This window comes from Taurulus bubalis (assembly GCF_910589615.1).
Source record: "Taurulus bubalis genome assembly, chromosome: 8".
Classification (NCBI taxonomy): domain Eukaryota; kingdom Metazoa; phylum Chordata; class Actinopteri; order Perciformes; family Cottidae; genus Taurulus; species Taurulus bubalis.
Genome location: NC_136596.1, coordinates 21,900,111 through 22,044,289, shown reverse-complemented (window position 1 = coordinate 22,044,289; position 144,179 = coordinate 21,900,111). Strand labels below are relative to the sequence as shown.

Here is a 144,179-nt window from a genome sequence, read left to right as displayed (position 1 = left end):
CTGCATTGTTGAATCCCTTGGTGACTTTGATCCTCCTCACTTACAAGTCAGCGCTGTCAAATGAACAGGGTTCATAATTGTGCCCAGGAACCTGAACAACCTGAACAAACATCATACATTTTTTGTAAATAGAACATTTAGTATTTTGTAAAAGCATTTTTCATCTTCTCAGCAAATAAAACATGAATAAATGGAGGTGCTCCATGTCTTGCAAAGGTTGTATGCTTAATAAGAGAATACATACTTTGCCAGAAATAAATATAAAGGTAAAATAGTAGACATAACATATTTGGAATGAGGCCATTCTGCCTGTTCAAACTCAAAAGAGGGCAACCTCTTCTTTTCCTTCCCTCACAACCGCTCCCACAAAGACTTGCATGATTTTTATTTGGAAGATCAAGGGCCTATTACTACGGGGACAAACCCGCCTGCATCTGTTTGCCACCAGGGGTTGCTATTTTGTTTCTTCCCCAAATAACAGCGTTTTCTTTGCTTCCAAATCCAATCTTTTTTTCCTCCTACACCTTCTCCCGGCGGAAGCTCCCCAAATAGCAAAGCAGCACTTCAAACAGGCACCGACATCCTCTTTAAAAACCATCAACAGGGTCCAGCTCGGGGCTGTCCGGCAAGAAAATGAGGAAGGAAAGAGAGAAGGATGGAGTATCGTGGTTATAAAAACAAGCCAAAACACCTAGGGAGTACATGTTTGGGCCTGCAGTGCAGCTTATGTTGATCCTGCAGCTTCATTCAGAGGCGGATTCAGCGCAGGCGCCCACTGGCATATCCATAATTCCCTCACAGACTGGAACTCCTCTTCCCACAGTTAGAAAAGCCATTTAAAAATGGCAGCACCCGGCCAGTCATGTTTGGTGGAGGAGAGAGGCAACGTCTTAAAAGAGGAATGATGCCAGTTCTCCCAACAGAGTTGTCTGGATGTATAATTGGATTGTGAGAGTTGGGCATCGAGCCAGGATTTAAATTTTGGGTGGGTCTTAACTTCATTAAGGCCACCAGTCTTAACTTCATTACTGAAGTTAAGACTGGTGACCTTACTATGACGGTTTCCAAGTGGAAGTCTCGCTAAAACAGAAATTACTAATTTCATGCTGGAAAGCAACTGGAGAGTCTGTTGATTACGACACTTAAAATACAAGCAACAGTCTATATATATATATATATATATATATATATATATATATATATATATATATATATATATAGAGAGAGAGAGACTGCTGGGGTGAGCACATTTTTGCACTTTCTCTATTGTTTAAATTGAATTTCCTAAATTAATACTCTGCTGTTTCGTTGTACATATTGAGTTTTGCTGTATATATCTTTCATCCTTGTTATTTTTGTGTCTGTAAGCTGCTACTACAAACAGATTTCCCCTTGGGGATGAATAAAGTATATATCTATCTAACGCAAAAAAAACTTTGCCAAAAAACATTATGGCTGTCATAACGACATTGTTTAGGTTCTTCTAGTCTTAATAGGAATTGTATTTGCAGCGATGACAAGACAAAGACTGCGTCTGCATTCTACACAGCTGGAAACTGATGTGCTACAATCTAACATAGGCCGCTGGGCAAAAGGCCATACAAGTACACCCGTTAGCTACAGGTGAATTATTAACAGTTTTCAGATACACATTGACGTCATATTTTATTCATGATAACAAATCTCATAAAACATCACAAGGCTCTATATAGCCGAACTAGCCGTGACCCACTCTCTAAAAAAAAAAGAAGCAAAATAAATAATAAAAGTCTTTTACTTTTTTTTGTCTATATGTGTATTAAAATGTTATTTTTTAATGATAAGACATATAAATAAATGAGTCATTTAGGATGCCTGTGAAAGCCCCTGCAGTGGAAAACTTATCTCGACAACTATACTACTTAAGGTAAGGTTAAGGAAAAGATTGTTTGGTTTAAAATAAGTATGCTTGTGTTTGACCCATCGATCCCCCGACCTCACCTCTTTGCAGACTTTGTCGTTCTTTGTAATACATTACTTGATTTCCTTTGAGGCAGCCTTGCTCATGATTACGTGGGATGGATACACATTACAGTGCATTATATCTCACAGGTATAAGTACAGACAGCAGACAAGAACAGCCTGAGTAGCGCAAAGTAGGGCGGTAATAACAGACTTTTGTCAGCATTTCAGACTCCAAAAACATCCGTCTGGTCACGCAGGCATTTTGTAAATGCATCACCTAACAACATTTTCTCGTTCAAGTGCCGAGCTTTAATGACATGTCTGTTCAGGGGATGGTGAAATGACAACATTAGTCTTTCCCGTTTCTACCAAACAGAAAGGGAATGCTTTCTCCTCCATCCATCCCCTTCAGTCTGCAGTGCTGTCTGGCTCCATGCGTATAATCCTGGAGCAGCTCAATGGGCTCCCATTATGGGCCATTATTCACTCCAATACGTTTTCTCTGTGCTGGTCAATAGCCAAGGATGTAGTCAGAATAGACAATGTTTATTTGTTCCACGGGGGCAGACGGATGTGACCACAGGTGCAGCTCTACAACAAGCCTTCACCTTATGTTTAGATTCCTTTTCAGAGAAATGACGAAGGAAATATTCTATTTTTTTTTTAACCACATATTGCTTTGTTTATTTAATTTTTTTGGTCATCCAGGAGATTTGGCAGTTTTTTTTTTAATATCATTTAGTCTAGAAATAAATAGATTCACACACATTTCAGTCGATAGGTTTATTTTATGAAAATGGAATCTGCACCAATTGATAATTTTTGTTGACAAAGAACAAAAATATATAACGTGAAAGGAGTCACTTGTAGTGACAAATTCACAGAAATGAATCACTCAACTCTGCAGTTCTCAGCTCTATATGCTGAGTCGTATCATCTTTCAGTTAACTGTTTTAGTTTGACTGTTTGACTGACTCATGGCTCTCATCATCCTAATTACCACCCGACTGGTAAATCCACTCTGCAGTACCTACCCAGCATCAAAAGGCTCTGAAGCTCACATTTGTGATACCACAAATATAGAAATTACATCATGGCGTTTGGCAGAATCTCATCTCTCATGATATTAACATGTTGTTGATTGGACTCATGGTTTTTGAATGCTCTCATTGTTACATTTTTAACAGCAGAAACGAAAATGACAACGCAGTCCGGAGAATTCTTTCTCACTGATGATAATTGAATTTGGTTGCGTGAGTGTGTGTGTCTGTGTGTGTGTGTGTGTGTGTGTGTCACCTAGTAATCTCTATGACGCAATAGCTCCTCTCAAGTTCTGTGACTTGAGAGGAGCTGTCGCTCCCGTCAGAAGCAATACCTCAAATGCGGCTCAATGATGCATCTTATTGGTCATATTGGCCTGTACGGTATATTGCGATGTCTTCCAGCAGTAGCAGCCACACTGTACAAATGTCTCGAAAGGTTTTCTCGTTTACAATTCAGGGACTATAAGCACTTGACTTAAATATACAAACATTTTTAGGCTTGAATTTGCAACTTTAGGTCTTGGAAAGAGAAATTCATGAGCAGATGAAGGCAGTAAGACTGCCAGAACGCTGTGGGGGGATGCATAGCGAATGAGAGAAATCTAGGACTTAATGAGAGAAAGATTGGACTCTTGAATCCGCAGTGCAATCATTTGGCTTCAGAACAATTGGAATATGCCGCTGAACTGTTTGGGAAAATATGCAGGTCGTTCTTTTCAGTCTTGGAACTCAAAAAGAACGTATTCAGGTACACTCCAGCTAATTGAGACTTGTACCTGCCGAGTTAACATTTAAATACGCTTTTTTTTTTATTTACTTGAGGGCGAGTACAAACGTTCATTTCTGGATGTTGTTTTATACATAAGCAGAACCTGAGAGCCCTTAGGCGGGGGGAGCAGGGGGCAGCATCAATCATTCAACATTTTCAGTGACAAAAGATCCGTGTGACGTATTGGAGTTCGAACGCTGCAGCTACTGGATTCTGAAAGTGGTCTGACCTTCAAAGTTTCATCCTGTTGAGAGAGCTTTTCGGGAGCCTGTTCTTGCGGGAAAACAAAAAAGGTGCCACATGTCACCCGAGGATACAAAATTACTGGTGCCCTTTTGTGTCCAGCCAGCGGTTGTTGGACGCTGCTGACACGGTCGCACTGACACCGCTGAGCGTTAGGAAATGCCAGCCAGCACAGTGGATGTTGCTTATGTGTGGAGAATGTTGCAACTCAGTGACCGAGTAGAGGTGTTTTAAGTTTCAGTTGAAAGTGTATTTCAAAAGGTTATATAACCGATGCAGACATTGCAGATCAGAGCTAATCAGGTTCCGCCCCATGACATAGGTTTACTAGCCAATTTATTGCAGCAGGCATGCACCTAAAGCTGCTTTCACACCTCCGTGTGACAACCGCCTACCTACCTGCAAGAGCGTTCCCCAAAAAAGCAAAGCGTTCATAAAAGCGACTGCTGCCGCCTACCGTTTACTTTCACATCTAGAAGCCACAGGACTGTTTATTTGGAGCCGTGTTTGTGGCCACCTGTTGAATGTAGATACAATATTCACCCTTGGCTCTGTGTTTGGTCTTTGCCAATGCTGGGGGGGGGGGGGATAGCAGGTTCTAGAGCCTAACTGTGCCAACAGTTTGGTTATGAGCAGGTATAGTGATCAGTGGGTTTCTGGAGTTTTCTCTGCTGAAAACAGCTGCCAGCTGCGGCTGAAAACGAAGCTATGAGCAGTCGGTGTGAACCAAATCAAATTGTGAGTTGGAAAGCTAAACAATGAGTTTCAAATTGAGGAGATAATAACACACCACTTTTACTGTTACGTTCCTCAAAACAGATCCATACAGCCGTCAAATGGCATGTTATAGCAAGATATCAGCAGGACATCATGGCCCATGGTTGTGGTTTTCTCTCTCCATAAGAACACTGTAGAAGTAGACAGAGGATGGCGGCCCTAAAAGCAGAATCCCAATGCACGTGCCCCAATATCCATGGCTGGTCCTGAAACTGGAATGAAAGAAAGAGATCAGGGGATTACGAAAAAGACAGCTCGTGGTTATCAAAAATTCAAGTGGCTCCATTCAACGTTGGCCTATTACATCTTACCCCCAACTGCTCTGCCAACCATGTCTTGTGAAATGTACAACAGTTCATTTCAAAGGGGTCGCTCTGCACAGACAGCGGTGCAGCAAAGCACAGCTGGAGAGAATGTGAGACAGGAAGACAGATTTCATTTTTAACTCTTCTTCTTCTTCTTCTCCTCTATCAATATGAAACACTGCATGTCACTTCATTCCAGCAAACTAGACCAGCAGTGGATGTTTGGCGTTACAGCCAAACTTAAAAGCGCCTGAAGCTTTATGGATTATAAATTAAGCAAGTGGTGTTGAATTGTGTTTTATTATAGCCTCAGCGCAGTAGGCGGGAATGAACCATACACCTACCACACACACATGATCATCAATCACACTGTATGCTCTCAGTCTAGCGTCGGTGACTAACCGGAATGCGCACGAGGAGAGTATTTGAAAAAAGAGAGAAACAGTAGGGGAGGTTTTGACTGAGTGTGTGTGTGTGTTTGTGTGTTATGCGGGAGGGAATGCCTACACCCATATGTGCAGACGTATGTATGAGAGAGACATAGTGACGGGGGTGAGACGGGAGGGAAAGAGGAGACTGTCTGTCTAAATATCAGAGCTTTCCTCTTTCTTTCATTCCCCCACTGAGAATGGAACCACTGACTGGATCGCCCCCGGACCCATGAGCAATTAAGAGCGAGCGAGCTGTCTTTGAGGTAATGAACACGCGCGTATATACCTGGCATCCTATCGCGCCTTCAACAAGAGACACGTTTAGACACATGTAAGGCGAATTCCCCTCATCGGTCCTTTTTGAAGCGCGGCACGCCGTTTCTGTGGATTATGTGAAGCTGGCTGCTGGATCCCGAGTGCGTCAAAGTGAGAGGCGCACGGATCCAACAAGTGGATGCATACAATTGCTCTCAGCAAACAAAACGCCGGGACCGAAAACACAGCAAAGCAGCGGAGTGATGAGCTACAAGTCAGCGTACCGATTGATCGGCGTCTAACCTGCAGATGTGGAGCTTGTCTTGTTTGGTGGTGATGTATATATGTGCGCATTGTCTCGGCCCGAGGTAGTTTTTTTTTTTTAATTGTAGTGACTTCGTGTATCAATAAGAGCATTTTTTTTTTTTGCCGTGAAAAATAACACAACTGCAATGAGGTAAGGGCACCCGACATTGAATTCCTTCAGTCATTGACCGAAAGCCAGATTTCCGCGGACACGCTGCGGTATCCACCCTCTCCCCCCCATCCATGGACTCGCTTCTCCGTTCCCTCGGTGACCGTGGGGGGAAGTTGGGAACCTCTCTGTAGACATCTCTGTATGACGAGGGTGCAGGTGGCAACCAAAGGTCGCAGTCATGCCGATGCATCCATGCACCTCCACGTTGATGTACCGGGGCACCTACACCATCCCCGACATCCTCTCCTACAGCGCCCCGGTGAACCTGCCCGAAGACGAAGTTGAAGGTGAGACGTTACCAGCTCGCGCGTAAACCCGGGGCTGTTCAGAGGCGTCTATTCGTGACGGACTCACGCAGTGCATGTGGCTGTGCTCAGCGCGTTCAGCACATTGGACAGCGCATGGAGATCCGTTTAAGAGATATTTACAGCTTAAATACAGGCCTGTTTTAGGGTTTGGGATTTATTTTGAAAGCTGATGTATGAACAAGAGTGTGCAAAACTAATCACCCACTTTGTTGTCAGTGTTACTCTAAGATCAGCTATCTTGTTCCAATTTTATTTCATTGATTGGGAATATAGATGTGCAGCTCATTCCATCGGTCACATAAGTGTGCTCCAGTGTGGAGCTGGTGACTGAGACGACGCATCCCTGCACCCTTTCTGTCACAAAGTGTTGCTTCTTCGGGAAAGCGATGATGCATTGGCTCTCAGAAGCTCTTTGGTGAACATTTGGTTCACAGAAGCCCAGTTTCGCTGGCCCATCAAGTCTTTCACATACTTTCTGTTAAGCTAAATGATCCAAACCACATCTCTTGATTAAAATAAAAAAAAGGTTACCTGAAAATCATCTTTCAATTCAACCTCCACAGCACTGTAGTAGCACCTGTCTGCCAAGAGAAGCATCTTCCAACAAGCATGCAGACACATGACAACCATTCTGAGTGATTAGTTTCTTTTTCTCATACCTGGAGCACTTGTGACGTGAACCTGCAACATCTGCATCGTTATCATCCAGCAGCCACATGGAGTCCCAGAGCGAGTAAGTTCCTGCGTTGTTGCCTTTAGTGCAGCAGACATGTGATCCCTGCTGAGTGATTTGATCAGTGTGCCTCTCGTCCTTGTTACCTTTAATAATGCAAACATTTGTAAGGGCCACAATGTGGAGACGCATGCGGATCTGACTGGTCTGCATGTGGACAGATTCAGGGAGATCACGTGTGCACACATGTCTTTAAAAGTGCTGCATATCTAATGAGGTGCTGATTAAAACGCTTACGTGTGAATTACAGACAAGCTGGGGCCTCGTGGGGAACTGTCAAGGGAGGCTGGTGTAGAATTTCCCAGGGAGGAATCAAAAATTAACTGTAAATTGAACCAGGAATACACAACCACACACTCCTTCTTTGTCTCACACAGACACACGTATACGGCAGAGGTTAACATCTTGCGATACTTGACGATAATTAGACTCACTGAGCAAAAGAGGCCAAATATGAATTGGTTTTGACTCCCGAAAAGGTGTTCAGTGAACGGCCTCAGTATCTGTGACATGACATCTGTTTCAGAACGCACACAGCACCTGAAACAACAGGAATGGCTGCAAGATAGATCAGGCTGATTTTGAGGTGCCATTGTGCCTTCTGCATTTTTTTCTTCATCTTTTTCTTTGACAGACATCAAACTGAGCCTGGGATAAAAAGAGAGGTCTAAACAATTAGTGCTGAAAACTATCTTTGCACAGCATAACATAACTCAGCACTCTATTGCCAAACTTAATTTCCAGTGTACAGAGACTTCGCATGGCAGAAATATATTAGATGGATGCACAGAAAAAACAAAGATGGATGTCTCATATTTCAATCATCTTGTTTTGTATTGACTTGGAGAGATGCTTTTGGTTGTTGAGATTCAGGAATATCAGTTTCCTCTTCTCCCTCCCACTATAATTTACAGTCAGTGCTTCATTCTGACTCCAGTTAGTCAAATCCACCTGTGCCGCCTTGCTGCAGCCACTTTGGGCTTTACAGATCAACTCATAGTGGCAGTTAGACTGGAGAAGCAATGGAGGCTTTGTGGGGCGAACAGGAAAGCCTGAGGTGATGCACAGTTACCAGCAGTGACAGTGCCTTCTCCAGCTGCTGGAGAGCATTAGTGATCCCGTGTGAGGGATGTCTTACAGGTTGTGGGAGAGGCAGACTTTTTAAAGGCAGTGTCACCGAGCAGATTGAATGCTGTTGTTGTCAAGAGTGTAACTGAGGTTCACAGCTTTTCCTGCCAGATAGCATAACATGGGAGCAAAACAGACGAGACAGGGCTGAATGGCTCGTTGAATAACAGCGAAAGAAAGTGACTGTGAATACGTTACATTGTGCCAAGGTGTCTGCTTTCCGCTGTATTTTAGCTTTCGGTTACAATCTTGCCTTTGTCATATTTCCAGCTGCTCAAAGATGGAGGACATGGCTAAGAGCGAGCGAGCATGCTGACATCATAATGCATTTTCCTGCGAAGAAATTTCATGTTGCGTGATACATTCACCGACTTATTGCACTTATTTAATTTGTTTTATTCTGCTATGATTTAGAAACTTCCTAAAGGGTCCAGGCCCCCTTCAAAACATACTACACATTGTTTTATAGGCTTAATACTTAATTATTCTAACTAACTTCAAAATGTCATATTTTGAACACATTCCCCCTGAATATGATTTTGAATTGAGGAGGTCCGCTATTACTTCTGCTATTACTTATATGCATTCAAGCTGTAATTATGGTTAAATACAATGTATTGTATATGTTCCATGATGTCGACAATACTTTTTATGCAACACTGCCCTCTAAAATCCCAAATAACTTTCTTATACAGTTACGTAACGAGCGTAAACATAGCGTTTACTTTTGGTTTCACAAAGCGGCCTCCTGGGTCAAATTCCCGTGTCTGTGTGAGGTGATGACTATTTTCTCCTTCTTTATAATTTGCATTATGGTTTGGAGAAACATGCAAATCAAGCATTTCTTTGCTGCCAACTGAGCTGCATAATAACAATGCTTTCATACAAGGCTTGCACATTTGATGAAGGAAACAACTAAATGTGGAAGGGTTACCACTTCAAATCTTTTAATATAATGGTAGTTAATAAAGGTCCGAAGAACTGAAGGAAACAATTTAAATGCGAACAATTTCGTAAATACACATTTTTACACATGCAGCAGCAGGATCACTCAGACCCCAATTTTAACAAAACACAATGTCCTCGTGCTTCTCGGAGTGCAGATGCAGTAAAAGTCAATCATTTTAAAATTATTATTATCAATTCATCAATCTTGAGCGCCAGTTTGTGTCTCGTCACCGCTCGCATCTCCTGAGAGACGGACGTGAATTGCCTGGATGTCTGGAAGTGTCACATACATCAGCTCGGCCGTCAGAGAGACGGGGCTTAGTCACGAAAACGAAAAAGCAGATTAGTGAACGTGTGTGTTTGGGTGCATGTATAGGGGAAGGAGGCTGAAACCCTATTGATGGCCATTTTCAATTACTGGTTTGAACACCGCAGTGATTGGACCAGCAGCACCATACCTTGTGGCCCCGAGAAGGCTGTCAAAGCTATAATTGGAACAAAACGTTAGTTTTCTGATGTTCTTTCAGCCTCTGTCTGTGAATGTGTGTGTTTAAGGTAGCAGGGGAGGGCAATACGACAGTGGAAGCATAAATTCAACACTTCATATTGGGCTCCACATTCCCCATTTCCACAAGAGGAACGGAACAAAAATGATAACTGTTGGCCAAATTACCGGAGCCTAATATAGTTACACACACACACGCACACACACACAGTGTCAATATCACTGCAGGTGGAATTAAGTGCTAGCCATTTCCACACTGCCTAACAGCAGCCCTATTGGAAGCCGCTTTAGAATAGTCCCAGGGCTGCGCTTAAAGTATTTGTAAAAGGTCCCAGAGTGAAGCTCATGTAAACAAGTGTCCTGTAGACACAAAGCAAAAGATAAGGCGGGATCAGAATGTTTGCATCTTTCCGAGAAAGTCATGATCCAGGCAGTTTATCTATCCGTCCAGTTCAAATCTGCTCGCTTTCCTTTAATCTTTTCCAACATGTGTTACTGTTAGAGTTATAGAATGATACAAATTCCAACGTCTGTCTCTCGTTTATTCACTGTGCCTCATGTCCATGGGAACACAATTAGCATACAACTCCCCTCAAGCAGTCTTCAGCCATTTATTTAATGACTTCGGCTGACCTTTTCGTTGTTACTGACAGATTTCCTGAAAACACCTTAATTCATTTCTGACCAAGTGTGAAAATAGAATGCATTCACAATATAGTCAATAAATGCTGATATTAAGGTAAATTCCTTAATTTGACATGCATGAGCAACCTGCTGGAAATGATTAACAAAAGGGTTATTTGCCTTTCGTCTAATAATTAAATGTTATGCTTTAAAACATGAATAAAATGTATTAGGGAAGTAGTAGAAGACACAAATGTGAATTAATTCATAAAAAAAAGCAAATGCAACACAAATAAAAAGAGAAGCAGATAGGGGAATTGACTCTATTTACATAACATTGTTGACTGACATGATATTTGATACAGGGACCCATTGTCTCCGTGAGATGGGCTTTTCTGCTGTTTTTGTTTTGGCAAAACGACAAGAATCTTGGCCGTCACTCAAGCGTAACCTGTTAACGGCGTAACGTAAACATGTCCATGAAAGTACAGGCATTTCGCCATGTATTTATTAATGACGTTTCCGTGTACTTTGTACTTTTGTACTATGTAAAGTTCTCATGTTGCTCATGGGGAGTAGTCGTCTTGAAACCACAAGGTAGCCGGTTCGATCCCTGGTCTCCCCATAGTTGGCATGTTGAAGTGTCCTTGAGCAAGACACTGAAGCCCCAGTTGCTCCCAGGGCGCTTCACAGCAGAACACTGCTCCTTAATCACTAATGATGGGTAAAATGCTGAGAATAATTCCAATTCCAGCTCTGGTGTGTTTTGTTGGGCATGCATGCCTTCTCTTAATCACTGGAAACATCAAAGTTTTTCGCAGGCCAAACCTGTCACAGAAGCCCAGAAGGGACAAGTCTCTCAAGGAGCATTTCAAACTCGCGTTGTAACCGTCTGCCGAAATCAACGCCGCCTACATAGTTATCTCTCCGTTTGTTCGCGCTCGTGGCGAGAGAAGGGACTTTCCTCATCTCCAGATCGAACACAGATTGGGTTGTCAATTCTGCCCCGGAGACATGGAGCTAAGATGTTGGAAACGGGAAGGGATTGGATGAATGGAACCAAAGCAACCCGAAAGATAGATTTATAAATACAAAAAAACAGTGTTTACATTCTTTCACTTACTTTGTGATATAAGCAATGGTGGGAAGGTCAGCCTCATCACATTGCTGAATAGGAGATCATCAGCATGCAATCACAGTGTTTACGTTATGACTATGATAAGATGGTTTGCAGTGGCGATGGATTTGTTAGTGCTACTGAGAAGGAGATGATTACTGAGATCATCTTACAATTGCTGATTGTTTTTAGTAATGCTGGCAGCATTGGTTTTAGCACCAGCATTATGAGATGGTCGGTCATCCACCAGTGTTTCAACAGCTATCGGGGACAGCGCTTGGATTGGAAAACTATAGGTGCTTTTTATGTACATATATTAATATACACATCACACTTTAATAATATACTTCCTTTAACGTACTCTTATCGGGTTACGTTTCTTAAACTTTTTGCCCCAGGATTATGTTTTTCTTCTTCTTCTTCTTCCAAATCCCCTACAGTCCCCAACATTGCAGCCCAAAAGCACTACCTACGTTTAAATAAATGGGGGAAGTGGCCGTTTTGCCCCAACGCCTAGGTAAGACTGAGTGCATTACAAAGTTCCCTTTACAACATCAGAGCAGAATTGGGCATAAATGGATGAAATTGGTCCCCCAAAGGGTGTGTCAGAGAAAAATAAACTCAGTGGAGGAAGGAATGAAAGGTTGAATGTGAAACCGTCCAAAATATCAACCAGTTACACGACAATACTGAAGGAAAAGCCTGTTTGTCTAAACTCTGATAGTCAGGGCCCTTGGCTTGTGGACTAAATGTTTTTTATATTTATCTCATATGGGTCCTTAAGTTGTAAAGATGCATTTAAGAATATTTTTCCAAGCTATTCTGAATTCCACTCTGAGTTAAAACATTTTATAAAAATAGTTTGCTTTCACTAGTAATGCATGCCTCTTTTTCATCATTTTTAGTTGTTCCCTTTGCAGAATTTTGACACTGCAAATCGCTTTGACTGACAGCTGCTCAAAGAAATACTGACACCACTGTGTTTCTAATGGCGTAAACTGCCTGTGAGGCGATCTTGTTGTTTCTGCTCTACTCCTTCTGTAGCTGCAGCAGAAAACATTGACTCATCCCTTCGCCCCGAGGTGGAGGGTTGACTTACATTCCTTTGGAAATACTTACATGAATACAAATGAAGATATTTAAAGACATCGACATCTGCTTGGCAAGACAGAAATTATGCACATACCGTATTGCTGTTGCAGAATCAGTGGGCGTTGTGGGGGTGAGCTTCCAAGGGGTCAACCACGACCGTTTTAAAACATATGCTGCTAAGATGATTTTTGATACGCTCACTCATTTTCACAAGTGTGGAGTGTGCACATGATCCAGATGTGTTTGTTTACCAAAACCAAACCTTTATTTCCTTCTCCTATTTCAGCTACTTCAGCTATTGACTGGTATTAGCAAAAGGCTCTCTCCCTGGGAGCCATCATTAGTTCAATTATTGTTCTCTCTCAGAAACAAAAACACCTTGTTTTACCCTTAAATTGGATCCCCTAACAGTTTGTTTCCCCTCGCCTTGACAAGTAGCTTTTCATGCCTTCCTACGGAACAAAAAGAACAGTTCCTCATCAAAGCTTTCTCTCTCTGAAATAATATTGAAACAAAAAAGTGATTCAGGCATATAAATGAAGGGTTTTTCGACTGCCAACCACATTACATTTCCACTTTCTGCCTTTCAAATCCTTTTGACAATGTAACACGTCTCATAAAGATCATTTCACAACTCCGATGGCTTTTGTTAAATGATTAACAAAGAAGAAAGACGTGCGGCAACAACAACAACTTGCTGCTGTAATTATTCAATTATGCCAATGCCTAAACAGCCGACGACGTATTCAGAGTTCATTGTCATAATTTGACTTGGTGGTGTTGGATTTATGAATCTACATAACACTACAGCAGGATGGGGAAGTAGTGCTCCATGTGTGTGGAGGGAAGGTGATGCATCTGTAGTGAAATATCAGATTGTTTGGTTAAAGTGACTGAAAAGCCTCTGATGTTCGTCTGATCATCGTTAGATAAAAACACAGAGGGCAAAAAAAGCGACACAATTTAGTGAAGAAAAAAGACACAAGAGAGACGGGAAGATTAACTTAATCCATTTTGGAAAAGGACGTGGTTCGTGACATTACAGATATGCTGCACCGGGGACACCCATTAAAAGGCACCCTGCTCGTATATAATCAGGATGAGAGTAATAAATCTCACTTTTCGTCACTCTGCTCCATCCTCAACTGTTCCCGCTCTACCTGCATGACGGACGGTCTGCCAAACAGACAGGCAGGCAGGAATGGATTTCAAAATGGTTTCTCTCGGCTGTATCACCTGCCTGGTTAAAACGGGCGGAGTGAAGAAGCTCTGCTTGACATAGATGGTGATAAAAGCGTGAGAGCAGAAATGGGTTGTTTCTAAAAGGGGGAGGTGGAGGGACCCACACCTCCACAGGCATTGAGCCAAAGGTTTTTATTCGTCTTGTGAAACCGCTTCTGAAGGGTTTAAAACTATTTAAAAACAAGTGTGGTTTTGTGGAAATGTTGTGCAGTTTGTTATTTGTTGGCTCTGCATTACGTTTACAAGAACTTTAAAAAGGTGCAATGTGTAGATAAATCCAGAAAACAGTTTTTTTTTTATAGTAAGTAATATACAATTGGTACATTGTACAATTGATCATTCAAATGGCATTCAAATAGCCCCAATGGGCCCCAATGAAACCTCGCATGAATTTTCTGTGTACTAAACCCTCTCTAACTTTGTTCTGCTTCACTTTATCAAAGTCAACCTTTGCAGAGAGAATGTTCACATATTGTGCTATGATTTGGGTTAGAGTTGGACCTTACAGCTGCATCATTTAAAGAAATAATCATCCTGAAAGTGATTTTTTTCTAGGCGGACCTGAAACCTTTTCATTTTTGCTGTGTGTCATCTTCATTTACTCTTAACCAGTAACATCTAGACTGATATTTACACATCTGAACAACATCTCACATGTGCAGCATTTTATTATAACACCACAATTATTTTTTTAAAGGTTGGAGTTGTTGCCGTTACGTCAATGACATCGATGCATTGTGAAGCAGAGATATCTGCTGAAATGAGCATGCTTAGCAGCTAGCCGCGGCCTCTCCAGATTGGTAATGCCATTTGTTCCTCGAGAGGCGATAGTGAGTCACTGTAGCGTCCAGTCTGCTCTTCGTCCAACATGAAAGGATGAAGAAGTAGAGCTGCCCCGAGGGTTTCATGGTTTTTGTATTTTGTGATAGTTTGTTAATTGGATTAGAAACTACTTTGCCCGGGAGGAGAGCATGGGGCATGTCCAATGGGAGCTTCCTCCCAGCCAAGTGGTTCCCCCGTCAGCGAAAACACCAGACGTTCCCAGACCACACAGCCCCCAGTTAGTGGCACAGACTATGTAAACTTCAGATTATAAAGTGGCAGTGTTATTTGTACCAGCTCTCAGAGTTTTAGCAGTTTGTTCGACATTTTGCAGATATTCTTGCTGCAAATTTAGATTGTGTGGACTCGGTAGTAGAGGAGCATGCAGCGAGGTATTACTCATTTATCTTAAAGAGATGCAGAAACAGAACATCTGCTAAAAAGGTTGCACAGGGCATTTGATATTATCCAATGTGACTTCAATAGTGACACAGTTTCTCTGACATCCAGATCATAGCAACAACCACAGTCTCGTATAGATTCTCAGTTAATCAGTTCCTGTAATCTGGCATGACATCTTTCCTTGTCAGGTTGGGCGTTGATGGAAAACATGTGGTGTAGATTAGCAGAGAATATCATGAAATGCTGTGATTACGGCTGTCGGGTAAGTCATTTATTTCCATTTTGATCGATTGTCACGATGGAGAGGATCCAGCAGACTTTATTACCTGTGAAATAAACTGTGATGAGTTATGGAAGGTGAAGTGTTTTTTCCCCCCTGGGTAATATTTCCTCCCTTTGATGAACAATTCTGCAAAGTCTACACCAGACAATAACAAAATCCGGCGTGGAGAAAAACGAGACCCATGAGCGAGTGTTGGATAATCTGAGCTTCTGCTTTTGATTGTTCACTTCTGACCTTTGTTTGAGGTGCTTTTCATGGGTTTTCACCGCGCGGATATTGACCCCGTCTCCGCATTGTATCGGCTGTGATGATGAGAACTTGCAGATTTGAAAACATAAGAGCAAGGGAGAGAGAAAAAAATCAGAGACATATCAATGAATCTCTCTCCCCGCTGGAAAAACAAAGCCCGAAATGAGACGGGCTAAAATGTCACGGCTTTCACTGACGTCAATCATTCAAGGTCAAGTGGGGTTTAAAAAGTCATCCCGGGGATCTTCTCTTATTGAGGATAAAGCACCTCAACCTTTCCAACTTAAAAAAAAGAAAAGTGTCCTTCTCTTGCAGTTTCTCCCTGTGGCAGTGGCAGTGTTGCATTGGCGAGGTTTAAGTGCTTCACATTTCATAATGGGAGGAGGCTCGATCCAAACCCAGAATTGGGATTTTTCCCTAAGACACAGATGATTTACACTCTGCCATATAGCCCTTATGAATACTCCTGAGCCTTATTAGAAGCCTGTTATGGTAATATTAGAATCTTCCGGGTGCCCAAGTCGGCCCATATCCAGCTAAAGATGGATTAAGGTTGCTATGGGTGTTTAAAAATAGTTGCCTAAGGTTCACACGCACAGCAGTGTTTTTCTCACACTGATAAGGTCTTACATAAAGAGTGGGTGAGCTGCAATTACTGATCCAAAGCAGCCCTAAGCACATGCAGGTCTGTCTGAGGTTAAGAGGATTTCTAGCCCGTAAAAACAGACCCTGGATTACATCCACGGACACTTCACCGCTTACAAAAGACCCGGCATGACTCTGTACTGCTCAAAGTGCAAAAGTGTAATTAGCAAAAGTTTTCTCTGATGCTAAATTTAGCCTGAAAAAGGTAAAGCTCTGCTCCAGGCATGCCTCGAAAATCCATTTGAATATTTCCCATGTGGTGCGCTGCCGTTCCGTGAGGATGAGGAGAGTGCATTTCACCCATTTTCTAATGATGACTTTTTTTCCTTATTATAAAAAAAACACCCAAAGATGATGACATTCTTAAAAATCTCCTTCACTCCATCTCTGTATCCTCAAGAGTCTTGTGGAAACCGTTGCAAAGAAAGTGGATATCGTGCCCTCTGTCATTGATGCTTCGCCCTCGCTATGAATCCAAGCACCTTCCTATTTGTCTGCATGAATCGGCTCCTAGTGCTGCGTACAGTTCACACACCGTTGCACTTCATTGATATACAACACTGCACAGGGGGGCGGTGCGATTGGAGTACACAATGCACCTTTCTCTTGTGGTAGTTCAGCTTCAGATGCTTGGCTCTCGCAGCACACGATCTTAACTTGGGCTTTTCATCCTCTGTCAAATCACACTGCGGGGAACCGCATGGCATCACATGTTTGAAGGCCAACAAGCACCTCTCTACATCAAAGCAAATACCACACGCTTTCAACAAATATATTCACATTCCCCCAGTGGAGTTGCGGTATTCGAGACTGAGTTGAAGATGCAACGACAGCATCTTCTAAAAATAATTTGATGGAAAAAAAAATCATGTTTATATCAATACGGTACTAAAGTGAAATGTAGTTGAACCTGGAAGTGAGATTCTTGTCGTATAAAGGAGACGGAAGCAATTACAAAATCTGCAGAAATAAAAGGAAAAATAGACAGTGACAGTCTAATTAAAGGAAAAGATAGCGTCGTTTCTTGTCCTGCTTTTGTGCCAGTTTCAAGCTACTGTTTTAAGCAAAAAAAGCTCCAAAATGTTGGACAGACAGACACAAGTTGCTAATCTACCAAAAGAGAGACCAAAACAGAGCTCAGAGGAGATTGAATACCATTCTGTGTCCACACCAAAGTTTCGCCCTGCGTTCCTTTTCAAGTTTCAACGTTACTTTGCACCATTCCTTTCTGTCGTCAACCATTGTTGCTGCTTTGTTGTTGTGGAAGTCAGACATGTTGAAACCAACAGCCTGTGTCTTGGTTCATGACATCATCCAAAAGCGTTGCACCGAGCTCAAGACGGCTGAAATAATCGGGTTTACTTATAAAGCATCATGAACCCAATTTGAAAAACAGCAAAACTAAAGTAAGATTAGATAAGATATTCCTTTGTTAGTCACGCAGTGGGGAAATGTACAGGCTTACAGCAGCATAGCATACTATAGATATATAGTACAAACAAATCAAAAAACAAGTAATACATAGTAAAAAAAACAATAATAAAAGTCCACAATAAGCATATTATATATACAGACAGAATAACGAGTATAACTATTTTGCACAGTGTATTTATATTGCACAGGTTGAAGTAATGGAAGTGTTTGCCACATTAAAGCTGAAATGTCAAGTTAATAAATAGGGAAATGAATCAACAACAATTTTGAGACAATTTTGATAATCAACCAATCATTTATCAAATAAAAACAACTTTTCTTTGGTCTCAGCCTCTCAGATGGGAGGATGGACGATTGTAGACTCTTAATTTGAGAGGTTTGAAGAGTTGTTTGGACAAAAAAAGCAATTTAACAATCTCAGCTTGGACTGTGGGAAAAATGTTCACAGGCACAATCTCCTTTTTTAGATTTCAGATTAATGAATAACAAAAACAATCTAGATATAGACCCCCATCATATATACATAGGATTATTTTAACAGGTGTAATGGGAAACAGCTGTATGCTATAACACAATATAATACGGGTGGCAAGCATTCTGATTGGTTGAGAGTGAGTCACGAGGTGTAGTTTATTCAGCCATAAAGTACTGTACAGCCTGTTTACATTTAGAGCGTTCCATATCAGTGCGCACTTAAAATAACAGGTAGATTTAAATTGCGCGACCGTTAGTTGTCATTTCAAGCTTGACAGTTACCAAACATGTTCGTGTAAACTTTGATATTGTAACGTCCGCAGTAACGACTCGCAGACGTTGGTTTCCTTAACTTGCAGGTGTATTGCTTGAGTGTTCACAGTATTGCAACGGGGCTCTTCGCTAACAGTAACGTTAGCTCAAACGGAACAGCTAAAAAGCTCACTTAGCATCCCCTAAACTAGCATAACGAACAACAACACACACGTCACGTCCTCCCTAAAATGAGATGAGGAATGAAAAGGGTTTGACCACAAAATCGTGATAATTTCTAGTGAGAGATAATTACGTCGGTCATTTCAGTACATTATTGCACGACACAGTACTGCCTCTCGTACCTTATTGCTTAAGTATCACACAGTGTCATTGTGGCCAGACAAAATATCTCTATCCACTGCTTTGTTACTTAATTTTATTTCTGTGATTTGGTTTGGGAACATGCAGGTGGATCATTGCTACTGACCCACTGTTGCTTTAATTATGTGCCTAGTATTTAGATCCATTTATGTCGAGGCTACATGACTAACTGGTGGTGAAATTTGGACAGGATAATTCAGGTCGATACCAATATCAGAGCTATTCAGTTTTTCTTTTTCCTTTGCCAGAGCATTTATTCAGTCAGGGAAAGAGAGAGACCTTTTTTTTTTATTGTGACAGGGGCAGCTTTCTAAATGAAAATAGAATCACTGTGGGAGCATTCGTGTGGATATGGCACATTTTTGGGGCTCACAGAGTAAATTGAAAATGGAAGAATATACTCGTCCCTCTGAGGACAATTAAGGCGGATAAACTCTCAGAGAGATAGCGCGCTATCTGGATGGCGTGCGGTCAAAAAGAGAAAGGATGATTAGTCAGCCTCTTTTAAATAATTGGAGTGGGGATTTTGTCTGGTGTGCTTTACTTTAGAGATTTGTCGGTACATTTTAGTGGTACTCTGTTTGTCCTGAAGTGCTTTTGATAAATATATTTGCAATGGCGACACATTCCAGCTTAACTGTTGTGTATATCTCTCTGGACTCGATAAGCCATTCAGAATATTTCCAGCGCATGCAGCACTGAAGCGTTTTGTCACAAACCATTTAAAGAATACAAAACAAAACACAAAACAAACATATTTTTTATCACAAATATACGGTGAACCGCTCACAAGTTGGATGTTTTTGCTTCACCTTGGCCCTTGATCAATGAATAAAGCTTTCAGTGGAGACAGAGTACTTACTAAAACGGTGTTGGCACATTCTTTAAGAGCGTGTTTGCCTCCCGTGTGGCAGCAGAATGTTTTTATTTTTTTGTAATGGAAAGCCCCTCTTTCTAAAGTAAACAGATGGAGCGGGGACCTCAGATGGAGACTGAGGTATTGCTATTCTATAAACAATAGGATCACATCCAGGGAAAGAAGAAAAAAACACACACAGCCAGAGGCTCTCAACGATTCAAACTGAGATGTGAAAAATAGCTGCAGCAATGTCATTCTGCAGGGTTTTATAAATCCAGATGTAATTCATGATTGCAAAGCACCCGTCCTGTCTCCGTGGCTCGGTGTCTATTCTGTGCTCGAGTACAACAAGCCAGTTCCTGAAGACCCGCAACAGCATTACACATTGAATGACACGTCGTTTCCTGCCGTCGCCCAACAGCTGATAGGTTTGTCTCCGGCTGTCATGCTGCTGATTCGGGCCTCCGAGGCTCGCCGTCGCTCTGACACTCCGGTGAATCACCGGAACAGCAATTCCCATTTTTCCACGAGGCGGTGGATTGATGAAGTTTTGTTAGTATTACACTTCAATGATTTAATTGGCTGTCAATTTAGAGAGGAGATTCATTTTGATTCAAATTTAAATTCTTATTTTTGCCCACCTAAAAGGTTGTTATTGTGACTGTCACTCAATAGTATAACAGAGATGTTGTGCATCATTTAGCCACAACATTCAGCTCATTTTGTTTTCATTATCCATTCAAAACCCGCTCTACATTTTTAAAAACTTGTTTTAAATTTGCTCTATTCCTTCTATCCTCTGGAAAACACCGTATTCCCCTGAACCTTATCACACGAGGCCAACGTGACTCTTGCATGCCATTTTAAAGGCTTCTGATTCCAACAGATTAGAGAGATTACAGATTTAACATGTGATTTTCCGAATATTTACTCTGCGTATCATCTCCATTTTAAGATTCATCTCCTGCTCTGCTCTTTTGTGTGCTAATCGGGCGTGATGTCGCAAGTCTAACATTGCAGGTGACTCAGATGTGGATGCTACTGCATATAAATGAAGGGATTCAGTCCCTCCTGAAGAGTAAACAAGCGGAGGACGAGGGGAAATACGCAGTGTGGCTGAATGTAGGAATTAACTGCTAAACAATTTCCTGTTGTGATCGTGGCCGTGTGTTAGAGGGTGGCATCTTCTACCCTCCGAACTAGAACTGTGTGTCCAGAACTCGTCTATATTGGATTAGATTTAGCTGAGATTTGAGTTTTTCTTGATGAAGCGGTTTTCTATGTATGTTCTTGTTGTTCGTTTTATCTCCAACTATTCAGCTGTTACTGCGGCTAATAACGTGACCGACATTACTCCAGTGTTTCATTCTAAGGGGCCTCTTCAGTTGTTTAGTATTGCACTTCCTTGAAGTCACAAGAGACATGGTCAAATGGTCAAAATCAGCGCAGCAGAGGGGGGTGTTTTTTTAGTACTGAGACTACGTTTTTCATGATTTATGAGTTAAGTTAATTTGTCTCGAGGTTGAAAAGCTTGGAAGGAGAATGGGAGTGTAACTATTACGTGAACTGGACAGAGGAGGTGGTTGTGAGGAGACAGAGCAGCTAGCAGTGACTTAAACACACTTAAAGAATGGAAACTAAAGTGCTGATCAGCCCACGCCTGGAATTAATCTGCTGCTCAAAACCCAGAACAATCTCACACTTTGATGCTTTTATTAACCACCATTAAACAAAGACCCAGAATCGCAACATTTGAACATTCCCAACAAAGAGAACTGAAGATATCATTACGTTGTCGGACAGTTTGTTAGACTTTAGAAAGTTCTCTCAAGAACCTCAGGAGACGTAACACAACTGTTATCACAGGTACTCTCCACGACGAGTGGAGTGGACCTTCACATGTCAATGTACAGCCGTGGGCATTTTTATGAGACAATGGGCCCCTGGGCAAAGACATGTTGTGTCTATTTGCAGTTTTTTTGTGTACCTTTGAAGCAGTTTTGCATTCTTTGCAGTTGTTATTGTCTCTTTATAGTCTTTTTGTGTCTCTTTGTAGTTATTTAATGTCGCTTTGTGGTCATTTTGAGTGTCCTCCTGGTCGGTATGTGTCTCTTTGTAAATGGAGGATAGGCGGGTCCCTGACACTTTGGGCCCCTGGGCCTGAGCCCGGTGGGCTCGTTCAGTGATCCATCCATGTATACAGCAGCAAAACTGATACATTAACAGATGATGTGTTTAAGCTACACATTTTTTGACCGCCAAAGAGACCCTTTAGCCATTATATATTCTTAAACACAATATTACATTCATTGAATATTCTTCACCATCCACATAACATTTGGTTACACTGTATATTTCTGGTCCATTTTAAAATCAGCTTTTCAGTGGATGGTAGTATGAGGGCTCCTTTCACATTTACGTAATGTTATCAACTCTTGGTTTTTAGCAATCATTTTGCGTTGATAGTAATTGTTTCAAATATTTGGTATCATGTAACCTTTTTGTCATTTATTTGTCTTCCTTTCTAAGAAATTATAGAACGGATGGGAAAATAGGAAATGCAACCACCAGAATATTACATTTCCCACATCTTGTTTGAAGGCAAAACATGTTCTTGTAAGGTTATTTTTGGCACTAAATCTTTTTAGATTTTGGCAGTGTAGAAAATAAGACTTCATTGGTTCGATTCATCCCCATACCATTTTAAATACATTACAGAGTATTACTTTATAATGTATAAATTGTGTCCTGATCTCAGCTCTTTGTTCAAAGGTATTTATCTTATTTTGGCTCCTTTTTTTTTTGTTTGTCATTTGTTCTCCTGAGCTGCCAACCCTCATATAACTATGACTCAAGCATTGATGCGGCATAACAAATGTGTCTTTGGTGCGTGGAACATTTCCCACTTTCATATCCTGCTCAGCTGTAAGACTTCAGCTCATGTGTGTGTGTGTGTGTGTGTGTGTGTGTGTGTGTGTGTGTGTGTGTGTGTGTGTTTTCTCTGCAGAGATCCGCGAGGCCTTTAAAGTGTTTGACCGTGATGGGAATGGGTTCATCTCAAAGCAGGAGCTGGGAATGGCCATGCGCTCCCTGGGCTACATGCCAAACGAGGTGGAGCTGGAAATCATCATTCAGAGACTGGACATGGACGGTGAGGCAAACAAACAGCTTGGATTTTTTTAGCTTTGCTCTCTATTTGCTCACAAAACTTGACTGTAGCAGGCAGTAAAAACCAGCGACAATAAACACCAAACTGTTCCTCTTTTCGCAGGCGATGGCCAGGTGGACTTTGAGGAGTTTGTCACTCTTCTGGGCCCAAAGCTGACGGCAGCTGGGTTGCCAGATAAGTTCCATGGCACTGACTTTGACTCCGTTTTTTGGAAGGTGCTCATTATTCAGTCACCCATTTTCTGGCTATTAGAAAGAAGATAGACAGCAGCTGTAGCTAACATTTAGCCTCTGCCACAGCGCAACTTTAAAGGAAAACCAGTTTTAATTGCCACATGCACTGGGTTGTTAATCGGACGATTTAAATCTGGGAAGTGTGGATTCCCTAAAGAACAGCGTTCCTCATCAAGACTTTGAGTCGGTTTCTCCGCCTCTCCGTGTGTGGCGACAATCTTATTACTTAGAACATTAAAGTCAATTTTTATGTAAAATACATATTAATTTATTTACAGACACCTCATTAGATAATCGACTGCTCACTTTGACAGCGAGATGAAATTAATGGGATGGAGCTCGTGTCTAAGCCTCCTTTGTTGTGGTTACGTGATAACGGCGCCCGTGTGGCTGTCAGAAAGTGAGGCTCCAAATAGAAAGAGAGGGAATTTATGGGAATTCTTGGTGCAGTCAGCGCACGGAAAAATAGATCATAACCAAAGACACCTGCCTGGAGAGTCAAGAAAACCCAAGGGACCGTTGACTCACATCCCATTATATCACCGAAGAGTAATATCAAGCATGTGCTGCTGGATTGATCACAACAGCCTCCGGTCAGACTAGTCAACGTGGATCAAGCTGAGCAGAAAATGAGTGACATAGATGAGCTTTCCAAACGGGCACGGATCCTGGATTGGCAATTATATTGTTGAATCGTTATTTAATACTCTACTTTTACACAATGCTGCTGGTGGAATATAACTAAGTAAAATTAGTCAGAAACTGAATTTACATATTTTATTTCAGCTACTTTAGACTTGGAGGCAAAAATAGATCATTTTTATTATTTTACGCTGAATGTATGTAACTTTCAGACACACATTTCCAGAATACGATTTTACATACAAAACACATGACTGGCAGACAAAATACAATGCATTGATATTAATGCAGGTTAATATATCATACACTAACGCATCAGTAATTATGATGTAATCCAATTAAATACTATATAGTATAATAATATGACTATTGTGCCCTTTTACTTTGGATATCTTATGTACGCTTAGTTGATAATTGTGTTTTTATATCTTATGTACGCTTAGTTGATAATTGTGTTTTTATAGAGTAACAGTTTTAATGCAGGACTGTTGTGGAATATTTTTATACTTGTACTACTACTTCAATTCTTCTTCCACCACTGCATAAAGCATTCGCGTTTGAATTGTTTTCTTTCTTACATCCATCATATTAATGTAGGCTAATTCAATATTAGCATTTTAAACCTCAACGTTATGAGTGAAAACACGAGTGAGTTCAATATTCTATGCTGCAGCTTTGAGAATGTGGAGTTTAAACTCGTCAAGCATGAAAACCACACCGCTTAATTGCTTAAACCTTTTTCGTGTCATATTTTCATTATTAAATTGACATTGTCTACAACTTTTTTCCATGCACAGCTATTTAATCTGTTATTGTGCACACCCTTTTTATGTGTTTTGTGTGAGTGCCTACAGACTGTGTGTGCATGTGTGTGTGGATGTTGTGTCCACCAGCTGTGTCTAAGTTATTGTTGAGTTATGTCTGTCCGTCTCCAGTGTGACATGCAGAAGTTAACGGTGGAAGAACTGAAGAGGCTCCTCTACGACACCTTCTGCGATCACCTTTCCATGAAAGACATCGAGAACATCATCATGACGGAGGAGAACCACATAGAGAACCCTGAGGACTGCCAGGTGGATATAGACAGTAAGGAAGAACCTTCATATACTTTCACAGGCTTCTGGTGTTCATGTGCAGCTGATGATGTGATGCTACAACAGTCATGTTGGAATTTAACATTGTAGTTATGTTGCACACATCTTAACCGCCAGGCCCTGTTGAATTTTATCAAATGTTATTTTATCTCGAGAGCCATTATTCGGACCTACTTAGTCTTAGACTTACATTTGAAAAGAGGCGTCTGTAAATAAGCGGATCATTTTTATTTCTCTTAAATAGCATTCATTTAAGTCATTAAAGTTGTAGAATTCACTAATAGTCAAATCCAGAGTCTGTCCTCACACAATATATTAGCAATAATGTCTTTTCGATAAAACACATTACAGATCTCCCCTTTTGAAAATTCCTCACATCAAGAACTTGCTAGAGCCCCGGCACCAATTTCTCCCATCAGGAGCTCAATAGATCGTAATGTATTCCAGCCGCTCATCAGCACCGTAGGAACAACTGGGTCATGTTGTGTTGTCATTTATTTAAAGTGTAGTTTTAATGATTGTTGGAACCATTAACAAACCAATTCCAAGATTTACATAGCGAACATATTTTTTATTGGAGAAACACTTTTTTTAAAAGACATATGTTGTTTTTCTCGGAGTGGAAATGACCGCTGGAGGAAATAAAGATGAATTCAAATCAATTTTACACAGTTTTTCTTCAGTATTTTGGACAAAAAAAAGAAGTAATATACAAACACAAGATACAATAGATATGAACTTGTCTATTTCCACATTTTGTTTTGCTTCCTTGGTTCCAACGGTTCCTCTGCAGGTATTCATCACCTTTTCTCAGAGCGCTCGTCTTTTAAGCATCCTTTAAATATGCCAGTCAGGTCCCAATCCATCTGCTTGTTGTTCCAAAACTGCAATCAACATTTCAATCTAGATGCAGTAACGCAGCGTACAGGTGTGAAGACAAATTGTCTCGGCAGTACTCCCCCTTTTGTACTTGTGTTTGTGTAATTGTCAACGCTTTGTGATGAGCTCTTTCATTCGGAATCAAGATGTCTTTCAAGCATTACATAACACCTGATTGAGTAGACCTTCAGGTAATGTTTTCTCTCTTTTCCGCCCACCTCTCCAGCTTCCAGCCCGACGCAGCATGTCAAGCAAACTTGTGTGCGCAAGAGCCTGATATGCGCCTTCGCCATTGCTTTCATCATCAGCGTCATGCTCATCGCAGCCAATCAGGTGCTGCGGAGCGGCATGAAATAGGAGCAGCGGGATCTTCAGCCTTGACCACCACCCATAGGCTGCCTTACAGAGAAATGACTGAAGAGATCATGCTAAAAAAAAAAAAAAAAAGAACAACAACAAATACAGACAATCATGCAGCTGTAAAACAGGCCGGCATCCTAATGCTGGAGAGTAACTGGAGTAACGGGACACTACACGTGCAGGAATTTGTCTTGGTGGACAGATGACTATACATATCACTCTTCGTAATACAACATTTAGTATTCATTAGCTATGTGCATTTGAGCAGTGTTGCATTCAGTATGGTGGCAGCTATAAAGAGAAGTGTAGTGAATGTCCAGTTCTGTATTTGTCCAGTGTACCATGCGGTTTATTATAAACGAGTAGAAAGAAATCTGTGAAACATTGTGGAGATGTTGGAGGAAATGTATTCCTGAGGCTGGAAGGTGTTGTTATGTGCGAGGTCTGAAGTGCACGGCGGTGTGGAGATATTGTATGCGGGGCAAGTTTGTTAAAAAACCACTTGGGAATGACAACAGCTTGGTAAAAAGCAAATAATAGGGTTTGCGCGGAGGTGCATTGTGTGGACGGTTTTGCTCATTCAAAGGCTGCAGGGCTTCAATTTGAGCTGTGTGAAGCAGGTTAACAGCGTGGAGGTCTGACTGGATAGGGAACTGGCTGGAAAGTGGCTGGACATGCAGTAAACACTCAACTATCTCCGTCTCCACTGCGGGGCTCTGCGGGCCTCAGAGGATGACCATCATCTATGCATGAAATGCATGGACTTAGTCGTCTTGGCACATTTGTAAAAGTTCTTATCAGTGTATTAATTAATCATTATGACTGTGTAACAGCTGTATTCAACTACTTAATGACAACTGCGAGCAATTCTGTGTGTGTGTGTGTGGTGCGGGGTATCGGCGATCACAACAAAAGCAAAGCATACGACTGCATGATAAAAGAAGAGCTGGTTTAGTAAAAAAAATTGCCAAACTCTAAACCTTTTGCGTCGCCGGGCACATGACGACCATCCACTGCCACCCAAGAGCAAACGACTTCAAGATGTGCGTCACTCAACCATTTAAAGAATATCATCAACACTGATCTGCTGGTAGTGCGGATGCAAAATGTCCAGGAATGTATTGTGTTCCTCTTCTTTTGTTGTTTTGTCTGGGTGCGTTGCTATAGAGCAATAAATGTGTGTAAAATAGACGTCTCTCAATGCTTTGGACAGACACGAATCCTGAAACACGTTCAGAAAAGTTTCTATAGCACTTTTCAAATTGAGGTCGTGGCAATACAGCAGAGACATTGAGGGAACCGTCCTCTTGTTCAGTGAGACACTGACAGATGAGTGGGGGTGTTTGGCAGAGCTGCCCAGTGCATTGAAGTCTGACAGGGGCCACATGGTGGAAACCGTTGCAATAAAACATAAGTATCTGTGAAGCACCACATGCATATGATTGGGTGTATCTTAGGTTGTGCATGCATCTGGGTTAGGTCTGTCATTGTCGATGTGTATTGTACATAGGAACCAACTTCAACCAAAGCTTCAGGATGGGGGGGTAGGGGGTCTTGTTTGTGACGGCAGAACTGGGCCACATAACGAGAGCAAGCTCAGTAAACAGCCGATGAAATTAACGTTTGAATTATTGAGAAGAAAAAAAACAGAACTCTCACACAAGTCTGACAGTCACTAGTACTCGTGTTCTGATCAGAAGAACTTAATTGGGAAATATGTAATCTTACCTCAAACCAGTTTTTAAAAAAAAGTGTTAAAACAAAATTTGAATTCATGACCAAAACTTGGGGCCAAGACGTCTTTGGAAAGTCAAAAGAAAAAGAAAAGCCCTTCAATAGGCCCTCAAAAACAAGACATGTGAGAGATGTAAATAATTCACATCTTATGAATATCCCTTTTTAATATCCCTTTTGGCAGCTCCTCAAACTTGGATCTCACAAGAGTCAGAACTTCCCAGAGGCAACCAAAATTAGACTACTCCATCGCTCAGAGCAAGGGCGGGACGGTGATTATCTGATGCACCGGAGCAATTTATAAAAAATGTCAACTCTGTGGGAAACACACTCAAAAACAAAAAGCCCATTTATTACCACATACCTATGTTTCCATTTCGCACTTTACCTTTGTGCTGCACTGCACAACGGCAACTCACCGCCATGATTGTCCATCTAGTTCCATCTATATCCAGATTTAGTTTGATAAATTACTTTATCATAGATGTATCTATTTTTGTGATATGATAATATGATGGAACAGAATATTAACTGATTGACAAATTACACTGTCTCATTCGTTTTCTATTATATGAGGGAGCGTTTCATGGTGAATAAAGTTATGATCAGAATTTGATTTGTTGCCTTATTCTTTGGGAAACTTTGGTATTGTGCATAAGCATTAAATACACCAATCATAGATTTATTATTTATCACCAGAGCAAAATGTTGAGTCGACTGAATGTTATATTTCCATTGTACTGTACTTTGATACTTGTCTTTGAATCTTGCAAAAATGTTTATTGATGATGTGATATCTGTTCATCGACTCCACCCGACGTTCTTCTTCTATGTCTGTGGAATGGTAATTCACGCAAATAAAATAACGACCAATACGTGTCCAAGAAAGAGTTCTCCATTTGTCAATCCATTAATCAGGGCGCTCGAGAGGACTTTATGAAAAGCGAGTTTGGCTCGTATCGATTGACAAGCTGACATTTTGGATTGAAATCCATGATGGATTTCTAAAGGGGAGCTGAATCCAGGGATTGCTTTATTCCATTTTGAGATACCCTTTGGCTTAGAAGAGGGGTTTGGACCGCATCTGTCACATTTATCCCACAAAAATTCTCTCTTATATCACCTACATCCACTGGCAATGGTCAGGCTCTTCTATTCTGGGAGTCTAAAAGACTTTTTGCAACCAAAATCAGAACCATTTATTGCCACGTATGTTTTCACATACAAGGAATTCTTCATGGCGAGTGGTGCATAACATTAAACAATAGACACAGTGCAAGAGCATGTTAAATTAACACTAGAATATACAATTAAAATTAAATGCACAGACTAACAGATAACATTACTTTAAACAAGTAAAAACAACCATTTTAAAGAAAAAGGGCTGCTGTATATGTACCACATACAATTTTCTATCCAAGTTATCGTTACAGACTTTTTTCATTATGTCATTGCAAAAGGTACATTAAGTAATCAGACACAACCCTACCAGTTGTGCCTTTCCCTTGAGCTATGGTGGCCTGTGATGGCAAGTAAGGTAGGTCAAATCCAAAATAAGCATCTTGTGAGGCAGTTATAATCAAAACAGAAAAAAAAACTCCACGTACATTTGCAGTTTTTTCCCGATCTGGAAGTAAACATGTCAGCCTTTTTATTGACTGAATGTTGTGACGCCTGTCTCTTGCTCACAGCACCATGTTCCATCTTTGAGATGCTGAGAATGCACGTAGGTGGGTGAGAGATTAGGAGTTACATTGCCAGGAGGCAAAGAGTTTGTGTCCCCGAACTGAGTTTAAACCAAATTCAGGCTCCCTTTGATGTAATTGTGGAATTGTTTATACAGAGTTTTGATGATTTTTTTGCAGGATGGTGCTTTTGCGAAGATACAATCAATACTTGGCAAAATAATTTGGGTGGTGTTAATAATCCTTAAAGCTCAAATTGTCAATCTAGTAAAATGAGGAGCTTCGCTCAGTGTTGATATTTAGCTATTCAAAGTTAACGCGGCTATTTTCAGACTGCAGGCTAAATTTGGACCACTTTCAGATGTGGTCCTAAAATCAGATACCGGCTTGATTCTTTGCAACAGTCTCAGTCTCAGTCTCCTAGTCACTCCTGATCCACATTCGTCACAATTCTGCTCTCGTAGTGGAATTGTGACGCAAGTGACTTAAAACACCTGCAGCCATTGCACCACAAATAGCCCTAATTATATAACTTACTTCTCCTAATCCTCATTTTTGCTGCACATTCATTTGTAAATGAAAATGTTGCCTCCATGTTTACTTCTGTAAGACAGCTTGTTGTATGTGGTGACTTTGTTATTGTCTCATGTGCAACGCAATCAGTTCAGGAACATGACTACCTTACACTTAATATAATATTGGCTACAATACAAAAAGAATATGTGAACAGCGAAACAAAACCAAAAATGACATCTGAACAATAAATCAGAAATGAGCATTAGGCTTGAGGTGCGAATGAAAGGGCAGAAGTTGCACCACCTCCAATGATTAAAAACCCCAGAACAGTTATTGTCTTCAAATTTGGCTTTGTTGAACCATGATTATGACAAATAGACAATATAATTCTGAACATTAAGGCTTCTGTAAAATAGTATGAGCAGTTCATTTCAATTAATATAACTTTTTCAACTTATTTCAAAGTTGTCACACAACTTTCTTTGTGACACAGTTACGTCACACAATTCTGTAAATCCTCTGAAACAAACAATTGTCTAAAAAATATAATAACTCTTGAAACTCCACCATTAACACATCCCAGCAAGACATTCAAAATTATCTCTAAAACTTATTTTAAACAATACATCGCAACTCAAAATGGGAGTCATTTAAAAAATAATTATCTATTCCTATCGACCATATTGCACAACTTAAGCATGTTTGCATCCTAATGCATTTTCTCCATCTTCGCCACACTTGAGAGATCAAAATCACTCACATGTCGATTGTGCATCGTAGATTAAAAAAGGTACTCACATTCTTAAGAGTCAGCAACTGCAACATTCCTGTAAAATCAGACAACAGAAGGACGATTGATGTTGCATGTTATTGACGCCTAAAATAGAAAATGCTTAGAATTATACAACTGCAGCATCCTATCCCTCTAGGGAAGTTATACATAAATGAATATATCAGAACACAAACTGTATGCAAGAAATACGTTTGTGAGGAAAAATATTTTCAGTTGCAAAGACAACTGAAACACAATTGTATCACAGCTTCTAGAGAGCATGTTCATGCATTTTACAATCATAAAGAAGGTCACCGCCAGGAAACAGATACCTGACTGATTATTTTGTGTGTCCTTTACAATATACATTTTTTCCAGCCCGACATGCACCACAAGGCTCCATATGGCAACACGAGCCTCGCCAGAGTGACTAACGGTTTTGTCATTCCTAGAAGGAGAGGGAATAGGAAAAGTAATTTATTTCTTTCGTTTGTCTCAACATTAATCAGTTACTGAATGCCTCAAGGTGAACACTGGTAATCAAACGGAAATAACTGGCATGGCATTTATCTTTTTGTGTGTGCTGCGTAGACAACCTTGGAAACACAAAAATAGAAGAAAAGAAAAAATACTCAGCAAGCTGCCGCCAATGACCAGCGAACCATTACGGTGACCCAGTGATCAATGGAGGTCAGAAAATGAAGTTCCACATGAACACATAAATCACCCAAGAGGGCCTTGTTAGTTTTCTACATGGTGGCAGAAAGCCAAAGTCAGAAGCCAGTTTTATCCCAGATTCCTCTGTGGGATCAGTGATTCATGCCGACTTTATTACTCAACTGCAGGGTTCAGAGAGAGCTCCATTGCATCAGTCCGTAAAGGGCTCCCACCGAAGTTCTGCATATTGCCAGGGCCTCCGTGACCCCAGGGACCATCTCCCTCCTTGGCAGGAGCTTAAAGACTTTTCATTTCAAACTACTATTACTACCTCACAGTATGCCTCTGCCAACCACTCAAGTTGCCGTTCACATCACGTCTGCCCAAAATGTCATCACTTCAATATTTTATCCAATTAGACATCTGTGTTAAATTGTCACAATTGGCCCCAGAATGTGTTTTATGATGTCAACGTGACCTTGACGTTTGACCACCGAAATAAAATCAGTTCATCTTTGAAGTGGTCGTTTGTGGCAAATTTAGAAGAAATTCCCTTCAGGTGTTCTTTAGATACGAGAATGGGTCGGACGCGAGTTTACATTGACCTTCGACCACCACAATCCGTTCATCCTTCAGTCCATGTGGACGTTTCTGCCAAATTTGAAGAAATGCCCTCATGGCATTCCCGAGATATCGTGAGAATGGACCAGATGGACTGACGGATGGAAGTACATAAAGCCTCCGGCCCCTGCTTTCGCCGGCGTGGACACATACACATTTCTTAATGCTGCTTCAAAAGGACAAGCCAAAGCCAAAGTTTAACATGGTTCTTATTCCGACTTGAATCCAGAATATGCCATTAGCCCAATGGGGACAGAGAGAGGACATGATCATGTTTCAAAAGGTTTATACCCAAGATCTACGCAACCCCTTGAGAAAGGGGTTGCAACACAATGGCCCAAACCCAATGAGAAAGTGAGCATGTTTTCCTCTCTACCATACCTACATAAGCACTTAGGCCGATTTGCTGCAGTACCTGTGATAATCAAATGTATGTGTGGAGGGAAATTAATCAGAGCGCAAATAAAAGTTTGTTCTGGGGATCTCCAAATCTATAATAAGCGTATTACGATGGATAAACAAATGTTCAAATGGGAGGAAAACAATATTCAAACACTCAACGTTAAATAGCTGATTGCTTGAATGTGCATGCACAGTAAATCTGAGATTGAGCTTGCACCTTTAAAAAGGCTGCAAGTTCTTGTTTCAGCAAGTTATTTCATTCCTCCATGCTCTCCTGGGTGTCTGAGCACAACAGATCTTTGTCATTTCCCAATAAGGTGCTAAATGCATTTGCACTATCCAACCAAGTAAGTTGTCAGGGGACCGTCTGCATCGTTTGTCAATCACCATCAATTTGCTTCCCAGGCTGCATACAGAACACTGGTTTTTGATGGACACATGCAGTGAGCTCTCCATATCCGCAGTACCCAAATTTGTATCAGTGCACATCGCAGCGTCTGATTTTAACAGAGACGTTACCGGTCACATCTAGGCCACACGATGATTTCCCACGGAGAGCGAGTGATTTAAAAAAGGACTAATTCTCACAGAAGCGGCAGAAGACATTTTTCATCCATTACTGATGAGCCTGTTTAGCCTCCGTGGCTGAAACCAGGGATCTGAGCATATGAATGATTTATTCTTTCAATCACAGATTTCAGTGAGGGCAGAGTTAGAATTGTTTAAATGGGCTTTTTTAAGAGACATTATATCGCCTACGGTGATTAATGGCAAACACAACGTGCAGAAAACCAAAACCATTTAGGGAAGTTCCCAGTGATCAATCAATATTATCGACCCAAAGTTATTTTGAGCCACAAATAAATGCACAGCTCTGTAAATGAGATCCTTCTCTATACTACAGATACAAGGCTGTGTGTGCTTGCTCCACAAATGTTAAATGTACACTGGCTATTGCTCGACTTCTCTTCAATATATTTTGCATATTGTTACACCAAACTTTGTCCCGCAGCATGTTGGAAATAGTAACAGAGTAAAAGTTGGACTGAGAGAAATATAAGAGAATAAAAAATAAAAATAAAACTTTCTTTGAGTGAAAGAAAAACCTTCTTTTTCCCAATAAATGTTTTGGCCAAAACACACAACAGCGTGTAATTGATGTCAATTCTTCGGTGCAGGATGGCCCTTGTGGTGCTACTGATGAGTCCCTTGCTTTGAACCTCGACAAAAAGATGGGACTGATAGAGTACCAGGTGCTATTTACAACTTTTTCAAATGGAAAAGCAAGAAAAGTGAAAGTGGAGTTGAGAGGTGTCGTACCTTGTGATTGACAGATCGTGCGGTCTGGCATTTGTCCTTGTTTTTGTCTCACAACTTCAAACCCTTTCACACTCCGGGTCAAATTGATCCGTTTCAAAGTTTGATTGGTGTAATCAACGTAAATATATATATATATATATATATATATATATATATACATATATACACACACACACACCTAAAGGATTATTAGGAACACCATACTAATACTGTGTTTGACCCCCTTTCGCTTTCAGAACTGCCTTAATTCTACGTGGCATTCATTCAACAAGGTGCTGAAAGCATTCTTTAGAAATGTTGGCCCATATTGATAGGATTGCATCCTGCAGTTGATGGAGATTTGTGGGATGCACATCCAGGGCACAAAGCTCCCGTTCCACCACATCCCAAAGATGCTCTATTGGGTTGAGATCTGGTGACTGTGGGGGCCATTTTAGTACAGTGAACTCATTGTCATGTTCAAGAAACCAATTAGAAATGATTGAAGCTTTGTGACATGGTGCATTATCCTGCTGGAAGTAGCCATCAGAGGATGGGTGGCCATAAAGGGATGGACATGGTCAGAAACAATGCTCAGGTAGGCCGTGGCATTTAAACGATGCCCAATTGGCACTAAGGGGCCTAAAGTGTCCACGGTCTAAAGTTACCTCGCCCGGACAAGGGAAACCGGGGCACCCTCCCGGAGCCAGACCCAGGAGGGGAGCTCGTCGGCGAGCGTCTGGTGGCCGGGCTTTCGCCCAGGTCGGGCTCAGCCCGAAGAAACAACATGGAGCAGCAGTCACCCCGTGGACCCACCACCCGCGGGGAGAATTATCGGGGTCGGGTGCTATGCAGACCGGGCGACGGGCCAGGCAGGAGACCTGCGCGAGCCGATCGCCGGCAGCATAGACTAGCTCTAGGGACGTGGAACGTCACCTCGCTAGCGGGGAAAGAGCCGGAGCTGGTGCAGGAGGTGGAGCGGTACCAGCTAGATTTAGTTGGGCTCGCCTCCACGCACAGCATGGGCTCTGGAACCAAGCTCCTGGAGAGGGGTTGGACTTTGTCCTTTTCTGGAGTTGCCCAGGGTGAGAGGCGCCGGGCGGGAGTGGGGATACTCACGAGCCCCCGGCTGAGCGCCGCTATGTTGGAGTTTTCCCCGGAGAACGAGAGGGTCGCCTCCCTGCGCCTACGGGTTGCAGGGAGTAAAGCTCTGACTGTTGTTTGTGCTTATGCACCGAACAGCATTTCGGAGTATCCGGCCTTCTTGGAGTCGGTGGGAGGGGTCCTGGAAAGGGCGTCGCCTGCCGACTCCATAGTTCTCCTGGGAGACTTCAACGCTCACGTGGGCAATGACAGAGAAACCTGGCGGGGCGTGATTGGGAGGAACGGCTTGCCCGATCTGAACCCGAATGGTGTTTTGTTGTTGGACTTCTGTGCTAGCCACAGTTTGTCCATAACGAACACCATGTTCGAGCATAAGGTGGCTCATAAGTGTACCTGGTACCAGAACACCTTTGGCCGGAGATCAATGATCGACTTTGTAGTCGTATCATCTGATCTGTGTTTCTCTGCTACGAGCCGGTCCGTCTCGGGGTGACGGGAGAAAAAGACCGACCTCCGACGTGACGTCTGTTGTTTATGTTCAGTCTACTGACTCTACTCCGTACCTTAAACCTTTATATGCAATCTGTCACTTCATTAAAACCCGCTTCACAAAGACAGGATGTTGAAATGGAGGCAGGGTTTCAGAGCTTTTTTGGCGATCTCAGTATACTCTGCCTTGATTTCAATCCAGAACACACCCCTAAATGCATTGAAGCAACTGCCATGTGATTGGTTGATTAGATAATTGCATTAATGAGAAATTTAACAGGTGTTCCTAATAATCCTTTAGGTGAGTGTATATATATATATATATGAAGGGGTCAGAAGTGTCAAGTTTAGAACATTTCTTTCTTTGAAAATGTGAGAGACAGTCTTTCTTACTCCCTCCTACCATGTTTCATCACATTTCTCACATACACACACACACACACACACACACACACACGTTCACAGCCCCATATATACATTTCAAACTTCAAACAGAAAAGCAGGTGTTTGTTATGGGAACCATCTTTATCATGCTTCATGTGCCCGCCAACCACACCTTCCAGACTAAACAATGCTTATCTTCAAACTTTCCCCCTAAATACACCGGGAACATCAAAGTAACGTTTTTTCTTTCATGTCTCTCCTAATAAATATGGTACTATAGGATTTCTAATAGACTGAGACACTGACTGAGAGTGACACACACACATTTCATCCCAATCTCAGATGCATGCACACTCTTTCTAACTACCCCACCTGTGCGCCAGATACTATTTTGACGGGAACCTTTTTTTTCCGCGCGGGAAAACTCCGCCCACACTTAGCAGGGGAGGTGAAATATACAAAGTTTTACCAACTTTACAGTCTGCAGATACATACAACACCACATATGGAGCACATCCTTGATCACGACAATGAAATAGAGGACTAAGTGTCTGAAGATGAAGACCATCTTGAGGTCAATGAATAAACAAATAAAGTTGACTTTCAATATCAATCCTTATGACTCATTTGGCTTGCTTTTGAGTGAGCAGGTCGATATGACCCTGGACAGCAGTGTCTCATCTTCTATTTATCTACATCAGGCCATGAAAAAAAAGAATTCAAAATGCAAATAAAATTGAGGAAAAAATACATGTTATGGTAGACTAATGCAATTTATATCTAGATTTTTCCAATGCACCTAAAACATTGTTGAATAACTCCATTCCACTAAAAACTGATTGAATTGTTAGCAATGCTGTTGGTGGTGAGGTACAAACTATACTTTTTAGGATTTTTTGGTTTCTGACAACTTTTGGATGATTCAACACACACCGGGTCAACTTGACCCGGGAACATCATTGCTGTACCTAATAAACGAAAATAACAGGATGGTTAACATTTTGATGACCTAAAAATGTGTTCATTTGAAAAAAACGAAAAAAAACGAAAGACCAAGATGCCAAAATGCTGAACTCGTCCTCAAACTTTGTGGACGTTGGTTTTGAAGGGGACGATGTCCACTTCTTACATGTATCCCATGATCTTAATCCATCACTTGGTCAAAGTGACATCCAATAAAAAGGGCCCCTGCAGTCTTTTCTCATGTTTGTGGGACATTTGCTCAAATGAAAGCCAAGGACAATATGAGAAACACAAACAAAAATTGGTGCAATTTAATTAAAACTGCATGTTAACAAATAAGTTTCAACATGTTTCCACCCGGCCAGTCATAAGAGCAGCTCATCTCCAGCTTATAATCAATCACTGGAACAACATGTCTGTCCAGTTCAGGCTGCCACTCGGTCTCACCCTGTGCCCCTTCCAGCCTGTTCCCACCTCGGGAGACGAAGAGTAATCAACAGACTTCCAGGAAAATCAAACAATGTTATATTTCCTGCCACTACCAGATGTCATTGAAGTTGACCCCTGGGTCAAGACCAGTTTGCTGACGTGAGTGAGGATCCAAACAAATGTTATGAATATTGAATCCATTTCCCAAAATACTTGATAGTAATGGACAGCGTTTGTGTGTATTTCTCTGTAGGAGGTTCCACATTCATATTTTGGACTACATACTGGATTGTCTGGTACTTTGGCTGCAGTTGTTATTACATTATTATTACATTTCAGTTAGCTGACGCTTTTATCCAAAGAAACTTACAATTCAACCATGAGTACAAACTCAGAACAACAAGAATCAAGAAAGTACAATTTCTTCAATAAGGTTCAACTACAAAGTGCTATCAGTAAGTGTAATTAAAGTGCTACTAAAGTGCTAATACGGCGCTACCTTCCTTATTCAGTTGTGAAATATTGGCCGACTTTGTACCATCTTTGTACGGGTTTTTAGCAAAATAATTTGAAAACCAGTCTTGTCTGGAAGCCATTCAGTAAACAAGCAAGGACATGTTGATGAAACTACCAAAGAGACCTTATTGTCAAGAGAAAAATAAGATCTTTTTTTTAACATATTGTGTCTCCGGCTTCAAAAAAAGGAATAAAAAGGTGCAACAATTTGTTGCACTTTTTTATTACTTTACAGGCCAGTGAGGGAAATTGACAATCAAGAACAGCCTGTACAGTCTAATCAGCCCAAATAAGTAAACATATGTGTGGTGTATAAACTGGTGGCCTTAAACTGGAAGTATGTGAATATCTACAAAAACTAAGCAAAAAAAGTTTATGTACTGGGGAAAAACTTCCCATTAACTGGCTTGTTAAAAAGCTCCGTGAGTTTACCAAAAGTCGCTGTAAACCCTAGCAACAGTGCTTGTTCATGAGACTCTGTAACTTTCCATTCCCACTAAAGATTGAAAGGTGATCTTGTAGCTAATGAGATCGCGTTAGAAAAAAAATGCCTGATCATTTCACCTTTACAAAGCTCTTAATTGAAAGCTTAAGGTCACAGCAAGCGAAAGGCCACTGTTCGTCAGTTTTATGTGCAGTTGGTAATATCTTAAAATACATGGAGCCTGGATCTTAACATTTAGAGACATGACCCTCTCTGCCTGCCTCAGTCAGGTTCCTCTGCACCGATGGATAATATCCCCCAACTGCAGATTCAGAGGCTCAGCGGCTCTGTGCTGCAGAGGTGTCAGGCTGCGGTGCTGCAGGAGGCGGTCACACAAGGTAAACTCCTAGAGAGGGACTAGAAATACAAGGCTTTGTACTGTGTGGTGACTGCACAACCTCACGTATATATTACATTAATATTTGAACAGAAAGCTCCTCTCTCGCACAGTGACAGCACACCATGATATGGATTATAACATCCAGCCGCAGAGGAAGAGTTTTCCTCTCTGGGCCGGAGCACAAAATGCAGCAACAGTTCATCAAGGTGCCGTGAGGAGAATTCAACTTGTTTGCAAAATGGCTCGAATTGCTTCGTTCATCAGACAACTTGTGACGTCCGTGAGTTGGGAGTGGTTAGTTAACTCTTATACATTTGCCAGGGGAAATGAAATCAATTTATTGTGTTATAGACCTCTGCACACCACTTTAAACGCCACGCACTGTGATCTGTTGGCTTCAGCTTCTAGCGTTATCTTTTTAGCCTGTTTTTTTTGTTGAATCAGCTTCACGTCGTGGATCCTTCAAACGCAATATTATGAAATAAATTTATAGCCGGTGTAGACACCTGCATTGATTAAATGTTAATTCATTTTTTTTTAATCAAAAGATTTGCTTGGCTTTGAAGATAACATGACACTGATCAAACTGTGGAAGCACAACTTCCCTAAATACCAATATTTGTTTCCCCCATTGATTTACATTGTGAAAGAGGCGTGTGTAAATCAGTGGATCTTTTTTGGAGGTACATTATGTTTCCCAGTGCAAAGATAAGTTACATAGCCCTTATCTAAAAATGATGAGTTGCTAAAAGTTACAGAGTTAATGAATTAATAGCTGAATCACTATTTTTTGTATCCGAAGAGACTAACGTTATGCTGATGGACTATGTCTACAGGCTTCACAGATGCAGAGGATCTGGGTAATTTCATACCTGCAGGTCAAACTTTTTTGTTTTCATGTGCACACATTTCATAGGAATGGAGAGAAAAAAGGGGCTGAACACATTGGCTGAAATCAAATGTCACAACTCAGCAGCTATCATCCCACGATGGTTGGGATTTTTATTGGTTTAAAATCAACGACTTAAGAGTCTGCTTGTGACAATCCGGCGTAGACGCCGTCTCTTAACTCCATTCTTGCGTTTCAACTTGCTAATCAGACCGTAAGCAGTGAGCAGCGAACATAGCCGATGGGTTCCAAGATTGTATCAGACCTGAGAGACCACATTGATCAGTCATTTATATCATTTCCTGTCATTGTTGTAGCTTTTTTTTCCTCCCCATATTTGCTTTTCTGTTTACATTTATATATCATTATTCAGACAATAAAAACAAACATCAGATTTATGATCACATTCAGTTAATGTTGCCGCTCTTTTCTCCGCCTGCCTTTCGGAGCAGTGCAGCACACAGTCTCTGCCCAGTCTTTAATTTGATTCAAACTGAAACATCTTCATTGCAGTCTCCAGACATTTGGCAATCACACTGCGCAATGACTTATAGACATACGAGTGGTTTCAATGTTTCTATAATTCATCTCAGTTCTTTAAAATGTGCAACGCTGCCTGCCAGATACCAGTGTCTAATGTTTCTGTCCGTCTCTGCAATTGTCTTCAGTGGCATTATCATTCATGTCATGGTCATGGACCCCAGCCAAGAGCTTGATTGGATCAGGAGTCACCGAACTTCCAGTTTTAATTGAATTGAAGATGCTCTCGTCCCAGGAGTCTACCAGCGGCCCCCGGCTGGGAAATACTAAGCAGAGCATTACGCATATGCATGAGATGGTTAAGGTGCATTAACTGAAGGCTTTAAATAGGTTAACAGCCAGTGAATATAAAAACATTATCTTTTTTCCTGCAACATTTCCCGTGGTCGAATACAAGTGGCTTGATTTCAGACCGAGCAGGAGAATATCAACAAACCATTCATATTTAGAATCTATACAGCTTGCATAAATATGTTATGCACAATCTACATGCGGCTCTATATGTTGTGCCCTCTTATGATCATGAATTTTAATCTCTATATCTTAGACGTCAAATGATTTCCACTTTTGATCTCTGTGATGTGCTGGGCTTCACATGAAGGACTCAGTAAAGTGCAGATCTCCTCCATGTGTGTCTGCAACGACCACTGCTGTATTGTGCGACAACCCCGAGACACTAATGGCCTGAAGGGAGTCTAAACCTAAAAACAAGCAGCAGATGTATGCGGGCCATTTGCTCAAAGTCGTTGTATAAAAACACAACATACAATCTTGAAAAAATACAAAATTTAACTCACCAAGCTGTCTTACTGTTAGAAAAATTTACTCGACACCTTGAGGTAAAATCATAGATCAGGACATTTATTCCTCGAAGAAGGAACAGAGTCAGAATCACAACATGATGTGTCAATTGCGTATCCTGAACTGCTCAATGAATGAGCAGAGAGTTACCTCTTAAATACATTAGTGACACAATCACAGAAGCTCCCATGACGTCTTCAGATTCGCTTGCATCGGCATGGTCATGATAACAAGGAACACCACGTTCTTCACACAGAGACATGTAGGCATCCACAGTCTCAAGACTATCAGAAGGTCACTGTTAAAGCATACGTATGTTTTAACAGGAGAGGAGGTCACATGAGAAGCCACAAGCCTTTACACATTATATGATTAATAATATAACTGTGAAACAGTACTTGATTAAGAGTAAATAAGTTTTTCTTCTAACACTTACCTACAAAACCGCCTTAGTTGCAGTGATGTATAGCAGTGTGTGTATCTTTTTTCACTTGTCAGCCAAAACCTACTGCCAACTGCCCCCCCCCCCCCATTGTCTCTCCGGGCACAGAGTAGTGGATGGGAAGTTGGAAACGCTTTCAACTGTGTTATCACTAGTGGCCCCCACCGGCCAGGGGCCGGTTAGAAGTGATGAATGAGGAGTCAGCAAGCAGTCAATGACAGTATGAAACTGTCCACCCTAATTATAATGCAGTTTACACATGTGACCGATTGCATGAAATAATTATCAGGCTTTTTTTTCTTCTTCTTCAAACAACTTGCATCACTCCTCTGCCATGTTTTCCTCTCGACTGTTTGTCAGCTTGGAGGCAGTTCAATCATCCAGCGAGTGATCGCAGTTAAAACATGTTTTCCCATAAGCGCCTGTGGAGAATTCCTCAGAAACTCAGTGGCCATCGCTCCTGCTGTTCCTGCCCTCGACATAAACACAACATTTAGATTTATATGAGAGTACTGCTTCGTGAGTTAGGAGTTGCGAGCCAAATTATAATTACAAAATGTATAAACAAATTGTATTTGCACAAACTTAGCATGACTCCTCTTATCCTCCTAGAATCTCAGACCAAAAGGCTTTAATACTTTTGTCAGAATACACCTCAAACGGATATCAGAGTCCCGTCTGACTCAAACGGTTGGCAGGCCCGCGACCGCTTCATCCCAACTTGGATATGGAACTCTGATGTTAAATAGGACCCAAATGAAATAGTTATAATCATAGTAATTTCATACTTTCTTTGTTCTCAAAATTCCTTTTGAGAACAAAGACAGTAAAAATCAAAAGATAAAAATGGCAGGAGATTTGGACTTCCAAGTTCATACGGAATATGCAATACGAGGTTTCAGAATTTAAGAATAAGTTGAAAAAACATATATTTTTTGGATCTTTTAAAGTTGTCCATATCATAGACTAACAATGGATGCCAGAAATACTATGTGATGGAATATCACTGTACCTGCACTTCATAACTCTGTATGACATGCTACCTAATATGACAAAATTAAGATTTTTTACTCGACGACAGGCTCTTCTTCATTTCAAGGGAGAGCGGAGCCTCTGAATGATATTATTAAGAAAGGCATCAGTAGGCTACTTTTTGACAGCCTTTGCCATGAACGGCAAATTGAGTGCATTGCGCTCTGAGGGCCACCGTGGAGAAAAACTTTATGAGAAAAATAGTCATGACTCTCAAACGCAGGCCTTACATCCCAAGTCTCGTATTTGTCATTTCCTCGATTGAACGAATCAAGGAGGGATATCTGCGGAGCCGAGGAAGCACGAGAGAAGCCTTCCAAGAAGTGTTTTAATGCTCGACACGCCTCCTTATTGTTCATCAGTTATAGGATTGGACGCTGCAGCTGATCAGTCTGATCGCTGGAGTTTCATACCAGAGTGAAGACGGATCACAGGTTAAACTGAAGTTATATATTTGATTTGTTTTCTGATTCACCATCTATGTTCATTGTAGGTCTGAACAACAAAAGGTCCACAACTCTCTTCATTTATTTCGGCATCTCTCCATGCATCCCTGGTGGGAGGGACTAAGACGCAAAGGATAAGACGCAAGTGAGGGAATGGGGATGCAATAAAAAAAACTTGGGATGAACCCACTGCCTTTGCCAAGCGCCTGCCTGCAGCAGGACCTAGGATATATAAAGGCGATGAAAGAAAGATGATTCATATGCTCAGCTCTTGCAACAGAAGGTTACTGTATAGATCCATCAATTGTCAGGCTGCAGTGTCCTTGAGAGAGATGGTTAACCCCCACCTGCTCACTCAATGACAGACCCTTTGATCATCAGATACTATACAGGGCTAAACCAATACAAACCTGCTCATGTAAGATGTCTCCGTCATCTGTTTGTTGATAGGTTGAGTTATGCTCACCCGGGGTCAGACTCACAAATCTTGAACCCTTGACATGCGATAAATTGCTTTAAAGCCACAACGTATTCAACGTCAGAGTGGTGACTCCGTAGGAAACCGAGATGGCATACTTCGGAAACAGTTGTGTAATGTAATGCGAGTGAATCCACCACAGCTTGTTTGAGTTTACCAAACTGGCTTCTGGGACTATTTCATGACAACGGAAAAAGTGACAAAAGACCAGGTTTCCAGGTCGAAAATCCACGGCCCGCCACTGTCCCTCATCGTACACCATCTATCAGATTGTAGACCTATTCTTGTTTAGGTCTATTCTGTTATTGTAGGCCTATTGGCTGTAGTTCAGATACTGTTTCCCACTCTCTCAGTAAGTGGTAATAACGCTTTCATGTTGAATTCACCAAGGACAGAGGATTTGACAGGGAGATGGATGGCTTTCATGGGATAGTTACATTTGAAGTATAATAGTTTACATCGTCTATATTGTTGCATGGCTGGCCAGACTTTGAAAGACCATATCAAAATTGTATCCTGGTCTCAAGCTCAGGTAGTCCGATACCATCTCCTGGGCAGTGGCCCTCAGCGTATTAAAACCCAAGCAAAAGGCATCCTTTAGTGTCTGTATGGGATGCACTGGGATTTCAATTAACTTTAATTCAATCCCGTTTGTGTCATCACATGTTCAGAGCAGTGGGTGTAATGGAGTGAAAAAGTCTGATAAGGGCAGGAGTGAGCGGTTAACTTTTTGCTGCGTTTTGGTTACCTAAACGTCACAACCACATGCGTTCACATGGAACAAGGCCGATGCAAGATGGACAAAAACTTGAGGACGGCACGGGACAATAAATTGTATATCAAACAAACAAATATATTTTGTGCAGTTATTCTCATCATGCATGTAGCTCTAAAAATCAGTGATCGGTGGTTCTTACCCTGCTTCTCCCGTCTTCCAAGAAGTTACTAAATCCCAAATTGCACTTAAAGGCTTAGCCATTGGTGTATGTATATGATTAATTTAGATCTTAAAAGGTCAGGTGGCACATTGCATGCCATCAGTGTGTAAATGTGTGTGTGAATCTGTGTGTGAATGTGTGTGTGTGAAATGGGTGAACGTTGGCGGTAGTGTTCAACGCTTTCTGTGGTTGAGGGACAAGAAAGGTGAAATATAAATGCAAGTACATTTACCATGGCTTTATATACTATTGCAAACTTTAACAACGTTCTCCTTCTGTGAGCTTGCAAGGCAACATCCTGTTGTATGAGATGCAAAAGGCTGATTCTGCCCATGGGGAACATTTGAAGAATGGGGATGAGATCAAGTTGCACAATTGACCCCACTGTGAAGACAATTGTACTGTGATAACAAGCTTTTCTCTCTGTATTGCAATTGTACTATTGTTATGTCCGTCTGACATGGTAAGTATTGTCTCCTTTTTTCCTCTCATTAAAGACTTTGTTTTGTTTGTATTCTTCCTTAGTTTTTCCTCATCCAAAACTGTCTACGGTTAGACAATGTCATATTCTGTTCAGAACGTAAAGCCCTCTGAGGCCAATTTGTTAGTTTCCGGATATATCATTAAAATGAACTTGACCAAACTAATAAAACAAGCTTTCAAATGTAAACTTGACTGACCTCTGGGAATATGTGGAACAAAGGAAATGGTCCTTCAAGCTCAAATCAGAGGCTTTTTTCCAATGCATGTTTGGCTTCAGGTCAATGTTGATGTATTGCAATTGTATCATGCATATTACAGATAAATGCAAAAATCCTCTCTTGTAAAAATGTAGGGATCATTATCATTTGTGCTTTCAGGTCAACTTCTACATAACGTCTCCAGTTTGCCAAGCAGAACATAATACACATCCTTCTCATGTAGAGAGCAAATTCAGGCTCTATTCAAAACCCTCTCAAATTATAGGAAAAAACAACAACAATGAACTGAATACAACAGCGTTATTGTGGTACATTCTCCTGCGCCATCAAGCTCTGCAGATATAACACAGTAGCTCCTTGATGCAATATTAATCTGAACTGTATGGTGAGAGGCTATTTAAACCCGGAGAAGTGAATTGCCCTGCCATTCCCCCTCACCCAGATAATCAGACCCAAATTGAAAATATCCAGCCACCAAATTTCAATATTCCCTGCCTGCCAGTATGATGTCACATTTTCTACAGAGCCTGCTGGCTGTGAAATGTGAAGAACATATAAGTGCTTTATGAATGAGATTTGAATTGCATTGCCCATTATCATTTTGAGGCAGTAATTGGACAACATGTATTTTTGTACCCCTAAAAAAAACCTGCTTTGCTTGGAATGCCGTCAAATAATGGAGCCATACATATGTTCCCATCAACTATCATATTGCCATTCCCTTTCAGATGCCAGGTAATTTTCTATCAGCCGTATATGGGGAAATGAGTAAGAAAAATTTAACAATGTCCCAGAGGGTTTAGCCGGAGGACCACAGCTTGACACGCTCAGTGGGCGGCTCACAGCATGTTCTCGGAAGTATTTTACTTGCTAATGGCAACGGTTGTGGAGGTGGGTCACTTGGAATTGTGTGACTGGTATAATGAGTTGCGTTACTTGCGTAGGAGCCTTAGTTAACAAAGGGCCGGTTTACCCACAAATACAAAAAACATATTTTTCACCTCAAATTTGTTTGCACAATTAAAAACATCACACAACACTATACCCAACAATGAAATGATATAGATGTGTTGAAATAGTATCGAGTATAGCAAACACATTTTGATCATAGGAGTGGCCATAGAGAGAAAATAGTAATATGTTGAATGTAATTTATGGCTTCAGTTTAATTAAATCGCTCCCACGTTTTGGTTTAATTTATGCAATGAGTGTCTAAACAGAAAGCCAGCACTTCGCCACGCATGAAGTTCAGTGTGTGAGCTTCAAGTAGTATATTACATCCCCCGCCAACCGTGAGGTCTTCCAGAAGTCAAAATAAGAGGCTAGATCTACAGAACTTTATGCCAACATCGGTGTGCTGTAGTAAATTAAAGAACATCCTAAACACATTGACTGTCGGTCAGTCGAGGGCCAGGGAGAGGACCCGAGAGGCAAGACTGTGCGGACCCCGTCTGTTTAGGAGTGTGTCACTATTTCTGGTTCATTATAAAACTGTGGTGGTCTTACCTCGCCTGCGGGCGACTCCACGGTCACTCTGCCTCATTACTCGCCTTGACTAACAATAACAATGTGAGTGCCCACAAATTAATGTATTTTATTGTTGTGCGTGTACACATTTGTAAATGTAGTTCTTGTGTGTATTGATGTGTATTTTTTCTCGATGGCCCCTCACTGGCTCCATACGAACAGACCTGGGCTACAACTCAGCATTAACCACAAGAGTGGGTGAAAGAAACCATTCAAGAAGCCAAAAGAAATAAGCACCAAAGCAGATCATTTTACTTTCCCATGTTTTGAGATAATTGTCTGATATTTCTACCTTCATATAATAGAGGTGAGTAGAATATTCATTGTGGTGCTCACAGAAATGAAAGAAAGAGAATAATTTTCTGCATAGAGTTAAAGGATAAGACAGTTAAACTCAATCGATGCTACTGAAGGGCAAATCTTCACAAAAAGCAGCTCATGAATACATTGTGTCATTAAAAAAGAATAAATAACAGTTGGGCACTGTTGTTTTTAGCAAACATGACTCAAACCGGACAAAATAAGGACACTTTTGGGGGTTATTTTTCAGCTACAGTGTGGCTTACCGTTGTGTTTTTAATTGTTTAGATAATAATGGTGGTCTTTCACACGGAGAAATAAGTCACGCAGAACTTAGTAGGATTAATTCATTTTGATGGGATTTGCTGACAAAACAATTTGTTGGTCATTTTCAGCAGCACCATCCAAATCCTACATTCCATGAGGTAGATGAAATTAAATAAAAGGGTGAGGTTCGGCCAACAATAAAGAGATGAATGAAAGCAAATAGGCATAACAAAACAACCAATACACTAAAGTAAATACAAATTAACATGATATGTTATTTACATTTGTCAGATGAAAACCATACCATTGATAGTTTTCTGCTCATAGTCCTTAAATTAAGAATGTTTAAATACGGTTTATGTAATAGTGTGCCTACAATGTTACCTCCCTCTCTGAATTCTTCAGATAAAAAAACATGCTTTTTGCGAAACAGAATTTGATTCAGCCACTCCCTTCATATAACTTTTGGATTTGTCAACTACGGAAGTATGGGTTTATTTCGAACACACACTTTCCTCGCAGATAATTGTGGGTTTGAGCATTTGGTGGCACCGTACTTATTCTTTTAAATAAGAAAATGTTGTTGTGAGTGAACCAGTCCTCTAAACAACAATAACCTGTCATCCCATTTTATGAATGTAGCTGAAATAGTTTGTGAAGGTTAAACCTCTTCACCATATGGGATTAAGAGGACGGGAACATTTCCAGCTCTCCATCATGAGGGATTACCGAAATGAGCGATGAGGACGTCGCTGTGATGCCTTTGATATTTCCTCCTGCTGGTGCGAAGCACGGCCTCGTCAGTCACATTCTATGATTACCTCCGAGCTGCCTGCACCCGATCATAATTAAGGCGACGAAGACCAGCTTGACAACACACTGCGTTGCTGCATTGTAGAGAAGACGTGAAGAAGAAGAAGAAGAAAAAGACTTGATCAGAAGTTGCACATTTTCAAAAAAGGATGCTAAGAAAGCGTTGAGGGAAACAATATGTTTTGCGAGATAGAGAACATTATGTCCCCCGACTATAGGAGGCTATTATTCGGCACGGTCCCACCAAAGAAAGGCAATTTGATGTGGCGAAAAAAGCTGCGAGGCACTTCAGATGTGACCACTGTGCCTCCAGAGGGAATTATATTCCATTTTCCACCACCAGCTGGTTAAAAAAAGCACTTTCAGGATGATTATTTCTTTAAATGATGCAGCTGTAAGGTCTAAACTCTAACCCACATCATAGCACAATATGTGAACATTCTCTCTGCAAAGGTTGACTTTGATCAAGTGAAGCAGAACAAAGTTAGAGAGGTTTTAGTACAGAGAAAATTCAGGCGAAGTCTCCAAAATTTAAATTTTCTCATGTACCAAACTATATATTTCACTTGTATATTACTTATGGTGTTCAATACATCCAAATACAGCAGTTTGGGGCTTCTTTTCTTTCATAAAACAAGCTATGATTTACAGTTTTATATAACAATCGTTCAGTCTGCCCTCACAAGGTTTTGAATTAAAGCTGTCATTGTGGCTGTTACTGCCAGAAGACGTTGACATTTAAACGCCAATATTACCAGTAGTAAGACATATCATTGAGGTCCATTTGAGATATCGCTTCTCTCATTTCTGCCTTTGAGCTTCATACCCTAGGAAATGACGGGAGCGATAGCTTTCTGTGCTGGACAGTCTGGAACTTGAGGAGCTATTGCGTCATAGAGATTCATAGGTGACACAATACTACTATCATCAGAGGGAAAAGACTCTGCTGATCGCGTTGATGCCACTTTACAGCCCTGTTGCATCACAGCCACGCCGAATAAATCAGTAGATGACAATACGATTAATTAGGATTCCTTGGTATACTTACTGCCAACTAATGAGAAGAGGACCACCGCTCTGATGCCTGCAGCTTTCTCACAATTGTCTCTTTTTTGTCGGTGTCTGTGCGTCTACCTGGCTGCGCATGTTTGTTTTCCCTTTGGCTTTACTGAAGAGGATAAACATGTTGAAAGTGACTTCTCCCTGAGTTCTTCGCTCCTCTCAATGTCTGACAAGATGAGAAAGCTCAGGCTCTGTTTGCACTGAAAGACAAAACAAACGACCACTCGACACTGTTGTGTGCCGTGAAAACACATCTTACAGATGGAAAAGTCGTCTTTCAAATCTGTTCTGAATTAAAGACGGCAGGATGTTCTCAGTGTTAGAGAAACCACTGCGATGGTTGCATCACAGCCAGCAGCTTGCTTGCATCATTCTTAAATGAAGGTTATTAGAGTCCACACATGACGAAGCCTGACCGACTGACAACAAACAAACTGCGACGGATGAGATTTAAAGTGAAATAGCTGATGAGGGACAAGGTGCAGCAAAGGCCGGCAGGTAAAATTACAGGGCCTCATGCTAAATGAATATATCACAACTTTCCGTGACGTCACCCTTTGGTTGGACTGTTTTGAAGCCTCGAGTTTCGTCGGTCGCCTTCTTGGTTTTTGGCCGTTGTCATCTTTTGATTTTTGGAACCAGAAGTGACAATTATCATGAACTGAAAACCCACAGGGTTAATGTCCTCAGATAAAAACACAGACGACTCCCAGACCGCTGAGTCTGTCAGTCACATAGTAGCTATGCCCTAAAACATACCTTGCTCTATCTTCCGTTTTCCTCTAAATGGGACCGTGATTTATGAAATGAACGTCACGCCGTATTGAAGATGACTTCAATCTGGAGATTGAAACCATAAACTCATGTTCCCGATGTTTACTGAGGTAATAAATCAAGAGAGAAGTAGAGTCATTTTCTCATAGATTTCGTTACAATCAGACTTCTTTCTGCAACCAGAGGAGTCGCCCCCTGGTGGCCATGAGAGAGAATGCAAGTTTCAGGCACTTCTGGCTCCATTTTTCATTGATGGAGGTTGCCGCCTGGTTTCAACCCTTTTCAGTGTTCAGGACAACCAACAGATAGATCTAAGCAAAGTAAATAGGTTTTTACACGTTTCATCTGTGCAGCAATTAGTGACCTCACGTTTAGGGTTATCTTTGGAGCAACCACTTCCAAATAAAGTGTCCAGCATATTATATCCTCCACTCTGAGTGTTTTGTCTTTTCTGTTCTCCATGAACAGTGCAGCAGCCACTGCGGCTGGTTGTATCCTGAATGTAAAGTAGAGAGGATATCTGTGGCTCTCCCCATAACCAGCTTGTTGAAACCAGCATAATGTCTCACCAGCAAAGAAACAATAGAGCACCGGAGAGTAGCTGTCAGCTTGCTGTGAAAACAAGTGACATCTGCAGTGTTTCGATCCAAAACAGGGGAAAGAGAGGTGCAGACAAAAGGATATGAAATTGATTTCCATCTCGACCTGGAGTTCCAGATTATCAAATGATACATCATCATATTCATGTGTGGACAGGCATAGCCTTTATTCTACTGCCAGAGGGTTTCCACGGATCAGCACATGTGTGGCATGATAATCTATTTTTGTTGGACTTTGCAGCACTGCCAAACGCTCCCCATCTCTCCTCTGGTCGCTGACTGCCACTGTGTGGTCATAAATATTTAACACAATTCTGCTGCAGTCAGGTTTTAAACTCTTTCACTTTCAAGGCCTTATGAAATTTGATTCCTGCGTCCCACTCATGGGACTGTAATGGTTATATATACTGTAGATGTATAACCTGTTATATATACTGTTATATATACTGCCTTAAAAATAAGTAGGGAGACTTTAAAGTTGAAGTCACACATTGTTCCTTTCAGAAACAAAATAACAGGTTGCTCTATGTACCTGCTAATCTTGTCTCAGGGGTCAAATAAACTACCTTAGAAAAAAACTATTCTGTTCTACCGACACTTCAGCCTCCATCATCCATCATCATTAAAAGAGAGAAACATGAACATGTTTTGATAAAAGCAGCTACAGGCAATGTGCCGCCTTGTATTTCTGAGGCCCTTTTGTTGTTTGATGGTGTATTTCGCTGTGTTTGGCTGACACGGCGATAGATTTTGACATTTAGAGTGGGGCTAAAATGGTGTTTTTCATCTTCTGTAAATGTTGCGTTCTAATTGTACGGGGCTTCATTCCAGGGATGTCATTTAACACCAGCGATCAGAAGTCATGCAGAAGATATGGCACATTTGTGGCCTCAAAGGACCAGAATGCAATGCTGTCACAATACATACAGTATATACGTAGATTGACACAACCAAGTTTAGCAGAAAGGCATTCTGGAAAACTTACAGCACATATTGCAGAATGCATGTTTCCATCCACTACCATGATTTTTTTGGTAAGATAAGCAGTAGGAGGCACCAATTCTCTGCGTGCTACAGGGATGATGTATTTTTTTGAGGCCAACCCAAGATGTTAGCATCGCATTGGCTCCCCATTGACAAAATGCAGATGGGATTTGTCCATTGGAATTTAGATTATTGCAGAAGCCAGTTTTCTTACATTTTTTTCACCAAGTTAATTTTTTTTAGCCCGAATACAATTGGCAGTAATAAGAAGCTAACATCAGGCTACAAGCGTGAGTACACGACGAGGCTGTGAAGGCGCGAAGAAGTAATCTCATGACACCTCTTGTTAGTACCCACCTTTTTTGAGACTCAAATTTTGGTATTTACAGATGTACTGTATTTTATATTGTCATTTTGTCATTTCATTTATTTATTTGAACAGGGACCGCACACATCAGGGGTAAATGTGTCAGTCTTAGCTAAGGCTAAATTTCAACCGTAGTCCCTGTGGCCAGATATAACAAGCCATCACTAAAGGAAAGAAATGGTTATAACAAAAACATCATAAAAAGCAATAAACATACGGCTACGATCAAATTGTAGACATTTTATATCCTCTTGAGACCTTTATTTAGGTATCTCACCAAAACAACATGCCACAAACCGACTGTCTTCGAGACGAGGGAACCGGGTTTGATGACTCATTCCTGCAGCACTCTATGGCAGAAGACCAAGGCGCAACAAGATTATGCAATTAAAAGGACGCCAGTCATATTAGATATTACATTTTTCAGATTGTTTTATCTATTTACTCGTTTTTGTCAAAACAATATATATATATATATATCTGATGTCTGCTTGCATTCCTCTGATGTCATGTGTTTTTATGTTCCATATTTAATCCTTAATGTTAATGTTTGTTTATGTGCAAATTAAAAATAAAAAATAAATAATTCCTCTCGCGCGCCCCCTAGAGGCAGCCCTGGGGGTGCGCGCACCACACTTTGGGAATCCCTGCTCTAATGGTACATATCATGGGTGAGTGACATGGGCAGCACAGTGCGGCGGTAGGGCAGCCCGTAGACGGGGCTCATCCCCGCGTGCTGGAAGCTCTCCACCTTGCCAAACTGGCGCAGATGGAAGAGCAAGGTGAGCTTTCGGGTCATGGTCCTGAGCGCCAGGAACGAGGCCAGGATCTGGGCGAGCAGGAAGAGGAGGTAGAGGGAGTGGACGGCTCTCTCTAGAGGCAGGATGATGATTCCCTCGTCGGTCAGGAAGAACAGCAGCACTGGCAGCTGGAACATGAAAGACAGGATCCAGAAGGCTGCCAGCTCTGGCACCTGATGACAGGGCGTGAGGGGGTGGAGGGAGAATTTTGGATTGAGGCGATGCAATGATACAGTAGACCAGTCAGGCATCAAGTGCTTCAGTTATATCCACATGAAAGCACACACACACACACACACACACACACACTGATTGTTTACACACAAGGGCAGAACGCTTCAGCAGACACTTCCTCCGCTGCGTTATCCTGGAGACTAGTCCACAAAAGAGCTCTGAGTGGTGCTTCACGGAGGATGTTGGTTTGAATTACCTTTTCTTTGAGGTTGCCAATGTAGCCCAGATAGAGTCGCACCACTTCAACGACCGTGAGGAGGATCATCCCCGTTGTGAGCAGAGCCTGGTAGTACCCGGGAAGATAATAGAACTGAAAATAAAGCATAGCGGGGGATGTCAGGTATAGGTAGAGTATGACATCTTCTTTTACTTGTGCAATGTGCAGACAAACACAGCTAAAGATACGGCGCCCTGGCTCGATCCGAGGAGGGTTAAAAGAGGAGCTGTCACGCCTTGTATCATTGGGGTAGAACACACGAGCAGCCTGATCATAAAACATGAGGGTCCTCAGGGAGGTGTGTCATAGTAGCCTACTTTATGGGGGAGAATTATTGAAAAGTTATTTAATAAAAAGACCACAAACAAATGCTTTCTGTTGGAAAACTTTGTGTTGTATATCGGCTGCCATCCATTTGAGTTTTACCAAGAAAGTTCTGTCGGGGAGGCGCTGCATGAATTGCTCTCCAGCAGAATAAACCGTCTTCTGATTTTAATATGTTTGACACTAATGATGCAATAACGTGACTATTCTATAAATGAGATACCGATAAATCCTTGTGATCAGATGTTTACACTTCCTGGTTATATATTGACACCCCTAAGCCCTCAAACCCTCAGGGACTTACTGACGTCACCTGCAGTAATGGTTGAGTGTGAGAGGCTGTGAGGGCTTGAAATTATGTAAATATGAATGGGACGGCACTTTGCTGCAACATATCACGTGACTAAAATGTTGTGTACAATTGTGTATTTATTTTATACTTTAAGTTTTTATGCAGTAGCGGGAGCGTGTCTCAAAGTCCGTGAGTCCGTAAGGGTGGAGATTAGGATTGGACCTATACGAACCCCAAACTAATAGGAAACTATTGTTTTCTTCTTCTATCCTTTGGACCAAGAGAGAAGTGAACGAAGAGCAACTGAAATGAACATTCCTTGTGTGGCTGTTCGGTCCCTCCAGCTCAACTCTGTTCCCACTGGCTGAGCATGCTGCACTGCACCAACACCCTGCACCTCCTGCTGGAGTCCTGGTTCCCCTCTTGCAAAGCACACAGTATGTTGTTTTGCTCTATTCATTTATTTGTCTTTTCTTATCTTTGCATCATTAATCCTACCTCCTTGCCTTGTGTGTATTACCTCTGGCAATGTCTAGCTCATTCCACAGAGTGCTTTCTTTCCTCTCATCTATTCACAAACACATATGAGGGGGTGTTATTGTTTTTGGTGTTGAAAATTCCTCTCATAAATCAACAATTGAAAGATCTAAAAAGAATATATATATATATTTGCATTTTGCCAGCGAGTTGAATGACCCCCACTTTTAAAAGAATTTATCTCTGGTGTGTTTTATGATTGCTTCCCCGCCATCCAACTAACCTTTACTTCCAACATGAAGACAGCAGAGAACCACCAACAGGGAAAATAAAACATGTTGAAGTACAGAAGCATCTGGAGGGGAAGGTGAGACACCAGCTCGTTCACCACTGCAAGACAAATACCAACAGATAGGCTACTTAAAGACGACATATTCATTACATCTGTGATATTCATGTTTTCTTGAACTCATCATAGCAGACAGTTGGGTAAGACTTTATAATAAGTGCACGCTATGAAGCTTTAGTTAAGTATGAGGACACCCTTAATTCATCATTTATAAAGATTTGTTACACACTTTATAAATGAGGGGTTCACCATTTGTAAATTATATTATATGAATTACAAAGTGTTACTATGTAACCGTATATATTTTTCCTGGCTCGGTAACACTTCATAATAACTGCACGCTATGAAGCATTATATAATACTCAATTCACAAATGGTGAATCCATCATTTATAAAGTGTGGAACAGTGCTTTATAAATGATGAATATAGTGTTTACTCATACTTAACTAATGCCTCGTAGAGTGCAGTTATTATGAAGTGTTACCATCAGTTGCTTGGAATGCAAGTTTCCACCATTTAGATTGCAGACCTCGTATACAGAGGGTAAGTACACTATTATAACTTATCCACAATTACCGACACTGCAAAGGTTTTTAAAAGTAAGCAGAGCGCAGCCAGAAAGCAGCGTTTTTCAGCTATTGATGGGGTCAGGAAATTAGAACTTTGTCATAACTTTTTTAAAGTGACATAAGGCCGGTAAAACATGTTTAAAAAGACCAAAACATGCATTATTTATCACAGGAACATCATATAATGAAAATTCAATAAACATGTCAATAGAAACTGTCTTAAAAATGATCATGACAAGTCAAGTCAATGTTGGACTATATAAACTAATAATGAACACATAATAATACATGTTCCATGTATGTTCTCCCTTTTCTATATAATAATGTATTTTACAATGCTATTTAACATTGTACAGTAGTGGACTATAATATACTAATGTTGTAAAACAGTGTGTGGAAGCAGTGACCAACCAGAGGCGTCCTCCTGCTCCCTGAAGTCGCTGTCTGCTGTCCTGTTGTTGGTGAACACAGAGCCTCCCATGTAGGCCAGACCCATCTGCAGGCTCTCGGGGACAGGTGAGTAAAACACAGGCATTGTGGGTAGAGCCGGTGACCATGACCGAGCCGACGGGTCCGGAAGCGATAACGGTCCAAAACTGTGTTTTGTGTTCCAGTGTCTGCTGCCAATCCTCCTCGTCTTAAGTCACACAAGTACACGAATGCATGGAGGATACAAATGGACACACAGAGACACGCGCTGGCAGACTGCACTGCTAATCAGATTATAGCGAGGGAGGCGGGCTGAGGATTAGGGGGAGACAGCAGCATGGCGGTTTGTGAGGCAGTAAGTGGCTGTTTATGATGCACAGTAGATTTGTTTATCTCAAGAATTTTTCGTATTTATTTGAAGGGACAGTTCATAATTCTAAATATACATACTGGAGTGCTATTTACTATCAATCGCAATAGTTTTGGTGTGAGCTGCATAGTTTTTGTCTTTCGAATCTTGAGTAACCAAGACATGATCTCTGCAAAAAGACATTGCTGTTGAGTTTGAGGCCCGTTGAGCATCACAAGCCAAGTGCCATATTGTCCATATGGCTGGACTGTCCCTTTAAGTTTTGCAGAAATAGAATAGGGACCACCATAGTAATAATACAAATATATATATTAATGAAAAAGGAGAGCTAGATTTCTTCTCAAAATACTAATATTTCTGTTTTCAATGTGTTAATATTCTGTCCTGTTTTTATAAATACCATTCCAGGTCGATAGTATAGAAACATCAGGCAAAAAAAAAAGCATCAATCCTCTCATTAAGGTCTTTTACAGCCTTTTGGATTTTATTTTAAAGCATATAAATAGAGTGACACAGCATTGACCAACACACTGCACGCTGCACTCAGCCAGCGAGTCCTCGGAATGGTGCCTGGCCCTTAGTTTTGGCCTTGCGGCCCCACTCGTCATTAATGTGACCGCGGGTGCAGCGGCAGAGTTCGGCCACCAGGTGTCATCACAGCTCGTCCCTGGGGGGCCGCAAGGGGAAATGCTGGAACTCCTCTGGCACCTCTTCCCCTTTCTGGGACCTCTTGTAGAAACCCAGTGAGTCCAACAAGCTGCTGATCTCCTCTGCCTTCATTTTCTTCACGGGAACAGTCTGACACACACACACACACACACACACACACACACACACACACACACACACACACACACACACACGTTCACAGCCCCATATGCATTTGGACACATGGTTTCAGGTTTAAATGCAGCTATATGCAGTGTAAGTTACATTGTTGCAGAGCAGTATGTGTTTGCAAACTTACAATACATTCGGATTCACTTTTGTTTATTCCGATACATTCATTTGGTTTTATTAATTCTTATTCAAACTTGCTCAGTCTCATTTATAGGTCCAATTCTGCACATTTATTTTCCTTTATTTGCTTTCAATAATTTAGTGTCTGGAATGAATCTTCATATAAAGTCAAATTACAGTCTCAAAGGGCGCCCACATTATGAAACAATAAATAAAAACAAGAAACATTAGACTCTTAATGTGACAAAAGAAATACTCCTACTGTTGGCTTTATGAGGGAAAATAATAGGTGAAAACCTCATGAAAGCAGTAAAGTATGAGAACAGTTGACTATAAAACCACAGCAGTGGCTCTTTGTGCATATAAGAGAGGCTGACCCCAAATAAATGTATCAGTATTAGTTTCAGTGGAGAGGTTTATTGTCTTATTCTGGCCTAAATGCAGATTCATGGGCTTTTTGACTGACGAAGAGTAAAACTCAGTGGGAAACACTGAACAATTGTAATTTCGGGGCATAGGAGTGTTAAAATTCATACCAGCATGCTGTTATTTCAGTACAAAATATTGCTCCTCTGTCAGAAACTCCAATTCATATACTGCCTAACTCTCCCCGTTTCTTGCCGTCTGTTTTCTATATTTTATTTTCACTCTTTCAAACACACACTCGGGTCTGTGTGACTTGGTATCTGACGGAGGATCTGAGATCAGATACAGCAGCCTTATTACTGAATGTGTCTCGACATCCTGGAGCTCCCCAGATAAGCCCCATCACACGGCGGATGTGCAAAAAGATCCCCGAACTCACATCTCACCTTCACAACCTCGTCCTTTTCGTTATAGAATATCAGACGGGGATTCTTCTCCTCCGACGAGTCGTATTCCAGGTTGTGGCTACAAGGGAATGGAGCGGATCAAGGGAAACAACAGAATAAAGCACATCCATCTGTTTTTCGCTGTACTTTTAAGGCTCACTCAACATGATTGCTACTTAGAAGCGTTTTGGAAAAGCTCACAGAGCTGGCAACAGACTTGGCAACATGCTTAGAAACAGTGTTTTGCTCATGAAAGAGGTCATGAGAAAAATCTGTGGCGTGTCCTTTTTTTTTCTTGAAGATCAGGTCTGAGGAGCAGATAAGCACAAGGATACTATAAAGCCCAGCGCTCCATAAGAAAAAGATGGAGCTCGGGCATTTTCTTTATGCCTCATCCGACCACACTGGGAGCCTGCAGGGACGACAGGAAGACGGTCGTTAAAGCAAATAGTGTCGCACACGCTTCCTGCTTCGTGGGATCAAAAGTGCCAGAAACAGGTTTCTTACTTTGTCCTCCTGTATATATTCTAAGGACATGATAAGACATGCAGTTCAGATGTCTATCTGTACTCACCAGCAGTTTACCTCTGGCGACGTCGAGCTTTTCTTCGACCGCCGTGTCGTTGTTGGGGTCTGATGCGCAAACACTGAGGGCCAAAGTGAGCACCAAGAAGGCCCACATCTTTATTTTATTTTTTCTCTCACAAGTATCCTCAAGTGCTTTCGCCTAAGTTATTACCAACAGCATCTAACCCTTTAATCCACATGGACAGTTTCTCAGGGTGGACACGACCATGACACATTCCTGTAGGGGGGCAGTGCCCTCCTGTGCTAGATGTGTCTCACTTTTTCTCGTTGCTTTTCTGCCACACAGTCTTTATAAACAGAGAAGTAGGTCACAGGTTAGCCGTATCGTTGTGTTGGCAGTTGTCGTATAGTTATTAGGCTGTTTTTGATCTCACAGAGGCCATGCAGAGGCCCCTGGCTTCATGTTTTATAGTTTCTTCCACATCAGATGTCATCAGGGGTCCAGAGCAACATCTGTGCTCTTATCACTTTTTCCCATACAGTTAAAGTTGCAGCTGGTTGATGGCCACTAAGCGCCAGCCACGCTATCATAGCTGCTGCATATCAGCACATCACTCCATGCAACATGTAAAGTATGATATTCACAAATGTACAACAAAACTTTTCTCAACTTTTTGCACCAGAAACTGACACTCTTAAGAAAGACTTAAGAAACACATTTGAACATTGTAGGTTGTTTAGAAACCCATATTGAACTTTGTTCTTAATTCTGGCCATCGGGTACGATTCCTCGCCGAATAAGACCAAATTTAGGCCCAGAGGTTCAACAGGAACCCCAGCGGGGCCTCCGGCAGCGATCGGTTTCACCTTGCGGCTCTGCCGGTCCCCACTGGGATCAAACACCGACACCACTTTGCTGGAGACCCCAGGCCGTATTTCTGGGCTCACTGGAGGGAAGGGAGGCACGGGAGAACCAGAACCAGGACTGGGTAGACTGTTAGACCCTGCCGCAGTAAAACAAGACGTTTTATAAACGCTGCTCAGAGACACGACCACCTTTGTCCACGGGGGCCACCAACATCCACACAAAATGGATGTTCCTAGTAGTAGCTATACCATGAAGAAGGAAGGGAACAAGGGGGGAATAACTAGTTAAAACAGCCACCAACACCTCTAAATCTCAGTTATGAACATTCTTATTTTTTATTTCATGCATGTCGTAACTCTTTCTTGCCAACCCGCAGTGACTTCCTCGAGACGCTACACAGATATGTAGCATTCTCCCAGAAAATGAAAGTATTCCTTTAACTCTAAATTATATCTGCAGATAAAATCAATGATATCATCGTGTCCTGGAGGTTTCTGCCCAAATAAATCTTGAAATTCCAATGCATTCTGTTTCCTAAAGTAGTTTTGCAGGCCAGAACATCAACAACGGAAACAACGAATAACACGACAGACCTCCAGTGCATTGTGTTGTTCTCACTGTGTTGCATGAGGGGAAATGTATAATTCCATTGTGTACTCGTGTATGAAATCAGACCTCATGACAGCGCAGCACACCCTGAAGGGGGAAAACATCTCTGCCCTCCAAGTTTACACAACTTCTGGGCTCTGGAAAAAGAAGAAGAAAGAAAGCAAATGCATCAGGTCACCACAAGAGAGCAGCAACACCCACATGTACATTTTGAGGCAGTTTGGCGGGTAAAGTGTACTTGTGAATCCGTAGCCACAGACAATTATGTTTCCAACTAAAATAAATCATTCCTGCCCGGAATGCCGAAGCCAAACCATCTCTCTGCCTCTATCTTTTCCAGACACAGAGCTCTGCAGCTCAGAGTCCTGCGCTCTGCATGTACTATTTGAGATTATGTGTCAAATGGCAGTAAAACAGTCCCCCTTTTTTAACAGGGTTTCCTCCCCTTGGCAGCCATTGTAAATCCGTGGGCCTATATACTTCTCCTCCTCTATTTTTATTTATTTATTTAACGTTTGGAACTTTGCGTTTTAAAGCTCCACTACTGTTTCTCACAATGCACGATCGGGCCTGGAGGAACCGATATAGTTGATTGAGAGAAAGAAAGGAAGAGCCGATGAGAGAGGGGAGAAAGCACAATGAGCAGTGGGGGTGGGGCTGACTCTATATGTGTGGATGCATACCATATGTGCTCACATTCAGCATGTTTCAGCTTACATCATCTGGTGCACGCCAAAAAAGGGGATGTTGTTACTATAAATTTGCTGACAAAGGGGAAAATGCAGCCGTTTATAACGAGAGGGTTACGGAACAGAGACGTAGAGACGACCAAGACGTTTGCAAAATTAGAACTATTAGTAACTTTTTCCCCTCCAGTAGGAGTTCTGCAAATTGCAACACTTGCAGCTGGCAAAAAGATCAAACGCTAAAACACCTCACTGTAATCCTGCCTCCCTCGGAGAGCTTGTTACGAAGACGCACACACTTCCTGTTTCTCCAAAGCACCGGATGCTGCCGACCAGCCGGCGGGACAGTATAGTTTGTGTGTCTGCTGTCTTACGATGTGCACGACCATTTGTGAGAAATGCTCAACTCCGGTGTCTATTTCTCTGCGCTTTAGGGGGAGACGTGTATTTATATGTTTAAGGATGACCAAGGGAGATGAATAAAGATATAACTTTGAGTATAAACAGGTATCTTTGTGTGTGTGTGTGTGTGTGTGTGTGTGTGTGTGTGTGTGCTTTTCTGCCTGGAGCCTCGGGGCAACATGGGGAGGGGAGAGGAGAGCCTGCTGCCTGCTGCCTGTCTGCCTGCTGCGCTCCAGTCTGCTTATAACGAAGAGAGGCAGTGTTGAAAGAAGTAAAGGCCATGTGGAGGGCTTCATTCAATAAAAATACAATGGGAGTGTGATGCGCCGTATACTGTACACTGGGTTCAAAACAATATTTACTCGACTTGGAAACTTAGTTTGTGCAGCACAACACTTAAAATAGCGTCACATTTGGTTAAGAAAAAAAAGAACCGACAGTGCGGTCATTGTATTATTCCCCTAGGAGAGAGTGAACACATGGAGAGACACACTTGTTTCATTCAGTTCATTTTTAACCTGCAGCTTTTAGTTTTTCATGATTGTGAAGTAAATGTTGAATTAAAACAACAAAAAGGGCGATTGAGAGAAGCGTCTTTGCGTGACACCAACCGTAAGCATATTTACAGCTCACAGAGTAAATGCGGACGTCACTGAGTTTGATTTAGCTTGCGGTGGTGGGCTTGAACCCACGACCTAAAATAAGTGTCTCCAATCCTCCGCACACAGGGCGGCCGCAGAAGGCTGCAAGACGATGCTGGCCTTGGCCGGGGATCTGTGTTGCACAGACACGGATGACAAGGATGCTTTGCTGCCAGTGACCTTGTTTGCAGGGCCTTTGTTATGTCGTTGGTGAAGGTGAGAAAAGGCTGAAGGTCACGGACTAATCTCCTCTTCAACCAGACACAACAATAATGTTGAGATACTTTCAACACACTTCTGTACTTAAGTTTTAAGAGACTTCTTAGACTGCGATATTACTTTACTTACAGGAATAGTCTGGCATTTTGGGAAATATTCGCTTTTTGCCAAGAGTTAGATGATTGATATGAAAACGAATAGGAATGCGATGCCTGAAATAAGGTCTGTGCTTTCCACAAGCTGAAGAGAGTTTCACCTTTTTGTTCCACGACAACAAATATGTCACTAAAGTAGTCATTCATAGAATTTGAAGCTCTTGAATGACGTGTCCAAATGTACAGCCTTGTTGTGCATACTTGCATTCATGGCATCATGGTAGGTTTTTACTCCTTTTTACGCCTTGAAAATCAAAACCGGTCTTCATTAATCTTGTTTAGGTAAACTGTGTTATCTCTGTCAGCACAGGTGTCGTTATTTGCACTGTTTGCTCTGCTCGCACTGTTAGCTTCTAACCAACGCCATGTTGAGTGCCGCGTAGAGGCAATCCCTCAATCACTTGTGCTCTGAATTTTGAATGAAACTCCTTAAAGGATTTCATGTATAATCACTTCTGATGTTTGGGATGTAATATTTTAAAAGTATTTTTGTAAGTTAGGATCAGTAAGTACTTGTGCTTTTGAAAGCTAGTGTCCCATCAGTCTAACAGTCTGGGTCCAGGTGCTTTGCTAATGTATAGTCCCCGTACCAAAGTGTCCTGCAAATCATTGATCCTAACACTCTGACCCTGACCTGCCGCCCCAGAAGGGGGTCAATCCCCCAAAATGTTTCCCTGTTTCCCTGTAGGTCAAATGAGTATCACATTGCCGAAGCAACGAAAAAACCCGACCCATGTCTTCTGTGGTCACATGCGAGAGCTACAACAGTGTTTACGATTTCGCAGCGAGAGCTCATTTTTCAAGAATACAGCAGTGACAGCGTGCTGCTTTTTGCACGATATGTAGGTCAAGTGGGAATCATTTCAAGTGTTGGCATGTTTAAATAGGGAACAGGATAAGGCGATAGTTGGGCCTCGCGGTGACATCATAGCGGACGTGAAGGTTTGCCGTAGAGGTGGGAAGGGGCCTACGGCAGCGGAGAGATTTGCCCCGACGGGTGTCCAGTTGCTGGCCACATCAGTGGAGCCGGCGGGCCGGCAGACAGCAACCGCTGCTCCCCTCCCTCTAATCTGTGTCTGGGTAATCAGAAACACATGGCTCCCCATAATGGCTCCAGTGTTGTCCTGTGAAGTAGAACAGGGCTGTAAGGGTCGGGTACACACCAGCACACTGCCACGGTGACGGTAAATATACAGCGAACACTCTCCTTCACATGCCGGTGCACTGCAACTGGAGACACAAACATATACCCTGCCATCCATATGAAAGCAAAGGCGTGCCTCTGTTAGGCTGTTATCCAACGGAGTTCAACCACATGGGCCGTGGATAAGAAGGGTGTGAATAAGCTTGACCTGCATGGCCTGTGAGTCACAAAGCAAATCTGAGGCGGTTTGAAAAACAGGGAAATCTTCTTGCAGGAGTAAAACTCTGCATCGACATGTGTTTCTGAGAAAAAAAAGGATATTTGGAGTGTAAGTTTGCGTCTCGAACAACAAAGCTGTTGTACGCTACAGTTCGTCGGTCGCAGACAGGCCTGATTGTCGGGACAGTTGGGGTTCAGTGCATGAAAACATAAGACATCTGCTTATTTTCCTTGGGTTTGGGCAGACACATTTTGTCTTGTGATCATTTTCCGTCTCAATATCTGGAATAAGGCAGCAGCATTCTCCCTCTCTCTCTCTCTCTCCCTCTCTCTCTCTTTCTCTCTCTCTCTCTCTCTCTCTCTCTCTCTCTCTCTCTCTCTCTCCGCTGCTCTAGGTTGGAGTGAGTGAGAAGCAATGAGGGGGAAAAAGAAAAAACGTTGGATCAGCCTGTGGAATTATGTGAAAGCTGAAACCTCAAGCCACATTATGAAGTCTGAAGTCCCACTTTACTGCACAGATAGCGGATGGATGGGTGTGTGAGGGAATAAAGGATGGGGGGAGGGAGGGAAGAGGGAGTGAATGAGGAAGGAGGAAAGTAGGCTGATGAAAAAACATGAGAGAGTTTGAAAAGAAAGAAAGGAAAAGAGAGAAAAGAAAAGAAAGAAAAAGCATCTGACTGATCTGCTTTCTATTAGCCATCCAAATCTTCCCCACTAATACACTCATTCCATAGAAATATGCTGACAAAGGGGGGGAAAAATCCAGGCCAATTTGAAGCTCCAGACAACTTTTTGCACACCCCTTTATGTGAAAGAAAAGGGAAGGGAAAGAGAGAGAGAGAGAGAGAGAGAGAAAGCGAGGGAGAGAGAGAGAAAGGCTGAAAGAGAGAGGGAGAGAGAGAGGGGAGAGAGAGAGAGAGAGAGAGAGAGAGAGAGAGAGAGAGAGATCAACTGTGGCTTAATTACATTTCTGGCTTTTTCTATTCATTTGTATTTCCACATTTATAGAACTTGTCAAGATGAAAACTGTGTGCATGTGTGTTTGTGTGTGTGTGTGTGTGTGTGTGTGTGTGTGTGTGTGTGTATTCCAGAAGCTACACGTCCCAACACTGAGACATGCACCATCATCTTAGAAAAGTAGTCTGACATGTAAATCAAGTAAAAAGCCGTACGTTGACCTGGAGTGGAGCCGATCCCAAACTGACTTTCAGCTCTTTTGACCTTGTTTAACAACTTCTCCAGTTTGTCTGAGCATCTATTTGGGAGGTCGGTTTATTGTGTGGTTGCTCTTAATTTGTGCAGTAAGAGCGGCTTTTTCTTGGTCGCCGGCCCTTGCGAAGGAGTTTTGGGTTCTATTAAAATGGCGGTCCTGAATCGCAAAGTGAGCAGATGTCACTGGGAATCTATAAACACACATTTGATGCTGGTGCTGCCTCTCCTCCCCATTCTGGTTATGCGCTGACCTCAGTTCTCAGTGGTTTTGGCTGAAGAAAAGCACCAGCTCCATTTCCAGTAAATGTCATTTCATAGTTACTGCATTTCCACAGTGCTGAGAAACAACATTTAACGTGTGAGGAGGGCTGCAATTAGACCGTGTTTCTCGCAGACAGCGCGTCGACAGGGATAAGAGACAAAAAAAATAAAAACAGCATTTTCAAATCTCCTCTGGTCGTTACTGATGCAGAGAAGCAGACAGATATGACTGCATTGGGGAGGGAGTGTGCTGTAGTAGACACATCTATGTCAGATAGTGAGTCGGCGGTTTGAACACTGGAACAAAAAGCTACTCTTCAATTGTAAGCGTCAAAACCTCAGACTGTTACATTGCCTTTTTTTTCAAGAAATATCTCAGCATTTCAGCAATAAGTTTTCAAAACAAACAAGGGGATTTGCACAGAAACAAATTGCTTTCTATGACCACATGAAATCATGGCATTGTTTCTTGAGCATATATATCCATGCACGCTAGGAGAAGTTACTTTCCACTGAATGCCTCTCAACTCTGAGTTCAACTCAAACGGAGTAAAGCTCAACCCGTTATCCGGAACTTACACGGGCGCAGAAAAGCTGCTCTTGAACGAGTCTGCGGTAGAATTAATATTTTCAACCCCTTTCAAGTGCAACCCGACTCCGCTTTCTTTCTGCTTTGCATTGCAGAAAATATTTGTCTTTTCCCCCCTCACTCATAAATTTCTTTCTTCCTCTTCTTGCAGGGACTGAAATGGCTACCAGATGTGGCTCCAATCTGTTCCCGTTGCCGTGGAAACACAGGGACTGGAATAGGTTTTCTGAGTCCAGGGCTTTTGGCTGACTCACGGGGCCTGAGTTTAAAGCCTCGCTGCTTCTATAGACTTGGCACACCGAGAGCGCCCCTGCTCCAAGTCATGTTTAGACTGGCAGCCCACATGTCATTGAACCCCCGATCACAGACTCCTAACACTGACTTTTTGACCACGTTTTTGCAATATCCTATATAGTCGCTCCTTTGTGTTCCTTTGTGTTGCAGCGTCAAAAGCGGATTCATGTTCCACGAGTCACACACGGGCTTCTCACATTTAAATCCATTTAAAAAGCAGCAGGCGCAGAAATCCATCAAAAGTCAGACACACGCTAAATCCACACAGTTCATCTTGGAAATGACACGCAAAGCACAAGCTGTGACTTTCCCACAACATGTGAAGGATGAAAAGCCAGAGAGCATGTGTCGGTATGCTCAGCTGAGTATTTTCTCCATCTGCGAGTTGAGGACGGGCAGATGGAGGCAGTTGTGTCAACATTCTTTGTCGTCCCGGCAATAAATCAGACTTCAAGCCACGGTCACATGAAAGATGGAATGATTCGGGAAGGTTGTTGTCTATGAACTTAAACGGAAGATTGATTGGGAGACATCAAGGTTGTGGTACTTGAGTCAGACTCAACACAAGATCCAAAACAAGGCACAAACTGGAACAACTTATTAAAGACCATGCTGGCATTATTTGAGCTAAATGAAGCATGTTGCAATTTTACTTTTCTAAACATTAGCAGGAATTGTATTCACCATGTTCCCATTCTTACTTCCGGGTGTTTGCATGCTAACATTTGCATGCTAACATTTGCATAACATTTGCAGATTAGCACAAAATATACAATGCAGCTGATGCTGATGCGAATGTCATTATAGTTTTATAAGAACAATATTAATGAGGAAACAAACAATTAATTCTGGGGACCGTGAGCGTCCATCCGTCCAATAGTTGTTCAGACATTTTGATAAAAAAAAAAAGTAATGGTCATGTTGATGCTAGAGGATAAATCAGAGGTTTACTCAACGTCATCAGGGTTTATACTCTGGTGACCATGAATGTCCCAACAACATTTCTTTGCAATCCATCCAATAGTTGTTCAGGCACATCAATAGAGGTACTTAAACTGTTTGATCTGGTCTAAAAACAAGAAAAGGCAGAACTTTTAATGGCTTTTATCTTCTTAGAATGGTCTGTAAAAGGTCATATCTGCATCCATTAGTAGTTAACATCCAGACAAGGCTTAATCAAAATAGGCAAGTCACTGACGAGTCCAAAAGTGGATGATACATCCAACTCAAGGTCTACAGCTCTAAAAGAATTTCATACAACTCAACATTATCGTATGATCCCCACCACATGTACACATCAAGTTAAATCACTGTGTCAAAAGGAGTAAAACCTAAAACAAAGCTGCTTCGCCTTCTGCTTCCAATTACCCATCACATGACCTATCCATCCATCCTTATATCCATCCACTCATGCTCCTTCCCTGCCTTGTGGCCCGGTCCTGCTATACCCCTGCCAAAAGAGGACACATATGCAGCGCGTGATTAACTCCTTAGTACAGAGTTTCCACTGTTTTTTCCCCTCATGAAAGGAGCCTTTTGTCACCCCTGTGCCGAAGGAGCCAAATGAACAGTCCCCTGGTTCCCTCGGGCTCTTTGAAGAGCCGCTGTGACCGAATGACTCCTCGTCCCTGAGACTCTGCAGCCTGGTAGCCAAGAGTCACAGGAAAGGGTCAAATATCAATCAGCGTTCGTATGAATCCATTTGAAGAACACTATGAGATGTTTATGTGTATTCACCAAATGCCTGCCTTTTCATCATATTATTGTTCTCGTTGCTTGTACACTGGAATATGACATTTAGGGAAGATGCCATGAAGAGGTCCTGCTAAATGAGTATGAATGGGGTCTTAGTGATTGTAAAGCGAGTAAAATAATGACGGATTTTTTAATTTTGGTTTGACTAGAGCTACATGTATTGCTTTTTTTATTCCAAAATAAGTAAATGAGGAAACACAAATCCAATGACCATACACAAAATGGAAATCAAAGTTGCCAAAAAAAACCCACAAAAAAACAAAATATACCTTACAGTTGGTAATGTTTTTGCAGCTTTTCAGGCCCTTCTTTACAAAAATGCACTGTACGCCTATAAAAACAGGCACGGGCCAGTCAGATAAAAATTGCCACTTCATAATTACACAATGTTATGATATGAGTATATGCAATTGTTTCAACAGTGGTATCATAGTAGTATTGTACAATCCTTTCTGTATGAGTTTATCTTTGCTTTATGGGAGGCAATAATAACAACTGGAGGGAACAAGAAGGTTACAGATTTCCGGTGCAGCTATTAATGCCATATAACTACACTCTGCGTCATGCAGTTAAGTGTTACACAAACAATAACATCAACAGAGAACAATTAAAAAGCCAATGTAAACTTTACAAGATGGAAAGTACTCATACTGTAGGTTTGCTTCAGAGCTCAAAATAAGCAACAGATAAAAAAAAGCAAAAAACAACATGAAAGCCAGTTCATTGACACCAAGAAAAACAGAAGAACTAAAAAAGTCATATAAGCACAGCTTACAAAGATAATAAAAAAGTACACAATGTATACAAGTTGAAAAAATAACCAAAATGAGTTGTACCTTGATAAAAACACATAAAACCAAGACAAATTAGCTGTGTTAATGTAATATATTCTTCAGCCCAAAACATACCAATGGCATGTTAATATACTACCTCATTCATTGTTCATAGCTCATGTTTTGAACGCTACTTAAATAGCTATCCACCAACAACTGAAATAAAAAAGCTTTTTTCCCTCCTGTTTAAGTAACCCAACCCGCTACTACCCTCTTTGGTTTACTTATTTTAGAATCAACAACATTTAGTAAAACATGGCTTCTTTTGCTTTAACTGATCCACAGTTGAGGCACATTTTAACACTTGAGGCACGGTACCATTTAGCCTTTCAGTCTCACCCTAAAATAAATGAAATTAAGCACCCTGTCATTTCTGCATGAGTCTACTAGTTTAAGATAAAATGATCCTTAAGGGACAAAACATCCTTGGCAAGATGTATTTTTCTACACAACACCCAATGGCATAAACAAATACATACAGTATGAAATGGGAGTAGCTCTGTTGGCGATATTGACCTAGTTTCTCAACAAAACTAAAAGAACAGATAAAGACACATGGCAGTCTCCTTCTGTGGACATATTTGTAGAGAATACGACCGAGAGTCATCACTTTAACAAAACAATCTATTGCATCTGATTTGCTGGGTTTTTCTGAAATACAGCGTAGAGAAATTGCAGATGCTGCTCTATTACAGAGGAAGTGAGTGAGTTTAAAGTGATTTACAAGCATGACATAAAGGGAGGAGATAGAATAGCTTGGGATTTCATTTTTGGTTTTGTGGTTTAGCTGACTAAATAAAATGTACAGTAAGAGAACATTCTGGTGATTTGGTGTTAGCCGAAGTATGAAAGAGGTTTAAAACAGCCTTTTTTGCAGAAAGATCAAAGCGCTTGTATGGGTTCTGAAATAACCATGTCTGACAGAGTTGGGCTAAGGCTTGAAATAAAATAAAAAGTAACATTTCTGTAAGTAAGAGCCTCGAGACCAACGCTAAAGCTCAGTGAGGAATTCAAGGTGACTCACAAGCACAAAGGACATTTAAGTCCTAAATGTACGCATAACTTTGGGGTGCCAGATTTTGTACATTAGAGAAAAATAGAGGAGAAAAAAAGGAGCTTTTTTGCAAAGTTCTCCAACACATTGTGTTTCTCTTAATTAAGTTGACCTTCATCTGCAAAGAATAGCCTTGACATAAAGAATGAGGAGGGTAGCTTATGTATTAATGCATGTTGGCCCACAAACAAAACAAAAACCCAAACATAATAGCTTGCAATACCCAGAGGTTCTAATTTTCTTGTTATTTTTAGTACCCTTAGTACCTTCGGAACACGTACATAAAACATAGCTATTTTTCTGATACCTTAGTAAATTACAGATATCAAACCCCAAAAGCAATCCATATATAAATATAGTGGTGGACATACTGCAGAGGGATAGAGATGAATGAACTATGGATTATGTCTGTACACCACTGTTCTGTTGTGTCCGGCTGAGCCACAGGTTGTGGCGTGAGCTTGATACATAGTCGAAATGAAATACAATGGTGTATAGGGCATTATAATACAACTCACCAATAGGACTCAACTGCACCCTTGATTTAGAAGCATTTCTCACTCCTGACTGGTCCTGGAGTCCCAGTACACTCAGAACATGTTTAAATTCCTTGATTGAAAAATTACGACGTTCACCGTCCAACAAATCCATTAGAGTCTCTTTGGTATCCATCACAACATTTGTCTTTAAGAACATTTATTTCACTACCTGTGGTGGCATAATGGCAGTCTTTTGCTGTGGTGTTTTACTCTCTGATGTATCCAAAGTACCCTCCTTGCCTTTCTTCCTGGGTGGCTTTTTCATGGGAGTCTTCTTTGGTGTCGGATCAAACATCGGGTCCCCTGCCCTTGAGCCGTTCAAGTCCTGCTTCTCCGGGCTCTTGGCTTCAGGGTTCCCGAGGTCAGTTGCGACGGGTGTCACCATCTTCTGGAGGCTGCTCGAGGTAGGCAGCAGGGGCTTGGTGGAGCCTTGCGGGCTAAATCCACTGGAGGGGTTCCTCTTGGCTTTCTGTGGAGGTGTTGGCTTTTCCCGGTTTCCCTTGGGTGTGGAAAGCCCGTTGGTCTTCGTCAGACCCGTCCCCTCGTTCCTGTTGATGCTTTGGGTTTTCTCCTTGAGCTGAGCAGCCAGGAGTGTGGCAGCCTCAGAGTTCATATGAGGGTGGATGACCTTGGGGCTCCTGGGTGGCTCCTTGCGAGTCTCCTTTGGACTTTCAGCACCCTTCTTCTCAGATGAGGAGCTTTGGAAGCTGCTTATCTTCTTGAGGGCATTATGAACCACTCCATTGATGTGCTCCATGTGACTGGGACTGCTGTGCTCATCCCCAGACTTCTTACCTCGCAGAGGTTTGTGTTTACTGGGAGAGCCATTGACGTCGGCTTCCTTCCCCTCTTGTTTCTTCTGTTGCTCACGACTCCTCTCTTTCATTTTCTGCCTCTCCTCGCTCTTGGCTGACCCGTCACTGGAGCTCCTCTTTTTCTCCTTTGGCACAGCCAGTGGCTTCAATCCCCCATGCCCCTGATGCTCTGGCTGGGGAGACCCTGTAGTATTGCCGTGTATCCACGATACTTTGGGCTTTGTGGACGGGTCTGGTGGACGTGGTTTTGGCTTGCCAGGTGAAGGTGGTGGCTTCCCGTTGCGCTTTGCCTCTGGTGTTGGAGTGCCATCCCCATCCTTGCCGCTGCCATCGTCCTCCTTGGGCTGCTTGGAGAGGCGAGCGATGCGGGCGTAGAGAGCCGCAGTGGTGGATTCAGAGCCACTGGTGGAGCCTTCGCTGTCAGAGGACTTGAGCAGGGGCTGCTCGCTGCTCTCTGGTTTTGTCCCACTGGTGTCTTTCAAGGAGGTGTACTCCCCTGCATCGTCCTCATTAGGGACAGCTTCTGGCTTCTCCGTTGCTGGGCCGGGGCTGCCCTTCTCTTTGCTTTCATTCACGGATTCTGTGGATCAATAGAAGACCAACAGGTATTAGTCCAAGATTAGATCTTCAAATAATGTAAACACTTTAGCCATACAAGTGATCAATTGAAGCGAGGTACTGTACAGCTATTCTTGGCCCGGTTAACTACTGGCTTATTGAGGCTAATGTTTGTTAATGTTAGCCAACTTTTGATACCTTAAATATTGTTTGTGTCACTGACATTACTCTACTTGTGCAATTATTAAACTGAATTTAGATGTACAATTACCCTGCAATTAACACACTTTATAAGACTGCTGTATGTCAATAACAGGATTCACGTTAAATTTTCATTCATTTTAATTAATTTTTTTTTCTCAATTTAATCAAGGGTATAGGTAAAGACAGTAGTGTATGCCATACAGACTGTAATGCCTGATTCATGTGTTTAATCAAAGACCATGTAAGGAAGAGTACGGGGTGGATGGACGAGTCAAACACAGGATTTGTTCGGTTCAGAATTGCGAGATTCAACACATCCGTGGTTTGTAGAAACGTACAATGGCAACATGTTATTCTGGCGACTCGGTTGCAGCCTCTAAATCTAAACAATGTGATTTATCTTTTACCTTCCCATATAGCAGGCATTCACTTCCACATGATTCAAAGACTGGTATCTGTACCACTGCATTTCCTAATTTGTTTACACATACTTGAGACTGGAGCGGCTCTAATGCGACAGATCCTATTGGTGCGACTCTAACTAACAACCCTATTGTGATGTTTACAGCAATTATTTTGTGCCCAAGGCTTTTTACTCAAAATCAATTGTTTGTAGGCCCTTGAACCATTCATTAGAAGAATGAGAACTAAACCAAACTAGAAAGAGAGCACTAAACAAAGAACATCAATCCCTCAGCATGCACAAAAATCCCCCAAAACGAAACCCGACTTGCACTGTCAGACATCCAGAATAGAAACTGACGAAACGGGTGTTTTCCATCAAACTTCAAGGAGTTAGTCATTGTTTGGATTTGTGCCATGTGCTGACTTGACCAATCCATTTCCTGTTTATACTCTCCTCGTTCTCGAAGCAAAACCTGGGTCGAGATGGCATATGATAAAGAAACTATCTTCATAATGAGATTTACAGAAGTGGATGAGTCACTAAACGGTCACACTGGGGGGACTTGACTTCTTCACTGTGTCTATCAGTGTGTGTGTGTGTGTGTGTGTGTGAGCGTGTGTGTGCGTGCATGCGTGTAAAGACCCCATGCCAAAGACAAATTAGGGATTTGTGTGCGTCATTCTAGATAACTGAAGTGTTTATTTATTCTAACGATGACTCACCTTCGTGGGGCAAAGAGTAAACTGGCCCCTCGTCTCTGCTCTCAAAGGAAGAGAAAGACTCTTGGGACGACCAGGAGGAGGGGGAAGGCTGCTCAGCCGCCGACGGGGGCTCGATGAAGCTGCAGTTGAAGGTGTTCTCTTGGTCGTGGTGCGCTACTGAGAACAGAAAACAAACGCAGAAGCCAAAAGGTCAGCCAGAGGGTATTGTACCATGTTACAAGAACAACAGTCTGTTCTCACTCACCCTTACCACGGCTGCAGAGATGTAGAAAGTGTTGGTTCAATTGAGTCTACGGAAAAACAGTGCTTTTTTAATTGGTTTTGAATTTGAGTTAACAAAGACTCGAACAATATGGGTTTTTGTAAGCAAATGTGGATAAAAAAAATGTGTATAATCTTTTTCTTTTTGAAATTTTACAGTTCTATTCTGAGCAGCTTAGAAGATGAGCAAGAAACGGCATTCTGACCATTGTACGAGACACACATTCTCAAGCCACTCGTGGCTATGGGCATTGTTTTTGGAGGGTCTGCACCTACTTGTTGACCCAAACAACTAAATAATCCATTAATTCATGAATAAATATATTTTTAAGGAAATTGTCATATAGTGTTATTTGATAAATCTACAAGACGCTAAACCACACACTCTTTATCAAATAATTAAATGAAAGTGAAAATAAAACAAAAAGCGCATTAAAATACGCCTTTTTTTCTCATATAGTTCAGTATTTTGGTAAATATGGGATTACAAATCGATACCAATGGCATCTCATTAATTAGAAAAGTGAATAAGTACGTCTTCACCTAGCTTAGCATAAGGAAGAAACTATTCCTTTATTAATTGAGAATCTCTCATTACAATTACATGCATCGTATAATATCTGAGTAAAACTGCAGCAATGTTGACGTCATACCATCTCTTATTCTGATTGTTTTTAGTATTTAGGTGTTGGGCAAATGGGTTCTTTCGTCATCTTACAAAGAATCCTCCTCCTGAACAATATATAGGTCAATTTATGTTTCTCTCTGAAAGTCTGCCTCGCTCTCCCTCAGTCTTCCTTTTCCTTCCTCCCCTTCACAAACTGCAGCACTCTGCTGACCCTTCTGTCTCAGGACAGCTGTGGTTTCGGAGGAAAACTTGAAGCTGATCTTCCCATCTGGCGTCAGTTTTGGTGTAAATCTTACTGGGCGTTAACTTGACATGACCGACCACATCAGATGCTCCTGTTTACATGCCCGATGACACATGGGTCGATCCAATTGTTTAGATCTCCATTAGAACCAAGGTGGAAGAAATCCCCTAAAACTGTGCCAGAACCCTGGCCAGGAACAAATCCTAGCTCCTCGGCCGTTGTTGTTTGACGATAACTAAAATGATGAGCTATTAGGAAGTTCTTTACGGGCGGATTTGGTGACTTGTAGAAGCAATACAACTGTAAAAACTATATTTACTTTGTATTTCATCTGTAAATTCAGAGTATGAGGAGTCCTTTTGCACAGCTTTTTGTTAATATTCTCTATAGTGTTTGCATTGGCTTTTAAAATGCCAAAAAAAGAAGACAATCTCGATCTTAATTACACTCAATTAAATAACTTTAGCAGATGGTCAGTTTTGAGGTTCCTCTTGTGTGTTTCTTGTTACGCATCTATCACCAAGCGAAAATCCTTGTATATGCAAGCGCACTTCACAATAAATCAATTCTGATTCTGACCATAACAAGTAAACTAAAGATATCTGCTGTATTTTTCATCGTCTGTTTATTAATATTTATTCTCTTGCATCCTGTGCACATCTGTCTGCCCCATAAACACGAGGGTCAGACCTATGTTCCCTCAGAATCATCCCTGGCCCATGCTAAAATCTGTCAATAACTTGTTTAGATATCTTAATAATATCCAACGGATGTCTGGCAAGGTTCATTGGTTAGGTTGGCTAGGTTTAGGCAGAAGGAATGAGATTGGTCAGGCTACGAATAGAATGGTAACCAATTAGAGGCAGAGTGTGAGGGTCATGCCTTCCCAAGGTAGGAACAATGAGGGAACATAGGGCTAAGAAAACATAGGGTACGGGAAACAGGGCTGAGATCATAAGGCTGAGGGAACATAAGGCAGAGGGAACGAGGGAACACCAGGCCGAGGGAACACAAGGTCGAGGGAACACCAGGCCGAGGGAACACCAGGCCGAGGGAACACCAGGCCGAGGGAACACAAGGTCGAGGGAACACCAGGCCGAGGGAACACCAGGCCGAGGGAACACCAGGCCGAGGGAACATATGGCTGAGAAGAACATAGTGCTAGGGGAACATAGACATACTCCCACTCTTTGTGCCTCTTTCTTTCAACTGCTTTCAATATCTTTTTTTCTTCATGGTCAAATCAGAACTGGCTCAGAAGTGTGTGGGTGTGTGTGTGCTACATATCTGTTGTGTACTCACATGATTGCACAAAGCAATTTTCAAGGACCCTGATGTGTTTATTTTTTCCTTGAGGCTCCTGGGTTTGATCTACTTTTCCAAATTATAGATTTTAACTGTGTATGTTACTATCACGGATAGAAGATCTGTTTTAATGCCTTGCTGACCTGAAATATAAGACACATGAGGTAAATATATATTGCTCCACGGATCTATGTTCTTACATTCATCCAAAAGAAGTCAACAAACAACATATTTCAGTTTGGCAATCTGAAGTCTTTGTGTTGCTCGTGGGGTGGATAATGTCAACACAGGTGCAACATTTCTACAATAAGCAAGTACAGATGTGTGTAAAAGGTGGGGACAACATAACAAGACTTTCAATACGAATGTAGATGCGACTTCCATCCCAGGGCATCCATTTATGTGATTATTTAAGGATATCCTGTTTACAACAATAATGGCACCCTGCTCTCTCTACATGTGTAGTTAATGTTGGACTTTTGTGGCTCCAAGAATTACCCCAAAGTCTTCCATGGCACTATACTCTGATTGAATTAACTTTAAAAAAAGAGCTTTGTGTGGATGTGGTAGATTAATAATAATATACAAAACCCAGCAAAATGTTTACCCAGAGATGTGGATGACAAAATAATATTTTGCCCAAATTCAATGAGATAAATCAAATAAATAAATGAACAAGACAAGTGTACGTTCTTCGTCTATCACTCCTGCCCGTGTGCCGGGTCGGCAGCAGGCCGATAGGCAGACAATCTGAGGGACTGAGGAATGTAGAGCAGCTAACCTATGCAAAGACAGCCTAACACATGGGCATTTTGCGACATGACTTGTATGTACTAATGAACAACTGCTGCCCTTGAAAGCTGCTCCCTCCAGACTGTGGGTCTAGTGGGGCAGATTGTCCTGCAGACTGGACGCCACTGTGATCCCACCCTACATGAAGGCCAACACACAACAGGGCATTATTGACACGTCCCAGCTGCAGAGCTCCGCCACCACAGTTGCTCAGTAGGGGGGGGGGATCGCTAACAGGCAGAGGACAGAAGTAGTCCAAAGGCTCGGGGGCTGGGCTGGGACAAGGAGGTTGCTAGTTCAAATGCCTGGTCCAGCTGTGGAAATGTGGGCATAGAATGAGGATATTACTTGCCAATGAGAAGAAGAAACGATATGTTTCGGCCTGAAATAGTCTCTAAAACAAATGCAGGACACTAAGTGACATCCAACATGTCCAACTCATTACCAAATCAGTGACACAACCAATTGCATTCATGTTTAAATATACCTAAAACTCAAACGGACCTTTCTTTCTTCGTTCCATTTTAATGATGTAGAAAGTTTTATTTAAGCAGCTCACATCTGCATGAAGGAGGAGTTGAGTGTTGCTGCAAACGCGTTTGCAATCCCGACAACTTTGTTGGGATAAATAAAAGAGGAAAAAACACAGACGGCGCTGTTCTTAGCCCAGACTCGTGGGTAAGCACTTGGACACAGAGGATGTGAGGAATGCAGGACAGACGTGAATCTCTTGGGCGTTTAGTAAATATGCGTAGAATGGAATGCCAAATTACAAGCAAATAGCCTTAGTTATGCCAAAGGGCAAATAGGTTACAGTGTGTTGTAGCTAAATATTCCTTTGAGTGTGCTAACAGAGTTTGTTGTCTTCCTTCCCTTCTTCCCCCATGTTCCTTTTTTCATTCTGCCTTGCCACATCTGTTGCGACTGACCCCGGTGTGGATAAATCACAATTCTGACACGGGCTGGGGTAAATTTGACCACTTCCTGTTTCCAGCCCCATTGGGCCTCCTCTGGAATGCGTGTGTGCAGGACTGTGTAGCCCCTGTCAGAGTTTCTAAATGTTGGCAGACCACACGTCTGTGGGCAGCCCAACAGAAAGCAGAGGGGCAAACATTTGGATAGGACAAACCAAGCAATCCCAGACAAGAGAGACGCACACTTGTGGCGATAGATTTGACTTTGACTGGTATTGAGGCCTGTTCTCAAATTTGACTAGATATTGGTCTTATTTATTTTTTTTAAGATGCAGAAATCTTGAGTTTAAAAGCATTGACATTTTTTTATCTGTTTGCTTTCAGTGTAAACACATATTTTAGTATCTTTATGCGAAGGCATTTGGCTAAGGGCCACATTGCTTCACATGGCCAAGCTCTCCACAAACAAGCGTATTATTAAGACACAGTGTGACGACAAAAGGCAACCATGTGCCAGTGTATTTTGCCTGAGGCGCAATAGAGACAGACTCTATCTTAAAGAATCAGCCGGATAACCGAGGAGTCATATGCTGCTCAGACATGGAAAAGAAAACAGGTCATCAACTCCTTCCACAGCACACGACTTCAGTGGAGCCCTTTTTTAAAGAATCAAATTACAGCGCTTCATAATGAGGCTGGAGCTGAAGCTACGTTAGGAAACTGCAGCGCAACACCGCTGTGAATATTGATCTTGTAGTGTATGTTAGTGTATGTGGGCGTGCGCCAATGGCCCAGCGCTCCACACTGCACTCATACAGCAGCTACTGCTGAAAACGCCCCCGCCTCAGGAAACACTGTAAACTCTGGCAGCGCTGTTGCCGCCGTTAGCACTCTTTGCACCGCTATAGCCGCCACCGCCGTCGCCGCGTTGAGAGCTGTGTGGTTGCAATAGATATGCTCTGGATTGCGAGTTGAGAACCTTTCATAATCAATCATTTTCACAATCTTCACAAATCGAGAGCTCCTCTCCCAGTCCCTTATTTAGTCTGATCAACAGTCCAAGGATTTCTTTTACAATGACAAACGGGCAAAAGCAGCCACTTGGACAAGCTGGCGCCAGGGAATCTTTGTTTTCCCCTTGATAAATGACTTTTTACAATAAATTGATCATGAAAATTGCTGTACATTAACTTTCTGTCAGTGGACTAATTCATCAGTTGACTAATTGCTTTACCACAACTGCAAATGTCAGCCCTATATTATGTCAATGTTAGCCTAACATTATTAATCTCCTACTTCAAATAGTAAATAAAAACACTTGCATCATTAATATGGATGGGCTCCTGTATAGATCTGCACATTTTGAAGCACATTTCTTGCATGTCTTGAAAATATTGGAAATTCAAAATAGAAGTGCAGACAAATATTGCTGTTCTGGCAATACAATTACCCTGCATCTGGAAACTTGTCACAATGAAGAACAATCATTTGTATAGTTGCATAACATAGCTAATAGGAGCAAGACAAATTACTGCTTATACAAACAGTTCTGAAAGAAATCCAGATAACTGTGTGTATTTAAACTGATCAAATTGTTTTTGAACCCTGAACAAAAGCCGCCATGTTGAACTGCATCTGGTGGGGTTTAAAATATCATCATATCTCCTCCGTCTGTTATGAAAAAAGAACGGGTCCACAGACAGATCTGTCACAGACCACGAGACCTCCACATGGAGCAGCAGTGCTGCAGCGTTCACCCAAACAGTGCGGCCTTTGATAGCGCGTCACTCACCACCAGCACCCGGGGGCCCCCCGACAACCACGGGCCTTCTTTTAATAACACAGCCTGCTCCTCGGCCCAAGAAACATTTTCTTGGGTTAGAAGACGATGGAAACGAGTATTAAAAAAAAAAAAGTGTGTGTGGGGGGGGGGGGGGGGGGGGGAAGAAAAAAGCCCCAGTTTAGGGTTGTAATAACATGAACACATGGCATTTAAGGGTGCCAAGAATAATAAGGGGCTCCAAAACCAGTGCATTCCTTTCAAATGAAACCCCATCCTCGCCTGGCAGCCACCATACACTTTTCAACCATATTCATCATCTAAGAAGAAGACTAAGGTAGCACTCTGACTGCCATCCATTGGTGTTATTGTCCCCCGCTGTGTTAAGCTGAAGACACACACGAGCTGCTGATTACCAGTGAAAACCCCATTTTCATATCGACTGACACCCCCGCGTCAACGTGAAAATCATTCGCCTAATAATCAAAGCCAAGAGTGATGCGGCTTTAGCACGCTGTGCTGTACAAGCTGATTACACGAAACACAGCGGCTTCTGGCGGCACTGCGGCGGGATATGAGAAAGAGTTTTTGGGGCTTACCGACTACTTTGGGTAGTTTCTGTCGCCTCAGTGGAATACGAGGGAGTTTCGTGCTGATTCGGCTGAATCGTCCGCACAGGATCCGCTTGGCTTTTTTGCTGTTGGTAGAGTTGTCTCGGTTAGGACTGAAAAGGGATGACGCCATGGAAAGCCAAATGAATCATTCAAAAGAGGCATATTAAACCTGGCCCCGTGCCTCTCTTTTTTGAGGGCCCAGGGGGCTGCTCACATTGCTACTCGCACTGTAATGTCAATATATAAAAAAGTGCTTTAAAATACAATTTAAATGCATTGATTCAATTTACAACCTGGTCCCTGCCGAGAGAGAGAGAGAGAGAGAGAAAGAGAGAGAGAGAGAGAGAGAGAGAGTAGAAAGAAAACATTTTCTTCTTCTATATTTTTATAACCAGGGCAAGCTACTCAACCCCTCCCATCACGGAGCGTAGAGGGGGAGACACCTATCCGTCACTCACTTGTGGTCGTCTTTGTGTCGACACAGGCAGCAGCAGCACAGCAGCGACAGGAGGACAATCAGTAAAAAGGAGACCAGGGTTCCAGCCGCGATCACACCCATCCGCTGGTTGGGCTCTGAAAGACGAGAGGCAGGGAATTTTTGGGTGTGCCCCGTTGGCGCGGCAAAACTCTTAATGCCAGTTTCAACAAATCTCCCTCTCCGTCATCACTAACACTAGAGACCTTGGCACACGGCAAATGATTATGATTTACCGAACAAGTGAGTTCACATGACTCGAGGAGAGAGTTGAGCTAAATGTATGATCTGTATTAATGTGCCCGTTAGCTTTTGATAATAAAGACAGAGCACCGTGTTGACATTAACAATTGATTTTCAATAGCTGCTCGGCATGCAGCGTCTCTGAGGAATGTTGCAACCGGCGGAAATCCACTGCAAAAATAATTCACTATTAATCGTATCTCCCTGCAGACACGGCACCATTTACGCTTTCACTGCTGATTTCCTGCGAGCGTCTCCCATCTCTCTTTACTAGACACCCCTCACCATAACTCATCAATGATTTATTAGCGCCCCTCCCCCTTCAAGTGGGATACACCCTAAAGATAATAAGTGCTGTAATTGCGTGAGCATGGACGCTGGCAAGGACAGCTGACACAAAACCATCAGTTAAAGGATGAGCAGCGGCGGCGGCGGCCCTCGGGTCTTTACACTGTCACATAAGGCTCAGATGGATTGTCGGGCAGTCTGGGCGTGGCCTGTTGTCTCTTGCTCTGTGCTCACAGCTGGATAAAGAATGGGAAACGGTTTTGACAAAAGGTGATGAGGTTTCGTGATATTGCTGACCAGCCTGCCACCGGCCATCATGTACGTCCACTCGCCAAGGTCTCTGCTACCTTAGTGTCCTAAACAACAATCGTCTCCTCGCATGCCTTCAAAGATCCCCTCTTTCCAAACAGTGCGCTCTTTTTTTTTTCTCTGTCTCCCTTCCAAGTCCTCTTTTTCGCTCATATTTTCACTCTTTTTATTTCTCCTTCCTTCCCCTCTCTCCCTCTCTCCCTCTCTCCCTCTCTCTCTCTCTCCCTCTCTCTGGCTGGACAGGAACAGAGCCAACAAACACAGCCATAAAAAGGACACCGGTCTGGGTCTGGAAACGCTATCAAGGCCTCGCTACGTTACCTCTCCCACTACACACGCTGACCTGAATAGATGTGTTTGTTGGTACTCGGTGCGTACCGCCAACTATTAGACATTTTAATACACAAGCAGCTAGAGGCATCTGGCTCTTTGGACAAGCAGTTCAGAGGGTTCTAATTATTTTTGACAAATAGCCATTTGTCTCTGGAAAGGTAGATTATTTGGAAAATAAACACTAGTTACTGATTACTGCCGATCACAGAAACCTCTTTAAAAACACCATAACAACAAAGCATGTGGTTTTCTTACGAAGATAGCAAGCACCAGACACAGGATCGCAGTTCTTGTCATTGCATGAGCAGGTTTGGTTGCAGTTCACTCCATACTGGCCGGGTTGACAGGTCATATTGCAGCTTGAGTACAGACAAAAACAACGTCGGTTTAATGTGCAATTCAAGTGACAGATGCATGAAATAGGACACAGAAATAGAGAAAAGGCATACATGGGAGCAGTTATGTGTTCCAGGCAAAATGTGCCCTTCGATGGAATTTAACTTTTGCATTTCAAGAGGGCTATTTATCAGTATCTGTAAAAAATATGCCCCAAAACACATGCTCGCTCAAAGACATACAAGTGTGTGACAAAAGGAATAAGAAAGCCATCAACCATTTTCACTGTGTATTGTAATGCATAAACATTTTGTAGGTATGAGGTGTCTCGTGACTTACTAGGTGCCATAAAATCCCGGGTCACACAAGCACTCTCCGGTGACAACATGGCAGATGCCGTTAAAACAGTGACTGCAGTTGTTCTCACAGTTCTCGCCGTACGTGCCGTTGGGGCAGCGCACCTCGCACCTATCGCAAGAGAAATGTCATGTTTACAGTCATTTTCAAGCTCAGAAGTACGAGTCACAGACATCGTCACAGTGTGGATAATAGTATGACAGTCGGTACTTGATGAAGTCATGTTTTAAATGTTGAAAATGATAAAGAAAAATGGTGTGACTGAACAACAAAAGTGTGTTATTTTGCACGTTTCTTTGCATGTCGTGAAGTAGTCACGATATGCTATCTGCTGGGGGCACGAATGGTCCATTTTCGTTATGTCGGTCGGCACGACCTTTTTTTCCCGGGACGACATTACGCCACAAAACAGAATTTTGGTTCATGCAACAACACCAGTCAGGTAGCTTAAAATAGCTACGTATAGTTAGGTTGAGGCAGCAAACCAGACCAGAAGTATTTTAGGATATTGAATCCTATGTCACTCGCTTTGACCGTTGCATTGTCACGTTGATGCGTTTCATTTGTTTGTCCACCCCGAAAAGAAATAAAGGGCTCAATTCGCCAATCGGTATTGTTTTCGTGCCGAGCGAAATTAGTGTCCATGCCCACAAAACCAACAGATTGCATTTTGTGACTATTTCACGAACCACCACCATACTGGGCTGTTTCATTGACACATTTCTGAATTGTACTCTTGTCTTGTGTGTCCTTACCTGTCCCCAATCCAGCCAGGGTTGCAGTGAGAACACTTGCCATGAATGGGGTCGCAGTGGTGACCGTCTTTACAGGAGGGACACACTTCCTGGCAGTTTTCGCCAAAAAAGCCTTTGGAGCACAGCTGGTCACAGCGTGTTCCATTCCAGCCTCGGTCGCAGGTGATGCAGCGTCCCTCTGTCACCTTACAGGGCTGCTGGCCCTTGCAGTGCCCACACCTGTGGTCAACCAAGGAGAACAGAAGAAAACAATATATATAATTTGTCTCGTTTTAAATGTCTTCCTAATGTAGTACAATTGTTAAAGGATGTGAAACCAGGTGGAAATAATCTGTTTGTATGCTTTGATTTGCTTTAATTATCATTTAAAGAGGGAGATAATCCACACTGAACTCTATAGAGCTCATTTTAGTTTACAGCAAAAGTTGCGTGTGAGAATGTCACAGTCCATGGAAGGTAGAGCACTTAACCTGAATTGCTTCTCCATGTTTGCTGATGATGATGGGATAATGTGAATACCAACTCCCAAATCTCACTATATTATTGTTCCATTAAATAACGCAGTCAGATCTTTAAAGGATTATCACCTGCAGCATATATCAAATGTTTCCTCCTAAAACCACAAAGCTACACCGTAATATGGATCGGACAAGGGAGTTGAACATTAGGCATCTGTAAAACTGCATATTTCCTGTGTTTTTTATATGGTACATTTGCTCTCTGCCAAGATTTTTTTTCCCCCCACCTGTTCCTGCAGTTTTGACCGTAGAACCCGGCAGGACACGGCTCCCTGCAGAACTTCCCACGGTACCCTGGCGTGCAGGTACACGAGCCGTCCCCTTGGTTGCACTTGCCCTGGATGCACTGGCAGTAACGTTCGCACCGGGGGCCCCACAGCCCCTCTCGGCACTGGCAGCGCCCCGTGAACTGGTCGCATGGTGAATTGTTGCAGTTGCACTGGATTGCACAGTTCCTCCCCGTCCAACCGGGATTGCACATGCATCGCCCCGTCTTGGCGTTGCAGATGGAGTTGATGCTGCAGTAGCAGTTGTTGTTGCACAGGGGACCCCAGATGCCGGGGTGGCACGTGCATTTGCCCGTCTCTTGGTCGCACTTTCCCTTTTGGCACATGCAAGGGTACTCGCAGTTATGTCCCCACCGGTTGTGGTTGCAGGTACACTCGCCGGTCAAGTCGTCACACTGGCCGTTGGGGTAACAATTACATTTCCCCTTGCAGTCAGGGCCCCAGAACTGGGCCGGGCACTCTGTTGAAAGACACGTGCACTTGTCAGGAAATGGGAAACAATATTCTGACTCAAATATCCTTGAGCAATAGTAACAGCCTGCAGCTGTGCTGGCAAAACTACGGTCTGTGGGTCAACTGCGGCCTGCTGACTGATTTTAATTGGCCCGTGGTGAATTGTTTTAATAAACTAGAACATGGCTTGAGCATGTTTCTAATACATTTTACTGTATCTGCATTGCACGTCCTAGTTTAAACACTTGACTTCGACTTTAATTTTTGTGAAATGATCTTTATCACTAATTTACAAGTTTTTACATCCTAATATTAGATTTACAAATGTGCATATTATGTTTACATCTGCAGTCTTTAAAGTTGGAGCTATGGCCATGAACAGAAACAAAATCTTTGGCAATTTCTGCCCGTTTAAACTTGACCCATTTTTGCATATATACACATGACTGCACTGCAAAGAGCTTAAAGGTACTACATAAATTCAAATTAGATTCAAGAGCAGCCGATACAGTAATAATTGATTTAATAGACAGTGTTGGCACACTAATAAATTACTGCAATGCCAAATTACTGCAATGACAAACGTTACATTTTTTTTGCTGTGGCACATGCGTTTTTCTGCTCTGGAAACACGTGCTTTCTTGCAGCGTAACTGATTGCAAACCAAACGTTTTCTAGTGTTTGGCCCTTGCATTTTTCTTTATATCGGAAAAGGTTTAGCCACCCCTGATCTAGAGCCGAGCCAGAGGCTCTGTGAGGCTCGTCTGAGGCAGATCGGTGCCTTGTGCTAAACGGCAACATGGCAAAACAATCGCAACTGCCATGCTAACGTGCCGATGTTTTGCCACCATCTTCGTTTAGCACGTTAGCAAACATATGCTCATCTCTTGGCAATCTAATAGTTGTTGAGATATTTCAGTGGTTCACCTGTAGAGACAGAACAACACCTCTAAAAAAAGACCCAAAGTACAATCATTTCTACTTTTATGAGACCTAAAACTTGTATATTTAACGAGTCTTTATCATTTAACATTATATTTGCTTGACCTCTAAGCACCACAGACAAGAGGCAAAAGATTGAAAACATGTTTTTTGCAAATCCCTTACTAGTGTCACAGCTCGCTCCAAAGTATCCATGACGACAGCGACATTCATTCGGCCTGACACACACCTCATTTTCCTTGCAGGTGAAGTTGCCTTCGCAGAGAGCTTGGGGTGAAACAGAAGAGGCCGTGTTATTCAACTGGCTAGGACAATGAGCTGTACTGATAAACGGTGGTCTGCACGGTACATACGTGTCAGGCACTCGTCCCCTAGCTGCCCCCATCCGCCGCAGCACACGAGTCCCGGTGATCTGGAAGAGAAGTTACGACATTAAGAATGAGAGCGGGGATGATGAAGAACCTGGCTCCAGTGAAACCAACACACATGTCACAGCGGCAGCATCCACACCCAGCTCTGGCCTTTTTGATCTCACTGTTCCTACTGATGTGGCCGACGCCAAAATTCTGCAAACATAGTTGTATAATTATCTGAATATGGGTCGTGTGTACACTTAGCGGCCCTTAACCCCCATGCATCCCATAGTTTATCAGTTTCTTTAGCCTCCCTCCGCCTTTGGTGGAAATGTGAATATTCATAGACAATATTTTACAGGCAAAGTTTTTAGGCCCTGTCAGGAAAGAACGGATGCGACTCCTCTTCCTCCCACGCCTGCGACCTCTGTGGGGCCCCTGCAACACGTCAGCTTCCCCTAGAGTGTTTGAAGATGGCAGTTCGCTTTCAGTCAACGAGCATGGGAGCGACGGCGTTACTTCTGCTGCCAGAATCGGCGCGTGTTTGAGATCACAGGTCTACGCTCCGTGTGCTTTCACTCGTTGTGGATGGAAGAGTTACTAAATGGGCCTTTTAGCATTTAATGTACATAACATGGCACTGGCTTCAACTTGTTGCAACTGCGCTGCTCCGGATTTTGACAAACTCCAGTCAACATGTATAAAGCTGACTTTTGTTGACCTTTTAAAAACCACACAGTCAATCCGTTTCAGCGCCGGAAAGAAATATTGTAGAATTCATGAGGTGTTTGCACGGCTGTTTGCCTTTCATTGTGACATCAAGAATGTTTCAACTCCACTTTGCCGAGAAATTCAATAGATGCTCGCTAACTGATTCAGAAATCCATTTTTCTGCATCAGTGATGAAAGCATCGCATTGAAGCCATAATGGAAAAAAACAGGTGAGTGGAAAGTTCACCAGAATGAATGTTGAATACTGTAAGGAGGGCAAAATGTCAAACTTGTAGAGCAGTGGAGGCCATGCTATTTATATTATACTGGAAACTTATTCCCAAAGCCTTAGAGGCTATATGTTTCGGGTGAATGATGATTTATTGCTCAGTGAAGCAACGGACAATCTATGAGATGACAGCACACCTTTTGAAAAGCAGCTCTTGATACATTTAATTGTGACCGCAGCGCGTGGCTTTCAGATACAAACACTTTGACTACTTATGTTCCAAGGAACACAAAAAGGTAGAATAGTAAGTACATGGTTTCTTATCAGACATATTTCACGGCATAGTGGAGAATGAGCCCCTCTGGAAAACATTTGCTAGTTCTCTCCTAATATTCGCAGACATCATGTCCAACAAGTTTAGATGCTGCAGTCAGCAATTGTGGACCTGGGTTTTTTCTTTCTTTTACACTGATCCTAGAAGTCATCCAGAGATGATTTTTGGATCCCTTAACGTTAAAGAGAGAGAGAAAGAGAGAGAGAGAGAGAGAGAGAGAGAGAGAGAGAGAGAGAGAGAGAGAGAGAGCTGTCTCGATATGTGGATTCCTAGAATATAATTATCTGACTTTATTTTGAACATTTCATGAACTTCACACTCAAAAACAGATTAACATCTAAAGTGCATCATCAAACCACACGTGTGTTATCAAACCGTGCCACGAATACTGTGACGGTCAACGAGAGCGCTCCCTATCCACACTCCTGTTCCAGATGTGCACATCTGTGTAGCTCCTTTGAGCAATGGACTCCTCCTCCTGCTCCTGCTGCTGTACAGCGGACTTGGAACACGTTATGTGTCGAAAAGAAAGAGCTCCCCGTGAAGTTATGTCTCAAATGTGAGAACGAGAATGCCTGATATTAAAGTTCAGAGGATGAAGACAGTGGTTGAGTTCAAATGTCGACTGCGATGTATTCCACTTTAGTGAAAACCGCTATTCGTGCCGTAGGCCAACACTGCAAAAAATGTCAATATTTTTTTCTTCTTCTGTCTTTAGTGTACTCAGTTTTAAAACATTATTTGTTCAAAGAAATTGACATATACGTGAGGAGTGAGGCGATATAAGTTTTTAGTTCATAGTGCACTTTCAACCCCGGACTCTTTCTTTTTCTTTAAAAGAAAGTCGCACCCTGAAGTAAATAGAATGAGGCAAAAGATGTCACGAGAGAAACTTTCAAACGAGCTGATTTGCAAGAACAACCAGCGGTTCAAATGCTAAACGTTCTTCTGCACGGATGCTTACCCAGGTGCTTTGCATACATTCCTGCCTTTGGGATTGAGCTCTTGGCTGAAAGTGGAGCAAACGAAGAGACAAGCCACCGCAACAACAGCAAAAGAGTTCTTCACTTCCATTGTACAGGCGGCAGCATCCTTCTAGACGCCGTTTCCACTCCGCATTCCGCTTCTCCGAAAGGCGACGATGATGCTTTTCACTGGTTTTTAAACACTCCGATTGGTTTTACGCACATAATCCAGATGTGTCTGCTCGGTAAATATCAAACCCTTGTCCCAAAAAAGAAGAAAGGTGATTGAACAAACTCTTGCAACCACCTACGCCATCGAGAAACTCAGCAGCTGAAGAAAAAAAAAGTGACCAGCGACAGCGATCCCAAGCCAAAAGTTGGAAATAAGTCAGAAAAACAAAAATTGAAAATCTGAGTATTCTCGGTGAACGCTGTTCACTTTCTGTGCGCAGTTTATTCCAAAGTTACTAAAAGAGGCCATGGTGCAAAGCCCGTTGGTCCAGACTCATAATTAAATAAAAAAAAAATCCAAAACAATGCCCTCAACGCGCGTAGAAACGTGTCGATATGATGATATTCAAAAAAAAAAAAAAAAAAGGAACATTGAGGCGAATCAGCTGCCTTTCCGTGTGTTCCTGTCTGAGGAGACGCGCTTAATCCTTAACTTCTGTCCTCTCTTGCGCTCTCAGGAGTGGCAGGAGGGAAATTCCTGATTTGTTACTCTATCTTTGGCTTTGTGCGCCATGCGTGCGCCACCAAATTTACATAGGCCAGTGTGCAACCGGGTCCGTTTCAGTGGCTTGGGTTACAACTCTGTCTAGTGGCAGAATCTGTTATTTTGATGAACAAAAAAGTTTACGTGGGCGATAATTAAAAGGAAAAGCACAGCACGTTTTGCATAATAAAATGACCACTACTGTCATTATCACCATAGTTGCGTACTTTTAGCATCTGTGAATGATCAAATTGAAAAATGACAGATTTGCTGATATGTATTGTATTTGCAGTAAACTTCTTTAACAAATCATTTCAGGAAGTTTTTAATTGATGCACGAGGAGAGTGTGTGTGTGCGTGTGTGTCTTGGAGGGGGCAGCAGTGTAATAACTATGTTAGACAATAGCTCCCCCATCTGTTAACACCAACGAAGTTATTTTGGCTCATGGCACCTCTTGCACAAAGTGCAAGGTCTCTTGACCAGTGGAATGTAATTAGCAGGGAGGGAGAATATATTTATTACATCAGATGTATTACAACATCCTGTCCAGTGCATGCCCATGGAGTATCTTCTCTTATTACAACAGAGACCCTTTTTGAGGGGGTTTAAGACCAAAATAAAGGTATAATTCTTTATCCATAACAAAACCCACTGCCATATATATATATATATATATATATATATATATATATATATATATATATATATATATATATATATGTATGTATAGCAATGGCATAATGGATAAACACTCCACTTCAAGTAAAAAAAATAGCACTTTACAAAGTAAAAGTGGGTAACATAGTTCAATCAGCCAAATGTACTTTACAAGAGCATCTCTCATAACACACTTCTGCACTAATGTACCCAGTGTGATTTTATGGGTGAATTATACAATGTAGTCTGTTGTGTTTTTCTAGTTTATGTATCATTGAATGATGACTGCTCTCTTTTGTTTTAGTGGTGTATGTATCTTCACTGCTGTGACACATGCTACTCCCCATCTATCCATCCTTCTGTTGCAGCTATCGAGGTAGAGCTACAGCATATACAGTATTGTTTTTTAATAGATGGCTATATTTTTAATTTGCAAATTAACCGGTAACTAGTATAGCCTTCACTAAGTAAAGTCAATAACTAACTTGTGTTCTAGTGCAAGAAATATATAAATAAATACCCCTAATTGCATCGAGGACTATAGGGCACACAAAACGTTTGGGAGTGAAAAAACAACTCTTGCGTCACAGGCCATCGCCTCCAACCGAGTGACGCTCGTGCTTCGGCTCCCTGATCTGTTTACACTGTCGCGTGCGCAGCTCGCACCGGCAGATGGTCCGCGCGTAACCATCGATGTCGACCTCCTCCAGGCTGATGATTACCGCCAAAGCCGGGGCAGCTCTCGCGCGGACCGCGGCGGACCTTCCCCTCAAGCGGCTATACCTCAGCCGAAGACTCCGGTCCTCGACCTCCTCGACCCAGCCGCGGTCGCGGGACGACGTGAGCGGCGGCGGCGCTGAACATGACTCGGCGACGTTTCCCGGACCGCCGCGGAGAGGAGGGAGAGACGGGAGCACCGCCGCCTCCTCCTCCTCCTCCGCCGCGAATGAGCTCTCCGTAGACTTTGACCAGACAGAGAGGGCATATAAGAGCAAAGACTCATTAGAGCTGCTCAGAAGTTTGGTGGTTTTCAAACTCTGCTCCTATGACTTCCTGGTTGAAAAGAACACAGAGGTAACTCGGCCATTTAACCGCGTTTATGCGAGTTCAAGGTGACTAACTACATGTCCACAGCATCTTTAAATATGCAAGTGTTGTGTACCCGTGTTCTTATGTGACATGTTCATTGGCGGGAAGAAACGAGTCTCCAAAAAAAGAGGCACGAGACTCCAGAACAATGTGTCCCCAGTTCAGCCATACATTACATGTACAGCATGGGCGCAGATGCATTGTTCACCGTTTCTATACACATTTGAGTGAATTTGTTGTTGACTACAAAAGACAAAACCAAACTTCAGTTTGCTAACATGTATGCAACTTTTGACTTTTGACACTTAATATATACCTTAATGTGTGCGCCTCGGCCTCAGGTGAGTTTCATGTTAACGCCCACATCAAGTTACAACCTGTTCTTTCCCCAAGCATGCAACCTCTCTAGTTCCTGTTGCATAATTTAAGCAGGATCTAAGGTCATTTTATAATGTTAATGTCCATCTGGTTATGTTAATACACAGTATATAAACGGATTTGCCATAAGACACTTTGGTTTAAAAAATAAATATATATATATATATATATATATATATATATATATATATATATATATATATATATATATATGTGTTGTTTTTCTTGTGCATATGGACAGTAATAGACTTGCATCACTGCATGTTCATTCCTCCCACGCTCCTCACGCTCTACATGTGATCAATGGAGAGCTCGGCTGTGGTTTCTGAAAGCAAGTAGCGACGCAGAATGCTAAGTAGTAGTAATGTAATCTGGCGAAACTCTGATTTACAGCTGTTTCATTTTCATATGTTGTCCCTGTTTTAGTGTTGTGTGCAGTCGTCTTCACCTTAAAAGGGTTGCTTTCAAAACCGGCCCGAGACACAGCCCGTTTTTTCTGAATGATTCATGTAAACTACGCCACAGTAGAATAGATTAGGGTCATACATTATTAGCACCTTATATACACCTGTCAAAAATCACAACCCTGTTATAAACGTCCTCTCCCTTTCTGCTCAGATAATGAACCTAGGTAAGATGATCCTGGGCCAGCGAGCCTTCGAACAACTCATGAAGATGACATTTTACGGCCAGTTTGTCGCCGGTGAGGACCACGTGGCCATCCGGCCGCTGATCCAGAAGAATCAGGCCTTTGGCGTCGGCTCCGTCCTGGACTACAGCGTGGAGGAAGACATCAGCCAGGAGGAGGCCGAACAGAAAGAGATGGAGTATGAAAGCCACACATTTTAGGAGATATTGCATGCAACTAAATAGATTTTGGAGTCTATGTTATCGGTGATCAAAAGTGTGTTTTTCAGGATTTGATTAGATGTCAATGGTTGGTATTAAAAGAGGAATCATTTGGGTACAAACACACAGTCAGTACAGTTATATAAACATTCAAATTGGCCGTAGAACTCCATAGGTCTTGTTCCATTTCAATTCTCTGAAGTAAACTGGTCCACACTCGGGAGTGCATTAGCTTGCAAAGTATTTTCCACTTGCTTGATGTCAAATATAGATTCATGTGAATACGCCTCACAACCAGGAAGTAAACAAAACACTCGTCACAGCCTGATTTGCCGGCTCAGTCGGGGACCCTCCTTCTGGATTGGCCGGCTGGAGAGTGTTTCTCACTCGGCAGGAATCCCGTCACATGGGTAGCAGCACAAGGCAGTGGCCATTTGATCCGTGAGCTGATGTTGACTTAGATGACAGTTCCCACCTCATGCAAGCAGTGTCTCTGGTTAGAGGCAGCGGCGACGTTACTTAAGTTGTAGCTCTGGGCGCTCATGCATTATGAGTAATTAGGACATCTCGTAGTCCAAAATAAATTATGGACTCTTTTGGCCCATTTAGGAATCGCTTCAACATCAAATCAGTGAATAGAGCCTTTTTTCTTTTTTTTTTAAGTGAAGAAGACAAATGCACTCGTCAGGTTTACTCAGCGTCAGTGTAATAATCAGCCTAAAAGGGCAGATCTCTTTTATTTAAATTTTAAGACTGACCTTTTTTTTTATCTCGTGCAACGTCTGTCGATTTCTAAAGGTCAGACGTAGTGAATAAACAAGGGGGTTAGGCGGTATGTTTATGCTTAAATCTGTTGTCGTAAAGTGACTGCTGACTGCAATGTCAGCTTGTGTAAAGACGTGATGTGATGTCTTCTGTGGTTGTTTCATCACCTTATATCACATTATCGCAAGGAGACGAAGCTACCAGGCACATGGCTTTTTACACCTCTCTTGTATTTCAACCCAGTGTATGTTCTTTTAATACCATACCACTAGTAAGAAGATATCACTACACACAGCTTTGATACACTTTGTCTTGGGGTTGTCTGCTTGAAAAACATCAAAAGAAGTATCAAACCTCAGCCTCGAAAGCTTTTGTTAGGTGAACATACACCTTCAAACAATGAAGCAGGAGGACAAGATACTTTAAGCCAGCTTGATCTCAGACAGCCGGGTTTGACAGGCACTCCCAATGATCTGTAAAGATAGCACTAACAACAACATTAGTTCTACAACAGAAAGAAGGGATGAGGAGCAGAGGCCTGGCTTGATGTTGATACTTACATTGCCAGGTTTCAGCTTTGTCAGCCATTCAGACTTAAAATACATTTTACAGGTTATATTGCATTAATACAGGCTTTTTGAAGGGCGGTACTGAGTTTATTGTAATGAAGCTCCCATAAAACAATAAATCATGTTAAAATATCCCTTTTCATGACAACATTTTACCACTAATCAGTGCTTCGAGCACAGTTTTATTTTTTTGGCAATGTAACAAAATTTAAATCCTGGCACAGTTAAAGCCTCAACTGGAACCAGTACTGACAACAGGGTTTTATTATCCAGCTACTCAGTGCTGTGTAAAACTCTGAGATTGTTTTCTATCTGGAAGGCTGCATTAAAAATGAATCTTATTATTATAATTTAGTTTTTTTTTTTAAGTAATCGGTAAGTCTAATATATGTCAGACACCAATGAAGAAATGGCCATCACAAGTGTAAGTTTACATTTTATAGTAATTTGTTTTATCCGACCAAAACATTTGATTTACAGTTATATAAAACAGAGAAAAGCAGCAAATCATCACTTTTTCCGAGGCATTTTTCCTTAATAAATTAAATAAATTATTATTGAATTCACCTAGAAATGGTGGACAATACAATTAAAGAAAACAAGTGGCTTTAGCTAAATGTGTGTAAGACAATACAATTTCTGCCAATGGATTCCACTGCAGTTAAATCCAGATTATTTTTTACAACAAAAAGTGTCAGCCAAATGGCACGTCATGTCAAAAGATAACTCCCCTCCGTTTCCTGGCTGTGAATTCTATTGGCGTCTCTAATGTCAAGCATGCCGAGTGTTCAGTCATCCATTTGGTTACATGAGCTCCCCAGTTCCCTGTGATGGGGGGGGGTAGATCAAGTGGGGTGTGACGCTACAAACTGCCCTCTCTGGAGGGTCAGCAGGCTGACAGCAGGACAGTTCAGCATCTATAGGGTCACTAAACACAATGTCACCCTCTGGCATGCCGTTGCCACAAAGCCAAAATGTTCCCAATTTAAACCCCCAAAAATAAGACATTTGCTGTATTTCTGCCGCAACTTATTTAAAAAACTGCTCAAAAACATGGCAAATTAACTCATTTCATCCTTTTGTATTCCTTCTAATTTAGCTCATGTGTATCCGCTGCAGAGAAAGAGAGCATAGGTAAGACGCCTTGTTTTTGTTCTCATTTGTGTATGATGTAATTAGAAGTAAGACGAATGCAGATTTGTTTTCTTCCCCCAGGGGAGGACCACAGAGAGAAGAAATACAAAGCGCACAAACAGTTCAGCGATCGTCGCGGCGGTGTGACTGGAGCCCGCACGTATTTCTACGCCGACGAGGCCAAATGTGACCAGCATATGGAGACTTTCATCAAATGTATCAAGGCATCTGGTACGTCAATAGAATCAAAACAGCAACATGTACAGTATGGCTACTTTACAATATGTCGGGTTTCTGTTAAAGCTGTAAACTCTATTCTGGCTCATGAATATTTACTATACAGTTTATAAAATTAATTCATTCATTTAGATTAATTACATGCAGCAGAGTCTTTGAAGCCGAGAAGACATGAACAAAAAGCATTTTTAACCGTTTTAGATTGCAGCGCTGGTCATATTGTGGACCTGTTTAACAATATATGCAACAAATACATATAATCAAATCAAAAAGATTAAAATACAATCATGTTTTCTTCCTGTAAAACAAAATATGAAGTGTTTCTTACCTAAACTAACATCTGAACAAGTTCAACTAATAATATCACGACATCCATCAATCAATCTGCAACTTTTAGTGAAGGGAGGTGTGTGTGTGTGTGTGTGTGTGTGTGTGTGTGTGCGCGTGTGTGTATGGAACGAGCCACTGTAGCACAGACTGTACATATAGAAGTGGGCGTAGTCATTGTTGGTTTGTGGACTGCTGTTATAAAGCCTCCATTTGGCCGTCGCCATCTTGGCTTTTTGCATTTGATGAACAGAAGTTACCATATTTGGAATGCAGAGGAACTACGTAGTGGCGCCCGGATATGGCAGCAACCTGTCAATCACAGGTAGCCCGCCTAAAAAGCCCACCTTTTAAAGGTCCAATCAAATGCAAAGAAGTTCATTTAAATACCTCTTAACTATACAGTGCTCAACTATTCAGTTTCACGTCTGTACGTCACAGTACAGAAGCTAAAGACACACTAACTTCCGCTAAATTTGGAATTGAAGCATTAATTTACCACAATGTTAATCATTTTGTCCTTACACCATTTGATGTATTTAAAAACTTCACGCATGTTCAACTTCTAGGTGGGAGTTCAATGGACGGTTTTTCTGCCATCAAAATGACTGCTTTAGGACGGCCTCAGTTTCTGGTAGGTACTACTGGATGATAAAAAGGTCAACACACTAGTTTAGCGGATAACCATGTGCTAGTGGACTGACATTTATTTTACTTTTTTTTATAGCTCCAGTTCTCAGAGGTCCTGGTGAAATGGCGGCAATTTTTCGCCTTCCTGGCATCACAGCAGGGGGAAGACGACTCTGAGGCCTTAGAGCAGAGGCTGGAGCTCAAACCACTGCAGGTGGAGTCTCATCTTTTACATCCAATGTTATAGATCATCTTCACATTCCCATTTCACACAATAGGAAGCTATTGCAACACAATGGGCTTTGCAGTTAAGATATTTATGTCCATCCAGGAGTTCTTGACCAAACTGGGTGCAAAGGGTGACCTGTATGGCTGGTTCACTGGAAAGAAAGAGCAATGTCCAGGGTAAGCATGAACACAGTGACCAAAATGAATAGGAGATATCTGTAAAACAATGTCACACACAGAAAATATACTTTATTATATCCAAGGCAATTTACAAGACAAATATGTATGTGAAAAATATATTATTGTGTTGCTTTTTGCAGTATATATATCATTTAATCACAGCATTACATCGCAATAATAAATAAGTAAAATATTTTCAGAAAATGTCTTTCTTGATTTATGCATCTTCATAGTTCACTTCAGTACATGCACAGTATTGTTTGGCAATTTATCTTTTTTTTTTACAAATAATCACACCACCTCATTAAAAAAAAGAAAAAAGACAAGTTTATAACTTAACAGAAACAAGATACTGGGCATATTTTTCACTCACTAATATACACTGTCACCATAACATACATGACACCTATCTACCTTCTGCCTCGACAGAACCATAGACGTGCTCGACTGGAACAGCCTAATAGATGACAGGAAGAAGATATCGGACCTGCTGGTTGTCCCAAATGTAGAGGTCAGTAGCATGAAACACAGAAAGAAGTACTGACTATGAAGGTGTGCAGTTAAAAGAATATCCCAGAGTGTTAAAATACAATACATTTTAAAATATTTTACTTATTTATTCCTCGATGTCGAGTTGCACTGGAAAACAATGTTTGTCCATACAGTTAACTTTTTTCAATATTTAGGGTTTCACCATATTTGGAGTAAATTTATCCTCAACTGGCACCGTGTTAAAAACTGGGATAAATGAGATGCAAATCGTGGATCACTTGGCTCCGAGCTGCCTCGTTTTAATTGCGTGTCTCCAAAATTCTTGCAAGTTTATGACCGTTGACCTTGAACTAAAGACAGCGGAAGAGCTCAAGGGGTGGATAAAGTAGGAAGCAGCAATCGGGTGTCACGCTCTGTGATACTTGGTTCATTAGTGTCTCACTGACTCTCCCGTTTGCTCAGCTAGGTGAGCTGGAGCCGCTGCTGAAGGCGTTCACTTTCGAGGAGGAGAAGCAAATGAAGAGGATGTTACAGCGCATGGACGTCCTGGTCAAGGTAAACCTCACAATAACCACAGAGAGCGGCCGCTGATCAAGCTGTGCCTTCTTATTTTGTGTAGCATCCGACGAAACATAATTAGTTTTTCATGCTTATACCGTACACACAGTTACTAATGTGAATATATTTTTCAGTGCGTACATACGTGTCGGTAGAAAGGGCGTAAAAGCCGTACAGTATTGTTACAGTATTATTTTAATATAATGACCAAGGCCACCGGCGTTCTGCTAACCATTGTAATGCTGCGTTCATACCAATTTTTCGCGCGAGTAGATTGCATGCAAAGTCAATGCACAGTTACGAATTTACGCCGGGCGACCCGAATGGCGCGTTGCGAGAAATTTGCCTCATTTTGTGTGAATCAAACTGCTGCTGGTCCGCCTGAAGTAGCGCTGGAAGTGGCCGTCACTCAGATGCTCTTCCTGGAGTCAGAGCTGTGTGCGGCTACGGATTATATTATGAACCCAGACACGGGGGCGTTTGATGTTCCGACGTTTGTGGAATTCTCACAACAAGTATAAAGCAGAACTAGTGGTTATTTCAATGGTGGATGGCGGATATAGTAACTGTTTTTAAGGAGATAAGCCGCGCCCCCTTTCCGCCGCGAAAAAGCGAATGACGCAAATTAACCACATAAAGTCGAGCGAGTAAACTCACACGAAAATGAGTTTAAAAAATGTGCAATGCTTTTGGTGTGAACGTAGCATAAGCATAAGCACGATCGCAAATATTCTGCGTTATTTGTACTCAATAAGAGTCACAATGTGTTCGGAACTGGAGGAGAACCCACATGCAGGGACACAACGGGAGAAGTATTAAAAACTGTAATTGTAACTTTTAGTAGAAGGGGGAAGGGGGAAAGCCGAAGGCCGCTGCTGTGGTTGCGTTGAGGGAGCGAGGCGGGGAATACGGCGAGGTGAAGGACGACGATGAGCATGGCAGGAGGGAACGGTGGACAGTATTCGCTTGCTTGATAATGTGAGCGACGAGCTTGAGACGCAGAGAGAGTCGTTAAGCAAGGCAAATAAACGTGGACCAAAAATTAAAACCATCAACGCACAAGGATTTTGACTCTGGGACTACCAGTGATGCTGTCAACGATCTGCTGAGGAGGAAAGCCACGCAACACCGGGGGACAGTTCCAACACGATGTATCTGTAGACAGAAAGTTATCAGTCATTTCATAAAAAAATATTTCGTTAATACAACCATTATATACTAGATACATTTACTTTTTTTTAACTTTTTTTTCCCAGCATGCCATCGAGAATGGTGTTCGCCTGATGGTGGATGCAGAGCAAACCTACTTCCAGCCGGCTATCAGCAGACTGACATTAGAGATGCAAAGGCTCTACAACAAAGAAAAGCCTGTCATCTTCAACACCTACCAATGTTATCTGCAGGTCAGGAACTGGCGGAAAAAAAACACACACACCAGCGATTGAAATGTGTAAATGAGGTCGGCACAGTTCTGAATCTTCTGATGGAGGAGCGTACCGCTGTGAGACGAATCGTGTAACTCTAAATGTCAACGTGAAAAGAGATTACTGTGAGTCAGCTGTGTTGGGGATGAAGCGGGGACGTGGCCAAGAAGAGGATAATGTTGACGGGAATTTTGGGGCTTTGATTCTTTATTTTTCTGCAAATACACCATTTCAAATGAGAAGCCGTTTAAATCACCGGAGAGTTTTTTTTCATGAGATTAGCAGATTGTTTTACCTTATTATTCTATCAAACGTTCGTACAGTAGGCTTAGCATATTGTCACCTACAACGTACGGTGTTGTGAGGTAAAGAGAACACATACAACTTGTCGGATAAAATATATCTATATAGATTATTGTTGCTTTACGTAATGATACAACACTGCTTTGTTGCCAATGTTTCCATAACTCCATGATTTGAGCGAGATCTCAAATATGTGTTTTTTGCCACGAGTCATTAATATGGGAACACATTCATGAATAGAGGCGAGCGTAACACTGTGTTGACTGGTAGGGAAAGTGACTTAGAGCCATACTGATGTTTTTTAGGAGATGCTTCTGGGGTTTGCTTGCAGGCAGCCATAGTGTCTGGTTGCTTGACACTGTGACTGTCACAAATAGTTCACTGATGCTTTACAAACAGGAAGACTTAAAAATCTACATGAGTCAATATTTCCCGCCAGTCAAGTATTACATGTATTGATATGAAACAAAGGTTGAACATCCTGTAAGCAATTTAACCTTTGTTTTAAAATAATACATTTAATACTGGACTTCTCTCTTAACAGGGATTGTATGAGGACGATAAAGTAGTCCATGAATAGAAAATATTAGTTAACAGTTAATTACAAACCCCCCCCCCCCCCCCCCTCCGGCATTGAGGAGGTCCGTAGATACAGTATGGCGTTTTGCTGCTAACACTTATTGACATTTCACTTCCTGTATATTTTCTTTGTATGCCCTTTGGCAGCTGTGCCTCGCACGTCATCCATAATGGTAATAGTAATAACTTTATTTATATAGGCCCTTTTAAAAACAGAGTTTTCAAAGCAATAAAACACCAGAGGGCTCGACAGTGAGGCCCGACAAAGCCAGACAAGCTGAGGTAAGAGTTATGGGGACCCGCGTCTCGCTGCCTCGCACGGGTAAGGACAAAAGCTTCGCTCCCTCTCAAAACACCACTGTGCTCGAGTCGGCTCGTCTCTGTCCTTGACTCTGACCTCTGTCTTGGCGATAGTGCTGCTGTATGCATAATGCTGCCGGTTATATTTTTGTGGATTGGACAGTGGGGATTGTTTGGGTGGGTGCAGGTAATACAAATGCTGACCCCAGTGCATCACTATGAGATGGGCTATGGGAGGATAGGTTAGGTAGAATAGGTAGACCCACATAGGATGTAAGACAACTAATCAAGCTGTATTGTGTGTAAATGTGTTTTCTCTGCCCAGCTCAACATTGAAAATACATTTACATTTTGTATCTAAACTTGAAAGACTTGATTTTGATTGATCTTTGCTAGTGTGAATCTCCTTTTGCTCTGCAGGAGGCCTACGACAACGTTACTATGGACGTGGAACTGTCTCGGCGTGAGGGTTGGCACTTTGCCGCAAAGCTGGTGCGTGGGGCCTACATGTACCAGGAGCGGGAGAGGGCCAAAGACATTGGTTATGAGGACCCTATAAACCCAGATTATGAGTCCACCAATATAATGTACCTCAGGTAAGAGCCAAGGCCCGATTCTTTGTTCATCAAGCGCAGGAATTGAAAACCCAAATCTGCACCTGCAAAGATGATCCGTTTCAGCCGAGCCCAGCTGTGTCTGTCTGCTGCTACTGCCTTTTGCCATTGGAAAGCAGTTTGGAGTTAAATGTGTCTGGCGCACTTTTCCCATGAGGTTCAAAGATTAAAACCGGTCACCTTCGAGGCACAAACCTGCTGCAATGGACAGCACAGTTCATTTTAAATGAAGCGGCCCTTCAATCAAGAGTATCTGGGTTGAACCACTTGCGTCAGCAATCTTCCACCCTGTTGAGTAATCCCAGTGCAAGTTACAGAGTACCATCCAGCTGCAGGGCTGCTGTGTTGGAACAACTTTTCCGACATCCCCCACAGTAGATTAAGGCAATCTCAAAGAAATAACCCTGTGGAGATCAATATGTTTTTCACAAAAAGAGCTAAATTCGCCCTCCAGCATTCAGTTTTGGGGTGAACATCAACATGTGAGAGACACAAAATGTAGCTGATTCGCTACAGCACAGCGGGAGGTTGGATTTAAAAATATGCAGATGATGGTAAAAAAATAAATATATATACACACACACACACACACACACACACACACACACACACACACACACACACACACACACACACACACACACACACAGCTCCACTAGCAGGAAAGCAGAACCCAGAGTTCCTCCTTGAATGGATTGGTCTGGATTTCATGTAAATACACTCAGTGTTTTTTAATGCTTTACTGTTTAGTAAAGATAGTCCTAAACACTCAACAAAGTCACGACTGTTTGCTGTCCTGGCTCCTCAATGGTGGAATGACCTCCCCAATGACACAAACTAAAAACACATCTTTTCCGACTATACTTTGAATAAAGAAAGTAGTACTTTAGTAGCACTTAAATGGCACTTACTTTTGGCACTTTGTAGTTTGGCTTTCTTGAAGAAATTGTACTTTTTTGATTCTTGTTGTTCTGAGTTTGTACTCATGGTTGAATGTACTTATTGTAAGTCGCTTTGGAGAAAAGCATCAGCTAAATGTAATGTAATATAAATGTCATGTAACGCGCATCAAATCCTATTGTACATGCCAATGAGAAATTCATTTGGACGAGCTAATAAACACGGTACACCACAACATGCAAACGATAAACCACAGACACGTTTAGTGGAAAAAACAATTGGTGGTAATTCCCACTTCACAAATAAACAGTTCACAATTCTGTCAAAGACAAAAACGCCGTAGAATTGACATCCTTGTGCCCGTTTGTGTGTCTGTATTTGTGTCAGGTGTCTGGACTATGTGCTGGATGAGATTGCCCTCACCAGAAACGCCAACGTTATGGTGGCTTCCCATAACGAGGATACAGTGAAACACACCTTGAAGAGGTACGCTTTCATAATTATACCACTGTTGAAAACACTGATTTCTAATCTAATGTTTTTGTAAGTCTTTGTAAGCAGCATTCTCTCTCTCCCTCTCTCTCTCTCTCTCTCATTCAGAATGAATGAGGTCGGTCTCTTCGCCAGAGAGAACAAGGTGTACTTCGGTCAACTCCTGGGCATGTGCGATCAGATCAGCTTCCCGCTGGGTGAGAAAAAACACAGGCAAACACAATCCAACAACCCTACATAGGAGACAAGTTGCCGCTTTTTGAGGTTAGCCTTGGCGGGATCTGTATCCGCTGCCGTCCCCTGTAACTCTCAGCCGTGTCTCTTAAACAACCCCTTCGGCTGCACATCTATACACCCGACAGGGCCGCCCGCTCAGACCGAGCACACGTAGAAGTCAGTCTGCAGCCCGCGAGTTGACACATGAACTGAGAGGCTTCAGTATTGACGAGCTGTCTTGAGGAAGCGCCGCTGCCGGCTCGCACCACTTTGTTTGTCAGTCAAAGACAGACACGGAGGCGGCAGGCAGTTGCCTTTCAATGTGAGGCCCGAGTTGAAACGGCCTTGATCGCTATTGATGCAAGCAGGCACACGTGTTTTCTTTGCAAGTTTTTTTAAAGGGCAGAGCAGCCAGCGCTGTGTCTTTAAGTCTCGAGACATAACGCAGTTGAGTTGGAGTTTTAAAAAGGTGCCATATTCAGTTTCTCATAATATTGTCTTCGGATATTCTGTGGCACACAACGTCGTTTCCATGACTTCGGGTTTTTATCTCGTCGTGTTTTGCGAGTAATTGCGGATTAGTTGAAAGGACATTTATTTCAATGAGTCAGCCCCGGCAAAACAGTCACAGTATGAGAGAAGCCTGACTGGCAGGCGGCAGCGGCTCCCCTAATTCAAATGCAGCAAACTGAGGGTGCCTGTGCAAACGCTGCAAACCTGCCTGATCAGAAGGATTGCGGGCGTTCGGTCGACGAGGGAAGCCTGTTGAGACGGCGCCCAGTGGCGACGTGCTCTCTGGAGCTCGTCAGAAAATATAGTTTTCCGACTGAAAGTGTCACCAGTCAATCGAAAAAATCACATCTTGACACATCCCTCTGACGATATTTGCACAGAAATAGAGGCACGTTCTAAATATCCCACCATCTTCATTCACATCATGCCTTTTTCTTTTTCTTCTTTGGTCCACCTCGACCGCAGGCCAGGCCGGCTTCCCCGTCTATAAGTACGTCCCCTACGGGCCGGTGAACGAGGTGATGCCCTACCTGTCTCGGAGAGCCCAGGAGAACCGAGGCTTCATGAAGGGGGCCTTGAAGGAGAGGGAGCTGCTGTGGAAGGAGCTGAAACGCAGACTCGCCTCTGGGGAGCTTCTCCACAGACCGGTGTTCTGAAAACAGAGAAGAAGAGACAGAGAGTGTGCGTCAATGTGTCGAGTTCTTATTTTTATTTATTTTGTATCTTGACGGCTGCTGCTGCGTCTGTCTGTTCTGCCTCTCGCTCTGTGCAGCGCTCCCCTGGATGTACATCTCCTGCTCTACCATGTCCTGGACTTTTCATGCTGATGGGCTCTCGTATTCTGTCTCTGCACTGTGGGGGTTTTCTCCTTTTCTGTTTCCTCGCCGTTACACCTTCACCCCGCCATCTTTTATTTTGTGTACTACCCATGTTCTCTCTATTTCTTTCCCTTATCCGCCTCTGCATCCGTAAGCATTCCTCATGTTGTCTTCCCCGTTGTCTATAGAGCTCTGGTATCCATCAAGTGGGCATCTTTACTGCTCCAAAAGGACTCCCTAAAATGTCAACGAGACTGGGGCGGGCGTCTCGGTTTATCACACTATTCATCTTGTAGAGGGACAACAATAATAAAAATAACAGTCTTGATTTAAATGGCAGTAAAGGAAACATAAATATTCCCCTCTTATATTCATTTTTTTTCTTTTGGACTCTCGGCCACGCGGTCCCCGGGAGAGGCTTCTCCGCTCCACGTTCGTGTGTCGCTCGTTTGAAAGCGATGCCCGTTTTATGAATCAATGAGAGAAAGTACAGGGGGCTCATCCCTCTTCTTCTCACAGTGCGGTGCTTTTGTTATTGTGTGTTTACCGGAGGAAGCCGTACTCTCGGCCGTCACGGGAGAACGCGCGGCGACGCTCAGTATTCAGCGGGTGAATCTCCTTTTAATACAGACGCCTGCAAGTCTGGCAGGTTGTTTTGCACCGGGGAAGAATAAGTGAGAGGGCTGCCTTTTGGTCTCATTGCATGTTGATGGATTAACACTGCGGTTTGTATCTTTGGCAATGTAAATACATCTGAAGCAGGTAATTACATCTGTTGGCTTTACGCGTCTCACTTTACGAACCTGTGATATTTCCCTATGAATAAATATGCCTCGTGTGAATTGCAAAAGACTCCTTAAATTCTTTTTGTTGTCGAGAAGAGAACTGGCCGTTATCGACTGCAGCGCTGAAGCTGTGAGGAATCCGCACGGCTTCTGTTGTTTTGGGCGTAAATTCTGTGACATCTTCTGCTTGGTTATTGATACACAATTAGTATTTGAGTCAGAGGGTAACCAAGCTTCATGATAATTATGGCCTTGTCATTTTATGGGAGCAGTCAGTGCTCTGTAGACCATCATTTAATTACCCATGATGCTCGGCTCAATACAGATCACAGAAATTGGATGCATTAATCATTGCTCAGAAGAAACTTTAGTGGCTGTTAAGTTTTACTGAAGCGAAGCGCCACGGAGCTGTCACCGCTGCTGTATTCTATCGGTTTAATTAAGAATCAAGTCTACTTTTGATGTAAGATGTGCCTTTGGGTATACATTCGCCAACAAATCCCTTATTACAGGGCATTGGAGTTGTCCTCGTTAGCTACAGTCGCAAAGCTGATTTAGAGGACACATTAAAGTGTTGAGAGATTTTCGACACAAGTTCCAAGTCAATCAAAAACAAGTAGGGGCTCAGCTCAGCATCTTCTTTGGTACTTATCAAACACGTACCTCCGCTTCAAAGCACACAGGCATGTAATGCAGTCAACCGGGGGTTAATTTACTTAACGTAATGGATGTTGACATTGTACGAGGCGAAGACGTGAAGGATGGCGTACACGTGACCGGTTTCTTTTTGGCCGTGCCCTTGGGTTTGTGGTCGGCACAGCTGCATTGTGACGTGACCCCGATTTAAAAAACATTGTTCTTCAGGTCTAGAAATTTGATAAGATTTGGCTTTTCTGCAGCACAATGGATTGAGTGGCTGGCTGCTGCCGCCGCCGCTGCATTCCAGCAGACGCTTAATCTCTCATCAGCGCTTGTGTGCCAATAGATGAACTGATAGGAAGGAGTACGACGGCTTTGTGCCGCCCAGGAGTATTCTGTATTTTTTTTTTATCGTTTGACAGCAAACGGAGAGATTACCGGCAGACGGTGCACAAAACGGAAAGCTGGGCCCGTGCTCTTTCAATTCAACAGCTCTAATCATCACCCTCAGTAGTTGGATAATGTTACAACTTTATTTCACTCCAGCAGGAGGACTGAGAAAGGTTAAAACATTTATATATATAGCAGAAGGCTAATTCATGAAAAAAAAAAAAATCAAACGTATGTTTACTGTAACCCACACTAAACATTTGCACATTTTTATCTTCTCACTTCACCGACATTTCAGTGAGGACTGCGGCCAGAATCCATCAGTGTCCTCCTACATACAGTACATGTGACTGTATGGCAGTATTACTCACTCACTGCCTACTTTTTAAGTTATCATTACTTGCGAGGAGTGTTCTGCACTACTGGTTACTGGATGTTGGAATCATCTAGTCTTCTGTACAAATATGACTTCAACACAGTGGAGATGGAGGGACAATTCAGAATGACCAGCAAACGACATTGCAGCATAATCGCAACATCATTTCTACATGTCAGAATGACAAACCCAGCATAACTGAGGATAGTGGCATCAGTGAAGGTGCTGCAAGACACGTCAATATTTTATTTCGACATCTGAGGCAAACTTGGCTTGAATGTCTTGACGAGGAGGAACAAGGAGAAAGGAGGTTGGTAACTTTCTGCAAGACACTGTGACGTGTTGATGACTCTGCCTTTACTGCTGGGGGAAAGGACAATGATTTACACAGAAGATCCCGACTACTAAACAAAGAACAACAGAGGAACAAACCCAAAACTAATAATGAATATATATCACGAAAAGTTCCTGAATAATTCTATGGTCTATCTAAAGATAGGAATAGTTTGGCATTTTTGCTTTCTTTTTAAGCATTTTATTAGATGATTGACACACAATGAATATAAAGCTACAGCCAGCAGCCGGTTAGCTTAACCAGACTCCAGGAAGTCACCGCTCTGGCCCTAAAAATATCGCCTAACACGTAACACTTGGTAAACAGAATGAATACATCAAACTAAAATTGCACAAAATTAGGTCAAACTTGTTGAAGAGTGTACTTTAGAATATAGTGGTCGGTGTATTTTGTTTCCCACAGACAGCGCTAAGCTAGCTGTTTCTTAGCTAGCTACCTGCTGGCAGAAACCTCATATTTTGAGTATCTAACTTTCCCTTTAGTAAAATTGTACATAAGGACAGACAGCTGGAGACAGAAGGAAAATTGTCAGTAAAAAAAACTAAATGTTATTCAAAATATTGCAGGAATGCATGACTTATATCCTCCATCGCAAACCAAGCAGGAACATTCAGTCTTGGACAGGTTGTTCATGCATTTATATAAATCTTTAAAGGGGACTTATCATGAAAAAACACGATGCCTGTGCACATACAGTTAGAAACATCATCTTCATCCACGGCTTACGAACTATACCTTGCAAAGGCGCACGTGTTTTTTTCTTGAGCCAATCGGAGCTTAGGCTTCTTCAGGAGACGGGCGCTAAAATGAAGCGTTTCAGACAGAGGGGGGAATACAGGTATATATTCAGACGGACAGAGAAAACAAATGTGTTCATTCAACATTAAAGCGTGTTGACATATTACAAGCATGAACCAAAATGAGCATAAGACGTCCCATTAAGCATGATTTGTTCCTGTAGGCTTGTTTGCTTTGACTAATTTTTTTTTAGTGTGTGTAAAAGGAGTGTGAGCCACCGCAGCCTGAAGCTGCAGAAGCTGTGACTGTTCTGCACATAACGAATGTGATTTCCGACCAAATAAATTTAAATACCATTAAAACTATTGATATTTCAGGCTAAGAAAACTCGCAAAAGCAATTGATGAGTGAAGGTGATCTTCTACAACAAAACGAACGAATATCATGAGCTTCCTGTGTTCCAGAATTAGTTCAGGGAATACAAAAATAGACACAGGGACGGATGGACAAATCAAGAGCCTGTGCAAAACAGCTTGCACGAAGAGACAATTTCCCGTCTGGCATACATTAAAACCATCATGGTGGACAACTTTGGGTTTTCGGCTTGTTTTATTTGATGGCGAATGGCTCCAGCTGTGTCCGTTATGCTCATCTCCATAATGTGAAACCATAATGCTGGCCTGCTCCACATCACCACCTGTATACTGTCAAGTTCATCTTCACAGCTGTTTAACTGAAGACAGTAACCACAAGAAAGTGGTTTTAATGTTTCAAATATGGTCTGGTAAATTAGTACGCGTCAATAACAGCCCTGTCAAAAACGTGCATTCTTGTCATCAATTCTCCTTTTGGCTCTTTTTCCTCTGCTTTGCCCTTCATTATTTTCAGAAATTAAGGGAATCTGCGTTGTTCATTACAGCTACTTAGTGAGAAATGTGACGAATCATTGAGCTAAGTTGACCTCAGAGCCCGGACCCCGTCCTGCACCGAAGGAATCCCCCTGGCCGCAGCTCGCTCTGATGTGAACCAGCGAGTAAACAAATGAGTCGTAAACACAACAGATGGGACGGGCGATGACTAATCTCATCGGCCCCAAATAGAGCAGCAGAATGTGGCACAAATGATGAAAAGCTGAGGGAGAGGGGAGCGAGACGGAAAGTTTGTGTTTCCCGTCCTGCACGCTGTCAAGTGTGCAGGACAGGAAACACTTTTATTTCACACGCTGAAGTGGCACATTGTGCCGCCTCCATCCGTGTCATCACTGTGCTTTCAAAAACAAATAACTGAAATAATCTGTCAAATCTCCAGAGTGGATGTGTGTGGCAGAGCGTTTTATCACAGGTTTTGTGAGAGGGAGGACAAAGAAAAAAAAATGCAAATGCAAATAACATATCACACACATCCCTGCCATTTATTTTGAATTATTTCTCATCCAGTCCATCATCGCTGACTGTTTTTTGCTTTTAGTAATGACATTTGGAAGAATTAACAACACAATGGCCGTGACAGCGGCTTTTCAACCCTCTCCCTTGAAGTCATCAGTAAAGGTGGGGGAATTTATCTTGTCTCGACTTCTTAGAGTCTGCGAATCCTCCCCCAACACCTAAACCTTTTGTTCTGTGCCTATAAATGGCCTCCATGTATAATAGATCATTAAACCGCTTTCATCTCCCCTCTTTGAGATGAACGCTGGTATCCCTTTGAAAGTGATAAGCACGGTGCAGCACGAATGAGCCGCGATGAGAAGAAAAAACGAGAGGAAAATGTTTTCTTTCTACTCTCTCTCTCTCTCTTTCTTTCTCTCTCTCTCTCTCTCTCAGTGTGTGGGTGTTCAAGAGAAAACTTCTTGGAGAATGCCACCAATGAAGAAAAAAGGAGCAGAGCAAGCGATCTGCCACAGCCGCTGACCAAGCAGCCTTGTTCCCATTCTTGAATATGACCCTGAAGATTTCCAGCGTTTGTCCCAACACAAACACACAAAAAGATATGAAGAGCAGCCATGCTTAAAGGCAGCCAAGTCACCAGGACAACATGTTGGCATTGTATGTTTCTACTAAACCACGGATACATTGAATATTGCTGTTTTTTCATTTGGGCAGAGCAAGTCCCGTCGTGTATCAAACGACTGCTTTCGTAAGTCTAGTGGTATAACAACGAGTATACATGGAAGTGAGAAAGTCCACTGAGGGTGGATGGTTAGGGCTGGTGGTGGATGAGACAAACACACAGGAAATCCAAAGTCTATTTTGTCTTCAGGCTTTTCATGTAACACTGCGCTATTATATTTGTTGTCAAGTAATTCATTATTTGTTTAAATTAATTTTAAAGTAAAGTCTCTGTGAGCGTAAACAAAGGCTGACACGAAACATATTCATGCAACTTATTACTTTGAATCAGAAACATTGACAATCAACATATCTGCTGGTTTCGCAGAACCATATAATGCCAACAATGTTTTTCTCTGGCGACTGGAACGCATACGCACATGTGCCCACGCAAACATGAGGAGAACATATATATATATAATGTGAAAGAACATTCGCTCCCAGTCAGACATTCACACACTGTCAGTATGAGCTCACGAGCAAACACAAAGTCCTCGTCCCATCAGTTCCCATATCTATCAGTCTGGGGTGAGAGATGATTTGGAGGAGCTCAATGTTTTGATCATTAGTTTGGACTCATGGAGTGCAGCAGCGGTGAAAAATGAGACTGCTATCTCATGGCCACCTGTTCTTTTAATAAGAAAAAGAACAATTACCCGTCACAGGATGGATTGGCTACCTGATGCGTCGGGGGAAGAAAACCACGTTGCTGTGTTTGTGCGTGGTTGAGTGTTTATTTGCACCTGCATGCGCGTACACCTGAATTCAATTCTGCCCATACATGTCTGTGGTTATGTTGTGTGGACACAATAGCGCCGGGATAAAGGTGACACATACATCTTCTTGGGGTGCAAAGATCATAGATATGTGTGAATATATATCAGGCAGTAGAGTGTGCAAAGCCAATTTCTTTGCCACGTACCCTGCAGGTCGCCATTTGTTTTCACAGTTGCAGCTGAGAAAACATTTTTGCCTCTTGGTGAGAAATTGAATTGTGTTTCTCACACAATGCTCCGACCTAATAATAATTTAGTAGCACTTTGACTCCGCCTGTAAGTCAGACATGTACCAGTTTATTGTTCTTGCTGAGAAAATATTCTAGTTAGCGCAGGAACAAAAGCAGCAGTGCGGCTGGTTGCCTGTCGGTTTATGATGACAAAAGGTCACATTTTGAAGTTTAGAACCATTGCAGCAAATACCAAATTTCAACCTGGTGGAGGGTCATGATTTCAAAGAGAAACTGCTAACAGGATAGACATAAATAAAGTGTATGCATAAAATAACAGTAGAATTACACTGATATTGGACAAATCAGCACTTTAAGATTTACGTCCAGTGCTGATGGTAGTTGTGTGCTTTATTTGGACCGAGGCAAAAAGCAAGGATGTGGGAGTTTGAAAGGGTGATGGAGGTGTTGCATCTCTAACGTTCATGCAGGAGACTGAAGTTAGCATCTTTCCACAGAAAAGAAATCGCAAATATTAGTTTGAATTGTAGGCCCATGTTAGCTATCATTACATAATCAGGAAGTTGCAAGAGCTTCCGTATACAACATGATTGTAACGTCAACTTCATTTGGGAGAAAACAGATTTGTAAGAGATTGTCCCCACCATGAAAAAGAAATAAAGTGCTAAATGCTTAGCGACCTGTGGGGGTCATTTTAATCACAACCTTTCTCTGAAGCAAAGGCAGAAGCAGCATGATGGTAATTAATTGCCTCAATTATATGGCAGGTCAGAAAACGCTGATACGAACCGTCGTTTTGTTATTCAGTTATGTTGTCGTTTGTTTCCCGTGACTGTCCTTTCTATGAATTGAGAATGAAAATAGTTCCTAATATTATTTATCCACACCCACACGGCGCTTTGCATATACACGCGTGAGCATTTGCTTTCTGGCCGTTTCATTGAATGTGTGTAATTGGATATGTGTACGCCTACAGAAAGCAGCATGGCGCTCCTTGGTTTGGGTTCCAATTGTCATGCCAGAACAGTAGGAAGAACATTTACCAGACCAGTGATGCTGAGATGAAAGCAAAGAGAGTGGAACAGGCAGGCTGGCTTTCTTGCTGCAAACAAACAGCTATCGACCAGATTGGTGTTTGGGTTTGCTGGGCAATATTACTGAGGTGCATTTGTGAAGGCAGCGGAGCTTAAACCAAAGTAAATCATATACCATTTAACCCTATTGGATCTGAACCACCTCCCAAACGTTTTTTTAAAGTGTGTATAAGACATTACAACACAGATGAAATACCATCATGTTTAAATCAAAAACATAAATTACACATTTTTTGTACTCAATAATGATTTCCTTCCTGATATAGAGAAGAATTTGCATAATTTTGAGATTTTGTATCCCTCCACTTGCCTGGATGATAGTGGAAGTGGAGTTTTCTCTCTTTAGCTGCTAACTGCTGATGCTAGTCCGTCAAGCTGTCAGAGATAACATGGAGCCCACACTGTCACTAACTGCACCTTCTCACTCCCAACTTTTAAAACAGACACTTGGTCAGCGATTAGATGCTTATTGTCCTCTCAATATAAACTTCCGTCTTCACAGGATAGGTGTTAGTTAGGTTGAGGTTTACTGGCAACTCACGTCACTACCAAGTGGACTCATCATGTGACACGTAAGACTGACGTGACGATCAATCTTTATACCAACTGGTTGGTATTTGACCAGTTGGAATAAATATTCTCTAAATGTTTGAGAAAAAAAAACCATTTCAGAGAAGCAGGCAGAAGGGCCTACAAATGCATTTGAAGGATACATTCAGGATGCCAAATGGACTTAGCAGCAATAACAGGTTATAAAGATAAAGATAGACGCTGAAACCGACAGATCCCAGTGGGAAAGTGAATCACCAGAGGTCTTAGTCACTGTGACAATCATAAAAAAAAGCAGCAGCATATGTTCAGTATCTTCAGTTGCTAACGCTTATCAAAAATGTGCTAACATGCTCTGTGGGTTCATTAGAAAGTGACAAATATAGATACAATAATGTGATCCATCGCTATTACTTTACTAATGTGTATGTCTGCTTAAAATTCAATTTGCTTTGTATTTGCTTTATGATGATAATCTAATGCATGACACAATTGCACAAAAAATCTGATTAGCATAAATTCATTTCTAGCATTTTCACCTCTTCAAGTGAAATATGAATGCTTAACTGGACAGACCTTTTCAATCAAATAGCTTGAATAAAAATCCAATTGTACCGAGCCGTTTTTTTAAGAACACAATGAATAGCTCAATGAATACAATGTGTGTCGTGAATGAATGGAACTGATTTGACCCTTCAATCAGCGCCCTTCAACAGCTCTGGTTTCCCATTGTGACGAGACTTTAGACCGAAGAAACATGCTATATAAAATGAATACGTTGAATAGAGTTAAAAGGAAGAACAATTAGGCGAGGCGGGAGTCGTGTCAGCAGCTTTAACTTATTTTGATTCTTCTCCAAACAGGATATGAATAATTGTTTTATTTCAGGATGATGAGTCAGAGAGCGCCTCCCTATTCTTACACAACCTCAGGCAGAACGTGACGCGGCAGCCCATAAGAGCACCGATTTTTTATTTTTTTCCCCTGGATAAGAGAGCCAAGTCTGGCACATCCTCATTGATTTCTCCCTCTCTCTCTCTTGTGTTTGTGTAGGCTCCGATTCTGGGAGCTGCAGCAAAGAGGGCGTGTGAAGGGGAAACAAAATGGACATCTCATCCGCTCTCGCTGAGCGTCTTGGACACCCACAACTTCATTGTAGCCGTGCTCATGCTGCCTATATGAGGATGCTGAACCCACACGCTGGGTTTTTTCTTTTTCTTTCCTCGTCTCTGAGGTGAGCCTCTGGATAAAAGCCCAAGCGTGGAAAATAAAAGTTATCCCGGTCGCAAACACTAGGGGGCAGAAGCAGTCTTCACGGCCCTCCCACTCCCACACTCACCAGGCTGCGTGTGTTCGGCTGAGAGAAAGAGATGCTCAGCAGCATCTTCTCCTCCACGAGCCTCGGTCTTAAAAAGCCCTTTTAAAAGGCTGTACGGAAAATGCATCGTGCTTTCAAACTGACCTATTTTGGGAGATTGGTTGCTTGGCTCCTCTGAATCTTTCCTGCCTTACAGTCTCTCTTTGCCTGATGAGGATTTTGAGAAGACAAGAGGCAATATTGGCAAGTTGCTAGGGAACATTTGGAGGCACCAGCGATAGTTTGAGACCGGGGGTGCTAAAAATAGAGCCGTAATACCCCGTCTCTTACTTTCCATGAATTAAAGAACATATGGCAGCTACGCACCTACACACACACACACACAGACACACACACACACACACAGACACACACACACAGGATGCATGCAGAGAGAAACACTTTCTTCTTCTCTGTCATGTATTCTCTGCCATTTCATAAAGCTCCTTGGAAGTCCAAACATGCCACCATCACTGGGTGAGAGCACTCCGTTTCCACAGACAAGCATCGTAGAAAACACAGTAATCCCCTCCTCCATGTTTTAAGGATTAATATCATCTTTATTCATAGGCATAGGCGGGGAGACTGCTGTCGCGCTTGGGAAGGGTTGACACACACACACACGCACACATTCAACCACACACACACACACACACACACACACACACACACACACACACGGACTGGCAATGGCACATAACCGTGAAGTGTCATGCGGGCCGGCTCGAACACACGTGTCCGCGACGGCATGACCTGTGGGTGGCAGATTGATTTGGTCGAGCGAGGAGAGAGGGAAACAATCAGATTAAAGCGGAAGAGGAAGAGAGAATAAGCAATAGGAGTAGAGGGAGAGAGAGAGAGAACTCTTCCATTTTCATATGATGGATTTAAGTCTCATTCAAAGGGACGGACTTATGACACATGGGAGAGAGGTTCGCGTTTCCTTGCTTTTATCTGCGGAAGTACTACAGTGTCTCTTCTATACGCGCACAACAAACACACACACACACACACACACACACACACACACACACAACCCCCAAAACAACCCTGCACTGTCCCCTCCCTCCATGCTCTACACACACACACACACACACACACACACACACACACACACACCCCTCCAGCATTCGTCTCCCTGCTCCTCTTCCATCTCCCCTTCCTTCTCCTCAGATGCGGCTCCGGCTAACAAGCCCGGGCTCGGGGGCTGCATTAGCGAGGCCCTTGGTCTGTGGTCCCCATCACTGAGCTGGAGGAAGGGTTTCAGAGCACCGCTATCTGACTGATTGCCTGTGTGATAAAGGAATGAAGCTGTTAGGAGTGGAAGAGGAGGAGGAGTATCATCATAACAGCCTTTTGGGAGTGTGGGGGGGGCTGCAAGTTTGGCTCCTGGGGGCCAGATTGTGCGACTCTGATTTCCCTGCATGCTCTGAAGACTGATAAGACACAGGCAAACTGTGGGGGGGCTGGATGTGTGTTTGTGAGGGATATTGGTGGCATTTTGTGCGCAAGCATGTGTGTGCGTGTGTGTGTTTGTCCCAGGCGAGGATTACCTTTCGCACTCATTATCACTCATGGTGAAGATCATCATTATAGCCTCGCCTGCCCCGAGTGGCTCCCGACCTCCCTCCAGTTACTCACTGCTAATACCCACACTGGTGTGAGAGGCACCGCGGGCTGCGGCGAGCAGCAAAGGGCAGGCGCTGTACATGAAGTGAGAGAGTGGGCGGGGGAGGGAGGATTCAAGACAACACAAAGTATTTAGCTGTTCATCCGCAGAGAGCACACACACACGTCTCGGGAAGCAGGCCGCCGTTGGTATTGTTCTTGTCTGAGTGAAAGCTGCTTACAAGCTGCACCAGCGGTTTACAAATCTGTCTCTGGAAAACAATTTCACTCTTGTAGACCCCCGCACACACACACACACACACGCACACGCACGCACGCACACACACACACACACACACACACATGCTCATTGTTCTCAGTGTCCTGCGTCCCAGGTGGGCATTTCAGCCAGCTAGCCCCCTTGATCTCACTTTTCTACATCGAATGCATTGTTCCCCCACGCCATTGAAGATCTATCGCTTTTTGTGATGTAAATGCTGCGAGATGTATCACGCGTGTACACGTTGATATGGTAATGTGAATTTCAGCGACCGTTATTGTTGCTGACTCCCATTTCCTGGCAAGGTGAAGATGAAAACATTCCAGCAGTGATGCGAAAAGGCTGGAAGGCGAAAAATGTCAGATGGAGATAGACTTCTACTTTGCAGCAGCGCAAACGCATTAAACCGTGAACTCACGAGGCTACAGTGCACATGTCATCATCCAATTCTCACTGTGACTAATGTGATTGTCGTGATCTGGTTCCTGTTTTTATTTGGACCACTCGGGAAGGCTCAGTTTTTCGAGGAAAAAAAAACAAAAATAGCCCTGCTATTTAGTTTCAGATTGGCAAGTCAGAAGCATGGAAGAGGCGGAAATACTATGACATCATGAAATATATGCCTCACAGTAGCACAGTCAGGCTTTTGTCACAGCAACAAAGTGAACCCCCACCCTTTTCCCTATTTGTCAAAAAGTAATCTTGAAACGCGGAAAGCTGTCATCTAGATCGCAAGTTGAAATATAGTCTTTAAAAGTACAACAGCATTATTATTCATGAGTGCCATCAAATCACACTTCACCTACATTTTAATGTTGACTGAGGAAAAGTGCTGGGTTGTGAATAGATGTCATCTCCGACAGTTAAGTTCTGATTATCTTGCCGCGCGCCCAACGGATAATAAGACGAACCGAGCCCACACAAGTGAGACGGAGCGGCACGACTAATGCTTCATGTGCTTTCAACGCGCTTTAATGAGAACCTGAGATGTTGAACGTAGTGTTTCTTTTACAGCCCGGCCCAAAGCCAATGGGACTTTTAGGCCCCCGTATGCCTTGAGTACGGAAATTGATGAATGAACTTCAATCACTCATTCAATAACGCCAGCATAGAAACACATGCTTCGGGGGATACTTTCTTTTTTCCTCCTTTTTAAATGCAGAGAAACACAACAGCAAAGAAAGGCCTTCTTGGTTCTGTTAAAGGCTATTTTGCTGTGTTTCGTGGCACATACGAATAGAAACAAACAAAGCAGGCAGCGACAATGGTTATTATCTCGCTCATTTGACAATGACATATGGAGACAATCCTAGACGGAGTGTGTTTAAGCACCTCTTCTGCTTGTTTTCTCCTCCTTTTGTAGCTTCCTCCTCGACAAAAGAACCTGTGCTGGAAATTTCTCCCGACGCCGGTGGAGCTCCGGTGGGAAGGAGCGATGAGGTGTGGCTGAGTTGAACGAGACTATTTCTAAATGTAAACAGAGGCTTTCGCGACCACTGAGTCGCATCCGTCTTTGTCTGTGGATCTGCCTCTCGGTGTCTTTTTCCCCACACAGCGCCCCCACCCAAAAGAGTATTCACCGGCACGCACGCTCACACATAAATTCATCTCGCTCTCTATCCCATCATCCCAATTCACGCTCCCTTTCAGTTGTTTAATCACTGCAGAGGATTGTGGGACACAGCGCTGATAGAAAAAAGGAAAAAAGAAAGGAAAAAAAAAGATCAGATATTGAGAGAGAGAGAGAGCGGATACTGGCTGGGCAGTAGTCGACGCAGGTTCCAGTCTCAGCAGTCACGACCTCAGCTGACCTTGAGGTGGTATTCAAGGGAGATGTAGCTTTCTCACACACACACACACGCACAATTTCAATTTCCCACTCTTAACTCTGCTTAACATAAAACAAGTATACAGTGTTTTCTCTTATCCGTCTCTCCCTCCCTCCCTCACACACACACACACTCGCACCAGGCTAATCTCATCAACTGCGACGCCGAGCGGAAATGAGTCCCTCCCTGCCATTACCAGCTGCCACAAGGCTCTATCACCTATACCTTTCTTGTTTCTAAATCAACGCTTGTTTCGCTTCTCTCTATTATCAGGTGAAACACACGTTTATTATATACGTGATGCTCTGGTCACTGGCAGAGTTATCTGGTTAACTTTGCCCGGGGAACCCTCGTCCAGTCCGGAAACGTAGGCTGATGCTTTCTGTGTTGCAGCCAGCAGATTGATTCAGATACGTCAATAAACCTGATTCTCAAAAATCGGTGAAATCAGCTAAACCTGATTACGGAATGGCCGCAAATCATCACTATAGTTGCTTTCTTACATGAAGCAGATTACTTTTTCAGTAGTTTTCTGAAATTGTATGTTTAAATATGCAACTTGTATACAGTCAGGTTCAATATTCTTGTTTCATTTTGTTGACATGTTAGAGGTAAAGAAGGGATTTGGGATATCTATTTATATAATTGAATATATTTGAAAATACAGCCCAAAAAAAGGAATGAAATGTTCTATGAATCAGGCTATGAATGATATATGAACAAACCCTTCAGTGAAAACCTTCAGAATATAGATTGGAAAGAGACTTGAAAGTGTGGCGTATGTAAGTGCTGCTGAAGTGGAGGAGAAAAACACTACAGGTGCATCAGGTCAAAATCTTTAACAGATATCACCATAACACTTTCCTAGTTAATCACTTACATGAGGACAACTTGTTTTGTATAACAAGTTTTCTGAAATGTCAAGTTTAAATGTGCAATGAGACATTGTCTTATCCTAACCTTTTGTGAATTTAGGAATTATTTATTAAAGTGAAAAGACAAGACGTAGTGAAATAAATACCGTAATATGTATTTGAGGTGTTTTCTATTAGTCTGAATAAAGACATGGAAAAGCCCAGAATCTCCAAATTGATTAGTGCATGAAAATATGATGTTTTGGCCCTGGGGTGTCTCGACCTTAATCTAGCTGGTTGGTGAGCAAAATTATAAACTGTACTTTCACTCGTTTTTTGCCTTGTTTTCAGGCACATTTTTTAACCAAAATATTGTAAATGCCTTTCTGGAATTTTAACCTAAATTGTGTAATATGGTCATAGTCTTTGAGTGGCGTCTGAAGAGCTGTTGTGAAGAACAGAGTTATTGACCCGGGCGATCGCCACTTTGTCAGTTAACTCCCGGGCTAATCCAAAAATGTTTTAAGAGTCAGATCGTCGTTGGAAGTGAAGCAGACCACTCGAAGAGGCCACGCCCTCACATATCTCGATTATACATAATTTTAATATAATTTAAACAAGGGAGTTATATAAGACATGTATTGCAACCTGCTATAAACATGAGTAATTCTTCTGTAAAATTGGGCCTTTTATCATGGGGGTTTAATGGGGATTGACACGTTTTGGGCCTCATGTGGCCATTTGAGGAACTGCAGTTTCGTGTCGGCAAAATTTCTCAGCATTTGCCTCTTGGATTTTAACAACCCAAAACAGAAAGTTAAACTTTCGAATGATGTAGCTCACTAATGAAAAACCCCGATGACTAACTGAGCGTGCCATGCTGAAGTAACCTGACAAAGGGTGGCATGCACTAAAAGGTCACACGTTGCCTCAACTTCAGAGAAGTAGAAGCAGCTGAGCTGAAGAACGGTCCGACGCAGAGAAAGAAAGGGATTAACCCTCTCCTCCGGGGCTACAGGATACTGAAGTGACTGTCTGAGGACGTGTGCATGTTTGTGTGTTTAGAGATGGCCTATCTGTATTCTGCCCACTTCCTCTGAATGTGGGATGCAGCCGGTAGGTGGAAGGTGGTCTGGCATTTAAGTGTTTGACACTATGAGCGGTGTGTGAGTGAGTGTCAGGAGTGTGCGCGCATGCATGTGGGGGCGAGAGGAGGAGGAGGAAGAGGAGGAGGAGGAGGAGGCGGCGCAGGTGGGCGGAGGAGAGGTGTGTTTGTGTGAGTGAGTGTGTGTGGGCTGGTGGCGAGGGGCGGTAGGGATTTCCACTGAGCCACAAAGCAGATGGTGCAGATGTGAGTGGGTGTTCTCAGTCTCAGCAAGGCCAGGTTTATCCAGCATTCGTGTTTAAGTCCAGGGATTCATCTCCTTCTCCGTCTCCATTGAGGATTCTGCTGTCTGCTATAGCTCGTTACCAGCCTCGGGATAAACTGTGAACACGTGCACGTTTGCGGCACACTGCCAGGCCACACATTGTGGCAAAGTCTAGCTCGGTGGAAGTGCAGGCTTTTGGATTCAGCGAGGTGTCAAAAGTGATGCATCATCACTTTGCATTGCTCATCACACAGAGGAGGGTTTAGGTGTCGGATGAGACACGGGTTTGCCCGATTGTACCTATTTCTAAAAAGAGGTGTCGAGTGTCGAGGTGTGATGCTGCCAACAGCTTTATGACTGACTGTGCTTTATAGAAATATGAGAAAAAGTATAATTCTACTTTAGTCCTTCTAAAGCTGTATCCCCCCCCCCCCCCCCCCACACACACACACACACTTCAAAACTCATTCCAGCGCCACTGTCCCCAAGTATGTTTTTGTTAACATCCGTGGAACTACGAATGCATCATTAATAAATGAATGAAACAATTACTTCACAAGTTAATTATTCAAATCTCCCATGAATTAGCCATGCAAGCCATCAGCCACATATGAGTCAGTCAATCATTGTTGATCCAACAGACGCATCCGACTCCTTTCTCCTGACACCATTCTGCCCGTCTCCCATCTCGATATGTAATGGAGATGGGAGATCTACTGTCAATGCGTTGTCTGTTGTTCCTGCCCACGAGGTAGCCTGGGGCCAATTTTCATCATTACTTCCATGTTCTTAAAGTATTCTACCGTGGCCTGTTCTTGACACGTTGGTGGATTATTTCAGTATGTCAGGTAGAGGCCTGTAATCAGCTCAGACATAATTTGGCCTCAAGAAATTCTGTCTCTTCACAGAAGTCAGGTATGACTCACCTGGCTTGAGCAAAGATCACCCTGAAGCTGGCTGACTGCAAATTATAGGCTTCTTCCATGTGATTATGTCAGGTGGCATTTAGAAATGTGTCACATTTAACCTGTATTGACCAGCAGAACTTTCAGAACAATCTGGATTATTGCGCCACTAGAATCAACTTTTGGAGCGTTTCATTTTTAAAAGCAATTGATTCGTTAAAAAGAGCAATTATATATTAATCGAAAGGTCACATGCAGAGTTTTTGACCGCGAGTCGGACAGTGCAGACGTTTGGTACGTACGAGGAGGCACTTTGTGTGCACTAATTGTGGCAAATGCCAAGAGAGAAGAAGAAAATGAAGCTCAAACATGAAGAAAAATGGCTTTGCAAATGTTTTATGATAAAGGAAATGCATTCAATTTATTAGAGCTTCAGAATACACACAATGTGATGGAAGAGAAAAAAACTGTGAATGCAAACATTCAGGACACTTCCACAGGGTTGCGTTTTGCAGGCTACAGGAGTTTTGGCCCAATTTACCCCGGAATCACCCCTAATTGAATTATTCATGATGTACAGATGTAATCATATTTGTATTGTATGCTCCTTTACTAGTTTTTTATGCATTATTAAAATGAAAAAAGTGATTAAATTAGCTATTTAACTTTATTTACTAACTGTCTACAATTTAAACAATTCTGTAATTATTCTGATGTCACACTCCATGCTTCATAGTTTTTACCAACACAGCAGAAACTACAACAAAAAAAAAAGAAGAAAAAAAGGGAATTACACAATCCTGTCGTGGACATGAACAGAAAAGTCTTGTTTTTTCACTCAAGAAATAAAGCCATGTTTTAACTAGAGATGAGTCAGCTGCCTAATTAGGACAAAAACATGTACAAATCAGGTAATTGCTTAGTTTCTTCTCAGCATGCTTTCAGGCTTGAGAGAAAGACTGGAGCTAAATTATCAAGGTGGAGCTTTTCTTCCCAACCACAAAGAGGGGCAGCAAAGTGAAAGCTATCTATGTTAAATATAATTGTAATTCCATAATGTAATTGAGTCGTCGGTACTGATCAGCAATCCCCTTCTACTGCGCCCCTGCAGATAAATTATTCATTTCTTTTGCTTTGGGGCAGGCAAAATCTCACCGTCTCTTTGATTGACCCAGTAGAATCTATCCATATTACAGCCTCTTTACAACATAATAACCAAACTGATTAACCCACTAAATTGCACTTTAGCACCATCTGATGTGTGTCAGATTACGTTTGGCCATTGCTGCAATAAGCTCCTGCTCTATGAAAAATTCAGCCTGTGGTCATTCCTTGCGTTCCTTCCTTTCATTATCTCGGTCTCATTATAATTATCATCCTCCTTCCTCCATTTCTTTTCCTGTATTTTTCATTTTCATTTTCTCTATATCTTCCCTTCATCTCCCCTCCTGTAATAACTCTGCTCTCTTCCGTCCTCCACTTCCTCTCTCATACAAACTCCCACAATCCCTCTCTCTGTGCCCCATGAGAATGGCTACGACCAATCAGAAGGGCTCCTGTGGTCCAGTGGACAGCGACCAAAGCCCAGCAGCGGCAACACGTTCATTTGGGATCAATTAACTCACAGTGCCCCGCCTGCCAGCAACCACCAGCAGACAGCCAGTGAAGTATCTGACTGACGAATCAAAGGGCGATCGAAAAAGAAGCAAAGAACGGCACACACGGGAGGTCCTATTGGATGTCGATTGGACCACTGACTGGCCAGAAGCACTGATGTTTTGTGTGTGACATTTCAAAACTGTTTTCGGCAAAACTGTTCTTTGACCTTTTTACTAACTTGTATAGATATTAAACATTAGTCCATCTTTATTGTGACCTAAAAAATCCTGACTTGCACTGGTGAATAAAGATTGTCTGTGTGTAAATTGCAATGCATAAGAGGGATGTAATAATTAATAAGGAATATTAATTAAGTGAAACTAGTAGCTAACTACATGCCGTGAAATGTCGAGGTGTTATGCATGCTGTGATACTAACGAAAGAGAGGCCATAGGCTCAGCGACTGAGGGGTATTTAGCAACGAGAAAACCTTTGTTCAGTGTGCTTTCGGTCCACAAACAGTTTCGTTAATTCGAACAAGACGTCAGTCATCTGGATAATTGCGTGTTCACGCTCCTCTTCAAAAGGGTCGAACACAGATTCCATGATCTTCAAACGCTAATAAGTTTAGAGAAAGAGCCTCTTGTTTCTCCCCTGACGATCAGGAGATGATCATGAATGCATATGACAGATAGTCCATAATCATGGCAAAGTCCAATGGTGCGTTCACATCCAAAGCGTTGTGAAAAGAATTTGTGTGATTCTCTGTATTCTTATCATGAACCTTCATTATTTTCTATAATGATATGTACGGTGTACTAATAACACTGTCTTATAATTATGAGTGCTTTCAACACATCCATAGGTTTCTTAAGCGCTAAATAAACGTTACGAACAACACGGCATGCAGCGGATTTCCCGATGTTCTCCACATCGCTGACACTGTATTAACATGTACCACTAGCAAAAAAACTCAAGGCTGTGATCCAGTCTGCATACACTCTGTGATCCAGGCTATGCGTACAGTATGTGAGACGGTCAATGCTCGGCTGGGCGTGTGCACTGCAAAAAAGGAATTTCAAGAAAGTAAAAATAGCCTTGTATCAAGAAAATAAGTCATATTTGCCCAAAAAAAGAATATTAATCTTGTCTAGCATGTTTTGTTTAGAACAAATATCTAATTTTAGGAAAGTATGCCTTACCTTTACTTGATTTTTGGCTTATTTTAAGAAATCTTGTCAAGCAAAAAAATCTGCCAATGGGGTAAGTTTTTTTTGCTTTGATATAGGATGATTTGATTGAATATAAGAATGTTTTGCTTCTTTCTAGAAGGGCTGTTTTTGCAGTGTGGTGTTCAATGTACGGCTCGAGGAGGACTCGTAAATATAGGATTCCTTGTCGGCAGAATCGATAGCGCTCGTACAGGAAGTCATGATGATGTGAGAACGGATCTTGGCGATCTCGAATAACTCTCTCCCTATAAAACTAATCTAACAAATATCGCTCCTGCACTGCCTTTGTCTGGGTTGAAAGGAGTAATACAGTGTGTGGTCTTGCTTCAGACAACGTAGCCTCTGTGTTGTTGTGCAGACGAAGTGTACATATTGAATTATGTCCGTTCCACACAAGGGGAATGGTTGACACCTTTATTCACGACGCAACAGTATATAAATATCGACCTGAATGTATTTGGTCGAGATGCAATGTTGACATTTCTAATTTGTGCTTTATGTTTGTTAAACATCACTATAAAAAAACTGTACTAATATTGTTATGCAAACAGTTAGTGTAGATTTTATTTGCATTAGTGTAAATTTGACAAAGAATAGTAATGTGCAGTTTATATAATACCTTCCAGCGTATTAATGTCATCGACCTATTTGACCAATTTGATTATAATGCTAAATACATGTCTTGAGCTCTCGTCTCTCTTTCTTTTACTCCGACTTGTTTGCTTTCTAATCCACTTTCGGTGCCTGGGTCTGAAATACCTGTTAACAAAGAGGACCACAAAGAGCCTCTACAGGAAATACAGAATGAGTGCCTCTTTGTGCATGGGGCTTTGATGATATGATTAAGATGATACATCTTCAAAGGACAACATTCATTTCATTATATCCCCCCCAAGTCAAATGCAGACGAGGTTCTTACTCCTTTTCTTTCATGAATACATTTGCATGTTCAAGTCCCCGTCAAGTCTGCAGCTGGTACAGAACACAGGACTGAACCGAGTTTTCAATGTCACTCGGCAAAAGGTTAATTCCCTTTGTGTAAAGGTGAAGAGCTTCTATGGCAAATGACACACAATCAGGGAATGTGACACACTTCAGGGCTCTCAAGTTTTTAAGACAGGTAAGAGTGACATATTCCTCCATGGTGAGGGCAGCGCGACCAGGTCATGTTTGCGCGCTGCGGCACATTAAATAGCCTAGAGTTTTTTTTCAGCGTGAGAAATACGATCTGTGGCGGGAGGGCGTGACTTAAGACGGAAATGGGTGACAGTCACGCTCAATGCGTGACACTTGAGAGCCCTGCACTTTCTGGCAGCCGTATGATAGGCCCAAAGCGCTCGTGCAACAACAGCTAGGAACAGCTGGTTGTGTTGCTAAAAATATGACTTGGCTCTCAGAACTGAGCGCACACTTCATTACTGTACTCTCTTTAACTGGGAGCTGATGATTTCACTATTGAAGCATCAAAACAATTTCTGCTTCCTCAGCTTGTCAGCTAGCTCTTGTATCAACATCCTGTTGTCAGTGCGTCCGGTTCGTTTTTCAACTAGTTGTAGAAGGTCTTTGCCCGGTTGGCATCAGCAGAAGGGGTGATTTGGTACAAATGCATTGTAGCAACAAGCAGATTGTTTCCTTGAAGTGGAGCAAACGCGATAAGGTCAACAAGCCGGCTGTAAAATGGTTTACATGCATCTGCATATGATGGTGGTGCATCAAAAGAAAATAAAAGAAAAAAACCTTCTGTGATCATTTCTTTTGTTCAGCACTGGCATTCATTTAGTGCGCCCTCTGGCAACCTTACTCATTTACCTATTCATTACACAGCCGCTCAATCACCTTTTTATTGTCTGTCGTAAACTCTCCGTTGACAGTGTCTCTTGGGGCTGTAACATCTCATATGTTCGTCGTTCCCTTAAACGTCGCAGTACAATTTCAGAGAATGTTGCTATTTTTATTTGATATCCATGCACGGAGGGATTATTGCAAAGTGTAAACCAATGGGAGAGCTCGAGGGGTAAGGAGGTTATATGTGAAGTGAGGTCACTTTTCATCATCGGGACATTAAGGCACGCTTGCATAAGCACACAGAGTATAATGATGGAGAAATATTATACAAATAGGCCCACATGACGTCTGTATCGGCAAAGCAAGTGGAGAAACTCTTCATGGTTAGTTACACTCATGACTAAACCTATCACGTACAGTAGGAGTTCATTTAGAAATGTAATATTTGCATATAAAAATGGTGTGAACAAAAATCGACTGATTTCACCGTTTTTTAAATTTTCTTTCTAGTGAGAAAGGCGAATCTTCTCACACACCCGCAACACAAATCTCTACGGCACAATCTTCCGATGGATATCCAGCCCACTCGATTGTAATTGACAAACACATGTGCCTAAATTGATTATATTCCCAGCCCAGTTTATAAAAAGAACACAGGATGAAATTAACCAAATCCATGCTTATGTGCAATAAAACGTCATGGCACATTAGGAGGCAGTTAACGCTTTAGATTGCGCTCACAGGCTAATCACATCTCTGTCAATACTAGCAGGTGGTGGCCTCTCAGCCTTGTAATGAGTCCTTCATTCTGTATGGATGGCTGGAAGCTACGTGTCAGTCATGTGTGGCTGAGCTAGCCTCATATAAGGGCCACCGCGGGGGAGCTACGACACGCTTACATGCATAATCTGCCTACTGTAACTATAACACCGTGACATGTGCGATTACCCAGGCTGCACGGGTGCAGCGGAGGACCAGGACCGCCGAGCACGGCAACAGAGTGGACAGATTGATCCTCGTTAATTACATGGAAATAATGGATATACACGTGTGTGACACTAAAAAAAGTATCAAATATGGGATTATTGTTTTTATTTCTTGCTTTAAGTGTCCATTGCCCATTCAAAACGGGGCTGATTCGAACGGGTCGATTGATTGGCACATCTGAAACAACTTCACACTTGTTTTTTGTCGAGAAAATTACAAAGTAATATGTCCTGTGTTCTCAGGTCGCTCAAGTCTGTCCTCTCTACATCTGTTCTTGAATGTACTGCAGCGAGCGACGGAGAAAGAGGGCTATACCCAGCATGCTGTTCAGTGGTGTAACGGCTAATATTGTAGCTAGCGACGGAGAGAGAGCGCTGTACCCAGCATGCCGTTCAGTGGTGTAACAGCTAATATTGCAGCGAGCGACGGATAGCAAGCTGTTGCCAGCATGCCGTTGAGCGGTGTAAATGCTAATATCGTAGCGAACAACAAATAGGAAGCTGTTGCTGATTCAGTGATGTGACAGTTAATAAGGGTCCCCTCTCAATAACCTACACAATGTGAAGGCTCCATAACACACTATCAATGAATTTGTACCGTAGATCTCAAGAGCTCACACCCTGCACTTCACTTGAGTCCTCAGCAGTACACAATGTCGACCGTATGTCAAGAAAACCGACAACCATTGAGCCAGTTATGAAAGCAAAGTTTTATATACTAGAATGGCACAAATTAGTCAGTCAATGTGGAAATGTGGTTTCCTCTTTGCAGTTTGGTCTCGTTTATGGTTATTTAAGCACGCTGTCAGGCAGATAGATGGACGGAGAGAGTTTGCATGCCCGTGCATGCCAGAGTACATGTGTGTTTCCGCACATGTGATGAGCAGAGTGATGATTAATGTCATGTATTATCCCCGGCTGCCAAATTGTTCCCACTAGCTCCTAAGCAGACAGAGGTTAGTACAATTTAACCTCTGCTCGTTCCGTTCCCCTTCTGGACCAAATGCAGCCTCGGCGAGACTGATTATGCGAAGAAACATGCATAAATCATACTTTGTCAATCGCTGGGCCAATTCATTATATTTTGCACCCCACTTGGCTTTGCAATTACATTGATTTACACAGGCAAGTACAATGCACAATGGGTCTGTTTACCCTCAGTATTGTCCGTGCAGGTGCCAATTACTGCACCTGCTAGCCTTAATGCTAACTCTGGTTGTGCAGTGTGTGGGTTTGTCGGCAAAACCCCATTACATGTATGGAGCATGCAGGATCAGCTTTGTTTGGATGTCTGTACACTTGTATGTGTGATACCAGCTACAAATCTCCAATTTGCAGGAAGACACTAAATGTCCCCACACACCTTCGTACTTCCCTCCTCCACATACCCCTCCTTCTCTGGAGAGGACCAACAAGGGCAGAGATTCCACATCGAGCCAATTAAGCTGATGGGTAGGTGCTGCGTTGGCATGAGCATATGTTTAGGATCTCATTATAAAACACTCTTCCGTGTCCTGATTGGGGCCGCCTCATCATTATTCCGTGCCGAGAGTAATTCCCAGGTCCTTAATTTGGCAACGCATTGAAAAGCACCAGCCCGCCAGGAGAGGAAAGGTAAATTGAGATCGTCAGTAGGCCTACCGTTGAATCAGAGATGGGGGTAGCAGGTTGTGATGGTGGGGGAGGGGGATTGAAGCACTGCCGCATTGTGGGAGATGCTCGTTGACCAGCCGACGCTAATTAAAGATGCTTGAAGGTGTGGCATGTGGGGGTTCCCTGGCAGCAAGGAGACGACATAGTTGCAAATACATAAACCACCATTACATCACAATCACTGCAGCCCTCCTTGACGTGCTGAGGTTCTGCCAGAAATTTGGCCATATGTCAAGATATGGGAAAGTGACAATTGTTTGTAATATGCTGGGCACATGGACGGAGATATACAGTGTTTTCTGTAGATGTTTGGAAACTTTTAACCTGATTTAAGAGCTTGTCACAATTGGATTGCACTATAAGGTAAACAACATAAATCAAGATGACCACAGCCACAGTTTTTTTTTTTTTGTGAAGGGGCATACAAACTTTTAACATCATCCTTTCAAGGGTGCAAGTGCGAGTGCAGATGTACTTTTACTAAAAATAGATTTGGGGTGGAGTAGCACTTTAAACAGCCCCAGTGTTCTGTGTTAATGCATTTCCTCTGTCTCAAGGGAGGATCTTGCATCTTTCTTCCCTTGTTAGGTGAGACAGCCATGGTTGCCACCTGGTTAGGAAATACATCAAAATAATATTGATATCTATGTAAATAGATAATATGTATAAGTTAAAATTTGTTTTTATTCCACAAACTTACTGTATATTCGATAAACACTTGTATGGAGTATTGAAATGCACACAGCATGTTTGGCTGTGGTGTTAGAATAAACACTAGTTTACTGTTCAATAATGTGCAATAATTTATACATTAACATGCAGGGAGGAAGCGCAAAGTTGTCATCAAAAACATGATTCAAGAATGTAAAGCAGAGAAGTGGTCCAAAGCCACAATAATGAAAAATAGAAAAGAATGGATAACCAAAACATTAAGAATAACACAAAATAAATAATAAGAATTATAAAAACCTTAATTTTGAGGAAGCAAACTTGTTTCAGTGAGATTGAGGAAGAGTAGATGCATATTCAGGGTTGAAAAACGACAGTTTCTTTCATATTTATGTGTTTTCCCTCTTCTTTTCTTTACATTTTTTAAAACAGAACTGTAGTAGTGTAGTTCAGTCATCACATACAAGACGGAGAGTAAAACCTGTATACAATCTAAGATACAATATAACAGAAAAGGTACAGGCAGAAGCATAATGCTTATATTCCTATCCTAAATTATAATCAATTAAGTAACCCTCAAGATAATTAGAACTGCACATCATACTGACCTTTTTTCTTTATAATTTTCCTTGAGAAAAACTATAATTGATTACATATACTATATTCCTTTGCTGCCCATGCCATTGGGGTTTAAATAGTTCAATGACCTTCACAGTGATGAACTTTAGCTATCACAGCCACCTGTGACATTTTAAAAGAAAATGCCTGAATGGAGGCCCCATCAAACGTTAAACATGCCGACTCTGAAATCGCACGCAACATGCAGGGTTCAGTTCTGTACGTCGTGTGCAGAGCCCATACAATGTTTCCAGCCTGCGCTCATCTACAACTGCCACAGCTGGGCCTCTCACCTGTATGGACAACTCACAACAGGGATGTTGCTGTGAATGAAGCACGACTAGAGCTGGTACATGCTTTCATGCTCTGGTGCACAGAGGACACACACACACACACACACACACACAACAAAATGCTGATGGCGACAAAGCAGGCACACAACAGGTGAACGGAAAGTTTAAGGTGTGCACATGGTGTGAAGCATATACAATCATAAAATAATAATTATACAGATGCAAAAAGAAGGATTCTGCCACTTAATTGAGCACAGTATGAACATTATAAGCGTGCATGAGCAAAATATAGGAGGGTGAATTTTAGAGCACTGTATAGGCAGCTAACAAGGTTAATAAAGATCAAATATAGAATGAGACATGAATATTCATGAGTGTGAAGCATGCCGGAATCCGGTGAAGCATGAACACAACAACACGGAGAGTTGCAGGAGACTACATCGTTGTAAAGACACCCACATGATTTATGCACACGCTTTCCCGGTGGAGATTGGGTTTTCCTTGCGGCAAAAACAGGAGAGCCAAACTTATTGAACTTGGGAGGTGAAAATATATATTTTTTTAAATAGTCTAAAAAAGTTTTCGTATATACTATAGGAAGGCCTTCGAATTAACCTAAAAATGAGCCTTGTCCGGTTCCGTGACAGTCAGCCACTTCTCCCTGGAGTGCTTTAATGCTGATATGACAGAGTTTAATCTTGTGACTTCTCTTCAAACCCATGGCTTTGATGTGGGGGGAATATGAGTACAGTGGAACTGGACCAAATTTCACCCGAGACTCCACAAAGGTTTTCGGTGGCACCCCACAGCAGGCATTCCCCACAGTCACCTTGATTGGCTCAATAGGCCTTGAAGACCAGCCAATGGCGGTTCATGTGCAGTCCTTCTTCTTACAAGGATCAGCAGTCAGCCAGCCATCCGGCTGCTAAGTGAAAGTGAATCTCCATCAATAACGATTAGTCAGTGCCGAGCACTCCGTCTCACCCTTTCTCTGGAGCTGTATGAATATAGATGGTTGTTTTCTTTCTCTCGATATACAACATAATTACTTCTAGTTAACTGTTGAGTGCTGAAAAGAAAGTTTAGCATTAGCCCACTTCGCTAAAGCCCTCGCTGGAACAGGTTTGTGCAAGGAGCAAGATATCGTATTAAGTGTCTGTAGCTTCTGGAATGAGCCAGATAGCAGCCACTCATTTTGAGCTGTGTTTTCTTGTATCCTCTTGCACTGCATGTACAATGCAGCTTTTTGATCTTGTGCGAATTGTAAACAAGGCTCTTCTCCGCCGAAACAGAGTCATCAAGCCACTCTTTAAAAAGAGTGGCGTCACTAATGAACAAGTTATAGGCGCCCACATCAAACCTCCCCTTTTTTGAGTATAAATGAACTGTCTTCCAGTCACAGGACTTTTCCTGTCACGTGTGAAACCAATTATATAATTACATAATTACATATTGTTACTATGTCGCTTAAGTAACGTAGTAAACCCAACCTACATTACGTAAACTACGTGACATTATGTTCTGACATCACTTTAGCCAACCTAACTACGTAACAAATATACTCATAACCCAAATCAAGACCTCTTTGTTAAAGGTAAATACACATCTGAGCAAACAACTACGACATGCAGAGTTGCCCAAGGCCCGTTCTGGAGCCTTTTCTGTTTAACATCTACATTGGCTCAGATCACGGAAAACATCATAACAAGTCAGCATAGTTCAAATAAATTATACAGTTATACAAATATCATAGCACCAGTGGACATTCAACAATTCAATGATTGGAGGTGGCAACAAACATTTAAAAGATCAAACGAGGTAATTGAATTTGGAGCCAGGTAGAAATTATTGAAAGGTCAGCGCAATTTGGCAACGTTCAAAACTACTCACCAAGTCAGAAACTTTGGTTTAGTCATGGACTCCGACCTGAATTTCAAGAGCCACGTTATATTACACAAAGTCAGTCTACTGTTACTTTAAGAATATATCACGGATTAAAAGATTTATGTCTCAGCAGGATTTGGAAAAACTTGTCCACGCATTTATCTCTAGTAAACTCAACTACAGTAACGGTGTCTTCTCAGGTGTCCCTAAACAAATTAATTAGACAGCTGCAGCTCGAGCCCTCACTAAAACGAAGAAAGGGGATCGCAACACACTTCTAAGTTTTTACTCTGGCTTCCTGTCTGTCAAAACAGTTATTTCTCAATGTTTCTGTTGGTTTATTAAAGCACTGAATGGTTTAGGGCCCAAATGCATGATTGATCTTATATCCAAACCTCTCAGGTCTTCTGAGACAGGTCTGCCTTCTGTCCTCAAAGTCAATATTGAACACAGAAAATGAGTGTTTTGTTTTTTCTGCGGAGTACATCTGCAACTCTCAGGTTAAGAAAAAAAAAAAACTTTACGGTTTCCCGCTGCCTTTTAAGTTAAATAATGATTTATTTAACACTGCACGCTAACTTTTAGTCTCATATTTTACACATTCCTTTCTGGTTTTATTTGGGCTTTTTAATGAGCAGTTTTAATTGTGTTTAAATGTTCTTCTGTGGAGGCTTCTTTTGCATTTCGTTTCACTGTGTTTGAAGTGTTATGTTGAGCACTTTGAATTGCCTTGATGCTGATAATGTGCTTTATAAATAAACTTGCCTTCCCTTTTCATTTCCCAGTGTTTTTCAGTTCTGCCGGTTGACCAAATTTTTACAGAACCCCTGAGAATACAATTGTTGTTTCTGCTTGTCTTTTGTCAGAATTAAATCTCACCTTCGCCAGCCTCCGAGTGATGCAGTTCCCTGAGGAGTTGCTGGCAGGCGAGCAGATATCCGCCCGTGAGCTCTCAGCTCATTGCCCACCGGCAGCTGAGCTTGCTCTGCATACATGGCTCATAGCGTGGGAGCAGCAAATAGCACGCCTGTGTGCTGAGCCCATGGACAGTGATTGTCAATGTGAACGGACGGGAGAAAATGAGGTCCTTCCTACCCACTGAACTGGTTTCATACCTTCCATTTTAGATGCAGAAAGCTTTAGTTCATACATTGAAAATATCAAACAAATGTTGAGTGGCTTCAAAAGACCCGTCGCAGTTCAGCTGGGGAAAAAAAGCAGTGAGTCGATTCCCGAGCCAATAGCCTCGTCAAAGCATATTAGGCATCTGATTGCCACATTCATTTTTCGCATTTAGCTTCAGACATGGTACAGAACTACATTTTTTTCACCCACTTAAGTTTGCACAAATCATATTTATGCCGTGTCGTGTTGTACATATGCATATGCAGTCTATGATTGCGCTGGAAGGGAAACCAATTTCCCCATTGCACCGTAACTGAAAGCGTTTGCAGAAAATAGAAAATGGATTGCATTAACGTGCAGTGCACACTGCGTGGCAGAATGGATATTGAATTGTTCCTGTGGTCTCCCACGAGCACAGAGAGGAAAAAAAAAATGAAAGCAGACAAGTCGTAAGTATAATGGCACCCGAGGGAACCACCTCAAAAGGCCACACCTGTAACCCGCTCTCCCGTCCTGCGTCACGTCTCAGTGGTCAGTGGTGGGGAATCAGATGCGATGCTCATTCCAAAGACCAGCGATGGATTATCAGTTTTTTCCTCTTTTTTGCGAGTCCAGCTCGGTCAATCTGCTTCGGAGTGCGTGCGTGTTTACTGAGTGCAATTTCTGATAGGGGCCCTTCTGCCGACTCAGAGGCCAGAGGTCCCTGGAGAGAGTGCATCCTTTAATTCCTCTAAACAAATAGATAGCGGGTTCGCCAAAGCGCCTCTGTGGTGGCACAAGACCAACAACACACAGCTGCCTGGCTGGCTGCAGACAATTCGCCTCCAAGACATGCTCAGGAGGATAGAGATCAGAGAGAGAATCAGAAAGAGAGAATGTGTGTGAGAGAACACCGAGTGCTGCGATGGGAGATGGAGGGAGGGAGGGAGGGAGGGAGGGAGACAGACAAACAGACGGGGAGGAAGGGGGAGAGCTAGCACAGCAGCGTGGAGGGAAGCAAGCGAACCTGAAGGACAGATGATGCAAGGTGGGAACGTGTTTATCTGTGAGAGAGATGCAGCAGATATGCATGCTACTCAAATGGAAATTCATCTGAAGCAGAATACAAAATCCTTCATATTTCTATTCCAGATGTTTCCCAACAGACAAATAAACCCAATATCATTCATATAAAAGTTCAACCACATTTCATTCCTAGTACCTTCCATAATCACGATCATTGGAACTTGTCCTCGTCAGTTTGTAGCCAGTTTCAAATAAATATTTCGATTTGCATTTAATGCAACTATACTTGCATTTCAAAAGGAAATATTGCACTTTGCTGCTTTTTGCTATAGTTATTAGCTATATTTCAGGTAAAGATTATACATATAAAACACAAGATTATAAATATGATGCATCGTTGTAGATTTAACTCCCCAATATTATAGTTATACTATAGCATAACCACTCATTTTTATGGGGGAACTGCCTAAATGATTTACCAAATGGACTCTTTTATCATTATACCTGAGATGAATTTGGATACAAAGTAACATTTTCAAGGATTTTTTACATTTGGCTTAAAGTGATGCCATATTTTAAAGTCTCAGATTATATAATCTTAAAAAATAACTGAACAGACGAGAGTTTTATCTTTAGATACATTAAGCATCTATACATAACATACTCTTGCATCCTGTGAGCGGGATGAAAAAAGGTTGAAATGTTTTTTTTCTGCATCAGTAATTGCAATCTAATCTTTTATTATAACATATATATAAACTCTGAAACGTAGCCATACACTTCTTCTTATTTACTGCATTCCATGAATACATCTTAGTTAGTTTTACTAAAGTAAAATATTTTACTTGAGATTCTAAATATGTTTTCCATGACTCCCACATGTAGGCGACATGTGCATTCGACAAAGACTTCCATACTTAATGTGAGGTCAATTCTATTTAAAGAGTCCTAAAAATCGCAAATGTGCCCAGAGGGGCTTTACGACCATCAATTTGGATAAGGAAAATCTCCCTCCATGAAAAGACCTACATAATCTCATGCTGATTACTCTATACAGGGGCAATGCCTAGCTGCATGACGTAAAACTGGAGCCAAAACGGTCCAATCCGGCCGTCACATATCGAGTCATCGACTGTGGCTTTATCGTTGCTTAAACAGATGGAGCCGGCATCTCTTTGCATCTTGCTGGCGAGGTCACCAAGCTCACCAAAACAGTTTTAATTAACCCAGATCTCTGTAGGGTGAGTTTCTCCTAATCCTTATGTGCTCGCGGCTTGGCACCACCACCCGCTTGGTGTTACGCAACTCCTCCTGCCAGCCAAGAAATGCTACTTAAACACACACACGCACACACGTAAACACACACATGCACACACACACACACACATACACACACACACACACACACACACCTTGTCTGCCCTCCCCTCAGGTTGTGTAAAGGAACAATCTGCTGTGGAACATTTGAGCTCTGGTAAAATACAGCTTTCGGCAATGTAGCATACGTTTCAAGGTCTAATTTGTTATCTGCTGGTAGTTTTTTTTCATATTTTTTTTATTACTGGGAATAACCGATCCTAAAGTAATGGCATGTCAAAAACTTGAGAGTGTATCCATAATAGAGTTTAATGGGGAAAGAGATGACTTCTCTCGTCAGGAACATCAATAGTAAATGTCAGGCTTTGGTGTCATTCCCTCAATATCAAAGAGCAAAGTTTTCTTTCTAGTGTCATACTTTTGCACTGATATTTGACTGTCAAACTGTTAAACAAAATCCACCACAGAGGCAATAGGAATCACAATGTTTCCATTCCTCTGAAGGCCAGAATGCACTGCAACACACAGTCACTTGATAATGAGTCTGGAGAACAATCTAGGAAGTAATTTCATCGCTTTACTACGTTTCCGGCAAATTTGCCTCCAAAGAGATTAAGGATGTGGTATGAGCAAGAACGTTAAATGAAATGTAATTGTTAATTCTATAAGAAGTCTAAATGCCAAGCTAATGGCATACCTGTTAACAAGTGACAGTCATCAAAGCTGAAGAAAGAATTCAGTGTCATGAGTCTGTCTACGCATCAGCTCTTTATAAGCGCTTCATACCTGAGCTCGTTGCACAACTGAACAAATATTGCTTTATCTAAGCTGTTCCCCAAATCTTTCTTACTCCTCACAGCACACTGTGGTCTTGTTCTCCTCGTCTTCATGGTGGCAGTTCCTTGCTGTATCGGTGCTCGGTCAGCCTGTAGACAAGAGTGCAAGCTACTCATACTCGGAAACGTTTTTCTAACGGCCCACTGAATCAACTGACTTTGATCCCGAACACTGTAAGCACTTTGAGATTCAATTTCCTCTCAGTCCAGCTCAAAAGACCTTTTTGTCACTGCAGACATTTTGACATATGTTATTGCAGAAAGCGCACAGTAGAAACGAATAGCATTAACAAAGGCCTGGTGCCATATATGTGAGCAAATGCAAAGAAAGAAACATCGATAACACTAGCGACTTTTAAGGTTTAAGGTCATCAGTGTTATAATGTAGGCCTATGTTTGACAAGTCACTCTGAAAGAAAGGTTTATGGAGACACACATACATCTGTGTTTGTCAGTTTCTTGTGCTGCTTGGATCACAAAACATGTGATTCAAAAAGCCATTCAGATTTGGCTCCTCTTCCTTTGTCCCATGCAGACTTATAACTTAGAATTATAATACATATTAATATCTCCACCCACACGTTGAGAACTACCTTTGCGAATGTGCATCATAGTTTTTGTTTTTCACAAGCCAATGAGAGAAGACTGTGCTTTTTCTTGAAGGGATCGAAAAGAGACAGGCGCAAAAAAACTGGATGGACGGTGAATACAAGTGTGTGCATACAGACAGTATGAGAAAAATAATGACTTTTGTAAAACATGAAAGCGTGTAAGTAAGCATGTTCTAGTAGAAACCCCAAATACATGTATGAACCCTCAATGTGCATGATATATTCTCTTATATAATTATGGTTTAGCCAGAATCAGACAGAACAGGGACATTGTATTTCGTCCACTCCAATCATGATGCATGTTGAGATGTATCAGAACAGTACAAATGATTCAGATAAAATGGCTTCAAATGATGGAGCATTGTTGAGGATATGAATAGAACGCACTTACATAAAAGGATGCTCCATTTGTCGGTAAGCATACATGTATGGATGTCTGAAATGTTCCGTCTGACAGCTTGAAGCCAGACCATGATGCATTTTATTTCCAGCAACCTGTTATCTGCTACACCCACTCTCGGGCATGGTCTAAGTGATGGTTCAGGAGTCAAAGAAAACAGGGTCGAAGGGAACATGACAGCTGTAAAAAAATAAAAAAAAAAAAAAAAAAATATATATATATATATATATATATATATATATATATATATATATATATAGCAGCAGCACCAGCTCTGTCTGATGGTATCAATGAGGAGACAGGGCAGGTGGTGCAACTTCAAAGCAGCTTAGATACATGGGAGATATTGTCTTCTGAAAGATGGCATGCTTTGATACCAGTGCAGCGATATTGACATCAAAGTGACATCCTTAATGCACATCCGTGGATGATCGTATTATGGATGCATGGATACAGATCACCAGCAATTACTTTGTAAACATCTTTAATTACACATGGAGAGCACACATTGTTTGTAACACCTTTTTGCTTTTCGCCATCTTTCTTCGGCTCCGTCCCCCAATGTGGTGCAATTAACATTCTGGATGCATTTTCTCGCTTTATTCCACCGATGCATTACATTCAAGTGGTTTTTGTTTTTGCCGTTCCATTCTGAAAGCACATTTAAATTGGGACCTTCACCACTGGGCTCGGGTTCAGTGCTCATCCACAGGCACAGGAGGGCCGTGGTGCGGCTTTCATCCTCAATGACACAGCAGCTTAATTCACTCAAGTTTGTGAGCCATATTCAATACGTCTCACCGTGTTTAAGCACAACAGGAAGTGATTTGCAAAACCCCTGTGAGTGTTCAACACTGACAGCCACTGTGAACACTTTATGGGCTTAGCTGAAGCAGCAAACAAACTACAGCTCTCCCCATGTCACTCCCTCAAGGAAACCATTTTAGTTAATCCTCGTCCCATGGACCTTAGTAGGGGAGTGGGGGGATCCAGAAATTAATTTAAGCTCTTTAAAGTCCCTTATTGCTACAATTCATGAATCCATTTTTCACTAGAAATCTTTCCTGAAACCAAAAATCTTTGTATCGTGCATATTTGATGGCAAGTCAAGGGGCTTGGAACATATTACTCTCTCTTTAAAAAGAGAAGCCATCACATTTTCTTAATTAGACCTCGGCTATAGTTGGGATAGCGGTCTCTTGATCTGGTGGTTCGGTACTTTAATCTGCCTCACAAATGGTCTTCTGGATACATCAGACAAGCTCTGCTCTGCACAGTGCTGGCCCACTGGAGGTATCAACATGTCTTTTCCTCAGCAGTAATAACTATAGTTGCAATAAGCTAGAGTCAACTTTCATCTCCTGTTTTCCCAACACTTTAATTTCTGTCTGACACCCTCACACTACTGCAGTCTGTATCACCCCAAGTCTTCGCATATAGTGAAACTGAGGTGCGAATTCACAAAGAATTGAATAAAGTAGTGAAAGTGAAAATATACTGCGGTAACCATATCACAGGGCAAACATGACCTTAATGGTTTGCAGCCCTTTTTCTTCTGGAAAAAGTGGAAAACCAACCTTGTCACGAGATCTCATGTAACAACAGCGCTGCATCTGTGAAACTTAATTTAAGGAGTGTTGCGGTGGCTACGAGTCGGTACCATTAATTCAAATATTTCCCCCCAAAGTAGACACATCATCGAATCATGCAATGCTGTTGAGCTCTTCCAGGATGACTCGCCTTATTGTTCACGGGCACACAGGTTCAAAAGCTCCCCTGTGAGATGATTATAGCTGGGATGCTCGGCAAATTGTGACAACGTCTAAATGCCATGATTATTTCTCAAAAACACTCTTAATACAAATCAGGAGATCTTTACAATATTAATATAGCGTGAGGAGTGGCAGAGTAGATGATATGTTAACATTTAGATTTAGATAGGTTCGTTAAAGCCAGTAAATAAGCAGTTCATTCCCAATCCGGGTCACGACGACACATTTTGAAATATATTTTTGACATGTATGTAACAACACTTCTAAATGATAGAAGTTTATATACAATGGTTTTCCTCTTATTTCGGAGGCCTCTCTAAATGGTTGTTGTTAGGATTAAGCATCACAATGAGGGTGCGCGGTTAAAAGGTGGGCTGGATATCCGGTCTGTCGGCACATATTTTCAGACATGATAGATGCAGTACGTACACTGAGGAGAGCACCACTGAGATATTATTTTATTATTTTTTTCTCGAAAGCAGGGATTAACCTCCATTGGTTGTAATTAGATGAAGCAGTCACTTCCACTCCACCACAATGGATGTGTGTACCGGTGTCTCCAAATATGCTAGTGCTTCATTTTCTCTGGGATGTGTCTGTGTTGACGGCTTTGTCTTGGACAAAAAGCTCAAGGAGGTAAATGGGCTCTGTGCCAGGAAATGTTGAATGCTTGCACTGATCTGGTCATTGGACCCCAACTTCTCAAACCACAAAGCACACATACATACATGCTCTCAAGCCTTCCTGAGAAAGGTAGCCATACATCATCGCACAAATGACACAATTCTGCATCACTGAACAACACTTCACAAACTGTAGTTTTTCTAAATGACATTTTAATTACGTTCAATCAATTAAAATGTTCCACGCAGATACACGGCAGCATATCATTAGGCATAAAAGTGATGATATTCTCGTTGTTGCTTTGATTTGACGGTGAATCTGGTGCTTGTGTAACAACCAACCAGCGCTCAAAGCCTCCGTTTCTCCAATTTGTGCGGTTGCACAGAGCTTAAGAGAGAGAAATCCTGTCACAAGAGCAACACCAGACCTATTTAATCAACACAGTTTGAAATGTGGGTTGTGATTCAGATATCTGGAAGCTGGCTCGACAGGATAAACTAGCCTCAAGCAGGTTGGCCAGTGGGTGCAGCACTGCTCGATTGCCGTGTTAGGTATGCTGCTGTCTGCTTTCCTGTCTCTCCTCAAACCCTCTATATGACATCATCACTTGGGATCATTACAAGCACTGATTATAATTACGTTAAGAGTTAAATAATCATATCTGCTCCACATGTGCTGTAAATGGGAAAACCGAAGATTTATGTGTTTTGGTAACACGTTTATTATGAACTCCGATCAAACTGATTACATGAAGACTGGAAATAGTTATAACAGCTGTGACTGCTAGGTAGCAAGGGAAAGGAAATAATCACATGTTATGAGCTATATCATATTAACGTACTTCAGAACTCTGGTGCAGAAAGACCATTTCAACTGATTTATAGCTCTATCCATTACATTTAATTTAAAATCAGAGACATATTTGAATTATGCCTTCATTATTTTTTGTTTCCTGTGAGCTTGACTGTATTCACTCCTTTGGACATAAACCAGTGTGCAACTCACATCAATGATTTAATTAATATCCATAAAATAACACTCCTGATCAATATCGTGCAATGTACAGCATTTAGCATGTAGAATGAATGTGCATACAGTAAGATATGCCTTAATATTTTTATTTTTCATTAAGTAATGAATTTGTGAAACTTGTGGTCTCTCCAAAATGTTGCTTTTCTGGAGCGGGTAGTGAGGAGGAGGGTTAAGAAGTTTCCTCGGTGCAACTTTTTGTCTCATTTGTCTTGTGAGGCAAAACTCAAACAACAAGACTATGATCCTCTCCCATGGGTGTTGTGCTCCATTGTTGTCATTGTTGTCATGGTGCCAAACTGATCCAGATCCACGGATTTCTCTTTTTTTTTTCAAAATGAAAAACTCTGTACGGCATACTTCTTTTTCTTTCTTTCTTTCTTGAATTTCTTTCTTCCCTCTCTCTCTCTCCACGTCCATTCTGAGGCTCTGTCAAGCAAAGATTAACCTCCACTGGCAGTAATTCTGTGCAGCTGCCCCCCAACACTTCTGTGAAGTATATTCCTATACAAACAGCTTAATTAAACCTGCTGCTGGTCCATTTTCTCTTGGATTCATTTGTCTGCGTTGAGGACTCAGTTTGGACAAGGAGCTCAAGGAAGGTAAATGGGTTTTATCCCGGCAAGTTTCGGATTAAGCAGTGATATGTCATTAGACCTCTGCTCCCCAACATGCACACACATTCGCACGTGTGATCTCATCCCATCTTGGATAGCTTGTAAGTCATTATGCAGATGACACGATCCTTAATGACCGAGAGGGAACGGCACACTGATTTTCCTTTCAATCATAACGCAGATGACTCGATCCTGCACCACAAACAGCACAGTGTCATGTCTATTTTTTTTCTATGAATTGTAGTGTAATTACTCTGTATCTGCAATTATTATCATATATATTGACAATCAACCTGAAGCCATTTAGATAAAATGATGATATCCATGAGCTCTGCAAATTTGCAGCACTTTGGAACAATTGGATGAGGATGGCTTGATTAATTCTTCTCCTGGATGAAACAAAGTGCTCTTGTATGACAACCACTTGGGTCAGAATGGAAAATCTCTCTGCTGCAACAAAAGGCACACATGGCCAAGAGCTAAACAACCCATCCACCAAACAAGTCGTATTTACCAGCCAGAAAATCAAAGCCGCCACTTAATGAATCAGCACATCTTCACAGTCAGCCATTTCAGAAGAAAACAATACAGCATTCAGATCTATAGTAGCATTGGAGACACAAAAAACCCAACGTGGAGGATTATCCGTTCAGCAAATTAGGCCAAAGAAAAACAGCTAATGTGTTAAAATTGGAGAGAAAGGGGAGGAAGAAAAATCTTTATGGGCTGAACAAGATACAAACAGGCCGATAATCCGCTTTTAACAAGATGAGTGATCATGGCCTTTTGTCAGTGCGTTGAAGCTGCACAATCAATGGTGGTGATTTAGCCCCCCATGAGCTCCAGGGCCCCCTCAGTAGCAGATGTCTGGATCTTCATTTATCAGGCACATGTTTTGCACAAGACAGCGCCTTCGCCCGTGGTGCGGCTGATCAGGACTAGCGGCAGAGGGGTTGAGAGGAGTTTAGAGGAGGCAGGAGAAGATTACTGTGGGGGCAATTGGTGCAGACAGAAAAGTAAAGAGGAAGAGGACAAGGTGGAGGAGGGAAACACCAGGGACGTGGATTCGCAGGGAGGCAAAGGCTGAAGGCGCTGTACTCGTCCACTGCCCTGCTGTCAGGTAAATGCCATCCGGGTGTTGTACAGATGAGACTGTTGCTGTTGGCATTTGCAATGCAGCTCCTACACTTTATCCTCCTCTCCTTCCTCGCTTACTTATTCTCTACACCGCGTCTCGTCTTACAAAGGCTCCCGCCGGGAACGGCCCAAGATTGACATTATCTAAATCTAGTACACTTTCAGAAATACCAATAAGTAATATTCATGTTGGAAATCAGCGTCGGTTAAGTAAAGGTGATGGACAGGAAAATCACACTCTGAGGTACGGTATTGATTTTATTTATTTTTTAACAGTGAGGTGCTCGTTCAAGGCTACACATCTAGCCCAACTGTTGTCAGGTTGAGGCTATGCGGCTAAATACTTTAGTATTTCCCTCCACCCACACTGATAATAACAACCACAATACAAATCCCAAGACAACCCATCATGTGTATGCTATTCCCATAGAAACAGAGAAAACCATCTGGGGAAAACTTAATTGTGATTAAATTTGACGTAATTTGATTTGATTATTGTCGGTGAGAATATGATTGAAAATATTGGCTCGTTCCTGTTTGTAGTTGCTCATGAATTTTGTATTTGGTAGCGATTGAAGTCAAACCCAGGCTTGAATGTCCAATGTTCTTTGAGATGATGTTTACTGCAGGTTCTTGGATGTCCTAAAATGTTCCTTTTTTTCTCACCAGGAAAAACAACGAGCGCACTCAGGTGGGGAACCATGGTGACAGCACTGTACCGACTTTATCAGCATATCATTCACTTTGTTTTTGGTCATGCGCAATTTAGGTTTCACCCTGAGGCATCCAAAATATTTTCAACATTTGTGTCCTACTAAAATGAACGGTGCTTCTATAGCAATTTTCTCTGAAGGCCATGAAGCTCATGAAAAATAGATTTTGAAAGCCTTGAAATATTTTTATACTGCCTCCGAACCTCTCCGCTCATAGAATAGCAAAACTAACAATAGATGTATTATTGAGACAGGAAATGCCTGACAAAAAATCATCCTCTGCCTCCAGTAATATGAGTGATTGTGCCGAGAGATTTGGAGGAACTGTGAGCACACCCAGAGCCGGAGCGTCCTAATAAAATTGCCCCGCTTGCTCTTAATTCCACAATATTCTCTCTGTTGTTATTGTCCATATCTGTGAATGTAGGTCAGAGGCAGGATGTTGATGTTCTGCTGAGAGGTAGATTTACATCGCCGCCCAGCCTGTCACAGCCCCTGACTGGATGACTGAAAGTCGAGTTCACACTTATCCTCAGAGATAAAGACTGAAATTGAATTTCTCTTCCTCCTTCTGTCTTCTATTTGCCCTGTAAGATCAAACACGTGTTGGCTCTTAGCCCCAGCTGCAGCCATTATTATTGCATTGCAGCTAATGGGACAGAGTTCCTGTTGCTCATCTTAATTGTATACCCTCCTGTGCAACATGCAGAGAAAAAGACTCTGATGTAGTACTCTGATAACAACAATACCCCCACAGCTCCCTCCCAGCCCTGCCCAGAGACCTACGTAATCGACGGCAGAGACCTACGTAATCGACACCCTGTCTGTACTCGATATGTTCTATAGACATTCTATCTATATCCATTTAGTGCCCATTACATACACGTTTGGTGTGTGTCCACAGGATCCCTCATTTCCACACTCCCCATTGTCTATGTCAACTACTGCCCAATGCATTCAGAGGCCGGCTGTCACGTTGGCCGCTCCTCATTCATTCAAACTTCCAACAAAAACGGTTAAACTAACCATTGTCAATCTAAATAGAAGACAGACATTTCCCTCACGCCCCTGTGGACATGTACCAGTTTACGACTTGAATTAGGCGTTATAAATGTTTCTTTTTGCTTTCTTGGCAATGCTGTTTTTTTTGCTTTGACACAGACAAGACAGCATGGTCTTCTACATAATACTTGTCTGCAGAAATTGGTTGAGAACTAAACAAAGTGTAGCTCACCAGCCTTTGTGTCAACTGAGCCAATGCAGCTTGTGTAGATGTTGAGACAGTGGAGCAGAAAGTATGTCATGATTGTGACCGGGTCATGAGATCCCATTATGTCAACTATGCATTGTGAGGCTTTAATCAGATTTGTTCCTTTCTACCACATGACATTCGAACAAGTTACTGATCAGCAGAGAATGTCTGAGTCGGCATAAGAGGAGTAGAGTTTGAAGTTAAGAAATTTGACTTTTAGTATTAGTGGCCATGAGACATAGACAAACCATGTACAGATAAATCGGTATGGGATACATTATTCCTACCGTATAATTAATTAAAGGACATTTTGACACACATTTGTCACTGTCATTATATCTTTTAGACAAAACGATTTATTGGCATATTAATGGATGATGAAATATAACTATTAGCTGCAGCCCCGTCCATGTCCAATATAAATTAATTTCATGACAGATAATTTACGTTTCAAGTAGATATTCCATGGAATTGGAAATACAGTGCATTTTAATACTATATTTGAATAGTGGTGTTGTAAGCCAGAAAAATAATAGAATAATATATATATATATATATATATATATATATATATATATATATATATATATATATAATCAGCTATAATGCCTTCACTGTACAGTAATATGTCTCAAGAGCAGTGGTGGACATGAACTATATTCAATGTTCTTAATGCTTAGTGTCCTCAATCATTCGCAAAATTGTATTACCAAGATGACTAAAAAAAAAAAAAAAGATTAAGCCCCTGGTCGTCAAACGGTCACAACATGAGGGAATATACTATTTTGATCTCCTGACAATGAATTGACTGACTTGCTTGAATGATCTTGTGAGATGAAATCCTTTCAAAAAGGTGTCACTGGAAGATAAAAGATTTAAAATGATTGTTGAAAAGCATTGATCCATCACACTGGCCACACCTTTACAATCCCATTACCCTGTTTAGAGCTCTGAATCACCACACACGTCTCAAATTCCCACCACCAATTCAAAGAAACGGCCATTCAGTCAGAATATCAGGCTACTGCTCCATACAGCAGCCAAATGTCAACGGCTAATTACTAATAGTTGCCTTTCTGTGGTTCCCAAGGTCTCAGCTAATTGGCTATTTAGACCCAGGGAAATGGCATCGCCTCAAGGCCAGTCACCCCTGGATACCTGGTAATAAGCAACCCGATTTTCACGAATAGGAGACAGAGGAGGATTAATCAGTCAAGTGCGAACAGACGAGGTAATGGGTTTAAAAGACGCTGTACAACGGACATAACTTCCAAGGTTAGAGCACAAACCTAATGACCCATCTAAAAGAGTATGAAGGGTTAATGCTGTCTGGTCTCGTGAACTTTTGTGAAAATCAACACGATGTGTATAAAGGAAATAACATGTTCCAAGCGTGTAATTTGAGAGAAGTGCATTTCCTCACCGCAAGAGCATTGGAGGAGAACGGTCTTCAAACTAGCTTGACAATGGAATAGAGCAGAGGGAAGGGAAGTGGTTGGAGGTGAAGGGGTTGGATGGAGAGATACATTTCCAGAAACCTTGCTGCATCTCCCAATGAATGCTAAGAATTGTTTTTTCTACTCCAACACAATGACCTGTAGCCCCATAACCTGTCCATTAAACCCAAGTTAGCCATACTTACAGATAGTGGTAACGGAATAAATAGCCCCACATTCTTGGGTTTTGGCAAAACAACTTTTTAAAGATATATTTGATGGACATATGAGATTTCTAAGACTAACACATAGTATAACATCCGTTGTGACAGAAAGCTGTATGTGATGTAATCATTTCATGCTCTGTGGCGAGGATTAGTGGCCACTATCCGGCGAGTAGTAAAGCAACGGCCGACAGATTCGGAAAATCAGCGGTGTTGAAATGAGCAGACCACAGTTCTTAAAGTAAAGCAAATGTCTGCTATGTTGCGGTTGGCGTTATTCTTGTATTCTTTCTGAACGGCACGCTTGACTGAGAATATTGAGGGGTTACTTTGGAGTGCTTGTGACGAGACTGAATATTCCTTATCTGATAATCACAAACCCGTGGCAGATATGATTGAGTTCAGAGATATGTTCAGGCTAAATTTAGATGTAAATTAGCAGATTTAAAGACAAGCAAGAATGACTTGTTCTGAAACTTTTCTGCATATATTAGGAGTCTCATTTCCCCTTGTTTTGCACTGAATGTAAAAATTGAATGCAGACTTCTTTGTGTGGATCCTAAATAAATATGTACCAAAAATAAACCAACGCATATCCTGGTTGTAAGCAAACTTGTTTGACTTACCTAAACTTAAATCAACCTATTCATTCCTGATTGAAAATGTTTTCAACATGTGCTATTGCAGGAACCTTGTGGTAGTGCTCACATCATTTTTGTCCACATACACAGATTAGTGTGCAAAGTCATTTGAATTATAGCTATATAATAATAATACAATATATATATATAAACTGATGTGAGCCATTATGTATAGAAGAGATGATCTTTACATAATGAAATAAGTAATACAAGTTAAGGCTGTTGAAGAAAGGTTCATTCTGTGTTCTATTCAGGGAAGGTGGATGCTTCCCCCATCATCTTTTTTCAGCACATTTTCCTCCCTCACACTTCTGGGATTCAGTCAGTACAAGCAGAGCTGTGGACACGAGAACACTTTAAAATAGATCACAAGGTACATGAGAATGGTACTGGCTTACATATGGGGTCTGATCTAAACAAGGCCTCAAGGATGCTGAAACAGTTATGAACAGCAACCATATGATTGCCTGCATGCTTTGCCAATCTATCAGCCCGTACTGTGCAACACAAAGCAGCTGAATTGGAGCGAGGACAGCCTAAATAGGACGCTCAGAAACTGTTAGTGTAAATGATCAATTATGTACAGCTGTACATAAGCATCTGAAATATTAACAAGCCCAATGGATAATAGATCCCCGTCCTGTCATACAGATAAAAGAGGAAAAGGAAGTCGGGCAATGTCTTTGACTTCTACCGTAATACTTCAATTTGGTAATGACAGCACTTTGTGGAATTAAAAAGAGCAGTTCTACTTTGCTTTATTCTAATCAAACCGTCTGTCGGATGCCTCACTACTGTTTTATGTTGCCTAACCAAATGAACCATAACAAATAATAGATTACTTATTAGTACCCCAATATTTTAGAGGTGTGTTTTTTCTTCCCAATGGTATGAAAAACAAATTAAAAATAGCAGCACTATGGTTTCTTGCATTGAGGGCAGCGAGCACAGTCCATTCTATTTCCAGCCACATCCACTCGCACATCCACTCTCCTGAGATGTTGACTAAGTTCTATCCTGGTGCAACCGAATGTCAGCAAAAATAAATAAATAAATAAAAACAGTGCATCCCTCTTTTTGAGAATGTCAAGCAAATGAAGT

At 42.0% G+C, this 144,179-nt stretch overlaps 5 protein-coding genes across 5 annotated transcripts; 2 read left to right on the top strand and 3 right to left on the bottom strand.

Annotated features, from left to right (window-relative positions):
- Positions 1 to 6,423: 6,423 nt before the first annotated feature.
- On the top strand, positions 6,424 to 26,120 carry cabp7a (calcium binding protein 7a; the record flags this gene model as incomplete). Its single annotated transcript, XM_079221939.1, has 5 exons — positions 6,424 to 6,532; positions 22,754 to 22,897; positions 23,018 to 23,130; positions 24,726 to 24,876; positions 25,990 to 26,120. The coding sequence occupies 5 exons, from the start codon at positions 6,424 to 6,426 to the stop codon at positions 26,118 to 26,120; spliced, it is 648 nt and encodes a 215-aa protein (XP_079078065.1).
- A 26,010-nt stretch (positions 26,121 to 52,130) lies between these two features.
- Positions 52,131 to 55,276, bottom strand: LOC306740454 (transmembrane protein 17A; the record flags this gene model as incomplete). The annotated part of the gene is made up of 4 exons (XM_079222610.1): positions 52,131 to 52,451; positions 52,709 to 52,822; positions 54,106 to 54,212; positions 55,153 to 55,276. 4 exons carry the CDS (start codon positions 55,274 to 55,276, stop codon positions 52,131 to 52,133), a joined length of 666 nt encoding a protein of 221 aa, XP_079078736.1.
- Positions 55,277 to 56,119: 843 nt separating this feature from the next.
- Positions 56,120 to 57,994, bottom strand: selenoe (selenoprotein e; the record flags this gene model as incomplete). Its single annotated transcript, XM_079222497.1, has 4 exons — positions 56,120 to 56,338; positions 57,313 to 57,391; positions 57,648 to 57,724; positions 57,887 to 57,994. The coding sequence occupies 4 exons, from the start codon at positions 57,992 to 57,994 to the stop codon at positions 56,195 to 56,197; spliced, it is 408 nt and encodes a 135-aa protein (XP_079078623.1). The 3' UTR covers positions 56,120 to 56,194.
- Positions 57,995 to 69,477: 11,483 nt separating this feature from the next.
- On the bottom strand, positions 69,478 to 86,560 carry scarf2 (scavenger receptor class F, member 2; the record flags this gene model as incomplete). The annotated part of the gene is made up of 11 exons (XM_079221840.1): positions 69,478 to 70,715; positions 72,026 to 72,181; positions 78,549 to 78,646; positions 79,022 to 79,136; positions 80,467 to 80,570; positions 80,887 to 81,015; positions 81,660 to 81,878; positions 82,405 to 82,924; positions 84,025 to 84,126; positions 84,213 to 84,271; positions 86,451 to 86,560. The coding sequence occupies 11 exons, from the start codon at positions 86,558 to 86,560 to the stop codon at positions 69,478 to 69,480; spliced, it is 2,850 nt and encodes a 949-aa protein (XP_079077966.1).
- Positions 86,561 to 88,517: 1,957 nt separating this feature from the next.
- On the top strand, positions 88,518 to 102,263 carry prodhb (proline dehydrogenase (oxidase) 1b; the record flags this gene model as incomplete). The annotated part of the gene is made up of 14 exons (XM_079222948.1): positions 88,518 to 88,898; positions 89,910 to 90,118; positions 92,574 to 92,608; positions 92,690 to 92,839; positions 93,742 to 93,806; positions 93,900 to 94,016; positions 94,134 to 94,207; positions 94,640 to 94,721; positions 95,165 to 95,257; positions 96,517 to 96,663; positions 98,287 to 98,462; positions 99,768 to 99,866; positions 99,981 to 100,069; positions 101,067 to 102,263. The coding sequence occupies 14 exons, from the start codon at positions 88,518 to 88,520 to the stop codon at positions 101,255 to 101,257; spliced, it is 1,908 nt and encodes a 635-aa protein (XP_079079074.1). The 3' UTR covers positions 101,258 to 102,263.
- Positions 102,264 to 144,179: the final 41,916 nt, after the last annotated feature.